Source organism: Netta rufina, assembly GCF_964035555.1.
Source record: "Netta rufina genome assembly, chromosome: 5".
Lineage (NCBI taxonomy): Eukaryota > Metazoa > Chordata > Aves > Anseriformes > Anatidae > Netta > Netta rufina.
Window position 1 is genome coordinate 46,956,100 of NC_140128.1, and position 119,293 is coordinate 47,075,392.

General features: G+C 39.8%; 1 protein-coding gene across 1 annotated transcript; it reads right to left on the reverse strand.

Moving 5' to 3' along the window:
- Nucleotides 1-49,551: 49,551 nt before the first annotated feature.
- KCNK10 (potassium two pore domain channel subfamily K member 10) lies at nucleotides 49,552-114,273 on the reverse strand (the record flags this gene model as incomplete). Its single annotated transcript, XM_084288370.1, has 7 exons — nucleotides 49,552-50,175; nucleotides 52,198-52,340; nucleotides 55,509-55,695; nucleotides 76,407-76,567; nucleotides 79,100-79,217; nucleotides 87,934-88,262; nucleotides 114,222-114,273. 7 exons carry the CDS (start codon nucleotides 114,271-114,273, stop codon nucleotides 49,552-49,554), a joined length of 1,614 nt encoding a protein of 537 aa, XP_084144496.1.
- Nucleotides 114,274-119,293: the final 5,020 nt, after the last annotated feature.

Below are 119,293 nucleotides of genomic sequence, written 5' to 3' on the forward strand. Positions count from 1 at the left end.
GGAGAGGAGAGGAGAGGAGAGGAGAGGAGAGGAGAGGAGAGGAGAGGAGAGGAGAGGAGAGGAGAGGAGAGGAGAGGAGAGGAGAGGAGAGGAGAGGAGAGGAGAGGAGAGGAGAGGAGAGGAGAGGAGAGGAGAGGAGAGGAGAGGGAGAGGAGAGGAGAGGAGAGGAGAGGAGAGGAGAGGAGAAGGAGAGGAGAGGAGAGGAAAGGAAAGGAAAGGAAAGGAAAGAAGCCTGCAGTTCTTCAGTTCTCTTGAAAAATTAAGTATCTTTTGATAGAAACAATTTTGTTATACTTACTTTATTTAGGTTTATAGTAGCAATTAAATATAGTTGATATTAACATTAAAAACATCCAAAGGGACATAATGTTGTGATGCGGAGACCAGAAAAAGTATTACCAGAGTGAAAAGTGGATAAAAAGTAGGTAATTCAAAGGGAGCTGAGGATAAAGTCACCCTGTCAGCACGTGTGAAATTCAGCTGCAGTCTGAAGACTCTCACGGCAGCAAGCATTACAAAACACTGCTACAAGTTAAAAAAAAAAAAAAAAAAAAAAAAAAAAAAAAAAACAGTCTAAGAAAAAAAAAGAAGTAACTGTCTCCATAGATCCACATAGGCAGACATGAGATACATTCAATTATATATATATATTTTTTGCTTTTTTATAGACCCCAGCACAAATGGATCAGAATGCTGTGTGGAAAAAAATTAAACTATGGTTTCCATGAAATAGAGTTTATGCACTACAGACAGACAGATTAAGACTTCAGGACTAGAAAGACAGAAATAGAGTCATCTAGGAACCTCATTCCTTATCCACATAATGTGAGAGGCCTGCCCTGATGCTCTCAGGCAGTAGGGAGTGGAGACATCCGCCCAGGCTCGGAACTTCCATCACCATCACACTGCACTGCTGTCTCCCTGTTCCCTTGAAGAAGCAGTGAGCTGGTGACATGGTTATGGATCTATTGCAAAATTTGTGCAAAATCTGTAAACAGACCAAAGCTAACTATTCTGAAAAGGAAATAATTGCTAGATTGAATTGGAAAACAGATTGTTATAATTAATTCACTTGGATGACACTTCAGTCTGTATAAGCATTACACAATGACTCTTCATTCAGGAACACGGGTGTGTCTTTGTCTTCCAATTCTTTATCTATTCCACCATAATTAAGCATGAATAATGTGCACTCAAAGCCACATGTCACCCAAACTAATGTCATTCTGAATCAACAAACATCTATCTGCGTAGCTGAACTATTGTTGAACCTACAGACTTATGCAATTCTTGTCACTAAGAAGCCCATCAGAAGTGTATAATGACATGCAAATGAGTAAGAATTGTTCTGAACGAGAAACAGTAGACAAAAAAAAAGTGCCACAGATCAAAATATATATCTAGAAAGCTCTTCTACTTCTGATGGGGGTTCTCAGCCAGATTATTATGCAAGTCACGTCACTTACCTGTGCCTCTCTCCTTATTCCCTTCTATTTCTGTTTAGGCAGATATTTCTGACCTGTAACTTCACCAAATACATACACTTAGTGTATGTTTTGATAATGGTTAGATAATAATGCATGCAAAGGTGAACAGGACTGACTTAATAACAAGAGACTTGGTCAAAATTAATTTTACATATCTATACCAACATAAGACAGTAACAGCAGCTACAAGTCTCCCTGTCTCAGTCTGTCCCACAGCGCATGGAACAAAAATTTAAACTTCTCAGAGTGTTCCACAAAATGAATTCATCATTCCCATTTTGAAGAAGGAAAAACTATGAGAAACCAGCCAATTCACAAAAAGTCACATGGTAAATCATTTGTTTCAATAATTTTGTTCAAGCATCATATGCTTTTTAATTCCCAAGTCCCAGCTGTGTGCACAGCCCAGTGGTTTACACTGCCTTTTAATTCACGTGGTGCTTGAGCACACTCCCTCTCATATCCATACAATTTTTTTATACATCATTTTCTGTCTGTGCAGTGTGTGGATATAGATAATACTTAAGATTGGCCAGAAAACTACAATTTCATTACATGAAACATTTTGAACTTTAAAATATGTAGACAGAAAATAATTCATAACCCTAAAACCCCCTGACTATTTGTAATAAAGTAATAAATTTAGATTTATAGTAATGTTACCATACCCTCTAGCCAACAGGAAAACTAGGAAAAATAATTCCAAACTCTTTTAAACCATTTCTACTTATTGTCCTTACTAATAGGTGTTGATTATGAATTAATTATAACTAAAGCAGTACAAGGGAAAGTGCAGAGAGACAAGGCAGCCTGCTGTCAGCTTCTCTACACTAATGGCTTGGAAGATACTGTTAGTATGCTCTTACCCCTTTGCAGAAGAATCAAATTATTTCAGCTTTCATACAGACACCATTGAAGTAAATTACTGGAGGTGCCCTTTACCACTTGGTGCATTGCCAATTACCAAATGCCATTACTTTCACATACAATGAAATGTTTTGGTACCACAAGGTTAAAGAGAATACCTATTTGGAATGAATGAAAGGGCAGAAAATGTCACGTACAGAATCAGAAAGACAGATTGAATAGTTACAGCAGGAGTCAGAGGTCCAAAATGTAGATGAGCTGGTTTCCCCAATAAGATAGCTGGCTGTGAATTAAATTGAATATTCACCTGAGATTCAGGAGAATCTGCACAGTAAAGGATTTTAAAGCATATGCTACATGTTTTATGCAGGCTCCTATGAAACAAACAAAAGGTTAAGTTTTTCTTTTGGGTGACATTGTGTTTAAAACATATCAGAGGAAAAACCCTTAGTAGAATATCCTACACTGTGTCAGGTCAGCCTTTCTGCATCTAAATAATACTCTTTAAAGGTAAGGATTACTTTTTTTCTTTGTGAAGCTGCTATGGTATGTTAGATTTACAGATTTCCATTCAAATACTGCAGTTTATAAGTAAGACTTATATTTGAGGAGAAGTCTGCCTTCCGTTAATTCATGTTTGTTATCCTAAAAGATATTTTGCAATCAAAACTCTAATTATTAGAGTAGAAGCACTCAGAAAGGCTGGAGTCAAGTTTCCATGACAAAGAATGTCCCAGGTCGAAGTGTAAATGTAAGTCGGGAGCTCAATACAACTGAGCCTGCTACAAAATGGCCACTAACTTCAACAGAATAAAATTAATACACATATGGAAAATATCAGTGGTTATGCAGGTATACATGTTGCCTAAGGAACATGTATAGAAAAGGTTCCTAAATCTAAGGAGCACCAGTGACATCAGAAGAGGCTTCCCATATATGTTTTCCATGATTTCTGCATAACTGTGAATAATTGCCAGCAAAATAGAAGTAGCAAGCATATATGTTTTATTTCTCTCGACCCACAAAAATTATCTCTGTAGAACAGTTATGGATTTTATCTTTTTGTTATTGTCATCAATTCAGCTGTACTAGTGACTAGTCCCCAGCACTCTCACCCTTTTGTCATTTAATCTCCCTTCAGCTAGTGATTTATTCTATTCCTTTAGGGTAATACTGTCTGATTTCAATTACTTCACTTCCTTGGAAGTCCAGTTCCTACAATGAATTGAGAATCTGTCATTTTCTTTTTCACCCTGGGTGAAATGGTGAAATAAGCACCCTGGGTGCTTATTTTAACACAAGCACCCCCTGTACCAGGACATCTCAAAAATCATCTTAATTGTACACTTTGCTCTTCTCATTCCTTTTTCTGTTTATTTTCTCCATTTTGTTTTCCTCAAGCCCCTTTAAAATTCTACTTTCCAAAGTAGCTTTTTGTGACACATAAACATATGAAAACCTTTCTATGTCAATTAAAAAGATGTTGGGACAGTAGAAATGCAGGACGTACAAACTTCACTGCACAGTGGGAGGCCCAGAAAAATCCGCAGAATCACAGCATCACTAAGGTTGGAAAAGACCTCCAAGATCATCTGGTCCAACTGTCCCCATACCACTGATATTACCTAATGCCTAACCTTGTACATGGATAAGTATTCCTTACTCTTCCACACCATAAAATGTTTCCCCAAGCCCTTCCAACATCATCAGTCCTTGAATAAAATATCCACGGGCACAACTTCAACAGCAGATGGAGAAAGCAGCCGACCTTTGGGACCTTGTTAATGCTCCATGTCTTTTCACTAACAGGGAAACTGTTAGACAAAAGAAATCCAAGAGAGCAACCCCATCCTATGCAGATGTGGAGCACACCATGATGACATGGAGCACAGATTACCCAGATCCTGCCGCTTTGATCCTGAACACTAACCAAGTCTGCCATAAATGCCATAATCTGAGCTAACTTACAGCTCTCAGTTGTCAACCTGCCAAGCTATGGAGAGACTGGAACAAAAGTGCTGCCTTGTATAAAACCATCAGACATACAGGTAAAAAGGGGTTAAAACAAGAATGTACATTTCAAATGCCCACAGATTTGTGCCTTTAAATCTGGTATATGTTTTTGACAATCTCCCCCCAAAGTCTTTCCACATTTCTAGAAGCAAAACAGATTTACGCACATCTACAGCTTTGATAAATCTTTTAAGTGTGTGGGAGCAGCAAATATTTTGGAAGTGGAATTGAAGAAAAAAACAAAATATGAAATAAGATGATTAACATCATCCCTGCCTTTATAGAGGAGAGAAAGCCAGTGAAATGTAAATGTGCACGTCAGAATTTCTTTCTACCCATGCACTGTAACCAAAGCTCTTTGTGCAAGAAGCTGGGCTTTGTCCCTCTCATACACAAATTGGTGTTGGCTGTCATAAGTGACACACTAAAGAAAGGTCTATGTGTTGAGGATCAAAGTGCAGAATGAAGCAGAAAGCAAAGGCCGCCAGTGAGATGCAGGGCTGTTGGTAAGGGCTTCGGAGCTGCTGGCCATGCCTCTGATGCCCTGCTGTCATTTCCAGCCACTCCTCCTTCCACAGGGATGTCAGTCAGGAATACTGTCCTGAAATCAGCGAAGCAGCAAGAGTCTGAAGGCTAACGTAAGGGCACGAAGAATCAGACTTGCCTTTCAAAGAACTGTTCTGGAGAGACAGCAACCCTGAACTGCAGCAGGTAAGCTAATGAAGTACAAAACCTTCAACAACTGCACAGGGAACAAAGGAAACTACAGACAAAGCACATTTCTCTCTTTAAAATCACCAATTTTTTAAACTTTCTTTTATATGAAAGAGATCTCCTTTTGAAGTTTGATTTTTTTATATATATATATATATTTTTTTTTTAAGTGAAAAGAGAACATTTTCTGCTTCTCTTTTACCAAAACCAGTTATTTGCTCCAATTGGATGTTAGCTAGTTTCAAAGTCTCCTCTACAAAAAGATTCAGAAAGGATGTGGAAAGCACCTCTAAGGGAACAAGAGCTTTGAACCAAAAATCAAAAACAGAAAATAAAACTTTTTTCCTAACAAATACAGCAATAATTAAGGGGGAAAGAGAGTTTGATTACAAGAGGACAGTTGATTTTGTTTTTACTCAAAGTTAATTTTTTCAAAGAATAAGAACTTGTCCTGCTTGCTAGATCAAAACAGACACATCCTATAATTCATCTTTTTTTTTTTTTTTTTTTTTTTTTTTTTTTTTGTAGCTATTCAACACCTGAAATCCATTGGAAACAGTGTGAATTCAAGAAGAAAGGAATATAGTATAAATCCCTGAGTCTTCCTGTACTCCCTGTTGATGTCGATGGTCATTACAAATATAATAATTCTCACTAATCTTTATATAGTTTTTAAACATTTTCAGAGGGGTATCTCTTTCTATATTTTAATAGGAGAAAGATCATCATGCATGAGGAGATGTCTCTTTAGGTCACCAGGAAAGCAAATGCACGGAACTATCCATCAATCAATTGATGGAAATATGCTCTGTAAATGTTGCACAAAAAAAAAAAATAATAATTTCCCTTGTTTCTTTCCACCCTTAATGAGAAGGGCAGCTGAACCACCTGGAAAGCCCTTAGCTGATTCCCTTGGAAGCCCAAGCACCTAATGGTTGGTTCAGAGAGCTAGGACCATTAGGCCTTACTTTTTTTCTATGCTACATAAACCTGCAGTGCTCCTATTGCCAGATCACTTCAGCTCCCTGTGTACTATTTATTTATAGATTAATTATGAGATTAGAATGGGTGTAAAGTATCTCACAAGGGTGCATTGTAACTTAATTCATCAGTGTTTATAAAACCATCTGAGACATGCAGATGAAAGCTTATGCATTAAAAGTACAAATAATTATTATTTTCATAACCATTTGCAAGGACTGGTTTCCCACAGACCTTTTATTATGTTTGAATTTCAGCTGCTTTGCTAATGGTCCTCGGCAGATGTACTTTCAGCCTAGTTCCCATCTGTGCCAGGAGATACACTTTAATACTGGACATTTTTCCACGGCCACTAGGAGCAGTCCTTTCCTTGATGCAGCACATTACCACCATGGAGCTAGATGTTTAATGCTATTATTGCAATCTTTCTGCCAACCACTGATTGACAGTAACAAGGCTTGGGTTCAAATTTAGAGGGATCACTAACAAAATGCCAGCTGGAGCATCTGCTTAGAAATCCGGGGAATCAAAACTCAATTTTCAATTTTCTGCTTTGACTTTCTCTTTGACAAATGAATCATTTGGCTTAGTGGTATTTTATTTAAGGGATGAAAGAAAGAAAAAAAAAGGAGATAAAGACAGCACTACACAATATCTGATCCCTAAAGTACAACAATGTCAGGCAAACCTTCCCTCCTAGGTACAGGTGTTAGCCCAGCCCAGGGCTTTGCCCCTGCAGCGACACCACAATTCCATCCAGCTGTATTCACAGCTGTTCTCTTTCTGCAGCCCCAGTAAGTGTTGAGAGCTCAAGGTAAAGGCATTTTGGGGGTCATGTTTTAGGACTTCGATCTAGTTTGCCATCTTCCAGGACAAGCATAGCCTCAGGACAACTTTAACTTACTATAAAGGAGAGCTTTCTCTCTGTATCCTATTATTTTCACAACCTTTCTGCTAAGACAGACAATAAAAGTTCTAAATCTATTCCCAGTCAGTAAAATGGCACAATTCACAGGGGGAGAATTTGGTATATATTTCTCTAATGATGAGTTGAATATTGCCCTATGCCCCAAGTAATAAATATATTCATTTAAGCGCCAGGTGACAAAAAATGATGGACAGAGATATGTATACGTAATACTTGATCAGATATTTTTATTTACCCTAAATTGATTTTGATCCTGTTTAGTTTAGGTAAGCTCCTGTAGGTTGTTGAGTCTTCTCTCATTCTGCCCATAAGGTGCTACAGCATCCATATTAATATGACCAAGTTTTTTCCATATAGTACCCCAAGAACTAATTGGCCCTGATTGCTGGTCCATCCTGGCTCAAGCTGCATTTGAACCAGTGAACAAGAAGTCCATATCTTGTTTTCTAGGCATTACTAGAAACTTTTTTGAGTCATCCACCTCCTAGTTTATCATGGAAACTTTATTCATTATCAATGGAAACTGATTATTCATTATCACTACAATTGTTCTGATACATAAACAAGGAAAAGCAATCCTAACAGATGGTATGGGACTGTCTAGGTACAGATAAACACCACACAAAATAATGAAACTCCCTGTGCTGTAACCTTTAATGCTATGAAAGAATTATTCAAAACTGTATAATAGTCCAATAAAGAAAATGGGACTCACCTAAGTATTAATTCTGGCAGAATGAATGCATTAATAATATTGGAGAGATTCTGAAATTAATGAGAAATATTACATCTTTCTGGACTAGTATTCTTCATTATAAAAAAGCTCATAAACCATTTCTTAACACAGCAAAAACACGTCAAGAAAAAAGATACTCTTAACAAAGGCTATCTGATGCTAATAGAAGACTTCTTAGTGCTTACAATTGCATTTTGAGCATGTTACCACTTCTTAGGGGTCTTATTTGCCTTTCTCAAGAATGACCAGGAGATATTTGCTCAAGCTTAACTACACTCATCCTAAACTTACGTATCAAGCAGAAAACCAACATAAAAATAAGAAAAGTCCAGAATTTATTAAAAGAAAAATCTCTTCAGTTGCTGAAATTCCAACCTATTTTCTTCATTTCTCTGCATAGCAGTATTGGCATCTAATACCCACAACTATAGTTTGTGGTTTATCTTTAGGCATAAAAAGCCTAATTTTCAGGAGTGCCCAGGAATCCAGCTGGATCCAACAGAGATGCAGTATTCTTCTTTCTTACAAAGCAAGCACTCATTTGAATGAATTATGTATCATTACGTTTTGCACTTTCTGCTTTCCAAATAACCTAACCTTCATGGTTAAAGCCTGGCACCCTGAAGGTTGCACCCATATGTTACTAGAAAGGTAATTTACCCTAGTTTAGGAAAAAAAAAAAAGGTCTCTCATTTCACCTGTGACCCTTCTGTCAGAACATGTTAGTGTCGGCTGAGCAGGGTAGGTAATTGCACCAAGCTGCAGGCTGAGCAGGTGACTTGCAGCTGTGCTCCAGACCCTGGCCCCTGTCAACCAGCAGGGACATGGCTGGTTTCACATCAGCAAAGGAGCCTCAGCACGTTTAGCATTTTGGCTTTTTCCCTGCCATTGTGCTAAAATCTCTATCCTTAATTTCCTTTGCTTCAATCTGAATAGCTATAAAGCAGACAGTTGAAACAGATGGGAAATCAGATACCCTTTTAACACACTCCAGTGGAAACTTGCAGGCTAGTGTTTCAGGTCTGAGTTGCATAATGAAATTAAACCGTGAGAGAAAAATAACAGCCTTAAACCCAGCCAAATATGAATAAAATTATGTCTAAGTGACCATTTCTTTTCTGCACAGTGCTACTCTTGCTTGACTGGAAGGTGGAAAATGTGCTGAAATACTTCTGATGAAAGAGAGGGGAAACCTATAAAACATGGAAGAAGGAACCACAGAGCTCTCAAGAATGTTCATGCAACTCTCAGTGCAATAAAGAGTTTTATTTACTATGGGAGACAAGTGAGGAGATGTCTGTTCACCTTTTAGGAGACCAAATATCCTCATGACAGGGCCTTCAGCATCTTTCAGAACTATTAGGTACAAGGTGAAAGAATGAACTTTTCATTACTGTAAGTATTTATCCTGCTTCAAGAGTAAGGCCAGGGTAAAAAAGCAAGTGTCTGTGTTACTTGCCATGTTTACCTGTACCTGTGCTGCCCATACCACAGGCAGCCAGTGATAGACACAGAATTAGATATCAGATCTATTGACTTTGGTGTCACCTCCCCCCCCCCCAAAAAAAAAGACACCTCAGAGGTTTTCCAGTGATTTCTAACTTAATCTACTTTTCATTTCACATATGTTCTAGTTTTTCATTTCACATATGTTGTTCTTTGCAAAAGAGAGATCATGAGGAGCTTTCAAGTGTTTTAAAAAGCACACATATGAGGTTGTAAAAAAAAATATAGAACTATTAAAATAATTTGAGCTACATTAATTTAACATATCTGTTTAGGCCAAACTATAAATTTCACTATTCAGTTTCACCCATGCCTAAGAACTGTTTTCAAATTCAATAAACATGAAATTGATACTATTTTACAAAAGTATTATGAAGTGGGAGGATGGAATTTCATCTAAAAACTACTTTCATGGTGAATGTTTCACCCAGCTCTCCTTTCAGAAAGCAAATGTATTGTTAAAAAGGTGTCTAAGGGGACCCAGGAAAGTGGAGGATTTTCTCTCATCTCAAAATTAGAAAATAAAAAAACAACACTATAAAATGTTGATACTTCTGCATTCAGGCATTTTTGACAAAATCATTCTTACTGCTTTAGATGCACCCCAGTGCATTATGGTGCTTTCCCACATCTCTTATCTTCATTTTCATTTTATGCAATATGCAAATATTAATGTTGCTTTTACTGATAATGCCACGAACACAGTTACTAGTTTGGTAATCTATATAAGCATCTGCAAACCTGATTATCTAACAAAAAATCATTTTACAAAGTCACCTGCTAACTTTTTCAAATTTAACATAAAACTACATCTTTTTGTCTTGTACGAAAACTTTAAACACTTTTCCTCTTTTATTCTAAAGTGATATCTTTAAAAGGTTCTTAGCTGTTACCTTGTACCATTAAAACATGATCTCATGCCTACTAAAGTTAATATATCTTACTATAGATTTCAATGAGATTTATAACTATTTATAATCATTGTTACTAGTTAAACTTCTACCAGCTCATTTAAAAGCATGAAGCACAACAAAATGTTACTAAAAACTATAATTAAATGCAAAATAAACTTGATTTCCCCACTACTGCCATCAAAAAGCTCCCTGTAAACTAGCAGTCATTGCATGCAAATAATTCAGATATTCCTCTCTATCACATTCATTACCCTTAAACAGAGAAAGCAATGTCTATGATGAACTTAAGGCTTTCTACAAACCCCCTGTTCCATCTGTTACACAACTGAGCTTTGTATTCTAGGCCTCCTGAAAATCCGCTGTCAAGGTCTGCTAGATATTTTGCCATGGACATGAAATGTTATCTGGAACTACATGGCTGTAGGTGGGGATGTTGTTGATGGATGCTGTCTTCAATGGAGCCCAGAAGCACTGAAGTCACGGGGAATTTGCAATCAAATTTGAGGCGGACAGCTGGGTCCTCAATGGTTTCACAGACATGCTTGCAAAAGAAGGACCTATTACAGCTTAACAAGCATAATTTACATGAAACTAATTTGTAATCATGTCACGAAATATCTTACAGTCTACTAGGCAATTCCTCCCTTACCAGGATTTTGTTGTTAATTTAAATAGGGGCAAATAGAATATTTCATTATTTTTTTTTTGGTGGTGGAGGCAGTGTTTTGTTGTTGATGATCTTTTTATTGTTGTTTGGTTTAGAGGTGGGTTTTTTTGTTTTGTTTTTAAGATGTGCTGTTTTTAGGCAAAGAAAACTGAATTTCAGACTCAGAAAATGGAGCCCTGAAAATTGAGTCATCTGACAGTTTCAGGAGAAAAAATGCTAAGCTAATGTTATGCAGCAGATTATTTGATTGACTGCTTATGTATTTGCAAGTTCCAGCCCCAGAGTAGGTATAGCGCGGCACACAGATTTAAGGATTATTCTCTTTAGAACATTGTTTTAAGAGTTCCTGTTATGTACTGCCAGGAAGTCTGCTTACGAGTAGTGCTAATTTTCACCTTCCTTCAAACCTGTTTTTCTGGCTCCTTGCATTGTTTGAAGACAAATATATTCAGAACTTGAATGAAGAAGAGGGCAGAAAAAATACAGAGTAGTGAGGGGAATTTTCATAGGAAAAAAAATTACTTGCATGTATCTATGAAAAATATATACCTGCTCTTGCTTACATTACTCAATTCCATGTCACTTGAGCTTTAAATTAAAAACATTCCAGCTTTGCCTGATGAATTTCACCATAAACAAACACTCAGTCACCATGACAACCATGTTGCTTATTGCAATGCTTTTAACTTTTAGTGATGGACACAGAAAGCTTCCATTTACCTTCTACAAGTGATTTGATCCCTCTGCTATTTGGTTTTGCAGCCAGCGAATCACATGTCTGGAGCTGTTTTCATTTTAGTCCATCTCTGCCATAATGACCCAAGTTCTAGCAGCAATTAAATTCCATCTTTTATTTTCAATGTGCAAAAACAAAGTAAAAGTGTTAGTAAGCAGGAGAAATACAGTAGGTGCATTTAGCTACTGCATACTGCTTCTGTTTTTCCGTGCTCGTAGCCTCAACGCCACAGCTTTAAGCAGTATTCCAGTACTATGGCTATGATTCAGTGGCAGCTTGCGTGGTGAGCAGCACTGGGATGGGTCACTCTTTGATGGAGCTCCAAAAACCACCTACATTCTGAAGGAAAGAGTGAGTCAGACGTTAGCAGCTTCCCCACTAAAACACCGCAAAACAAATGCCTTAGTATGATACAAGGGTGATGGAATAAAAATTAAGTAAAAACTTGAGCTAGATGATTTTGGATTACACAAGCCCATTGTGAGAGTGTAACCTGCCTACACTATAGTGTTTGGCTTGGTAGGAGGTTACTTCCAGCTAGGGATGTCCCTAAAGCCTTTTGGCCTGTTGGGATCCTCTCTGGAGGCTATTGTGTGGGCATAGTGTGCTTGGTTGTCTCACTGTGATGAAGGTGCTACTACCTGCGTGTCATCACCACATAGCACAGGGAGGAAATAAAACCTGAGGATTTTAAACTTAGTCCTAGTGGCAAATAGGTCCTAGTGGCAAATAGGCCATACCATTCCCAAGGAATAAGGTGGCATTGAGTTATGAAAGCCTTGTTTTTAATCAAAGATCGTTTCACCTAATATCTCTTGCATTTCTACACAGACATGTGCCATGTGGCTGTTCATCCTAACCTCAAACCATCTGAAAACGGGTGCAGCATGTCAGTGCAAGATGTTGAGAGACAACATTTCACAGTATCCTGTGCAATTACAGATGTAGCAGAGTCATCCAACTGGACACCACTGACTCCAAAAGTGAGTGTGGTGAGAAATAATATTCATCCATTTGAAATGGTGGCTCTGATTTCAAGGGCCTTTGTGGCTAAGCATCTAGGAGGATCTGGGCCCCCTCATTCACACATTTCTGCTCACACATCATGCACACTATCGCTGTGTTTACCATAATGATTTTCTTGTGATCACTGAGGCAGAACATTTTCCCTCTCTACAGCAGTTAGTAAGAGAAAAAAAAAAGAAGGGAGAAGATCACATTTAAGTGCTTGTATCAAATAATCCAATTCTGGTTTAATGTGCTGCTTTACCTATATTTACTACTAACTAGAGACTTTTTGGTGACTTCGGACAGGCTGCATTCTTGACCCCTACTGGCATTTTCTAACCTGTGAAAAGATCACTGTCAGCCCACATATTCTCAAGTGAAATACTTCATATGTTGCTGCTTTTGCTTGCACTCTGTGGCAAGCTACCGTATAACTTTCATTCTACACATGGAAGGTGTAATTGGGAGAACAGGCCATGACTCCACAACTAACCTCACAGACACAGCTGTTTATTTATTGCATTGCATATGAGCTGCAGCTTGAGAATTACCCAGTAATGAAGCTCTGTCACAGAACTGACTTGGGATGCTCTATGACCAAAGAAGAAACAGGACCCTAGGGTAGATGTATAAACATTTCACTGAAGTTTAAACACCACAGGTTACTTCCTCCATTAGGGAAATGGGAGGTCACCACAAAAATTTGCAGCAGCCTACCTACAGTTTACAACAAAACAGTATGCAAACATATCTAATCACAGTGACACCAGCCCTGACTCCACCATCCTCTCTCATTTCCATGCAAATCGAGGCTTCCAGCATGGGAGAGGTGCAAGCCTTTGGTTGGCACCAGTCCTCTGTGTCTTCCTCAGACTTTGCTCTTCTCCAGGGTTGAGGTTCTCTCAGAACAGGATTTAGGGTGTTTTTATCACCTAATCTGCTTGTTGCTCCTAACATGTCCTGCAAAGGTGCCCAGGCAGGTATTTACAGCTTTTGGTAGAGACAAAGCAACCAGTTCTTAGCTTCTAGGCAGAACAACTATCTCTTTTGTTTCAGAGAAGTTGACCCTTTTGTTACAACTCACAAACCTAATCATTAATCGATCCAAGACTGCAATCTGTTAATCAACATTTCAGGAACATAAGAAAAGTGGAATTCCTCACTTTATTATTCTATTAAAACTCTGTTCCCTCCATTAAGTACAGGAACTTTTCAGTGTCATGCATGTGTATAGATAGATCATTTTCACTGCTGGTCATCCCGTTACACTGCCTCTTCCCACATTCTCATTCACTAGTTACCACGGTAAGTCAGTCTTAAAATGGCTGCAGGGAAAATGTTTCTTCAATATCAATGCTTTTGCTGTAAGACTGTACAAAATTGATTTGGACGTGACAGTGGGAGGAGTGGATCAGAGCTAAAATGGAAAAAGCTGCACAGAAAAAAAAAAAGAAAAAAAAAAAAAAAGAAAGAAAAAAGATATCAAGTGCCTAATCTTTGTTAACAGAAATTATTAGAGTAATTGTTTTTCTACCAGTCTCTTCCATCAAGAAAAGAGGTTTAATAAAAAGACCTATACCCAAAAGAAAAGCTGCTGTGGGATCACTTGGCCACTGGTTGTGCTTTGTTTTCTGTGGTGAGAACACGCATGAACAGCTTAATGTGCCTGTCACAGACTGTTTGTGTTTAATGTACCTTGGAAACACATAGCACAATTCATTCATAAAGTCAACAAATTCGTGTGGACTTTCTTTCGGGTCTTTCATTACCTGGATCTGGTACATCTTGTCTAAACACAAATGTTGTGTGACACTTCCATTTAGAACTGAAGGTGAAACTTGTTTGCTGCGCCAAACTCACCTTGCAGTGCTGCCTCAAAAATAAACGCAGCTTTTAGTTCACTGTCTTTTGAGTTCAGGAAGTCTGCTTCATGATTTCAAAATACTGGACTCAGTTTTGGTCTTGCTGTCCACAGAATACCTTCCTATATCTGGTTGTAAAGTGGCTGACATTAAAGAGATTTCCTGTGCTTACTTTTCTCAATGATCTTTAATTCTCTTAAAGTTAATTCCTATTAGAATACTGCTCTGTCTCACAGACCATGCCATTAGGACTGTTCATCTTAATCATTCTGTCCACAGTTCAGCCTCTAAATATCGAGAGAGTACCAAACCTGTAAAGTATCATGTAAAAATGCAGAAAGAGAAAATCACCTCACACTATTATTGAGAAAATAATAATAATAATAATAATAATAATAATAATAATAATAATAATAATAATAATAAAAATGGAAGCCAGAATTCAGGTTTGATGAATTAAGCAAGGGACAAACTGCTTTTTCATTGCAACCATTTGTAGATCAAAGAAAGATTCAAAGTTTCTATTCGGTTGAGTTTCCAAATCTCCATTTGCCCAGCACCCAGCAGGTACTCAAGTAACCACCTTCAAGCTGGCAGAAGCAGGCATGTAAAGGCTGACTATTTCCACAAGGGACTTTTATTCTCAAAGAATTTCTTGTGTTAAGCTTCCTTTTCATCAGAATTTCTTTATCTCAGAAGTCATACAGAATTGTCATTGGTTTAGATACCAGACTGATTACTGATGACAAGGGATATGAGTGGGCTGAATGGGGACAAAACAGCCAGAATAAAACAGAATGAACTTTGCACGCCAGACTTACTTGGCAACTGTACATGTGTGCTTTTAATATTTGTTAGGAACACAGTTCAGCCTTCCACTAAATGTTGGCAGTTTGGTATGTGGAGTATCATAACAGCTTTAGTCACGACCCAGCTGCTTTAGTCATGCAACAAGTTTAGATTCATGACTTCTGTTGCTCATTTTGCTTTCCTCGGACAGCAATATAAAGAAGGTATAGAGCCCCCAAGGTATCCTTCTCCTCTTACTACCTCTACAGTTTCCTTTGTCAGGAAAGCTGCCCTCCTGTTAAAATTAAATTTAAAGGATATGTTTACATGCCCAAGAATTGTTGTTTTTCATTTGGTGTTCAATCCGCCTGCAAGAAGATGTTACTTAAAATACAGATCTTTTTAAATTTAGGTAGTGAGGAGCCCATCACACATTGTTGTGTGTGTCCTTCAAATCAGTATTACTTTTACATGTGTCAGGGGATTAGGTGGTACAAGGTTGGCCGTAAGTATTATGTCTTCTTATGTTTCAAGAATTCTTGTTACTACTAGTAGTTTACCTCTGTAAAACATAAAAAAAATGTCAATTAATTGTCATATATTTTTGCACCTTAGGACATCATTAATGTGATTCCAGTTCTCTCTATGAAAGTACAAGCAAGAAAACCAAGTCTGAACAGGCAACGAAAGGCAGACAAGCATTCCACTAAAGCAAAGATGCCACCACTGTATGATGCTGAAAAGAAGACACAAGATAACTATGATTATTTATTAAAAAATCATTAATGATAATGACTTACGGCATCACACAGCCTTCAGACCAGAATAGAGTAGTTAAACTTTCACTTAGTAAAGAGGCAGCTTGATTTATAAACAAAATATTTGGTTACACCTCTTACCAATTTTTTATTTTATTTATTTATTTTTTTTGGGGGGGGTGGGGGGGAAACCTAAAACAGAGGCAACTGTGACAGATACATGAAATGCTGTAACTACAAGACAGGTAACAGCTCCTGGCACTGCGTATGACCTACTTCATCCAGAAGTGGCTGCATGTTAAAGGGGAAAAGAGGGTACTTTCAGTGGGTGCTGATAGGCCTCCAAATCCACAGCTTCCTGGAAAAGAGACTGAACTCAGAGTTCAGGCAGTCACTGGTGGTTTAAACAAATTGCCTCCCAATAATATTTTCTCATCATGAGGCCTTCTGGTTCACACAGGCCCATGAGATGGACCCTCCATCCCTGGGGGCCTGTACCCAGTCCTCAGCAGCAGCTGCAGTGCAGCAGGGAGGTGAGCTCAGAGTGCATGTGACTGATGGTCCTTTTATTGTCTCTGTTGGAGGGAGACAGACAGCAAGATACTTCATTCAAAACAGGCAAATGAGGCATAAGCAAGTCCCAAGAAGAGCACATGATGAGAAATGTAGGGTTGGGTGAAACAGGCAGCACTAGAATGAACAGTTTTGCACCACCTGTAATCTCAAGTCCAGGTACAGGCAGTGCTTGCTAAGGCAATGTAGTTATAGCTTCCAACACCATCTAGAGTTCACTGAGTACGGAACCCAAGCTATTTTTATTCTACACTACTTTCATTCTACATTGGCATTACGTTTTTTTGGAGCTGCAATTCCATGAATCATCTAGGTTGAATGTTATAATAGCAAATCTTTTAAATTAGCACAGTTTGTTTGCACTGAAGAAGTGGGAACAGTCATGTGAAGGAAGCTACCAGCACAGTATGGGATTTTTCTTACATTCATGCCAATTTAAACAGATGTATCAGTCCTGTGCTACCTATTAACATTTTAAGTGACATAAGATGTCATTTGCTGACATACAGAGAATACATAATTAAACAGCTGACTAGTAAAAGAAACCATTTGCTGAAGAACGTGTTGAAAGTAAAGTGCTAATAAATATATTTGAAAGCATACAGCAGTATATTAACTCATTTATATGATCCTGAGGGAAGTATGATTTGCAATAATGAGATACCTTTGGGGTTTTTTTGTTTGTTTGTTTTAATTTATCTAGCATACTTTTGCAATCAGCTGGTATTAAGGAGGATTTTGATGTATAAACCAATTAAATGATGTTCAAATCATGAACTTAATCACACTTTTTTTAAAGTTCTGTCTGCAGTGCCCCAATACTGCAAGCTGGTAAGACAAAAACTTATTCCATTTCACATGGTTCCTGTTGGAAGACTTTGAATATGATAATTTGGTCTGCGGGGAGTCATGAGAATGAATTCTGAAGTTAAATCCACCCATTTATTATGAGCAGGGAAATGCAGATCATTTGTTAAGTTTGTTTTTTTTTTTTTATATACAGAAGAATAACCTCATGGAAATAGCTGTACAATTTGCAGGATATCCTGTTAGAAAATCAGTGTTTTATCAGATATTTTGCTACACCTATAGGAGCTGCTGTCAAACTCTGAAAGGGCAGAGGAGCATATGATATAGGTAAGCTTTTTTTTTTTTTTTTATGTTCTGGAAAGCTGGAAAAAAATGCTGTAGTATTTAATTCTGCAAAATATTAAGAACATATGCTTACATTTAAAATTTGCAAACATGAAAAAAAAACCTCTGTTCAGCAATGTACTGATCTGTAAGTACTTTTGAAAGACTTTCACACATAGCTGCTTTCCTACTTCGAACACCATGTGTGTTAAACAGTAAATCAGGCACCAGCTTACTGAAAAAGGAGATACACCCTGTCAATACAAAACAACTTTGGTACTGAAGAGGAAAGATCTCACCAGACAATGGAATCTAAACTTTATGTCCTGTTACAAATGCAGAATACTCATTAAAATCATAGTTGAGTACTGCTGTAATTCATAGGCAGTCAGAGCAGAAGAGTTCCACATATCTTGCATAGCCAGAGGAGTGAGATTGTGGGCACTTCCTACTTCTCATACAAATTTCACTAATATTTTTTTTTGTGTGTGTGTGTGTTCAGTCTGTGTTTAAGAGTTTGCCTATGTCCGATGGTATTTTTATATCTTAGTGACATTTTATAACACAGTTCAATTCACAACTATTAATTGCAAGATATCTTATAAGCATGTTACAAGCACGAGTAGTAAGTTAAAGGTTAGAGACAGGTATTTAGAAAGTATTACAAATAATAAAGAATGTATTGGATTTCATAAGTTATCTCAATATAAAATGAGACTGAAATCTTCTTGCCTTTTTTTTTTTTTTTCTTCCTCCTTACCTCTGCTAGATATAGATGTTTTGGAATATACTCCTCTTTCCTTCATTTCGTCATTTCCTTCTAACTGTCACAGAATGAAATCCTTCAAAGCAATACAACAGGCCTGATAAAACAATGATTACTTTTCCCAAGAATATTGTCCATTCACACAGTGTGTATCCATTTTTTGTTGTATGAATTCTGAGGTTTGCGCATCGCTGCAGAAAGACAGCAAACCTAAATGTCTCTAAATGTGCTGCCTGTGTATCCAAATTCTCTGCAACTTTGCCCAATACAGGAATATTTGCAAGGACTCAAAATGAAAGCAAACCTATCAAACCAGGATTCCCCAGTGCTCTCCAGGTAGAGCTTTGAAGGGTGAGGTAGCAAATAGCCACAATTTACATGTCTATCACGTCAATAACATGGTCTGATGAAACACCAGTGTTTTGACAGGGTTAGATGAAGGATGCCTGAACAAGTCAGGGAAGATGAAATGTAGGAGAAAGTGTCAGAAGTCTTCACTGAAAAGTGAAACCCAGAGAAGACCCAATGTAAAAATGGTACTAATAAAAAATGAGGTTCAAATACATTCAGCACCACAGAACATTTGCAATCACTGCTGGGCTATAAAGTGCATGGCTCAGGTTCATCTTGTTTTGAAACCTAGTTTATCTTGTGTTTCCTGCCATTGCTGCAAATTTTATTGCTAATGCAGCAGATTGTGTTGATCTGAAGAAACCTTAAAGCATCTTGGAGTAAGTGGTCATAGCAAAGAAAGCTGTCACATGGAAGCAGAGACCAAAAAAAGATTTTAAGATACGTTTTCTTCCTTCCTGTACAATCTCAGCTAATATTACTGTCATGAAAAGAAAGCAGGGGAAAAAGCTAGCACTGCTTGTTTTCAAAAAGCCTGCTGTCTGCAGATCTGGAATCCTTTGTTCAGAGAAAGAGAAAATTTAGGAACAATCTAAGCACCACCATAGTATTTATTATCAAACCAGTTCATCTATTTGAAACCTGAAGCTCTATTAAAGTACTGCAGAGAAAGGGGATTACTGAGAAAAGAACAGTGGCCAAACTATCACTGTTCAGTGATAGATGGGGAATGCAGCTCAAGAATCTGACAAGGAGACAGCTATTGCCATAGACCACTACTTGCTTCTTTTACCTGACAGTTGAATTATTTTTAAGAAAGAAATTAAATCAGAAAGGGGCCTTCAAATACATACTTCACATTGGTTTAAGCTGTTACTTTTACCTGATTCTAGGTTTGCTTTTATCAACAGAACAAAGTTGATTTAGGACTACGACTGAAACAGCCTGGTAAAATACATCTCTGTTATGCACAAAGACCAATGGTTAATACGGCTGAGAAGCTTCATTTTTCATCTGCTGCTTCTGTCTAGGAGAAAAGTCAGGCAAGAAACTTCATAATCTTCCTTTATATCAATGTTCCATTAAAGTCACTGTTGCCTGCTAGCAGATATTCAGAACTGTTACACTGACATTTATCTTTAATGCTTTCTACATTTCTGACATTGTTCCTGCCCTTCTTTTTGTTCAGAAAAACTCACAGCTCTGAGCTGAAAACTGCTGACTACTTATGTGAGCAACATCAGAGGAGAATGTAGCTTAAATAAATTCATATCTAATCATGTTCACAAAAACTGTAAGACTTACACATTTTAAGATCAGTATATATGGGCACACAGAATCAGGCAACCCAATAAGCACTGCGCTTTGAAGAGTAGAAAGTCTTATATTTCCAGTGTACAGGAGAGAGTGAGAATTCTCAGTTTCTACTTCTGATACAGATGAAGAATGCAGCTCACCGAAGAGTGTTTAAACTTTTACCATCAAAATTTTTCAACAGAAAATCTGAGCTGTGGAAAAATGCAACGTGTTCGCACCATATTTACCCTTTAATTTCACAGGTTTTTAAAATATTTGCCATAAGTCAGTAACATTCTCTATTGACCTTAAGGGTGATTTTTTAGCCTCTTTAGATGTTGACTTAGATGCATCTGAAATTGTTTGCAGAAAACTAAAAATTATGAGGACTCACTAAACAGCCTCTGATTTTTCAGACCTATTTGAACAACTTTGCCTGCTATAGGTATGATTAATTTGGGACCTTTGTGACAGAAAGACAGCAAGTAATCATAGAATCGTTTAGGTTGGAAAAGACCTCTAAAATCATCTAGTCCAACTTTTAACCTAGCACTGCTAAGTCCACCATTAAACCATGTTCCTAAGCACTACACCTCATGTCCTTAAGCATTATATCTACACGTGTTTTTTTTGAAGACCTCCAGGGATGCTGACTCAACTGCTTCTCCAGGCAGCCTGTTCCAATGCTTTACAGCCCAGTCCAGTTGAAGTTGTATCCTTCCCTGCAACTACATGCCAAAACTCTTAGGAAAGGAAGCAACAGACCCTGATCACAGAAATAAAAGCAATTTGTGAACTCAGCAAGTCAATACTAGAGGGTATTTCACTACCCTTTGTGGTAGTTTTTGGCTCTCTCATTCTCTGCTTCCTGTTCAGGAAAAATTATCTATAGTTGCCATTGTACCCTTTAAAATTAACCTTGTGTTGGCACACTGGCTATCCAGAGCTGAGCTGGGATTAATGTTTCTTCTCCATTTTGCAATGACATCCCCCTGTTCCATGGGAGGGGAGACACAAGCCATTTCTTCTGGGTAGTGAACAGCATAACATCATAAGAAAGAGGGGGGAAAAGAGAAGAGTTTATGTAAAGAGTAGTGTGGTACAATCACCACTACTTTTTTAAGGGAAAAAAAAGAAACCATACAAGCAACACTCCTTTCAAAAGCAAGCAAAATAGAAAAAACAAAACAAAACAAAACAAAACAAACTAACAAAAACAAAAACAGACAAACAAACAAACAAACAAACAAAAAACTACATTTACCCATAGTTTACCCATAGAAACTACACAAAATTCAGAGGCAATTTTATTATGGTGCTTTTGACATAGCTAAAACACCATGAATGGCACAGAGCAAGAAAGATCATTGGAGGACTGCCTGTATAGTGCAGATCCTGTTGGCTGAGTTAAACAAGTGTAACCTGTATGTGATCTCTTACATCACACCACAGCTTGCTGTACCTGCTTGCTGTAAGCTTGTAAATTTATGAAAATATTATAATAACACATAATAACAAATATATGGCTTTGAAGGTATGCCACAAACACGTGCTTGTAACAGGACTTTTCAAATGAATCTTTAGAATGCAGTTCAGCTGGACTTGACCTACAGTCAAGTATAGTCAAGTGACTATATTCCTACAGTCACTCTTGTTGAATTACATTTCCCAAAGTCATTTTCATTTAAATTTTATATGACTACTGTTTAAGTACTAGGGATCCACTTCCTGAGAAATAATTACCAGCTTAGATGGACTGATGAATCATTATCTCTGCATAATAATTAATTCCCCCCAAAATCTCCTTTTTCATTATTAAATGCAGAATACATTCTCATCAAAGTAAATACAGAAATTAATAACCATTCAGGAAAGCCTTGAGGAGTGGTTTTCTATCGGATTGTTTATTAACCGTAATCTTTCAACCTGATTTTTTTAATCAGAATTTGGTGAAAATTGTTGTTAATTGCTGTCATTTATGCCATGCTGTAATTTGATGAGCCCGGGAGGAAGTGATACCAAGGCCTGATTTTGGACACATTAATCCACAAAAGTATCATAAATTTTCTTTATTGTAATTTATTGTATAGATAAGAAGTGTTAATTCTGCATATATCTATTCCTGCTAGGCAGTTCAACCCCTATTTGTGTTGAAGAGTAGTTTGGAAAAAGGATGGGCAGGAGTAGGCTGCTTCTATCAAGGAAAATATCTTCTACCCACTTCCTCAGGGGCTCCTCAGATCTGGTTTATACATCAGTTTCACTGAAAGCACAGTACTATGAATCATACCCATACTGACATCCTCTTGGACAACCATGTGTTACACAAACCTCTACGTGAGGAGAGTCAAGGGGAAGTCTACTACATTTTTCACTTCATAGTGCCAGCCTCTTCCTAATACGTCCAAGAAAATTAAGACCTGTGGTAGATAAGAAATAAAATGAAAAAATCATAGCTACATTAGGCCACAGGAAATGATAAGGAGACATCAAAGCCACAGATGATGTTACAAGTCTCTAATTAAGTTGTTGTTATTATTAGCCAAGCTGCATCCTGAAGTCCCTATGCACCAAGAGATACTAAGCACATGAATGGTTCTCAGGTCAGAAAGACCTGCTCTGGGAGAAGTTCACACAAAGGAACAGACACTTGACAATAACTATCTTCATATATTTTTTCCCCACAGTCAAATTAAATCTCCTATGGCAGCACAACTTTTTTTTTTTTTTTTTTTTTTTTTGTCTTAAACAATTATTCTCTTTCCATGATGTTTACTTCTTCATGTTCCTGAAATATACTTATGACAGCTCATTCTAACCCTCCCTCTGTCTAATTAGGCAAACAAATCAAGGTTTGCTTCAAATATCATATTCCCCAAATCATCCTAGTGTACTTCTCTGAATCTATTCTAATTTAAATCTGTTTTTTGACAGCAATATGCAATATTCTAAATCAAAGTTTACTGAATGGTAAAAGCAGGTTAACATCAGCTAAAGTTCCTTTTCAAAGATGAACCAGCTGAACATTTCTCAAGCATTGTCCAGTCAAGCCATCCACACAGACTTTTTTCCTATTCTTCTAATTGACAAGTCCACAGTTTACTGCAAAAATTGTTCTTGGTGCACTAAGTGCATGAACTGACATTTTACATTGCTCTCCAGTTGGAACTCCATCTAATTCTGCTTGTACAGGAATTTGGTCCTCCTTTTGTGGCAACAACCTCCTTACTTCATTTCATTCCTCCATTGACCAACATTGCTCTACATAAATCATATAACCACAGATTTCTCATTCTTAGTCTACTAAGAATGTTTTTGTTTGTTTGTTTGTTGATTGTTTGCCTTTTGAGAAATCTTTCTCTAGGTCTAAGAATCTCTTTTATGAAAATTCCATCCATATGGCTCTGGAAAGCCAAAGGCTATTGGGATGTAGTCTTTCATTCTATGAAATTTGTTTCCAAGCATAGACCCAGCTTGGTATAGATCAGATACTTTCTATCCTAAACAGGCAGGGACACCCTGGGGAGGAAATGGGCATTGGTTCCTTTCATTTTTGTCCAGCCCATATCTGGGATCAGCACAAGCATTTCACCCTTGACAAGCAGATGTTTGGAAGTGAGTTAAGAACCATCTGGAGACTGGGAAAAACAAATCAAGATCCTTTAAAGAAGGTATTTAGTAATCAAGAGACAAAACAAACAAACAAAAATAAACCAAACTGAATGCCACAGCTACAAGTGTCCATCTGAAACAATAGGCGCATAAATTCCTTTAAACAAGTAATATGAAGAAAATGGCTGTTATTTATAGCTAACTTCAAGCATAAAAAGTGAAAACAAATACACATTGCATTTCCTTGCTTGTAATCATCATATTCAATTATAATTCATCTGCTCTCAACTAAATTTTTAAGAAAGATTGTTTCAGTACTCAAATTTCCTCCCTAATGGTTCCACAGTTCTCTTGGGAGGAGGTTGTTGTTGTTGTTTGGTTGGTTTTTACACAATTCAGCTGTACCTACTTCTAATGACATGCAAAACAGCCAAAATCTAGCTCCACTTAAGTCACATGAATTTCCCCAAATTGTGTTTCTGGCTCTCCTGGGAGTAGTCTGAAATAAATTTATTCCAAATAACCAGTAGTTTCTGTGAATTTCTATATTTCAGAAGAGGAAAAAAAATATCATTTCTATTGGTGCAAAAATTCCACTTATTTGAAAAATGTGGAGATAAAGAGTGCTTAGTAATCTGATCACTCACTGTTTTCCTTGAAGGTATCTACATTCCTAACTGTATTTTGAAACGTACAAAATTAAATGTGATTTTTCTCTTCCAGATCCAAACATTCATCTTGTTTCAAAGAGCCCATTTAGTATATTGGGAGTGACTGCAATTCAGCCAATAGCTCTGTCTAGACTCCAGTTATAGTATTACCTCAATTTTCAAAACATGATCAAGCATGAACATGCCAGTATTTACCATTTCAAAGAGACTGGCCTTTTTCTCTGCCTACAGCACTGGGGCTCAATCCTTCATGATTTCTAAACTCTAGTACATGGGTCATTGCAGAACAGTTATATACCATCCCCTCCAGAAAATATACACACTCAATCAAAGCCACCCACACCTTCTCTTCAAGCGTTTTGTACTGTAACTTCTCAGATATACTTTATCTGATTACAAACATCTCACACCCTTACCAACTTTATCCCTCCCCACTTATGTCCTGTGGCACACTAACCCACATACAAGGTGACCTTCCCACCACAGACACGTCACAGGCTTATCATAGTTAATGTGTGTCCTTTACACTCCACACCACTTAGCTGAAAAAAAAAAAAAAAAAAAAAAAAAGGCAATGAGTTAACCCTGCCCTTCTGCCCTTGAGCTCTTTCCTTCCCCTGCACCAGCAGGCAGCCCCGTGCAATTTTGCAGAGGATGAAAGGAGGGTAGCCAGTGTTGGCAGAGCTAAATGCTGTGTAAGCGAACAAAGGTTTCCTCCTGTGTGTCTCACAGGAAGTGCCATTGTGGTGTGCTTACAGCCGAGATGGGAGGTGCATGGGTTGTGGAGGAAGCATAGCTAGGCCTTGCCCTTCTCAGCCCAATGCAAGTGCAGCAAGTCTTCATTTGCACATGTGAGCAGCATAGTGGTGATAGAAAGGTGTGCTCCAGCCTACCACGGCCATCCCTTAGTGGGCCTGGCAGCACATCCCAGCTTTGAAGAGCGTGTGCAGGAGCTGCCTGGGGCAAAGCTTTTGCCACAGCCAGTGAGGGGCCACCTAACGAGACAACCTCCCTGGATGTTTTGCTTCAGGCAGTGAGTGCTGATAAGGACACCTAGCTTTCCGTGACTCCTGAAGCACTAAGCATAATAAGATCCTGTTATGGACAGTGGACACCTAGTTAGCTCAAGCAATAAGGCAATTCAGGACACTGAGATATAAGTAGGTACCTACTGACTTCTCACCTCAGGAATCATCCATAGCATGGACGTGAGCTGGTGCCCAAGCACTGACCTAAATGAAGGCTTCTAATCATAGATGTCTCAAGCCTCAAACTCAAAATGAATCTTCCTCCTTACTTTCCCTACCTTTTGGCTATTTTTATGCTCGTATACCATCTCACTCCACCCTGATGGAAATCAGAAGCATAAAAAAGCAAAGCAAAGAACGTTGCAGCAAGGCAAGGATTTGCGCCCAGATTTACCCAGTGACATGCTTAATGAGCAGCTCTGAGAATTGCCATTCTGCCGCCACAGGCTTTCCAGACTGGATTTGTAACAAAATAACCATCAGTTTTAGATATTCATGATATTCCTGTAATAGAAGTTGAAATTTCAAGTGCATTTTATTGTTTTGATATTATCTGGCTTCAAATGAGTTCACAGATAGAGAGAGCTTCTCACAGGCAAGACAATTTCCACAGAACAGCATATTTAACTACTCTCATCATTTGTTTCACTTCCCAAAGAACAAGCTGTATCTAACCGTGACAGAATTTTGAATGAAGTAAAAAAAAATAAATATATATATGTGTGTGTGTGTATGTACGTATTAAAATAGATTGGGTAGGTCATTATAAAAGCGAACAAGGGAGCACGGCTTCATAATGAGTTTGTGCAAGACCCATGGAAATTTAGCCCTGCCCAAGCACGTCTATACAGACATCAAGTATGTGGCAGCTGGCTTGTGCGTTCTGCAACTCTCACCTTGAGGCACAGGTAACAAAAGCAGGGAACAACACAGCTGTGCGTACTGTGTGGACAGCTTTGCAAGCAAAGCACAGTTAAGATTTCCAGGGCCAAAGATGTTCTCCTTCTTAGCACCAATCAGTAGGTATATATAGCCCTTTTACTCTGTAGCAGCCCCCTCACCCTCATTTTGTAGGTCAGGTCCTATTTTGACTGTACTATCTGTTATGAAGCTGCCTGAGGGATGTCTACCTACCCTGAAACTGCTTCTTCCATTGCCGTATATTTATATTTAGCACTAGAAGGTTCATCATTCTTGTGTTACTTTCCGAAGTTCCAGCTCTTGCTATTTTTGGCATCAGGGTCAAAATCTTTCTTTGTTAAATCTGTCAGGGAGCTCATTTATTTTAAAATGTTTACTATTATGTTTTACACTGTTGCCTTGAGCCATCTGGATGATAAGTAGTAATATAAATGATTGCTTCAATTATTAACACTGGTGACCTTTGCAGCAAGGAGGAAAAAAGCATAGTCAAGGTGTTTGCTAAAAATCAGTGAGGAGGTCTTTGTGGGAAAGGGAAGACTTGGAACTGTGCTGTCTGGTGGTCTGAACAGAGAGGTGAAGGAGAAATAGCAATCAGGACAAAGAGGGGGATAGTTTGGTACATGTTCCACTCCTACTTCTGTATCCTATGGTACTCATGTAAAATATGGTCACAATTACCAGGGAGTTTAGTAAGACATAAATCCATCTGGCCCAGCACAACAGTATTCATACTTGGTATGGAGAGCTAAAGCATGTTTCTAAAATGCTCCAGGTTCCTCATATAGACAACTAACTTCTCAGTAGTGTTCTGCAGGATTTATTTCCTTGAAGTCAACTTCTGGAGCCTGCACACCATTGCTAACTGTTTGGGTCTTACCAAGCTTATTTCAAGGATTTGTATTGATCATGATGCTGAGGTAAGGTGCTGAGTAGGTGAACAACCTTCTGCCCATGAGGAAGATGGCTTCAGCTTGCACAACACTCCCTCTTTTTATCTTTGCTAGCAAACTCCATGCCAAGTGGCAGGCAGGGGCACTAGTGCAGAGGAGAGAACAGCAGGCTTCCCTCCTATATTCACCTACATTCACCCACTTTGGGGGTGAATGCTATAGCTCCATCTTTAGTCTCACTCAGGAAACAGCCTGTAAAGCACCAGGGAGTGAATATTAGCAAAACAAGAGCCCATTATGGCAGGCTGTTCAGGTGGAGAAACTGCTCAGCTCCCTGGAGAACCTTGTAATTTACTATCTAGTTTTTCTCCAGTCCTTCATCAGCTTCAACCACATGGTTTTCCCAGGGGCTGCCACAGTGATTGATACTGATTTTCTCAAGTGGAGATATTGTCCTAGTGCTCAAACTGAGTGAATGAAGTCCTAAGTGCTGGTTGGAGAAAGCATGGCTTGGGTAACTCCATGTGCCCTTTAGGGAAAGCTTTGCTTCCTTGTACGTGGAGTCTTGGTAGCTCAAACACACCAGGATTTTCAACCTCTTCCTGAAGATTACTAGTACAGGATTTAGGTGCCAGACGAGCAGAGTACTGGGTGCAATACAGCAAAGAGGTTAATTGGTTTTTGACTAAAATGTGAACAACCTCCGTTCTCCTGTTGAGATGCACTGATTTTGATGCTAAGTGACGTTGCCACTGTAAACAGCTGTGCTGGAAGCAGTTGCTTAGCCCAGGGCACTTGAGCCTCTTGCCAACCATAGTTAGTTCCCTCTCACATGCTCAGTTCCTTCCCCTGGCTCATCCCCTCTACTAGCACACAGCTCTGCCTAACCCAGAGGATACAGAGAGACACTCCATGGCCACCTGCCCCATCCTCTCCAAACTGGATGAGATGGATCTGGGCTACGCTGTATCAGACCAACTAGCCAAGCTGACAGAGTACAGTGGCTTCAGGGAGTGCAAATAGAATAGCACACCCACAGCTGGCATAGATGCCATGTGCCACTGCAGTGGGTTTGAGACACTTGATAGTAGTTGGATCTACTCTGCTGAATGTTGTGGGGCAGATTTTCAAGAAGATAGCTTTTAGGAATTCATTCTTTCTGCCTTTTAGCAGTGTAGTGGGTTTACGTGGCAAGGTTTTGGTAGCAGGGGGCCATAGGGGTGGTTTCTGTGAGAAAGATCTAGAAGCTGCCCCATGTTTGGGAAGGGCCCCATTGTTTTCCAGAGCTGAGCCAATAAGCGATGTTGTTTTGCACCTCTGTGAGAGCATATTTAAGACAGAGGAAAAAACGCTGCGCCACACAGCAGCTGGGAGAGTGAAGGGAGTGAGGAACAGCCTTGCAGGTGCCAAGGTCAGTGTAGAAGGAGGGGGAGAGGTGCTCCAGGCGCCGGAGCAGAAGTCCCCTGTGGCCTGTGGTGAGGACCATGGTGAAGCAGGATGTCCACCTGCAGCCCATGGAGTGCCATGGTGGAGCAGGTGGCCCTGCACTGACGGAGGCTTCCGCCTGTGGAAGACCCCTGCCAGAGCAGATTCCGGGCCGGACCTGTAGCCCGTGGAGAGGAGACCACGCAGGAGCAGGTGACCTGGCAGGAGCTGCTGCCCATAGGGGAGCCAGGTTGGAGCAGTTTTCTCCTGAGGGATGGACCCCGTGGTACGGACCCATATCTGGAGCAGCTCTGGAAGAGCTGCTGCCTGTGGGAAGCCCACGCCGGATCAGTTCATCAAGGACTGCATCCCGTGGGTAGGACCCCACAGCACAGGGGACGAGAGTGACTGAGAAGGAGCGGCAGAGAAGTGCTGTAGACTGACCATAACCCCCATTCCCCCGTTCCCCTGCACCGCTCGGGGGGAGGAGGTGGAAGAGGGTGGATGGAGGGGGAAGGTGCTTTTGGTTTCTTTCCTTTGTTTCTCACTTCTCTGGCTTGTTAGTAATGAGCAATAAATCTTACTATCTTCTTATTCTGAGTCTGCTTTGCCCGTTACAATAATTATTGCGTGATTTTCTCGTCCTTATCTCAACCCTTGAGCCCTTTTCACATATTTTCTCCCCATTCCTCTTTGAGGAGGGGGAGTGAGAGAGTGGCTGTGGTGGAGCTCGGCTGCCCACTCGAGCGGAACCATGACAAGCAGGAAAAAGTGTGCAACCTGATTTGAAGGGCATAACCTGCTCCCTTGGTATTAGTAGTCTTTTTAACAGAACAGTTTAGGCTGTACCAGTCCCTTTGTGGGCAAATACTTGATAGACACTTGTCACTGGCAAGTCAGTCTGCTCTGAAGGATTCTGCTGAATGCCAGTAGTGCCTTGTGACACTTAGGATTTGCCTGTCAGTTTCCATGGGCTTGTGAATTAAAGGGATGATGACTGTCAGCAGCACAATGCTTTTTATTCACCAGGATGCCCACGAGTGCAGCAGGGCAGTACTCCCTCTGCTTCTAACCCCAGCAGGGTCTCTATCAGCACACAAAAAGCCCTCAACCTCCATGAGTCTGGTGATCGGTGACCTTCCCTAGGAGCAGGTGGCAGCTCTCCCTGGCCACACTTCATGCAGCACCAGGCACTGCAATTAGCTGTGTAATTAGAAGCCAGGAGCAGAACATAGGTTGTGGAGATGGTTTGGAAGCCTGAGGCAAAAGGCTTGCTGGTGGGCTAAATCATTTAGAAATCCCTAAATAAGTGATGCTAAGCTCTAGCTGGGCTTCAGATGATCAGAGAAGGAATTTCATCTCTGTCTCACCCAAGAAAACAAACAATAAAGAAAAGAGAGGTAATAAGTTCCCAGTGGCTTCTTTTAGGAGGAGTATATCATGAATAACATTAAGTAACATCAAAAGCTTGTGTATAAAAATCCACATAAACTGAAATGTGTTGAGTAGAGATTCTCCTCTGATAACAGGGGAGTGGAAGAGCTATATTAAAAGGAGATAAGTACTGTAAAAGGTAAGACCCGAGGAACAATGTCTTTGTTGATGCATTTCTGATTAGACAATGGCTGCAGCTTTCCCTGCACTGAAAAGAGACGTGCTTTTTACTGATCAGAAGAGCGTCCAATATCCTCTTCCTCCTCATCATGGGAGTCATGAGGACATGGCTTGGAAAGGGCAGGAGAGGGTCTGCAGTGGAAAGGAGCTGCCCCGGCAGGAAGAGGAAGAGCAGAAATACGGAGCAGGCATGGCATGGCTGGAGGCATAGCAGCCGCCCAGGGCCGCCCTCGCCAAAGGCTGGCAATAAAGTCCAGAGCCACCCCAGCACATGCAAGGGCGTATTCATGCAGAAATGATCATCTCAACTTGGTGAGCAGATTCTCCTTCCCTGCCATCTGCTAGTTGTGTATTTACTGTACAGTGAAGACTGAAACATATCAGAATAAGCAAAAGCTCAAACCATATGGTTTCCAATGGCTCTCTGAATTATCTGCAGGCTCATCAGGAATCACTCAACCATTAGCTGATCACTGAGACCTCAAGGAGGCAGTGACACTTCTGGAGGGCTGATTTCATCTCTATCCTCTTCTTGTGGGTCCCCCAAGCTCAGAAAGAAGCCAGCATTTATTCCTTCAGCATAGAGGAGTCTCACGCTTCAGAGCCACAGCTAATCACTGCCATGGAGCAGAGGGAGTACGAGCCAGCCACTTACACCACTAGGCAATGAAAAGCAGGGCAGCCACGTCATTTCATTGCTTGCCTAAAACTACTTTACCACACATGCTTTACCACACAGCATCCAGCATGTACTACAGCATTACCACAAAGGACAGCTGGTCCCAGTTGGAATGGCAAAGTCTGTGTTCACATGCGCAAGCTCATCCTATCCCCTCCCTTCTGGCTTCTTACTACCTTCAGACTTCATTTTCTGGATACTTTGGGCCCCATGACAGACAGTCAGCACCAGCCAGGCACTGTGACAGTACATCCCTCAGGAGAAAACAGCGCAAGCCCTTTTTGAAGTTAAACTTCAGTAAAAATGTATGAAGTCTCAAGAAGAGAGCGAGACAGGAAGCCTCATGGGTGTAGCTGAAAGAGACAGATGAGAATACCTTTAGCTACATATCGGAGTTTGGCTCCTCTCATTAGCCAAAGGTCTTTGCTGCCTTTATACCTGCTTTGGAGACTATAGAAATGAGTTATTGTTGTCAACTGCTCTGTAGCTGGCAGGAATCCACATTAATCACCGTACAGTGCCCGCTGATGATCTCAGAAGAAAGGGCAATGAAGAGACATCACACTTTGAACTAGTGTGACAGTTAGCAGCCATCTGTAAATTGATGCAGATAACTTCAGAAGACTATGGCTGGCTAACACGAACATGGTAAGCAACACATAAAATGGGGGGGAAAAAAAATGTAATCAATAATTCAGGAGATTTTCTGAATGAGATATTATATGATGCAGTGTTCTCCAGGCCCTATTCTCTTTCTGCTCACAGCTCACTGAAGCAAGTTAAATATCCTTTGCTCTCCTTTGTTGCATATACAAACAGAATCTCATTGTAGCAGCATGGCAGAATAACATTTATTGATGATACTGAACATGAATAGCCTTATTTTATTTATCTATTGCCGTTGGAAAGGGTCCTCAGAGACACATTGCCACATTGAAATGAAGCCCCCGTTGTTATGAAACAACACTGTAAGTTAAGAAACAACACTGTGTAATTTTACTGGTATGTAAATCCAGTGGTGTCATTTTGGATTTATAATGTAAGAGTACAGGAGATAATTTTTACACACTACTCCAGGACCTCACTTCCTGAAAAAGAAGAAAATTCCTTTCAAATATTTCACTCTAAAGGTAGCAATGCCTATCAGTTGCCTTGCTTCTTCCCCAGTCTTTATCTGTTAACCCCATTGGAATATTTTGGGAAACAGTTAAAAATCCATATTTAATTTCCAGTCCAATGACTGCAGGACATGTTCTAGCCTATGCTATGCAATAACATTCCCTCTTCCCAATTTTGATTAATCTGACTCTGACATCTGCTGTGGTTCTCCTTTAGCCTTGATGCCCATCTTTTTCTCTGCATGTTTCAGCTCATTGGCAGTAAAATGTGTTGAGTCAAAAGACACTGCAGCTGGAGTCCTGTCAAGAGCAGCAGAGATAATGCACAGATACTAGAAGTCCCAGCTTCCCTGCCAAATCCCTGTAGGTTTGGTGAGCTGTTAGTCACACCAAGCACGAAAAAGTGTCTGAAAAATTCTGTCTCTTCCAATGTTTAGATATCCTGTTTTGGGTTTCCCAGGGAGACCTCACTGCACTAGTAGATATGAAGATATAGAGATGAAGATTCATCTAGAATCAGATGCCTCTGACACTATTTTCACCCCAAAAAGTGTTGGATATGTATTGAGGACATCACTGATTACAGAGCTAATCTCAGTTGTGGGATATACCTGGAAGAAATTTTATCTATTTCCCAGAAAAGAAATATCCTTGTCTCCAGACTCAGTTTTCTAGAATGGGGCTTTTTCAGCTGCTGTTTTTGTATGGTATAAATTAAATTTTTTATGAGTCAGCAAGTGAGAGCATAACCCTTTGACCTAAGAAGAGAGTCTGTATTAGTTAGGAAGGAGATATAGGTCTCCACTCCAGACCAGTCCCATTCCTGCCAAGTGTCACACTTCTGCCATGCTCAGTCTTCAGCTGAGCATAGAAATGCAGCACATGTCTTTGAATATGCTGCCTCCATGTCTTTACAACTTATGGATCTACTAAATCAGAATATTTTCAGATGGAATTGAAGAATGAATTCCCATTTCTCAGTTCCTCTTTGCTCATACAGGTCCACAAATCCCTAAATTAAACTTAAGAAACTTACACAAGTAAAATTCCAAAGAGATTTACTCTTGTGCTTCTTTTGCATTGTTCATAAATGATTGCTATGCCCTGTGGTAATAGTATGCCAAAACCATTTCCTCAGTTTGAAATTGAACCAAACATTTACTGTATATATATTTTGAACTGGAACATAAATCAGAACTCTTCTGTAGAGCCTTCTGTTCCATGATTAATAGTCTACTGGATACAGAAATAAAGGTTTTTCAAAATACAGCCTGTCAGAGCTGGGTGAAAATGAGATTCTCTTTCCATTTCAAATCCTTAAGTTACAATACCTGTAACAGACATTAAAAAGTTACATGACAAGTCTTCAATTTTTCTCCTGGAAATTTTACATGTGATACGTGACATATTCTATCCTCTTCATTTTAAAGAACAAGATTTTTGCACCTAGAAAGGAAGGACTGAATTGATGCATACATGACTTGTTCTCAAATGTAGCTGATAGTGTGGTACTACTCTGACAAGTTGCTCTGTAAGACTGGTAGTGGAAGTTGACCACTTTTTGTGTGTTACAAAACCATAAGAAAGCAATGTTGAAAGTAAATGTATTCTGCTACTTATTCCTGTTAAGCTAGTATAATCAGTGTGGCCAAGTAAGAGGGAACTTTTTTTTTTTTCCTCTGTATTTTCCTAGAACCTCACTGAAGTCAATGGAGTGGCTCAACCATCACAGGAGTTCTGTCTGGAAGAGGTCACAACCTCCTTGAAAGTTGAAAGAGCTTTAAAAAAAACAGATATTCACGTCAGCTATTGAAGTAAGAATGTCAAAGGACTCCAAGTGGTGTTCAAGATCAAGGACCTTAGAATCATAGCATGCAGGAGCCATGTAAACACAGAAGCTTTGACATAGTCAGAGGATGAATTGAGGCAGCTTTTTGGTGATTAAAAAAAAATAAACTACAAGAAAAGCACACAAAAACAACAGAAAACGGAAAAAACAAACAAAAAAAAAACCAATAAGCTAATCAACACCCGTAAAGCACAAGATGCAGTGAAGAAAAACAAAAACAAATAAACAAACAAACAAAAAAAAAAACAAAAACAACAACAACAAAAAAAAAACAGATTGTCTCTGTTTAGAAAAAGAAAAAAAGTACAAATAGAAGGAAATAAAATGAAGTATAAGTAAGTGTGGCCATGAAGTACATTTCCAGACTCAAGAGAAAACATTGCTGCATTACTTTAAGTTTTTACTGCAGATTGCATAAGTGCAAACCAAATCCAGCTCTCATTGAGATCATAGATCTGTGATTGGAATTTATTTGGAGGAGAAAGATGCCTTCTACAGGACCTCAGTGCATTTTTTTCCTTCCTTTGTAAAACAAAACAGCACATTAAGTCTATCTGAGCTTATTAAGTAACTACAATAAAGCTAGAATAAGAAAAGGAGACTGCTGCTTAAAGTTAAGTTAATGCCATAAGGGCGTGTGTTCATAAAGGACTTCTCTAGGACAGATGGATACAGCTAGGTTTAGCTGATAGGAGGGGGCTTCAGGAGAGAGAAAAACAGCAGTGAATATCAAGCTTAGAGGGAGCTGTACTGCCCAGAGAACTCTAAAATGCTCATATAGGTCCATCAGAACATCAAACATCAGAATCCCCCCTTCCTGCAGGATTTTTCCATGAGCATTTGCTCAGTGCAGGAGAGCAGCAGCAGAAGAGATGATGGAGTGCACCAAAGTGCCCCCTTCCCAGCTCCACCAATTACTGGCCAGACTGACTGGGGAGAGCACTTCTCATTCCATGCTGTAATTCTCTCTCCTGCCAGGAGCTCATGTTCTTTCCCACTTGCCAGGACAACTGTCCATCAGAATCAAGGAGAAAAGCCCCCCTGTTTTGTACCAAAACCAATAAATCACTCAGCTTCTAGGCATCATGTTCACTAGATGGCACAAGGTGAAGAGAATTTTCACTCTCTTGGTAACATATGATATGTGAAAAAATATACATATAAAAAATAATAATAACAAAAAGTACTGCAAAATGTATTGCCCTTGGCATGGAGACAAAGTGCTGGCAAAAATAAATACATAAATAAACAAATTATCAAAGAAACTGGAAAGTCATGTAGTAGAACTCTCCGGAGTAGTTTCCTATTTCAGGATCTCTCTGGCCATCTGCTCGGTTCACCTACTCAGTTGCTTCTGTTACCTCATCAGTTCTACTGGCCCTTGTGGGACACAAAAGGATAGATATGAAAAGATGGAAGTTGTAACAGAGGTGAAGGCAGAATTTAAAGAAATGTGAGAGCTAAGTGCATTAACCATGTGGAAGGGAGTTCAACAAGTAGGCCCAAAACTAAGACATGATTTCCACCCTTGATCAAAGAGTAACTCAAAAATCTGTGAGCAGCTGTGGAACACTTTGGGAAAAAAAAATAAATAAAATAAAATAAAGAAAGAAAAAAATGGCACTTTTTAATTGCAAGGTCAAAAATAAAGCTCTTTCAAAAGTTATTTCAAAAATAAAGTTGAAGAGAAAGGAACACAGACTGTGCAATTCCTTAAGCCAATCATCATATCTTTAATGTAGATGCTCGCTTTAATGTCCTTCTGAAAATATGAAACTTCATGACTTCCCAAATACTTCAGCTGGAAAGTTGCCCTTTATTTTCTTTCACCAAGCTTTTGATTAACTAGCAAACATGATGGGTCTGTGTAGCATTTTGCATTCTATGAACACACTAGCTACTGCATATGACATCTAAAATACTGTATATGGATTTAAATTGAACTGCATGTAGGCAGCATTTTCTGAGACATCCATGGTCTTATCTATGCATGTTTCACTTTTCCCAACCCCAAAAGAAATCATCAGTGTACAATACAGCCAGGGCACTGAAAGGTTGGATATTCAGAACACATCGCTTAAAGTTCAATGTCATTCAAGGGAAATATTTGCATTGTGCTACAGTTTTTATGCTGCCTTTCCTTCTTGCAGATGGATTGCTGTCTTCAGAACTAGTGTTCTCCTTGTCCCACTGCTCCAGCATGCACAGGCATTTTTTGCCTGAAGTTCTGGGAACATGGGAAAAAGAACTTTAGGACAAATGCAATTAACTTGCTTTGGCACATAAGAGGGTGGTGTTATAATATTTTACGTTTTTGGTGCCTGACCCTAAACTTAACTTCTGTTATAGAATGAAGGAACAGGTAAGTCTCAAGTCTTATCCCTCGATCATTTTGCTCAGAATTTCATGAAAACACTTGTGCACTTTCAGGATGAGATATGGAGACCTTTCTCCTTCCTTCCTGATGAAAGGTGCCCAGATTCAAGCAACAGAAAAAAACTTACTCTTAGAAGCTGGAAAAGATTGTATTGGAATTATTCTTCCTCTCCTTAAGGAGGAGAGAGAGCTACTCCAAGGAGGTGCAGGACTTCAGGTGAATTCCCTCTTCTGACATCAACACCCAGCTTAACAGCATAAACAGTTCCAGTGAATACAAGAGCATGCTTCCCCACATGCCCTTCTGTAGCTCAAATACGCTTTGAGTTATTTTTGTATAGGGAAGTACCACTTCTAAGAAAACAAAGCATGTGAACCCCTCAGCTGCCAGACTGCCGGAAAGCCTATTGCCCCAGCCACTCTCCCGAGACACACGAGATAACCACCTGCAAGCAGAGAGAATGACTGAACCTGGATCACCCACTTCCAGAGGGAATCTTGTTATGCTACTATATGAAAAACATAGTGAGAAAATGGAAAAGAAAGGAACATGGCTCAATCTTTACCAAATAAATTTTGAAGAGAGATGAATATTATTTGGTCTGCAGTATGGTCTGAGGAATGAACTGAGCCACGGCTGTGCAATAAAGAGGACTGCTGCTTTCAAAAGTTGCAGAAGGTACAAGAGGTGTCTTAGCTTAGGGAATTGAATGCCATGATAGAAAACCGGATTCTTTCTTTTATGTCCACTAGGAAATGCTGAACAAGTTACAAAACCAGGATTATCAAAGGCAATGAGAATCTGTTTCACCCTCATTTTCTGAGCATTTACCTCTAGAGCTGATCAGCTGGATCCTCATAATTAATATAAGCTATGATCTCAAAGTTTGAAGTGCACTTGGAGTAAAAACTCTAAGTTCCTGACTTCTCAGACTGAACCCATAGCATTAATGGAGAGATGCTCTTTCTGCTGCATCCTTCCCTCTGTTAGAGTGGAGTACCACCACTGCCTTACCTCCTTGTAGCACCACAAAAGAGCAGTTCATACTTGTAAATCATTCCAGATATACTTGTGATTAGTGATATCAAGAAGTCCATGAGAAAACAGCAATCTGCACAGCATGGCTGGGACAGTTTGTAGTAAATAAGGCCAGGGTTTATACAGTGAACAAGAAGGAAAAGGTAAAAATACACAACTGAGCACAGTACAGAACAGATTAAATAAGACAGAAAACCCATGACAAATAAGTGGTGACATGATTTAAAGACCGTCTCATAAAGCAGGCACAAAAACGATTAAGGTGTATGGACAATCTTAATTCTGGCATTTCCTAGTGTTGTGACTGCCTGACAATAAACGTTATAAAGATTTAAAAAGCAAGAACAGTATGTGGCATGCTATCAAAGTTTAATCTAGCAGTTCACATGTGCGAAACGTTGCGTCAGTAAGAAAGTCATGGTTTAATCAAAAAGGGAAGACCAGCCTGCTATTAGAACACATAGTAAGCAATCAGAGTTGAAATCCTGATTCTGACACAGGTTTCTCTCTAATCTCAGACAGTTCGTTCCCCATGCTACGAAGTAGGAGCAATGATATTTCCTAGGTATTTGTGACAAGGATTCAATTTTTACTTTCTGGCACATGAAAGCTGGCAATGAAGTTCTCCACTGAAAGAAATAAATATTTTAAGATTAGATAAAACTTAATTATCATGTCACATACAGTTACATTTTGTCTTATACTTCCCATTTTCCAGTCTTCACAGTGTTTCATAGAAATTCTGTAACTATTGAAATGCAATCCAATACATTAAATATGAGACTGAAAAATAGTACTCAAGGAAGAAAACACCCTCTGCCCAGAACTGAAGTTAATAATCAACTAGAATTTTCTATGCTACAAAAGTAATTTAAATTATTAATATTTAACATGTTCTCAGTTTAGTGTTGACTGCTCGGATAAAGATTGGTGCACTACATTAAACTCCTGTTGTGAAATGACTAAGTTTCCCAAACGCTAGCTTGGCCTTTTCAGTGATTTTGTCAAATGCAAAGCAGGCTTCAGTACTGCTGGGATTTGGGTGTACAAAAGGAGTATATGTCTCCTCATTGAACCATACGTGCCTCCTACTGGCTGATCTTTGACTCTCATTTCGGTTGACAAACCAAATTCAGTTGAATTATACATTGGCTTATTTCACCTGGAAGTAAAAAGAAGGAACTATGTTGTTTCACTTCATAAGCCAAAATATTTTGTTAGAAGCAAGAAATGACCTCTACCCCAGAGGCAGAGTTTTCACTTTCAAGTTCATTTTAAATCAAAATGTGACATTTTCACAGAATCACAGAATCACAGAATTTCTAGGTTGGAAGAGACCTCAAGATCATCGAGTCCAACCTCTGACCTAACACTAGCAAGTCCTCCACTAAACCATATCGCTACGCTCTACATCTAAATGTCTTTCAAATACCTCCAGGGATGGTGACACAACCACTTCCCTGGGCAGCCCATTCCAATGCCTAATAACCCTTTTGGTAAAGAAGTTCTTCCTAACATCCAACCTAAAACTCCCCTGGCAAGTTTTCTCCCCTTGCTCTACATCAAAAAGATATTTCATTTAAATGTGGTTCTAGTTTTTTGTTGTTGTTGTTGTTGCTGTTGTTTTTTAATTTCACCAAGAAGAAAACATTTTGTTTTGGCTTGACCCCCAAATTACTTCTTTGACTTCCAGGTTTTACCTTTGAACTGAAAGATCAATAATTCTAGTTTTACCAAGGTTTCATCTCTTTTCCAGCCTGTTGTTAGCCCAGTGACTGAGGCTTCCCACAGTATTTTGCTAGCCTTACACAATTTTTGTAACTAATGCTTCACTGAAAACCATATTTAAAGTCTGGTCCAAGCATGGTACACCTTAACCTAATCCATTCCCATTATCCTTTCCTAAAATGAAGAAAAACAAAGTGTCCTTATTCTTTAGCAGAGTTGTCTCTCTGTAAAATTATTCCTAGTAACTGTCAAGAAATAATGGAATTATTGTTATAATGAGAATGAACTCCTAAGACTTCGGTCTTTAAAATCCTCAGAAACAAAGCGACTATTAATGGCCTCTAAATAGAACAGACGCCAATGAAGAAAGTCTGATAACACGGTACAAGAAGAAACCCCACATGTCTACATTGCAGTGTTTCTTATTTAATGGTTAGCATTGCAATGTCCCAACATCCACCTGTTTCAACACAAATAGCATGTTCAGTCTTTGCCTAGCCAAGGACGCTGACCGACCTGAGTTTATTGCTTAAAAGGGTGACATTTCAACCAATGTTTTCTGACCTTCATGGATACACTCAGTATACATATTGATTGTGACACAAGCTGCTAATGATCTTGTTAATGGACATGAAAGCCTTCTCCAAAGAGCGTGCAGCTTCTCTCTACACGCTTGTTTTACTTTCCAAAGCTCTCAGGGCTGTCAAAGCTCCCTTTCTGTTTCCATAAGCACCTGCAGAGCTTCTTTAATTTCTTAGTACAAACTGACCAGTAAACTGATGAAGTAACTAAGAAATACCAGCATATACATGTACACCCTTCCTATCAAGCTACAGCACCCTTCTTATCAAGCTTTTCTAGTTTATCTAGCTAACACACAACACTGTTTCTTTAAAACTTCTTTCAGCTCCTGAGGGAAACCCCAACATACTAATTTTCCTGTAATCTGAATGCTTGCTGGAAATTTACTGTACACATTAATAACAAATAAGTCTATCTAGATCCCTGCAGTGGCTGACATGGTCATTGCTCAAAATTAAACAGCCTCAGTATTGTGAACACAATGGCCATCGTCATATTTATAGAAAATACCTCAATTCTCTTGGCCTTCATAGCTTCCTTTCATACACACCAAAATCTTACTTCAGCAGTTGCAGTGCAGAGAGCTGAGATTAAGTTTTCTACAGGAGGACCCCTTGCCAAGGGTGTTAATGAGGAGCAGATGAGCAGGAGTAGAAAACCAATGATAGGAAAGAGAAATTGCCAAGTATAGTCTGAACCTATTTCACTGTTGCAGTAACTTGGCTTGTTCGGGAACTGCCAAATAAAAGTTCGTGAGATCAGACTGCTTCATGCAGAACTTGCAAGTGTGTATGGCTAAGTTATTAGCACTCAGTGTTAGTAAACCGTTCGTTTACATCTCTCATAAAGCTGTGAAAGGTTAAACAACTTCGTGCTATGTGTATGCATGGAATGTGTATCTGCATGGCCAGAAAGTAAAAGGTTTATTTGCCAGTTCATTCTGAAACAAGTCTAGACTTCAGGGGATTTTTCTTCTTTTCTTCCCCATGAAAAATCCAGTTGTATCCCCTCCTTCAAACAAGACAGTGCTGTTTGCTACAAGTCTTTCTCAGCAGGCAGAAGGGATTCAAGGGAAAAGGGTGACAACTGCAGCCAAGAGAATGTTTTTTGTTATTGTTTTAATCCAAAAATGTATGTTTCTTTTGTCAAAGATAGTTACATCAGAATGAGAATTGGAAATAAAACAGTGTAATTGACTTCCCAGCACAGCATGCATCCCCCTCAAGGTGGACCTGCTCTAAGAGTGAGTCTAGGCTGAAGAGCTGAGTAGGCTGGTGTCTTTGAGACCCCTGGAATTGGAGGATTAAACACTTCAGTTTAAATAAGACAGCACAACATGCACATTTCTGCAGCTACTGCTCACTGTAAATCTTGTTGTTACTCAGGTAGTGTTTACTTCACTTGTAAGAAAGCACGCAGACATCATTCGCTTGTGCTTAATCCCTCAAAAGCCTGCTGCTGTACTCACGCTGTGGATGAGCATTGCTGAGCCTGCCTCCAACCTCTGGCTCTCTTCAACAAATGTGGCAACAGTTCCAGGACCTCTTGTTTTCCCTGCTGTGACATCAAGTCACCCCCAGGTCTGTAATGTGACATCACAAAACACAACCTCGTGATGTTCCTGTCGATCTTTAGTGATTCTTTGCAAAATAGGCCCAGTTTACATGTTGTGTTTTTATTATTATTATTATTTCTTTTTCAGGCTTTGCATGCCCAGCTTGTGCTCTAGAGCAGGCTGGGTACTCCCTGTCCCACAAACCCATGTAGAAAGATGAGTTTTACAGGCCAAGGTCAGCCCCCTTGGGGAATTTTCTTTCTCTGTTTCTGCAATATTCATGCAATGGGAAGCAATTAATTTGCCATTGTTAAATCTGTGTGTAGTGACACAAGAGATTAATAGCAGCTGACTTTCTCCTTGCCGGATTAGCTTTGAAAGGTTAACAGGAGCAAAATGTAGTGTGCATGTCTTCATTTTCATCAGTGCTATCTGCATAAGCATGAACACAGAAGTCCAGATTTATTCACTGGAACAGTGACTTAAGGAAGGGGATTTGGTCTTTGGTTTTGTCATTGTTTTTGTTTGTTTGCTTTTAGGAATTACAATACTCATGTTTTTCCTGCTTTTCATTAAAAGTGGAAGTTTTGGGGCCACATCAAGAACTATTCAGATTTCTGCTATAAAATCAGATTAAGTTGCTCATTTAACATTGTTTTTGGTTGGTTGGTTTATTTTTTACATTGACTCTCATGATGCCATCAAGACAACATCATCAAGAAAAACACCAGCACACTGTGCCAGAAGGAAAGGAAGGGACGACTCAGGGGCACTCCTAAAGGGCGGAAGTCTACAGTGTCCTCTGTAGAAATGATCTAAAGCTTTGTCAGAAAGCAACTTGACACCTGCCAGTCCAGGCACTGTGCTGTGCAATCTGTGAGGGATCTTCCTCTGTGCACTGTTCAGATTTAGTATGTTACCTCTAAATTAATAATTTTAATATAACTGTAATGTAATATTTTTGCCAGAAGGTAACAGTTCATTTCAAAATAGCTGGTGTTATGCAAAACACCAGACTGCACTGAGAAAATCATGTTTCAGCAAGGATATTAGTGCTACACTCAGCATCCCGCATCCAGATTTTGAAGTGGGAAAAAGATGTATTTCACAACAGGTCACACATCCACCCACCCTATTGTTTTTTTTCTCATTATCTTTCCCAGTCACCTCTAGGAACAATTAGTAGGTCAGCTAGATAGATCAGCTTGCTGTCCAATTCTAAAAATGAAGCAGCCTTTTGCATATCCCAGGCAGTAGGTCACCAAGTCAGAGCAAACAGCTACTGCTAGATAAGGTCATGCCCTGAAAATGGGAAATCAAGTGAACAAGCTGGTGCATAAATTAGAAAATGCAAATAATCACTTTTACAAGAGTGATATAGAGTAGCTAAAGTAGATCCAGTTAGCAGACACGTGCTCATAAGGGGAGAAATAGTATAGAAATAGGGGTGTGAGTTTTGGAGAAATATATGTTGAGTTACACGACAAATGCTCAAATAACTAGAACCAGTAAAGACTGCGTAGCATAGCAAGTATATAAAGAATAGCAAAATAATTAAAACAACAACAACACAGGGGTGTTATGTCAAGGGAAGGCTCAGCCATGAGGGGTCTCTACAGACTTTATACAGTGGTATCAACCATGCTTGCAGGAATCTTTTGTCACCCATGTGTGCTGACAACAGACCCATAGTTCAACAGGTTGCAGCATCTGTTGGTGCAAACTGCATCTGTTGGGAAACTGCAGAAGGTAAGATTAATTACAGTTCCCCCGCTCTTGCTGGATGATAGGGAAAAAAAAAAAAAAACAAAACACAAAAACAAACAAACAAACAAACAAAAACAGGAGAAGTGTTTTCATCATTTAGAAGGTCTTTGTTGCTTTTTTTCCATCTTAGTAAAACATTACATCATATAATAAAGACAATAGCAGCAAAACTTATCAAGACGGTACAAGCACATTCTGCTTTGTACCCTGATAATGACATTTATGAAACTGTCCCTTTTCTGAAAATGCCGTTCTAAAGCACCATAAAATCTTACAGAGAACGGAAGAGAAAGAGAGGCAGAGACAAGAGAGTAGATAGAATAGCTTTGTAAGTAGGTTTCTGATTGCTTATACTATGATTTGAAGTTGATCAGGAAAAAATAAATAGACCACCATCCCACCAAAATGTTTCCCCAAATTTTAGAGAAAAAGAAAATCATGGTTTATAGGCCCAGTCCACAAGGTCTAGATCAATTTGTACTAGAAAAAATGAGCCTAAAACTGCATTGGAACATTTGCCTAAACAAATTCGAATTTTTGCAAAGCTGTTATCCAGATACAAATCCTGCCTTTTTCTTATAATAGTTACTACATGACTCCAGGATCTGGAAAACTGCTAAATGGCAGTTGCTATGTTTGGCTTACATCTCACAATAGGCACTATAAACTTTCCTCTTTAAGCACCCAGTTCTCACAAGGAAAAAGAGAGTGTGGGTGAAACATATTTGGGAAACTAAAATATTCTCTTACACGCCACATATCACCTGCCTGTGATTTGCTCTCAACTTGCTCAGCCAAGAAAAGCACATCCTAATTGTCTCAAAGGGGCACTTGCTAGAGAAATGCCCTCTTTCCCCTAAAGCAGTGTAGGTATTAGTGGCAAGATTTGGCTGAGACATGACCTGTCTGCAGATATGAGGGGGCACAGAAACTGATGCCTACCTGCATGGAGTGGCAGGCACCACCACTGAATCTGTGTGCAAGAACTGGTTGCATGGGCTGCGTGAAGGCACATGCACATGTTCGCATAGCGCCTTTTTTCAGTCGGTTCCTGAGTACTCACCAGTGCTGTGGATGAGACCTGCCCTTAGATTGGGTGGTCCTGTGTGGAGCCAGGAGTTGGACTCGATGATCCTTGTGGGTCTTTTCCAACTCAGGATACTCTGTGCTTCTAGACTGACCTATTCAACCCAGCATGATCCAGCTCCCAGAGTATGTGCTGGCTTCATCAGGACAACCCCAAATTAGTTTTTGCAAACTGTTTCTTTAGAGTGTTTGATTTCATCAGTGTGAGTCAACGTGGTCTAACATCATTATGTACTTGAGTTGTGCTGGCAGGCAGGAACAATTATGCTTCAAATCAGCAATGGTATTAACGAGACAACTGCTACTGGTAGGGAACAAGATGGGGACCTTGGGAAAAATTAGGCAACCTACAGGAACTTCCAAATCTGCATTTCTGTGATGATATATTTCAGGCAACTAGTTTCATACATTAATCTACAAGCTTCTATTTGAGTTCCACAGATTTGTGTTGATTTGCATTTGTGTTTTAATTGATATTTTATTGCCTAGGGAACCATTTCTGAAGCTGGGCTTATTTGTATTTAGTATTGACGTAACGCCATCTTGGTAAGTGCAAATAGCACTTCAATGCCCAAACAGCAAACCTTTACCTTAAAAAGCTTAAAAATAAGAAACTAGCTCCTCTTTACTGCACTGACTTTGATGGGAGCAGATTTTGGTCTTAGATTAAAGAAAGCATAGTTCAGAACAAACAGAGGTATGGAAAGGACTGAAGCAGTTCCCAGTCACCCTTTACATTTGTATCTGTTTAGCAGAAGACTTCTTGTTCCAGTTTAATATACAACATTACATAAAGCTTGGTCTTTGCCTGTTATTTATTTTTAGTGGATGATGGGAAAAGTGAGACTAGCAGACATCATGCTACCTGACAACACAAGTAAGCCCCTGAGAAAACCAAAGCCGGCAAACAAACAAACAGCCCATGTACAGCATAAACACACATTCTTCAGGAAAATACAGGTTTCTTAAGGACAGGATTTTTAACACCCTGAACTCACAGACATAGTTTTGTTTATCGTGGATTACAGAGAATTTTGCAGAAAGTCTCTGGCATTGCCCATTAATGGCTTTGGAAGAAGCAGACTTCTACTAGAGACATCATAAAGCCAGACAGCAAAAGCTCAGATGGTTTATAATTTCACAGCAACAACAAAAATCAGATTTCATTAATATAAATCACTGCTTTTTTATTTACTATTATTTCTAATAAGGCGTTTATTAGAAATAATGTTCCCTGTAAAAAAAAGACAAAGAAATTCACAGACTGCCACATGGATGAAGTTACAAACCTTTTCAAAACCACTCATGCAAAATCTGCACAAGTTCAGTGATCATTAATGGTTCAGGAGGATCCCCAAAGGAGCATGCCAGACGTCTCCTGCACAAGACAGAAGAGAGTGGGATTGCAGAGCTGAAAGCTGTAGGAAAACAGATAGCTGAGTCTTCCTCTATGTGTGAGGGCTGTGGCTACAGAAAATCCATGTTTCCTTTGTTCTTTCAGGTCCCAATTCCCATGTCAAGTCATGTTGTGCTCAGTGCGGGATCTGAGATTTAAAGTCAGTAAGTCGCCATTTTGTCTGACTTTATTTTTTGGCTGCTGTGAAAGGTTGTAATTAAGTGCAAGGAGATTTGGATATACTTTAGACTATCTTTTGCCAAAAGTTGCAATAATGGTTGAACAGCCTCACTAGAAATAGCATCACAATTTTTTTTTTTTTTCTAAGTAATCTAAATTCCAAAGGGTGAGAATTTTAACCACCAAAACACTTCATGTTTGAACTGATATCCTCTCTCAAACTGCTACATAGAAGTAAAACCCAGAGATGGCCTTTGCCAGGGAGAAGCAATGTAGGACAATAAAATGTCATTTTAGTTTTCAGACATTACTGGCTGCCACCCTACACAATACACCCTTTGCACTTCCCACATTGTAATACAAATTGATGTGTATTAAGGAATTTAACAGGCAATCATATGGGAGAAAATATTTACTCCACTAGCAGACTGGCAGCTTTCTTAGCAAGATTCACAGACACACAAATGAGGGTGAAGCGGGGCAGAATGAAAAAAAAAAAATTTTGCTTTCATGTAAAAGGTCATCCAATGCTCTGTTCTGTATCTCACTGGGAGTTTATTCAGCATCACCCTTTGGCCCTGAAACAATCACATTCCAAACCAGAAGCGGGTGAAGACACAGCTTGGTAAAATGTCAGCCATGGACTCCTGCATGGGATGGGCAGGCAGAAACCAAAGCTGGCCACAGATGCCATCAGCTAGATGCAGACAGAACTCAGAAAATTTAGAGATGAAAAATATGCCAGGACTACGTTGTCCTTCTATCACATCACAGCAAGCAGTTCTGAATTTGGCCACCAAATATTACTTCCTCAGCCACTTTATGTGTTTTCCATGACTTGCCCACTAACTCCTTGCTCTCACAGACAAGGCCTACAAGACAATGAGTCCAGCTTTCCCTGCAGAAATGCACTGGCTATGACTAAGCCTTATTTTTCACAGAGAGGTAACATATCTCATATATCCTTACAGCCGTCTGTGCATCTGTGCAGGACTTTTCCATTACAGGCAAGCATTTCTTGTGATGACAACTCAGTTGAGGAGCAAATAAAACTGCATGTGTGATGTTGTTTTTGGCATTTGGTAACCATGGAGAATTGTTAGCACAATCTGTATGTACTGCAGGCTTTCAGGCTCAGGTGACTTGCTTTTGTGTGCCTGATCCTTAATACAAGCAAAGTGCAGTACGGTGTAACCAGGCAGTACTTTAATTCATGGGACCCGAATCACATGTCTGAGCACTTCTGAACCTTGTCTGCAATTCAAATGCATACTCGAATTGTAGCTTTTGCTCCTAACTTTCTACTAGTCTACAGTAAAGCCCCAGATCTAAACAACAGAAAGCCTCACTATATCCAAGTGTACTTTATCCATCCCGAGTCTACTGAATGAGCACAAAAGGCTTCGCTGAATTTCCAAGACTTCAGAGGACTTGCTCATGTGTGGCACTGGAGGCCCTACTTCATCCCATGCCTCCCAAAACCAGGACTGTCAGGAGGGCTTGAGGACTCCTACGTTGAACAGACCTGCTTCTCCCTGGCCTCTGCCTGCAGCCTGAGCAGGATGGGTCTGAGGCTGGCTGCAAGCTGCTGTCCATGTCGTGGTGTGGCCCCCAAAGCCTCCAGCAGCAAGGGCAGCTATGGAATCAGCAGGAACCCTCCCTGGGGATGAGGCTCACTGTCCTGCCTCCAGTACACCAAAGCCAGCAGACAGCCCGGTGCCTTTAGAGATTCATTGGTGACCTAAGCAGAATGCAATTTCTGTAGGACCTTATTGAGTTAAAGTAATCCCAAATGACCTGAAATTTTTCAAACATTGTTTTTTCATCCTTAATTTTCAAATAGATAAAGGAATTAGAAAGATGATGTGATATTTCAAGTGAAGTGAATCAGCAGACAGAACATACCAAGAACTTTTCCTCTTTTGTACTAGTGATATTTGGCTTGCTCCTGCAAATGGTGCAGAGTCAATTAGATATGCAAATATGGATACTCAAAATTTGCATTTTCATTGCCATGTTTCTATTCATAGCCTTGGCAATCATATTCTGGTGACCAGTTAGATTTTGAATTGGTTCGTTGTGCATGAAATCTAAGAAGCTATCACAGAAAATGGAGCATGCATTTCTGTGTATGCAGATATGGACATGCAATTCCAGAAGTCTGTGCCCATATGGTCTGTACGTTTGACTAGCTTATGGGACTCGGTATGTCTCTGCCATCTACATCCATGCTTACTTTACCTGTACGCCTACAGCTTGAATTGCAAGACTATTTAAGAGTTGGAGAAGGCGCAGGGGAGGCATTGCTGGTGCAATCATGTATTTCATTTCTGACATGCAAAATCTTCTATCTGCAATGGCAAACAGTAGCCTGCAGGCTGAGACTACCAAAACTAAGTGTTTTTCGTAATTCCTATTAATTATTTTGCAGCCTTTTCTTTGAATATTTACTATGAAGTCTAGGGACATTTGTGTGTCTTATATCTATATGTGTCCAGACACCACAAATGATTTTTTAAAAATACCTACAATTTGGTAACACTTCACTTTAACCTGGAAATGCAGACAGCTTGTGTTTAGATTTAACAAGAAAAGAGATAGCAAATGCCAAACAAAGATAATACCTGAAAAGGAAATTAAAACAAATAATTCCAAATACTTGTTTAAAAAGTTACAAAATATGACAGCATTAATGGCACTTAAAGCTATAAGCACTTAAAAGATTACCACCATATTTTTCTCAACTTCTTTTCCTAAATTTCTTTTTTTTCTCTCTCTCTTTTTTTCTTTTTTTTTTTAAATTTGAGATTATGACTGCAGCTCTTGTCTAAACCCAAACCCAGCAAAAGGGGCATAGAGCCCTGAGATTCTATGGTTGCCCTGGCCCTCATTTGAATAATGTATATGCTCTTATTTCTATTTTTAAAAATTCAAATGCAGCTACAGAGAACAGCAGTATGCTGACATGCAAAAGCTATAGCTTTCCTTCTGCCTTCATAGTCTTACAGCATTAAAATTGAAAGGTTTTTCAGTGGTAGAAAGTGTGAATGAGAAATTCTTTTAAAAAACAGTTGGCCCACTGTTTCATACACCTAGTCAAATACCATTAAATTAATGTTTCTCTTCTTTTAAACAACATAGCACTAGATGTTGCATTTTCTTCATAAGCGCTTTCTTGCTGTGAGTTTACATTGAATGTTTCCTACAAGAGAATAAAATCCATTTGTTTCTTTTCTTTTCTTTTTTCTTTTTTTTCTTTTTTTTTTTTTTTTCCACTGGTTAAGATAAATACCCACAGAGTTTTTTTCTTTTTTTTTTTTTTTTAATGAAAAGAGCAATCCGACCCTTAAATATGTCTCTGTTGATTTTTCAAACCAGCATCCAGCTGGTGGCTGTGTCCATTGACATTCGTTTGGAGTTTAGAAAGATAATGCATCTGGTTCAAAAATGGAAAAAAAAAATCCAGCTTGGATCACGTGCCAAAACATAAACTAAGCCTTACTGAATGTTTCTAGTTCACTCCAATAATTTCTCCTCTTTTTAATCACCAGGGGAAGGCTTAATGAATACATACTCCATTACAAAGATATACTCCTTTTTATCGCTTTCAAAGGCTCCTCTTACATAGCTGCCTTTTGTCTAATGTTATGCCATGGTCATATCACTCTGCTGGTATCGCTGTGGTTCAGCCTCTTCCTTTGCGTCTTGCCCTGGTAATCTTATACAGGCTGAAATTTCCATGTGCGTAGTTTTCTGTTGCCATTCTGCAGTGCTGTGTTCCTGACTTGTTTTGGCAGAGCAAGCTTGAGTCTTTATGGCACAGTGAAATATTCTTCGATGCTATATAATTCAGACTGAATAAGGAGTCTGTATAAGGCACGTGTCTCAATATATATATGTATATAAAACACTAACATTGTTAATTCAAGTCAAGCATCTTTTACATTTAATTTCTGTCTTCAAGTAATGCTTTGTTTTCATGTTCCCTTTCTTTGGTTTCAGTGGGGAGCACTCCATTCTCCAGGTCCGAGTGCTGCTGGATGCAGTTGGTCAGGACTGCAGTGCTAGAAGAGTTCTCAGAATTACACATCTTCTCTGTCTCCTCTTCCTTTTTTTCTTCATCCAAGGAGTAGTTTCGGAAGGTCTCATAAATTTTACGCACATCCTCAGGGATGGTCTTTTTGAGGTCTTTGTTTTTCCTTTTGGTCATCTTAGCAGATGATCCAAACTTGTTAATGATGTTGTCCTCAGATGCCCCTTGCCCGTGCTTGTTGAGCTGATCCGGCCCTTTAAGGCGCAGGTTGTTAGGCCTGTTGTTGATGCTTTCCTGAGATGAAGCCTTGAAGCGTCCTGTTTCCAAGGCCGTAAAGACAGACCGCTTCTCTGGAGACAGCATGTCTAAGGAGTGGGCTCTCTGGTCCAGGCCCAGGCGCCTACGCTCCATGCTCCGGATGGTGGCAGCCCTCTGAAGTTTGTCGTGGATCTCCACGCTGAGCCGCCGCCGTGTCTCTCTGAACTCAGCTGTCACATTGGCTTTCCACTCAGCTGCGTGGGCTTTTATTTCTCCAACCTTTACAACAAGAAAAATAAATTAATAAAAATAAATAAAGAAAGAACACACTCACACAAAATGAAGTGACATTCATTCCTACGAATCGTTCCCAGTAGCATAACCACCTTTTTGTCTGGCATAGATTCAGAGACCAGTCCCAGGTCCAAAGCATACATCCAGGCCAAACTTCAGCAGCAAAGTGTTTATACTCAGGAAAGGTCTAAAGATACCAACACGTGACTAGTAAATAACTTATGTGGCATATCACTGGGCTACCAGTTTCACTTCTTGCCACTCCACAGATTTTATAAGCTGTGTTCCATGGCAGGAGGTCTCCATGCTAATCCCTCCATGATTAAGAACAAAATTAATGACTTAAAATATCAGCAGTAGACAGCCAGGAGTGGGCAAAATTATTTACATATATTTATACTAATATGCCTCAGAACAGCACGGCAACCAGTGTGTAGCAATACAGCAATGTATTTTTCTGTATTGCTCATGGGCAGAGCTGTTCACTCCCATTGAACGTTCTGCTCAGTGCCACAAAGCAATTAATGTTGGGAATACCTATTAGGTAACTTCAAATACTCCAAAAATCTGCTGATGCATCCAGTCTAGTGTTCCTTCTCCAGGACAGCTCTAGCTGTCTTTAATGGAGGTGCCCATTGCATAACTGTCCAAATAACACCCCCTCAAGCCAGCAATAAGCAAGCTGCTTCCTGAAGGAGGAGCTTTCAAAACACATCAACATTCTGTGTGGGCACCACAAGGATGTCCTTAAATGTCTCACTGTTCTGTTCTCTTTTACTCCTTTGCACCTGAGAGAACAATAACAACGAAGAATAAAGCACTGAAATGGCTGCTGAACAAATACTTCTTCTTGAGAGACACACAAAAAAAGACATGACCAAGCAATATCTCAGTCAACACAGGCCTTTTCTAAAGCTCATTTAAAGGAGAACAGATTCAGGAGTACAATGTTTGCAGCAGCTCACTAAGGTCAACAGTTTCCTTGGGCTGCTGGGGCCAGAACTCCATTTCTGCATCCAGTGGTCCAGGTGAACAGATGTCCTCTTAGAACTGGACTACCTGTAGTAGCAGGTATCTCATATCCACCATGAGAGCTCAAATTCCCACCTCTGGGTGCTACAGCCAAGCGCTGTCTTGCTACTGAGCAGCCTGACAGCTGATATTCTCCCCTTTCATTCGTGGAGCTGCACTGGGCCTCAGGTGGGTCAGCTGCCTTCATAAATGATAAACAGCACTGCCTCTGTCAAATTTTGGTTATTCCTGCTCTTTAGTTGACCCTGCCAGGTTAGCTTTGCTAGGAATGCAGGAGGAGATTGCATTAAAAATTGAAATTATATTAACCTCCGCCACAGCAGGCTTCAGCTTCAGAGCTACAGCAATTACCTTTCATTTTCCACTCTTATTCTGAGCACTAGCAATATTGTCTTTGAACCATGGAGGGCATGTTCTGAGTGTATTTAATCATGTTTTCCCTGATGCCACCTACTCAATTGCTTCAAGTTTTAAAAACACGGGGGCCTGAATCTAAACCCTTACTCAGAACCATATTCTTTGACACAGGGAAAAGTGGGAAAACTCAGTGTTGAAGACTGGTTTAAAGGCAAATTATTGTTTAATAAGGAACAGATCCAACTAATGTCTTAAAAATCCATGCACTTCTCATTTTGAAGAAAGAGCACTTGAAATTTTTATGACAGTTTTCAAACTTGCTTCAGAGTGAAGGCCAGTCTTGCTTATTTCATAATTGCAATCCTACTGGTGTGTTCTGTGTATTCAATAGTACTGATAGAGGTGTAACAACATAGGTTTGCTTCAGTTGCTTTTTTCCACCCTTTGTGAAAAAGGTAAAGATCAGAGCTAACAGGATAGCAAAGATAGCCAGTGGAGTAAACCATAGGCAATACTGTACATTGGTCAAGCAGAGGAGCATCCTTCATTAGACAAGCAGGAATCAGGCACTTAAAGCTCTCTTATAAAATGAAAAACCAATGAGATATTATGTCATACCTCTTCTTTTGTCTTCTTGGACAGGACTCTTAACCAGTCTCCAATCATACTCAGGACAGCAGCAAAATAGGCAAGGCCAACAAGGATCCAGAACCACACTAAGGGTTTATACCACTCCCGGTAATGAATGTCAGCATTTCCTCCTGTAATAAGCATATAATTATGCTTAGGAAGCATGAGATGCCAAAATTGATGCCAAAATATTTGAAATTCTGAGAAATTCCTTAAAATATTTTTGACTCTTGCCAACACCATTGTAGTTCTAATAAAAGATGAGAGGCTTGTCAGATGGGAGGAACAGTCTGTTCTTGATTTAAGATTCTTCAAAATTGCATATTGTTCTGCTGCTATATGACCTGCCAGAGCACCTGGTAAACTTTTTTCTTCAAATTGCTGATAGTCTGAAGCAATTCTGAAATTCCCGCTTCAATAGTACTTGCAACAGCACGAACACATTTTCAAGAAAAAAAAAAAAAACAATACAGCTAGTCTCCCTTATCCTGAACTGCCTGCAGCCTGGTAATTTGGATACTTCACAGTTCAACCCCCTCAGGTGATAGTGTTTCCAGATTCTTTGTTTTTAAATACAGGATTCAGAGACCTCTGTGTATAAGACAGAAAAATAACTTTGCCTTCCCCTCCAAATCAGAGTATCTGACAGAAAGCCAATGCTGTACAAATTCTGATAATAAGAATATACTGTCTGCTTGGATATCAGTTATATGATGCATTCTCTGGCCAATGACTTTAGAGGAGATATGGGTCAAATGAAGCAACAAATATCACAGAAACACAGAATGGCGATTCAGGCTGGAAGAGACCTCTGGTGGTCATCTGGTCCAATCACCCTGCTCAGCAGGGTCACCCAGAGCAGGTTCCCCAGGCTTTTGAATATCTCCAAGGAGGGAGACTCCACAACCTCTCCAAGCAACCTGTACCAGTGCTCAGACAAGCAGGAATCTAAGATGCTTTTCATGCAAGTCTCAGGAAGAGCTAGTAAAACAAATATGTGAGCATTTGGCAACTCCAGTGAAGGGCCTAAAACAAATACAGTAGCACCTAGGCTGCTACCTACCACAGAACAAGATAAACCTTTGTAAAAGAAAGCAGCCACAACCTCACTTTTGAGACTTCTAGACCTATCACAGTGCTACATGCACTGCAAGAAAGACTAAGTCCCCTGCCTGGGACATAGGAATGCGTATTTCCTAATCTTGGTTGTTTGAGAGCTGGACACCAACCTGTACCTCCTCATCACAACAGAGAGCTTTTAGGATTTTCCTATATTAAATTCCCCAGATGACATGGTTCAGTGTCTCCCCCTGAGAATTTTGCAATCTGAGATATTTTATAACTCTTTAATTTTACCCAGACTGAGCCTGAGTGTGCATACAGTCACTGAACATCCCCATGAAAGCTCAGACATTTGAGCACTGGCAGGAACCCAAATACTGTTTTTGATGTTAATCTCTCCCCATACACTGCATGAATCACTCTCTTTTTCCAGTCTTCAAGAGTGCAAAACAATGGTAGGTGGGGACAGCTGTTGCTATGGTACAATGAGGCTGTTCTGATCACATGCATCCCTGCATAAGTTTGCTATAAAGCAGATTGTCTAGGTCTGTCTTAAGTAGAAATCAGGCGATTGATTTCTGAAAAAGTATGAAAACATTTATTTTTTTCAGCCTATCAAATATTCGGTGATTGTTTGTTTGTTTGTTTTTCCAGAATACATCCTTAATTGTATTTCCAACAGTACTACAAAAACTCTCCCAATTTGGCAAGAGTTGGGACGCATTCTAGGTGGAATAAATCAACATAGCTCCACTGATGCTGCTTTATGACACAGCATTTTCTCTTTGATGTTGAAGGGATAGAGATACAGAGAGAATAAAGTGACAGGAAATAAAAGTGACAGACAATCTTTCTCAAAACCAGCAATAAAATCAAAATCTCCTGGTGATCACTTGCCTTAAGCTCTTAATCATGAGACCATCTTTGAAGTGTTCTTATTCAGGGTCCCCATTTGATTTTTGAAAAATCTTGGCCACTAGTAGCAACCCAGCTGTGTATTACATTCTCCCAATCATGTTGAATATAGAACAACTTAATTTATTTTTTTCAAAATATATTATTAAAGAAAACATTACCAAAGTGCCACATGCTTAAGAAGAATATTGTTAATTTTTACTTCATACTGTGATACCACAAAGCCAGAATAGCAGTGAGCTTCTTACTTAACACTTAAGTGGTTAAAGTGGATTTTTTCCTCAATGTTTCACTTCTTCTATACCACTATGTCAGAAAAAAAAAGGAGGATGAGAGTCTTGTCTACAAAAGACTTGTCTACAGCTCTTCAGCAAAGAAAACTTTACATATCTCTGTAGTTTCATTTGATGTTTTTAACTCATTCATATTCCACTGATGTTATAGGAAATAACAAAACAGTAGCATAATATGGCTCTTTGTAACATAGGCATCTTAATGCCTTTAACTAGGACCACTAACAGGAATGAGGAGTAGAGGTCATGCTCGAATGGGAAAAGAAATTCCACTTATTTTAACCAGCTTTTCCTTAGCAAAGCAGTAGAATGAAAAGACTGAAAAAAATTCTCTCATCTCGCTAGCCAACAATCCTGATTTCTTCTTTGGTAATTCATAAGGATGGATATTTATAGCTCCAGCTAGTACTGGATTCATCACAGAGAGCAGCCTTCCAGCACTGAGATGCATACATACCCTATTAGTCTTTCCTTTCCTTTCCTACATGAGTTCTTCTTAACAGGGTAGCTGCAATGTAGAAATTGTTGCCAAGGCTGGAGAACAAGATCCAGCCTCTGAAATGCTGCAGTTTCTGCAACAGTTTTTAGCAGCCTAGTACTGCATCAAACCAGACATTTCTCCAGCCTTATAGCTCAACCCTAACTTGTAAGAGCTTTGTCCGTTCATCATTTTGGCTACTTGCTTCAGCAATCAGCCTCATATTGAGACCTAATGGACTAATACAAATCCTGAATTCAATAGGAAAGTCATTTGACTTGTGCATAATTCATTGCACGATAAGGGATAATCAGGACTTCCCAGACTCCTGTTATCTACCCTGCTGAAAGCTTGCACTCTGCAGATGGAAAGGTACCTGGGTCTTAAATCAGCCTGGAGTCCTGCATGTTATTGCACATTAACCTCAACTGAAACACCTAGTTTGATTTCATTGGATATAATATATTGTGAAATGTCCCTTCTCCACACCAGAAAACAAATTCTAAGAGCCAAGGACCTCATGCATAGCACCTAGGCTCAATGTTGCTCACCTGCTACAAAGTCACCAAAGCCAACTGTAGTCAGAGTGACAACCACAAAGTAGATGGACTCCAAGGCTGTCCATCCCTCGATGTGTTTGAAGATAACTGCAGGAATGGTCACAAAGACAATGCAGCCAGCCAGGATGAAGAGGATGGTAGAGATCACACGGATCTTTGTTTGGCTCACCTGTTTTTTCTAGAAAATGGAAATAACAAAAGAAAAGAAAAAATGATTATCTTACTGGGACTGTATACCTTATGAGTGGCAGACAAATCATGCTGGTGTAATCTGGTATTTCTGTTCCATCCATTTGTGAGCTTATTAGGTAGAACACAATGCTCCCTCTCACTAAGTGAGAATCCTCCCTGGGAAATAGTCAACTTCTATGACTGGTCACAGAAAAATGGTGATTCCCATTTTCCATTCACTAGACAGTTACTAACCTACAAGAAATACATCCTGGAAAACCAGTATTGAGCTTCAGAAAGGCTCAGTACACTCCAGTTTGGGTTCAATATATAAGAAAAGGTGTATGTTCACAGCCCCATACATATATGTAATATGTAGTATAGGTATGTAAAGGTGTATGTACACACTGCCTTACATGTATGTAAGGCCATATTGCCTCACCAGCCCAAGCATTCAGCAGGAAGACTGAGACTAAAACAAAAATAAACCTTTCCTTAAAAAAAAAAAAAAAAAAAAAAAAAAAAAAAAAAAAAGGAGAAAGAGAGAGAGATTTTATTTACTAATAACCCATGTTGTGGGGTTTTCTAGACTTTCCTTTGACCCAGGATTTCCAGCTTTCATTCACAAAATATGAAGGTTAAATCTTCTTTTCAGAAATTGATAGCTATACTATCAGTTCACTCCAGAAATACAGGTTTTATGTCAAATTCCACATAAGCTGAGATAAAATCACATATGTAAATACATGCTGAAAAGCTCTTGAACAAATAGTACATTCATTACTGGCTGCTATAAACCAAATACAAATATAAGCAGTGTAATTGCAACATTTTACACTCCTAGACCATATAAACTCTCTATTTAGTATAAACTTGGATTTTGTTTCCAGTGATACTGTGATACTGGATTTTGTGTCCAGTAATACTGATACAAGCCTGGATATGCACAACTGACTCTGACAGATTTATTTCAGATTACTATGCTGTACTCAGATGAACTTGCAATTCAACAGTTTCACAAGAAGCCTGGAAACTACTGGAAATGTTACTGTGCATTAATTGCACTGACAGTGTAAATTCTGTATTTTTCCTTGAAAATGAATGCGGAGGTCACTGTAAGTCACAAATTACCAAATTAGTTTTCCAAATCAAGCATCTTCCTTAATTCAGAAATGAGATTTCATTCCAGATTAGGACACTGCCTAGATAGGAAATAAGAGGCTTCAGAAGTGATCTTTATAATATATAGAAGGGATATTGTCTGAACTAGTTAATATCCAATAATTTTGTGAGCAGTATTGTTTCCACTAAATCATTTCTTTTAAAGGTACAATGTCAGATTACAGATCTGTCAGATTATTAGGCACGCAGCTGGCTTTGGACGCTCTGTGCTTAGAATCCAGGTAGTAGCATAAATATATGGTATTTCAGAAAGTTTTAGTTTTGGAACTGTTTGAGATTGCCTCTACTCTTAATTTTTTATTTTCTGTATATGTGCATTGTTTTCTGTGTCTGGCTGCATGGAAATAGTTAAATAGGATTAGTAATGCAATGTTATATATAAGATTAATTAAATACAAGGCACAGAAAAAAATTGTGTTGAAGTACCAAGGAGTTAAACAACCCAAGAACATACAAACTGACTTGATTTCTTATTTCCTCTTTTCCTGGGGAGTCATTTTGAGCAGTTTTCTAAAATGCAATGAATTATCTAGCTTTTTTTAGAGTTATGGATGCACATTAACACTGGTAGGATTTCAGGCTTACTGTATATGTAGAGAAAGGAAAGTAACTGATCATAAAGATGTTATATGGTATCTTAGGTTGGTAAAGTTGCTTTTTTTTCATGGAGGACAAGGATTTAACTAGGTTGTTTATTTACTTGTTTGGCCACAGTGACTTGTTCACTGCTAACTGCTTCAGTTTCCCAATACGTAAAAATGAAATGGCCGACACCTAGCTACAATGTAGGTAGGTACATGCAGTGCTGCACAGTACTGGAAATGCTTCAATAAAAAACACTTCAGACCTGCCAAACACTACTAATAAAGCAAATTATACATAATAACCCTTCCTCTAATCCCTATGTAGCAACAATAAAGCGCATTTGAACATATATCAAGATTGTCTTGTCTCAAGATAGAAAAAAAGTGGAAGGAATGATGCACAAATCAGTACCAAAGGTTCAGGATATCTGCTTGTTCATGAGTGATGAATGCAGCCAAAGGTGTCTTTTTGAATGTTATTTCATTATTATTATTTTTTTTAGTTTTGGGGGGAAAGGGGAGGGTTTTTTTGTTTTTGTTTTAAGTAAAAATGGTAACACTGTTAAATAGAGAATCTGCAGAAGGCCTGACTCATTGTTATTGTGCACCTCAGCCACACACACAAAAGCGAAGCAGCTGAGGATCTTTTATTTTCTTATTCTTCCACTGGTAGAACTGAATTGAGAAAGCAATGGTGAAGAAGGAATAGCATTTTTAGAGCTAATGAAAAGAGCACAAATGTAAGACTCAGAAGCATAATTACTTGCTGGACAATAACGTGATATTCAGAGTATAGATGTGTGATCTGGAGACATTCTGAGTATAAATGGTACAGATCTAAAAAATGCTAAAGCACAAATGTTATTATTCATGGAATATGTACATCGTAGTAACCACATATAAGAAAGGGTTGGTTTGCATGTTTCTCCTGTGTATGGAACTGACCTAGCTATTTCCCCACAAAGAACATTGTGCTGTGCTGCACGTTTACTCAAAAATAAGGAAACAAAGCCTTTCCATTCCATAGATAGTTATATCAATTTAGACAAGATTAGTCTAAGCCACTGCAGTATTACACTGTACCAACTCATTATTAAAAGAAATATATATTTTATATAAAAAGCCACTAAAGGGTGAGAAATCAGAAGAGGTTCATACCTCAGACCTTTGAATTACTGAGTCTAAAAAGTTAGGCTGGTACATTCACTAGAAGAGAAGAAAAAAAAGTTCAAAATAAGATCAGTTCTGCTAAAGAAGCTTTTTTTTTTTTTTTTTTTTTTTTTTTTTCCTTCAGGGCAGTATATTTCATAGGTACAACCATCTTACACCTTTTTGATACATTTGTTGTTTTTCCAGTCTGATGCTTTAATCACCATGGTATAGAACCATTTTCCCACTTGCTTGGTGTTCTCATGAACTCACAACTGTATTGACTAAATAGTGATCCAACCTTAACATAAGGGAAAAGAACAGTTTGGCTCAGCATGGCCTAAAATGTACTAAAACAGGGCACTCTACAGAAATGGCATTCCTGCTTTCTTATGGCTGACCTGAGCCCAGGTCCCTCATGTTCTCTAAGCACCGAGCCGTTAAACAAAAGATGGCAATCATCTGGCTAGGATGGATTAAACCTTCCCCACAGCAGCCCATACAGTGCTGTGCTCTGCACACGTACCTAGAATAGCCCTGAAATCACATTGGTGTTTTGTTTGTTGCTGAGCAGTGCTGGCACAGCATCAAGATCCCACCCCAAACCTCCAAAGCCAGTAGGGTGCTGGTGGACAAGAAGTGGGAAGGGGACATCACCAGGGCAGCTGACCTAAGCTGAGTAAAGGGATATTCCATGCCATATGGTGTCGCACTCAGCAATAGAAGGTGGGAAAGGGAAAGAGAAAAGGGGGCTATCATTATGAAAACGTCTGTCCTCCTGAACAACAGCTACATGTATTAAGGCCCTGCTTCCCAAGGTATGGCCAAACACTGCTCATTAAGGGGAAGTAGAGAATAATTGTTTTCTAAGTTTCTTTGCTCCCACATAGCCCTTCCTTATTTTTTTTTTTTTAATTTTTTCCCCCTTTAATTACCCTTATCTCAACCCATGAGCCTTTTTCTTTCTCACCATACTTCCCCCCTCTCTCCCTTTGAGGAGGGGAAGAGAGAGAGCAGTTGTGGAGCAGGGTGAAACCACCACACACCTGTAGATCAGGATCAAACAACATGCTTATCTTGCACAGTCTAAGTGGGGAAAAAAAAATGTTCAGTCACTTAATCCTAGTTTCTTAAATCCAGTTTCTCAGCAGGATCTGCCTCAAGCACCAATACAGATAGTTACTTCCAGGTACAGGATTGCATGTCATACAAACCCAAACTTTTGAAAGGGATGTTTTCTATTTTTTTGTTGCTATTTTATCAACCAGGTTCTCTCTACATTTATGAAACAGATGATTTGTGAGCCATTCATCAACTATAAACAAATTAGTGCTTGCTTATGAGAGAATCTTCAATTAAAATCTAACTAGAGCAAATCTGAAAAAAAATGCCTAAGAAAGAAATCTAAGAAAAGAATGAAGAGTTTTCTATGATATAACAACCTATGAGGAGTCATCTCCATTTACTGATGAAGGTGCTGATTTTACTCTTCAGGTGATTAAGTGCTAAACAGGCAGCATCACAGAATCATAGGATATCCCAAGCTGGACGGGATCCACAAGGATCATGAGTCCAACTCCTGGCTCAACACAGGACCACCCCTAAATCGCTGGAAAGCCTGACCCTGTGCCCAACCACCCTCTGGGTGCAGAACTTTTCCCTACACCCAGCCTGACCCTCCCCTGTCCCAGCTCCATGCCATGCCCTCGGTTCTTGTCACTGTCCCCAGAGAGCAGAGCTCAGCGCCTGCCCCTCCGCTCCCCTCGTGAGGGAGCTGCAGGCCTCCCCTCAGTCTCCAGTTCTCTAAGCTGCACGAACCTGGTAATCTCAGCCACATTTCATAGGACTCCAGACCCTTCATTATCTTTGTTGCCCTCCTTTGGACACACCCTAATACTTCTATATCCTTCTTACATTTTGGCACCCAAAACCGCACACAGTGCTTGAGTTGAGGCCACACCAGTGGAGAGTAGAGTGGGATAATCACTGCGCAGGACATCATATTGTTCATATTAATTCAAAAAACTACTGTCAGCCTGCTTTAATGTCAAGAGGGGTGAGGACGGATATTCTCATAGATAGATGCTTATTAGTTCTTCAGCATTTTTTCCATCAACAATTGTTATCTCGTCTTTTCCTTGTTTTCTTTTACATACAGTGGGGTCTTATCCAATAACTTCAGAAGTTTAGAGAAAAAAGAATTAGGTTCTTAAGTTCCCAAGCTGAGGCCGCTGAGATGACACAAATTCCTTCAAAAAGGAGTAGATTTTTTTCCAAGTAGAAAACATTAAGCATGGGATCAAAAGATACTACAGTCAGTTTTCAGACCAGACTAAATGCTAAATATATGGAACATTATACCATATTTCCAACATGTTTGTTCCAAGATTTTGTAGTGTTGCCTCTCATTTTATAGAAACTAGACCAATATACAGCACTACTCAAGCAAAAATATCTCTGGAACATTTGCTGCCTCACAGGGAGTTCATATGGTTCCTCTGTCTTCCAAAGATTTTATTTTCTGAATTCCTGACAAATATCCCCAGGACTTCAAGCAAGTTGTTTACCTTTTTGGCTGGTTGACCAGTGTCATATTTTTAGTACTAATACACTGTGCCTTCATGGAACATGCTGTCCTCATCTCTCCACAAGGCTCTGCATTTTGGAGCACTACTCCAAAGAAAACACATTTCTTTAACATGTCTTTTGTCCTCTTTGCCTACTCCTAACTTTATGCCCTCTCCCATGCTGCCAGCTATTCTTGGAACAGATTCTCTCTTCCTGTGCTCAAATTAAGCAGCTCATCTTCTAAATCACTTCCTCCAGATCAAAATATTTTAACAAAACGAAAACGAGTCTTTGTACTCAAAGCATAAAAGAGAATATCAGAAATATCAATCTTATTTTTTCCTCTGCCACAAACAGAGGAATACCTAAGCATGTCCATAGTAAAAACATTTTTTGGTAGGATAGCATAGACAGCACCTATAGTTCACACAGTTTGCCTTTCAGATCAGTAAAATGTAAGCCGGCCTGGGTCCAGAACCTGGTACAAACCTCAGTAAGGTGAGTAGCCCATCTCAGCAGGATATTCTGAAAGACTGGAACAATACTGGACTCACAGAGCTCCTCTGTGGTGAGCAGAGAAGCCTTATCAACATCACTGCTGCCTATACCTGTTGTTGTGTATTTCTCTCTAACTTGTCCTAGGTCCTTCACATGACATAATTTTGTGGCAAGGTTACTCTTGCAGTGCGTGACAACATTGGATCATAGAATCATAGAATGGTTTGTGTTGAAAGTGACCTTAAAGGTCATCCAGTTCCAACACCTTATTCGTCCATCGTTCCTCCCCCCCCCATCATGGGCAGGGACACCCTACACTAGACCAGGTTGCTCAAAGTCCCATCCAACCTGGCCTTGAAAGAATACTTTTCTCTGGCAACCTGTTCTAGCACCTCACTACCCTCCTAGTAAAGAATTTGTTCTAAATACCTAATCTAAATCTACCATCTTTTAGCTTAAAGACACTACTCCTTGGCCTATCACTGCACCCCCCAATAAAGAGACCCTCTCCAGATTTCTTGTAGGCCTCCTTTAAGTGCTGCAAGGCCACAATGAGTTCTCTCTGGAGCTTTCTCTTCTCCAGGCTGAACAACTCCAACTCTCTCAGCGTTTATGAAGATAGGAGAGGTGTTCCAGCCCTCTGATCACCCTCACAGCCTCAACTTAGTAATTATTTATGTTATTTGGCAATAAATTAACTTAAATTTCTCAAGTTGAATATGTTTTGCCTGTGACAATACTTGGTAAGTTATTTGTCTGTCTTTATTTTAATTCATTTTTTTCCCTCTTGTTTTGCCTGTTTTCTCTGGAGGGTGAGGGGGGTGGGGTGGGGAGCAAGGGAGCGAGCAGCTGTGCAAGCAGCCAGGGCCAACTCACCACATCAAAGAAGGCAACACCCTCTGAAAGCCTAGAAGCAGAATTCCAGTAAGATATCTGAAATATATATATGACATTTCAGACACCTCCATGTGCTAAGAACAGTGGTTTGAGCCATTCCAATAGAGACAGGCTTCCCTCACTCTGCCAAAGCAGCTCTCTTGGTGTCTCTGAGCTATTTAAATTCTTGTTTTTTTTACAAAGAACACTGCTATTGCTGCAAAATAAGACGCAAAATCCATCCCCTATTTCTTAAGTGTAGTATGTAACATGGGGCAGATGGATATAAAAAGCTGTAAGCACTCCCATTTGTTACTAAGCTTGGTAGAGACAATCCTGAATACGTGCAGGACACAGGTCAGGGAAAAGAAGGATTTATTTTTTACATATCTGTTTTTCCCCATAAAACCACACTTGTGCAGGGTGTTTGCCTGGACCCAGATGGAATATGCATCAAGCTTCTCACAAGGCAACAGCTTTCTCAAATGTTATTTTTATAAACTGCTAGGCATGGTTCCTACTGTAATCATAATGTGAGTACTGATATTGCGTTACGAAAATAACAAAACACTGGTATGGAAATTTTCAAGGCTTGATATATCCCTTTTCAATCTTCAAGCACAGATAGGACTTCCTGATATGAACCAACTAATTTCATCCAGTTGCTCATTATGCTCCTGAAGAAACAAAAATAACAATATTAAGCCCAAACTTCTGTTCTGGCTGAGCTGTATTCAGGCCAAAAAAATAAAATAAAATAAAATAAAATAAAATAAAATAAAATAAAATAAAATAAAATAAAATAAAATAAAATAAAATAAAATAAAAAGGAAAAAGAGGGATCCACTCTCTACACTCTCTATATACTTTTCCCAGACACTGGAGCAGACAGAGTACAACAGAGACTCATGGCATAGACTTATGCAAATTCAAAGGATGCATTCAGAGCTCAAATTTGGAATATTTTGCTCCTTTCCTCCTTCATTCCTTAAACTCTCTTCTGAGTCATGCCTATATTCTCCTCTTCCAGGGAGGAAGAATGGGTTAATAATGGTTGCTGTGCATCACTTCCCTTTACCTGAAAGGATTCTACCTTGCCAGTCCTGGCAACCCTTCATTTTGATCATTGCTGAGTCAACACTTGTGTCTTATTCATCATTTCCATTCAGAGGAAAAACTTAAAAGGCAGTTATGATGAAGCAAAGAAAAGTGCCACATAACAGTAAAGATACATTTATTAGTATATGCCAAGTCTAATCAAGAAATGCCCTGAGACAAACAATTACTGTAGCTGGATCAATGAGAGATCTAGTTATCTATAGCATGATGTGGCCAAATGCAAAGACTTAGCAAGAAACTGAATATTGATGTCAGAATTATCTCTTCTCTGCAGGATGAAGACATTCAATATTTTCTTGCAACCTCTGCTTGGACTTTGACTTTTTGCTGTGTCATGTTTTGGTATTATTCTCTTCCCCTCTAGTGGAACAAAACATCCAGATTCCTTCATACTGTTGAGTATTCAGAACATTGTCTCCATGCCACAACTCTCTCCCTGTCCCTCCCAGCTGCTACTGCTCCTGCTTAGAGTTCATATTCAAAGGTAAAAGGAGGACAGAGAGCACTGTTGAAAGGAAAGGGTTGGCACGGAGAGAAGAATGCATCAAATACTTTGTCCCATGGCTCAAAACATTTCCTATTGCCACAGGGACATATGCATATGCCAAAGGAATATATGGGCATGTAAATTACATTAGAGCAGTTAATATGATTGCCTGACAGTCCTGAAAGACAAAGACAGAATACATAAAGCAACGTCACACTACATTTGCCATCTTCATCCAGCCTGTATGTTCCTTGAAGAAGCATCTCAAGTGAGAAAGTAGCACAGCCCTCATGCCTTAGATGAGTTACTATGTAAAGGAACCCACACAAAATAAATCCTACCAATTGCTCTTCAAGAGCCATCACCACTCTCACATTCAGTCTTTGATACTTCCCCCAGGGTTACCCATTGGAGTTTTGGAGGATATTCTGAAGAATACTAACTAGAATGCTCTTCTATGTATATGTCAGTGTGGGGTCAACAATCACTGTATTATCAGTGATTTTGAGCTTGCATTTCTATCTTTCTTTTCCTTTACTCCCTATCCTGCAGGATCTTTTAAGATCTTGAGTCAGAAGAGGATTTTCCTTTAGACATAAGTCAGATTTTCAGAGATGTCAAAACCAGCATCAAAACCCTAGAACATAGGATTTGGCACTTTTGCACTGTGCTGTTAACACAGAGAAGTTTCCCCCAGCAATATGACCAAAACTTGAAGCAAACAACAAAGGGAGGATATTCACCAGTAGTGCTTAGGAAACACTATAAATTTCAAGTCATTGTTTGAAAAGTTCACATTTATTTGGCATTAATCAGCAGCTTCTATTGCAGTATCTCATTTTTTTAAGCCTAACACAGGTTATTAAAGAAACCCCAGCTGCTCAGTATACTCTTAATCATTCTTTCAGCTCCTGTTTGTCTTGTGTTTCATGAAGGAGAATTGTTTGAGACTAATGGGGTTTATTTAAAGTGCTCTTCACTGGAATTAAAAGTTATGTGACTAATACTAATTTTAGCAGGAGGCAGGCATGTGTGATTTTACCCTTTAGAATAGTGGTTCCTAGGTATTTCAAACCATAAAGGATTATTTAACTCCCTTCCTAAAGAAGAAATCAGTGATTCAGGCTCTGTATGGAAATGCATCTCCTTGCTACTGCTTATCCTTAGGTCACTCTGAATACTGACCTGGTTTCAAACCAAATGAGAGCTGGCAAGCACGAGGTTTTTATACAGAGAAAGTAATTGTGCTAACCTTTTTTTTTCACTGAAAAACAAAAACAATACAAACAAACAAGTAAAAGAAGTATACAGAGGGAACAATAGGTGGCAGAAAGACAGAAATCATATTCTGGGGAAAATCTTTGATGTATGTGATAATTAGCCTGAGTACATAAAAATTATCAGTAGGGAAAAAAAAATCTGAAAACTTAACTTTGACAATACTCTACCATGTTTATGCTCTTCTTTAAGGATGATAAAACATCATCCATATGTTTGGAAACCTTTCTACTCAGGCACACTATCATCAATTGCTAAATAACTCTCTTATCTTGCACTTACATCAGTTTTCTAGCCATTAATTGCCAACCATACTTGTCTTTGGTTTATTAATGTATTCTCTGTAAACATTCAAAAATGTGCTAAAACACAAGGCTCCACAGAAAGGTAAAATAAAGAAAGGATCTTCAGTTCATTTAGGGCCACAAAGATGATACGGGGCCTGGAGCATCCTCCCTATGAAGAAAGGCTGAGAGACCTGGGTCCGTTCAGCCTGGAGAAGAGAAGACTGAGAGGGGATCTCCTCAATGTATATAAATATCTGAGGGGTGGGGGACAGAAGGATGTAGCCAACCTCTTCTCAGTGGTTTGTGGGGATAGGACAAGGGGCAATGGCTGCAAGTTAGAGCACAGGAGGTTACGCACTGACATGCGAAAGAACTTCATGGTGAGGGTGACGGAGCATTGGAACAGGCTGTCTAGGGAGGTTGTGGAGTCTCCTTCTCTGGAGATATTCAAGGCCTGTCTGGATGCCTACCTGGGCAGCCTGCTCTGAGAAACCTGCTTTGGCAGGGGGGTTGGACCCGATGATCTTTCGAGGTCCCTTCCAACCCCTAGAGTTTGTGATTCTGTGATTCATTTACTACAGTAGTTTCGGTCTATCCACAACCAGAAACCAATGTAATGAAAATTGCTTCCCAAATGAAAAATGTGTTATTACAATTTATTGTAATACAGACAAATACACAACAGCAACAAATAAAAGCTTTGTATTAATCATGGATTCCTCATTTGTTTTTGTAGAAGATATTGTTTTAAGAGATGTAAAATATTAGGGGCATTGCAATTTGGTGACAAAAGCATGTCTTCAGTAAGAAGAAATGTTGAAAGTTTGAACCTCTAATCATTTTAAATAATAAAGAAAAATGAAAAAGATATGTGAAATGAAAAGATATTAAAAGGCCTTAAGTAAGCAGGCAAAGCAGTACAAGATCTCTGGAGTGCCCTGTATTCACTGATCTGTATCTCTAAAGATACATTGCTCTGTGTTTAGCACTTAGAGAAAGAAGTGTTACAGTAATACCAGTGATAACTACTTTGGGGAATAAACTTCAATGCATATTGGGTTTCAGTTTTGGTGCATTGAGCTGGGTTGAGTTTCCCAGATAACGTTATACTCTAGATTTAAGCTAGTTATAAAGCCTTATTTTAGAATAGTCTTTCCTCCATTTATACTATCACCTATTCAGAGAGACTGATTTGACTCAGAAATCAGAACATTTAATATATCTTCCTGAGAGATAATAAGCATAATAATCAATAAATAACATGTTCTTCCTTCTTAAAGCTTCTGCCTCTCTCTCTAGAAGCCCAGATATGTCCTTTTAACTACCACCAGGTTCAGCACCTCCTGGGGCTCTCCTCAGAGGTAGATTTACTTCAAGACCTTCATGATCCTCTCTTTGAAGTTACCTCAGGCTGATGTATTTTTCTCAAGCCCTATAGGCCTAGCAGACCAAAAGGTAGTCAAATACGTTTAAAAGGCATTCCAGAGATGTCAAGATCTACACCTAACTGTTCAGTTTTATGTTAACCCTTAAACTGGATTAATTTTGCAAGAGGTTATTGACTTGCAGGATTAAATTAAGATGTGCTCCACGGTCAGCCCCAGTAAGCTTTAGGCTCTAAACTTGGCAAAGAAATGATCTGGATAAGAACAAACCAGCAAAAGGTTTGCTTCACTTATTTTATTTTCCCTGAAGCAGATTAGCTATAAGCATCACTAACTGAATTAAATACCCAATTCGAGGAGATAAAATATCAAAAGCTGGTACTCCAAATCTTGGATCCACAGATTTTGTCATGAATTTTTGTTTCCTAGCATACTTTATCAGCACTGTGCAGAAAAGATACATATAGCAGAGTGGGAAAGTGAACTAAAGAGTAAAAACAACATATTAAAGGTTATACCACAAGTCAATGGCTGAACCTAAAATAGAATCCAGAGACAAATATAGCTCTGGTGAATGAAGAGTCGGTGAATGAAGAGTCATTGAATGAAGAAGTCACAGTCTGCACCATTTCACCCATAGTATTATTGTTTGGCAATATCTTGTATTAAATGTACAGTCCTTGTATCAGGGACTACTAAAGCAGGTAATTTTCAAAAGCAAAATTAAAACTTCCTGCTATCTTTCCATACCCATAATTAAAGCACCGGTTAGAAACATAAAAGATGTGGCCTGCACGTTCTCAAGGGGAAAGGTATTTCAGAGACAGACATTGTAAATTTGCCACTCCTGCCTTTCATCCCCCAGTTCAACATTGTGAGAGTCAACAGTCACACTTCTGCCATTGCTGGGCATACTACAGTGAAGTGTCCAGATGGCCCTGGGTCTGGACTGCTTCACAAACTAATTAGAAGAACAACTCTTTTTAAGAAGAGTATTGAAGGAATCCAGGCAGGAAGGAGCATAAAGAGAAATACATTTGTCGAGTACAGAGAGACTAACAGTCTTCTGTATAACAAGTTACTGATGAACTAGAAGTGAATGTACCCAGAGTGTGTTCCAAACTAGAGCACTCATCTTGACAATGAAGTCCTGGATTTCAGAAGAGCTCATGCATTTTAACTGAAACAGTCGTCAGGCTATTTACTAAAAGAAGGCTTGAAACATGCCTCCTCAACATGTTCTATTGTTTTCTGCACAGTGAAACTCCTTTTCAAGAGAAAGGAGTGAAGAGTACATCCATAAAAGTGGTACACAATCCAGTGTGGTGGAAGATAGACTGTTTGAATTTTCATAGGCTGAAAAAGTCATTGTGCTGAATTCTCATTTCCCTGAGGACAGCATATAAGACATAAGTTGTTACAGACAAAAGATTCCAAAGAGCAACTTCTCTTCCTTAAAGTTTTTGTTACCAAGTTCATATGAAATGTTATTCTTGCCAGTGAAAGGGAATTAAAATGGAAGCCTACCATGCACTCCCTACATTGCTGGACTAAACACATGGTTTGAGGTAGTCGCTTTCAGAGCACTCGTCTGCTGAGGATGGCTGCAAAGTCAGTCTCAACATATGGCAAGATAAAAGAGCCAGAGCCTGTCCATCTTGTATATCAGCATCCAGCAAGGTCACCATATTATAGGAGTCCATAACAGGGACTCTTGCTTTAAAGTGGTGAAGAAACTAAAGTAGCCTCAGCCCTCATTTTATCCTATTACCTTGATGGTCACAGGACTATGCTGAGGAAGGAGTCTCTTATGAGGAAATGGTGCTTCCTTCCTACTCTCTGCCCATCCCAAGGTAAAAACTGCAGGGAATAGCCTAACAGCAGTGCCAGGCTAGGAGGAGCAGAAAGATTAATAAAGCAGAAACAGATGGATAGTCAAAGTACACCTGGAATTATGAGGGAAACTTTCCTCTGTCATGTAGCAATTGGTTGTTTGCTTCTACTTCCCCATTCTTCTAGCAGTATCTTCACATCAGCTTTGCTGAATTCCTATCATCCCTAAACACTTCTTCAAACTCCTCAGCCTCACTTCTTTTTTAATTGCCACCTAGCTTCTTCCCTCTACAACTTTCCATCTCACAGCCAACCTGTCATTTGCTATCACATTTCCTCTGCCTATATATTTTCCTGTCCATTTAAAAACACCTTTTATAATTCACTGTTACCTCAGAGTCTTTGTACAGAGGCCCTGTTCTTGGCTGGCTTCTATGGTATCAAAGTAGTAATAACCAATAATAGAATGTAATTAGATCTACTGTATTTATTGTAACCATGATAAATTCTAACTAAATTATGAAAACATAGAGTCTGGTGGCTGATTTTTGAATTTAGACATTTTGGTTTGTGGGAAATGACCCAGGAAACTGTTAGATTTAACTCTGAACACCAGAATTTCTGCTTATACATCTTGTGCCATCCTGGAATAAGATTGCGTATGTGCACCACTAGGCTGACCTTCATGTCCCCTCCCGACAGTTCTGTCCACATACAGAATACCAGCAGATGGCAGATTGATCATTGCTCTGGCCGTTTCCCTTGTGGAAGTTCTTGAGTGTGATAAGAACAAAATAAAATAAAAAGTAGACTTTTTCCTTACAGAAAATAACAGTAAATAGCACTATATTAAAAACAAAAAGATAAAAAGATGTTAATATCCTTGGTGGGTTTTTAGCAGCTGTAGTAAAAACACACTGATGTTGGCTAGTAAGGAAATGAAATAAAACTTAAAATAAAAGAGATTATGTTGATTTCCAGTATAATATCATCAGATATCAGGAAGTAGAGATGAAACTTTTCCATCATTTTTCTATTAACTTAGTCTGCTCTGAAATGCAGGTGTCAGGTTTTAGGGACCGAGTCAGAGTGCAGGTCATTCAGCATAATGTATTCATAACTATGAACAGGCTTTTACTAGCGAACGTATCACCAAGTTTACAACACATGTAGCTATTAACTATGTGCCAAATTCAGTGACAACAATCACAAATCCAGAGTGATTTCCCCTTTTTCCTGGGGGAAGCTGTGATCTGGATTTGAATTTCTGGCTTTGAGAACAGTACCATCTGAAAGTTTGACATAGCTGCTGAAAAATGGTAAGAACTAACGCTGGTATGGGGCTTCAAGACACAGAGCACAGGGTGGTTGCTGCCTCACAGGGAGCACACAGGGGCTCTGGACTACAGCATTATGCTAGTGGAGAAGTTGAGGTGGTACTTCAAGGAAACCTCTTAGATCCATTGGACCAGCAAGCTTTACTGAGACCTCACTCACCAGTCTCACATTGATATTAGGTATAACACTACAGGTTTAATGTGAGTCAAGGGAAAGAACGGGAGGGAAGAGAGGAGAGTGAAACAAGCAAGGGTACAGATAATAGAGAAAATGGATGGGCAGAGAATCACAGAATCTCTAGGTTGGAAGAGACCTCAAGATCATCGAGTCCAACCTCTGACCTAACACTAACGAGTCCTCCACTAAACCATATCACTAAGCTCTACATCTAAACGTCTTTTAAAGACCTCCAGGGATGATGACTCAACCACTTCCCTGGGCAGCCCGTTCCAATGCCTCACAACCCTTTCAGTAAAGTTTGAGACAAAGAAAAAAAGAATATTTGTAAATTTTCCTCCTCTGCACAGTTACTATCCTGTGCAAAGTTTCTTTCCCTAGACATGTTTTGCATTCATCAGATGAGGAATTTGTAAAAAAAATAATCCTGTCACTGTCACAGTAACAAAAGAGATCACAGCAGCCAAAAATCTCTAAAAATAATTTGAACTTCTAAAGGAAAGAGTAGCTAGGATCTATCCAAAAAGGCAAACAAAGTTTTGGGTTTTGAAAAGATAGAGCTTTAGAAGTTGCTAAAAGGCAGCTTTCCACCAGCTCAGTAGGACTCCTCTTATTCCTGTCCTGCTTCCAGCCCATCTTCTAACTATTTTTTCCTATTGTTCTTTCAAGGTTAAGATAATGCCTATTGCTATCTTTCAAGAAAAAATAAAATATCATTTTCATAAGACTTACAGGTGTCTTAAATCAAGAGCACACCGTTTGTCAGGAGGTCAACAGACAAGCAGGTTCTCTAAGCTGAAAACTGGAAAGACAGGTGACAGAAGTATGACAATTCTTATCCAGTGAAACATGATTTGTTTATAGGGGAATTGCATTTCTGAATGAAGTAGTGTATTTTCTCGATATACAAGCTTCATTGGTGAAGCCTTGCCACTATCCATGTTCTGGCTGCTTGCTCACATCCCTGTATTCCAATCCATGCCCTACAAGCTGCGTTGCCAGACCTACTCTCAGCATCATTGCAAAGCCACAGCAGTGAAAGGAGTGATCAGGTCTAAGAACTGCTCACGGTGGTTTCACCTCAGAAGCCAGAAAATCCTGGAGTGCTCTCAGAAGCATGATGTGCCCACACTCAAAGTCTGCATCTGTACCAAATTGCAAGATGAGGGAAGATCTGTCTGGTTATGCTCATCTCATCTACTTATATCTAGAATCTAAATACTCATTACAGGGCTTGAATAAAGACTATCTGAATAGCCTATATTTAACTCATGATAATGACAGGTGCTACATTCTGTAACTGTGCAGTCTGCCTATGGAGTGCTTTCCTTTCTATCTTTAGATGCTTGCAGCCTCTGTGTGTACAGGTCAAGTCAAAGCAATGGAGCTTGTTCTGCTGTTTATTATAGAAACAGTCTCAGGTCATTCATAAGCAAGATAATAGTACTGCTTTTATGGTTTTATGCCACCTTGGATAGTATATTTCATTTCTGTAGTGTCTGGAAAGCTTTGCCAGCTGAAAACTACTACAAAAATTATCATGTTTTTAATACATTTTGAGTTTTTACTTTATTTTGTCAGATGAGAGAACTGATTCATCACTGAACCCAAACATTGAAAGACCAGTGCACATACAGTGAGTCTGGTGACCCTGTACATACCCATTTTTTGGAGAATCATATTTGAATGTATGTGAAAACAGATTAGTGGTTAGTTTCTGCCCCCAATTACCGAAGATAGGATGTATAGGAATAATCAGTAGCTGAGTAGGTAGGGCTTTAACTTGTGTCTCTGACCTGGTTGATTTACATGTATGAAACAAGATAATTCCAATAGGAAAGACAGCATAAATTAGCCAGTATGTGATGTTTGGGATACCTCCTTGTAGCCCAGGCAGTGTCACTCTGCCAGTGCCTCCATTTCCCAAACAGGTACATGAAGTATTTTACAATAAAATACTTCCAGCCCTGCCTAGTCACAGAGAAGAGAAAATTTGTTTTTCTGGTTATCTACACACTGAAATAGTGGCAACATTGTTTTGATCATCAACAAGATGAGCAGTGGCATGTATCCAGCTCCAGTGCTGAAATACTCTGTCAATACTGTGGAGGTAGTGTGTATTTGATAAAAGCAGACCTCTTCCCCCCTTTATGAAGTTCAAACCATTCTTAAAATTCACACAGAATATGTGGGCTGATCACTGCAATAGCTAAATGTGGCATTCTTAGCTTCTAATTTGTGCTGCTACTTAACGTAGGTTTGGAGGGCTCCAGACAGGTCACGTCAGATGCAGCAGACGTGTGCCAGTACAACTCCTCTGAGAGAAATCCTCCCTTTGTCTGTCTGTCTAGGCAGGGGCACGCTGTCCCTTCCACTGCGTGGGCTCCATGCTCACAGTTATACTATGGCATGGAGCAAGAGACCTGTTAAAGAAATGCATTGGGTAAAAAGGCTGCTGTGCTGACACAGAAACCTTTCACTCCTTCACAGCTGCCTGTGTATCTATACTGCCCCTATTTAGCTTTAAAAAATATCCTAACCACAGTGCAAGACCAAGTTTTACTTTAAATGCCATCCATCTCTACAGATGATGACAAAGTTGCAAGGATTTCAGAAACTCTTGGCTGCCCCAACATCAGCCGTGTAGCATCTGTGTGGGTGTGTGGGATAAACTGAGGTGACTGAAGACCGGCAGAAGCAACGTGTTGAGGCAATGCACATGGAAACTTGATAAAGTACCCAGGACACATGCAGTTCCTTCCAATTTCCTTCCACAAGGGCACAAACAGGATTGTCCCAAATCACCCATGAGGGACCCACTAGAGAGGTGAGGAATCACTTTAAAGCAAGTTATATGGGTAGCTAGTGACTTCCAACTTAGAGACTCAGCTATAGGGCCTGTGGGTGCAGACACTAGCGCTGTTTTTCATTTCTCTGAATTGCTTTTTGAACTGAGATGATTAGAACTGAGTGTGATGCTCATGGTGCAAGTGCACCATGGATTTGTGTAGTGGCAGAATGGTCGTTTCCATTTGGTTCTGAATCCCTTTGCTGACATTTGTCCCCTTTTTAACTGCAGGTAAATTTTGCAGTGTTATCTTCAAAGGGACATCCATAGTAATCCCAGGTCCCTTCTGGAGTAGTGAAATGAGATGCCATCCCTGTCTGAATATATTAGGATTTCTTTCCTCAAACTGAAGAAATATACATTATTTTGTATTGCCAACACTGGATTTCATTTATCGTCTTATCATCCTTTTGCAGCTTTCATTTTAGCTATTTTGAAATATCTAGAGATGTAATTTGCACACACTGTCACCTGCATATTCATCCTCTTGTCTGAATCACTTCAGACCACTTCTGTCAAAACAATAAGATTCCAACAAGGACTCCAGCTGAATCACTCCAATAATGCTAACATCTACTCCTAATCTCCATTTCTCCTTCAGAGACTTACTGATGTATGAGACCTCCTCTCTTACCTCATCACAGCTTGATTTTCTTATAGGTTTTGATGAGAAAACTTCTCAAAAGCTTTCAGAAATTTAATACATTAAATCACTAGATAGTTATTGATACACAATCAGTGACCCTTCAGCTAACTCCAAAAGATTTATGAGGCACACCACCCAACATTTTCTTAGCTCTAATGTCTCCTTGGCCTACATTTGTTTCTCTTAGTCTCAGATTCTAACTATTCTGCTAATTTTATGTCCTCTCTTTAAAGGTTGTTGAAGGTTGCTTTACACCCACAAATATCTTGAACTTGAGTTCCACAGAGACAAAGTAGGAAACAAGATTTGCACGTTGAACCAATGAGACACAAAAGTTACGCATAGATCTAAATTTTGTTCACTGCCCAGGATTAAATCAAGAACTGTTACTCCACTTCTGGATTCTCCGATTAGATTCAAACATATTTGGTGTCTGACAATGTAAGCACAATGTAATAATTTACATTAATACTAAATTTATAATGGTTATAATTTACATTAGCTAACAATATATATACATTGTGTATAACATATTAATGCTAATACATAATGACAGGTGTTATGTCATTATGTAATCATATAAAGTTAAACCACTGATAATAATACTAGCTATTAAGATGCACGCAAACTGTAGACTACATCAAGACTATTTCAAATAGCTGAACCCTATTACCAGGAATATTGAAGGAAATGATATGTAACCCTGTACATCAAATCACTAAAGAACTGAGTGAATATATCTTAGCTAAACAAGGGGACCACAGATCCCCAAATTGCTTTGGAAGCTGACGGACTACCAAGGAAGAAAAGGAATAGTTTGAATGGTTATATAAAGCAAGCAACTGCATTAACTCAAGAAAAGAAAGGAATACTTCAAGTACCAAAAGAACTCATACTATGTGCCAAAGGACTATATTCTGTATGAAATATTAATATTGGCATTCATTTGTGAATCTTAAAATGCTTCAAACAGAGCACGTATTATTTTTCTTTGTAAACCACCATGCTGATAGTTTAATATTTTTTTTTCTTTTTTTTTTTTTTGTCCAAATCGTCAAGAAAGGCAATAGTACAGCTGAGAATTAATAAAAGATTTTCCGACTCTCAGTTCATATCATAACTAAGAGGCCTGTAGTCTGCTTCTTGCGCAGAAGCAGGCTGCCAGCTTCAAAGATTCCTTTGAGGTGAAATAGGTATAATAAAAAGCTAGTTTATACCAAAATTAGTGATCTTGGATTCTTCTGTTTTCACAGGCCCAGCCTGAGCCACCTTTCAATAACCTTATTTTCAGATCGCGAAAATGTAGGCAGGCCATTTTCAAGTGTTCTCCAGTCAGGCATGTGAAAGCTTACTCACCCCTAATCACCAGTCACCTTTTCCACATGTAGCCTGAGAGACACTCCTTATGGCTAGCCTGGGACACTTCACAGTAACTTAATCAAAAGGGAAATTGCTCATACTCCAGTTTAATTCTCGATTATTTCCTTTAAAAAAAACAGTTACAAGTCATTTGCCCTCATCTGTGGGAATGTTTTAAAAATAGGTGCCTATTAAACTAACCAGTTTGTACAGCTTTTCATCCACTCCATCCCTGGAAAGACTTACCTCCAGTTACGCCGCCTCCAAGGGAACCATCACACAGGTCACTTCTAGAAGTTCTGCTTCAAAGAGAGAATCCCTGAAGTGAACCATCGGCAAATTAGCAAAGTAGCATTTGCCAGGTCTGCAGCAGTGCTTGTGAAAGAATTCCTTATGGTGATACAGACCCAAAAATAGATGGTACCAGCTTCACAAAGGGAAATTACATGAGCTCCTCAACTCTAGAAAATCAATATAGAAGTCTAGTGCAGGACATTCCCATTGTACAAAGGCTGGGTAAACACCTTGAAGATAATGCCAGACATTGGTATTATGCCAGTTCTTGCAGTTGTAGATATACACCAATGCATCTGTCCCCCTGCAGTGGAAGTAACTCACTACTCAACCACCTCTCTTCCCAAGTTCATATTTACTCCAGGTGACCCTGCTTTCCAAGTCTTTTATGCTTTAGTAATACAGTCAGAACCTGCTCTGCATCCCTGTTCCTCCAGAAGTTGTACTACCTTCTTATTTTCAGTGAAGAAATGTACCTGTCAAAAGTAACCTGTGGTGTTTGTTTTTAAGGCTGTTCTAAACCAGTCCTTGTAAGGAAACTAGCTTAGTAGATACCTTCCTCGGAGATAGCCTACAATCAATGAAAAATGTTGGGTCCTCAAAAAGGAAATTCAGAGCCTAATCTATAACCCCTGCATCACCACCTAGACAAGTCTATTTCTCTCCACTGGCTACAAAGGCTCTTAAGCATCATCTCAGTTTGGTATGTAAATACTTCAGGGTGCCTAACATGTAAAAAGGACTGCGGATAACAGCAACAGAATTAAAAGCACGTTATGCAATGCAAGCAAAAAAAATGACAGAGCTTACTCTGAACACTTTTTCCACCCTTGCAATACCCTTCCCGAAGATGGTTCCAAGTTGGTCTCCAATCCCAGCCAGCAAGAATCCAAACAGTGGAATTCCAAAGATGGCATACAAGATGCAGAAAATCTTGCCTCCAACTGTGCTTGGGGCAATGTTTCCATACCCTGTAGAGAAAAACAATTACCAGAAACTCAGAACTTATACACACCTTTTTAGAAAAACTAATGCAGAGATGCCTTTGTTCCAAATCTAATTCCTATTTACCGGTTTCCCATGGCATGATGTCACTTCCCAGACAAGCTACCCACTGAGATTTCATTCTTTGTTTGTAGCCTCAGTTACCCATATTTTCTATAGATTCAGATCCTACCTAAAGTTGTTTTTTGATTAATTAATCTAGTTTGACTTATCGTGGCACAAAAATCACTCAGTGCTGGCCTGGTGCCTGCACTCTGCTGCTCCTCTGGGGCTCTGCCAATTATGTCCTGACAAGAGTGTGATTTACCTGACAACACTCATTTTCAGTGGTTAGTTCATAATTTCCTCACCCATTCTCACCCTGATTAGTGTAAAGCAAACGTGCTTGTACTGCCTCTTAAAGCCACAGGAAAGCATTTGTCAGAAAGACTGTGCAACATATAGGAAGGCAGGAGAATGCACTTAAGAACAGGAATACGGGGAATACATAGTATAGTCCTGTTTAACTTCAGGCCAGAGATGGTTTGATCTGAAGGTGATCCAGAGACAACATGATTGTAATAACCAGCTCTGTAACACTGACACTGGATACATCCCTCTATCATGGGATGGAGAAAAGGCTACACTGACACCTTCCCTCCACCCACAGTGCCTTTCATGGCTGCACCTGTGATCCCAGATTTCATCTAAAAGCCCAAGAAAATACAGGCACCACCAGCCAGTGGACTGAGGTTGACCAAGTAGTCTGCTGAGTGTCTGCACAAGAAGAACTCTAACAGGGCTCTGGTGGATAAAATAAAATCATTTTCATGCCCAGACACAATATGTAGACTTTATGCAGCCTATAAAAATCTCATTCATTGAGAACTTAAAGCAAATATGGGCAAAAATCCAAGCTCTTTTCAATAAGTTATTTAAATAGCAGATGTCAATGAATATGCCTACATAAACTATGCCTACACAGTGGCATTTATTTTAATAAGTAATTTTAAAGCTTGTCACTTGGGTCTATTGAGTAAACAAATATTTAGGGAAGGTTTCTTAAACATTTGATTCAGAAATGTTTCCTTTATCTCCACCCCCTGGTTTTATGATACCATTAAAAATACATGGTAATGTAGCTTAGCATATCAAGGAACACACAAAGGAGTACAGTCTGTATGATCATTCTTTCACCCTCATTCTGACAACAAAGTAAAGGCACAAGACTCCGCTGTTTGGGCTGATCACCACAGCAAGTCTTGCAACAGCAACAGGACATTTTGTTGTATTAGCTGTGTAAAGAACTTGAAGAATTCAGTCAGATTCTCACAATTTAATGGAGGGTTATGTCAGATAATTTGTCCATACTGTCACCAGTGTGTGCATCACAGTCAAAATACAGAAAAGCACTTTATCCTATATTTAAATCAGAAGAATACTCAAAAGCAATACAAATAAAAATCAAAAATTAGCTCATGATTTCTGAATAATGAGATCTCTTGACCTTTAACCAAGACAGCACTGAAATACTGAAATCCAGCTTAAAATTATCAAACCACTACAAAATTATCAGGAGGTTAACCTTCCCATCAATGTTATCAGTTTATCTTTTTTTTTTCTTTTTTTTTTTTTTTTTTTTTTTTTCCTTCAGACCATCTTCTGAAATCCAAGCTCTTAAATAACCTTCAGGAGAGGAACTGCTACACAGAGGACAGGACAGAAGCCATAGCACATCTAAACTGAGCATTCAGAGATCAAGAGGCTAAGTACATTGGACACAACGTATAGGGGACACAGATGACAAGGGCCTGAATAATGAATTTACTAAAATGAGTGTCTCAAGAAAAGTAAATGGAGTTTGTCAGAACACCTTTCATGTAATAGAGACAAATGTAAAAATATTTCAAGGCCAGAAATTCTTTCAAAAAAAAAAAAAAATTCTACGATTCATGGAATTCTTTCCATTAAGGTATTATTAGTATGAAAGCTAGGTAGGATTTTAAAAAAGGATATGATACTTCTGTGATTACAGTTTCACTTACAATAAGTAAGGTATAAGAAGAATTGCTTATAATAAACCAGAGCATAAGCATAATTGATTTACTTAGGAAGAAGGTTACTCCTATGGGTAAATTATAATATTAGACGTCAAATTCCCAACAAGCATATACCAGTTATTTCATCTAGTGCTAATTCTTGATCTTTTCAGTGAAACTTAAGACCATCTGCATTAGCATTAAGAAAAGGGTTATAAAACCTTAGCTACATCAGTGCTACTTGTGTTCAGTTCAGCATTGCTATTCTATCCTAATTATGGAAACAGCTTCTAATATATACCCAGAGGCTCAATGCCTCTAATACACACCAGAGGCACACCTTCTGAGAACTGAGAGAAATATAGATTTAGTACAGAAATAAAGAAATCACTTTGTTTCTTTGTGATGTCTTCCTCCAATTTATTTCACCATAAATCTCTCCGTGTGACCATGTGTTTTAAAAGACAAACATAAACATACCTATTGTTGTGATGACCGTTCCAGCAAAGAAAAAGGCACTTCCAAGGTCCCAGTGACTGCTGTTGTTAGAAGAATTTCCTATGGGACTGACTCCCGCATTATCTGCATCAATAGCATGCTGCAAAGAAAAAACAACAAATCAGCCTTATACATGCCTTACCATATCCTATGCAAGTCAGTATAGGCTCCAAAAATAAAGTTATAGGACAGCTTAGATTTACTTTTTAACACGTGCTTGGAGTAATAGTAGCATCCTCTATATGCAACATCTGAATATATGACTGAACTAAATAGATATTAAGGTGGAAGAAAGACACAATTTTTACATAAATCACAAAAAGATACAAAGCAGTTGAGAAGCAGAAGTCCAAAACCACAAAGAGATACATAAATACTGTTCTTGCAGCAGTAACTGCAAAAGGAAAAAATTTCCCCAGTGGGAACAGCTGACGTTTGAAGCAGAAAGAAGGGTGGCAAATACAAATAATGTTCATGAAGTCAACTGAAGCTAGTTAGCCAAGGATTTTAATCCCCAGATAATTAATAATTGATGAAGTTATTTATATTTTATGCTAACTAAAGTAATATATATATATATACATATAGGCCATTTAAAATGAACAAATAGGATAGCTATGGAAACATCATGAAAAAACTTTGTGATTAGGGATTGTGGGGTGGAGAATGGAGATGAAGGGAATAGGGAACTTTTGCCAGTATGCTATGGCTGATGAGAAGGGGTCACTCATGCCCCTTCTAGCAGTGAGTTAATGTGAATTTCAAAGTCAGCTTAAACCAACATGAATCTACACCATGAAGACACAACTACACCAGCTGAAAAATACTATTTCCTTGGGCTAGGATCAGCTAATCTGCTTCGCAGTTTATTCATCACATTGCCCCACAAACACTAGTGCCATCATAGGGAAAGGAGTTGGAGAAGAGGCACATGGACAAGAACAGAGGCTAGGTGTTTGTAGGGAGATCAGTACAGGATAGCCCTTTTCCACAGTCATGCTGCTACATGTCAGGCTAAGCTGATTGTGAAATTACAGCACGAGCAAACTCCAAACTGGACTGGTTACATTTCATGTGGGCAGGAAGCCAGGGCTCCTCAGTGCCTATCCATACTTCTAAGAAATATGGATATAGGGAAAGGAAGTGTTTAGGACCAAACCCTTTGAAAGGTTTTCTGTATTAGTTGCTGACATACTGCAGGCACTGTGAAAGCAAAGATCATTTATTTGTTTACCCAGAAGAGCGTAAATCAGCATAACAGTCAGGTTGCCTGTTTAAATAGGCCATGACACGCTGTCAGCTACCCTGTCACCTTACTTCTGCCAAGGAATGCTGGTTGCCTTCCCCTTTGAGTGTGTGAATGTCATCGAGCTAATTACAACACTTTAAGCACATTTGAGTTTACACAGTTTAGCAAGTCTTTTAGGGCCAAGCACTAACTGCTCAAGTTAAGAAGTGTCCTATTGTCTTAGGTAGCTTTGAGCTTCTCAGGCTCCCTTCATCGTCCAGAACAAAACAATTTTTTCTTTAAAGCTTGACATCATTCATTTATAAATATCTAACTAAGCCAGGCACTGGCACAGGCTCTCCAGGGCAGTGGTCACAGCACTGAGCCTGCCGGGGTTCAAGAAGCTTTTGGCCAATGTCCTCAGACATACGGTCTGATTTTGGTGTGGTCCTGTGTGAAGCCAGGAGTGGAAGTCGATGATCCTTCTGGGTGACTTCCAACTTGGGATATTCTACTCCAATGCATCTGTTAAACGCGTGGTATTTTGTATATAGTGCAGGATATACTAGGAGGACAGGAAATAGGCAATAATAGCAGACTAGCCCTGCAGTTGCCAGCCCTTAAATATGCAATATGGGGTCATGTGATGATTAAAGACTGCCTTACCACCACCACCACGAGTTCACCTACACAGATGTATCCTGCTAGATGAAGAGTCACACAAAACTCAAAGACTCTCCCACTTCACATAGACCATGACATTTTACAAGTTTCCCATCTGTGGAAATTCAGACTGGTTTTGCAGCATAACCTAAAGAGCCACCTTATCCTGGAGTAGGGGAAGAATCAATTTCCAGAGTACTAACAGCTCTGTTAGCAAGCTCTCCACATTCAAGACATTTCAAACTACTTGTTTCAGGTATTTTTATAGTTTCACTATAAACTCCTCACTACAAAGAGTTTCACTCTTACTCCTTTTCTGATCCTTTCTTCTTTCTCCAGTGGAGTTACATACACAGTGCACAACATTTAAAATACTTTTTATGAATCCTTCTTTAATGAACGTTTATTAGTCAGTGGTAACTTTTCTTATGAAATGCCTAGGGAATCTAGGGAAGGCATTGACATGAAATATCTAAAAGGGATGAAATTGTCTTTCTTGCTCCTTGAGTAATGGATGTGTTCTAAACCCAATTCACAGATACGAGTGAGGGAAATGACAAAATTTCCAAACAAAATCCAAGTGTTCAATTTTTATTTAAAATAATGTGTATTTTACTCTTGGCCCCTTAGGCATCAGCACACTGCAGTCCCTCAGTAACTGAAAAGGCCTGGTCTGATTAATTTACATGGGACTGAAGGCAGACCCTACAGCAAAAGCCCAGCGTAGGTGGTGATACTGAGATGACCAAGTCCTGTATTCCTAAAGAGAATTCAGTCCAGACTCCATCTCCATCTGGAACAATCAGTTCCACCTGTCAATTCAGGCAGTAATGTTTAAAGGATATGAGGCATGGGCCCACACTAGGCTGTCTAGTTCTTAATATACAGGACTCCAAGTCCAGTGAAGTTCATAGTGAACATGGTCTTTCCTCATCAATTGTCCTGAGTTCCTCCTCTGAACAGAAGATTGAAATAGTATTTCTTGTATATGGATAAATTCAAGAATATTCTCCTCATATTAACAGAAACTGCCAGGGTTTCACTGTGTCAGTCCCTGCCCTAGCAATGCTATATGAGTGCTGGGCTCCAGCCCCCCGTGGACAGGCCTGTGCCCTGCCCTGCCACAGGCTCCTCTGAGCTAGTGCTTGATCCACAGGCTGATGTGACCGCCTGGCCTGACCTCAACCACCCCCATCCCCTGGGAGGTGTCTGACAGCCTGGGCTGGGTGCTATTCCTGGCCACCCCCAGCCTGCCGCGCCTCTGGCTGGCAGTGGTGGGGTCCACGTCTACTGCCTCCTAGGGTGCAGGTGGCCCTCACTGTGCCACAATTCCCTCAGCCTCTTTGGCATGAGTGAATACATGCCAGCCTTCATTAAAGTATTAGATACCTTGATCAGTAATTAAGACAATTAACTCAAGAAAAAATCTAGAGTCATGCCCATAGGCAAGAAGATAGCTGGGAGCTACTGCAGTTGATGAGGAGACAGGAATCATGCAGGCTGTTTCTGGCTTCTCTGGGAAGAAACGCTTTTATCTGGTTCATTTGTTCATGTTTCTTTAATTTCTCCAGTACACACCAAGCATGAAGAAGACAAATCTTTTCCAAATACGAGCACAAAACTATTATACTATTCTTGAGTGCTGAGCTACTCAAAAGATGCACCCCAAGTGTATCCAAGGGTAGGAATTGGGTAAGAACAGAAAAGAAAATTTGTCATCTTTTTTTTCTAGTGACATTAATTTGTCTCCACAGAGATCAGGCTAATCCAATAATGATTATATCCCTCCACAATTCTTTTCCAAGCAGATTCCTATCATGCATACAAAAGGTTGTGCCAATTGCCTTTCATGCTCAGATGTTCCTCTATTATGATTATAAAGATGCTTCTCATTACTAAGCAGCTTTTAAAGACTGATTCCTTAATAACTTTTCTTTATACTCCCTACATCTCTCAGTCATCTTTCTCACTAGACCTTATACAGTGATTAAGGGATCCTCATTATAAACTCCCACACTTTTCCACAACAGAATTGTCCAAGGACTAAGGCCAGCAAATTTTTACAGGTATAATAAAAAGTAATAGGTTTTAAGAGTCCATCCCTTATATATTTCTGCCTATACTATAAAGGTCTTTAGGTAACAATCAGCCAGATAGTGATCTACATACATTTATAAAGTGATTTAATTGTCATGCATGCACTGTTCCAGAACAGTGCCAAGGATCAGTCTGAATAGCAGACCTACAGCATTCAACAAGGGACATGCACAGAGACCTAAGTTCAGAGGACTTAGCTCCCTGCAAACGCCTTAGCTAATTTCGGGAAGCAATGCAGCTACATAACAGCTACAGTGTTCTGCAGCATCCTAGGCTCAGTCTGTCTCCTATACAAGCACTACAATCTCTGGACTGAAGTCACAAACCAGGATGCCTGCACCTACTTAGACATGATGCAAGAGATCTGGATTATTTCTTTACATCACTTTAGGGTGAATGATATATAACAAAGATTAGGGTCAGAAGGGAAGTTGGGACATAGAGAAGACAGCCTCCAGAGGCAGAGGGAAAAGGTTCAATAATTCAATAATCAGATATTTACCATTGTTTTTCTTCACAGCACAGTCTTTTCCTGTCTTCAGCAATACGCATATCTTCCCCACAGTTATCTCAAAACACTTTTTTTTTTTTTTTTCTGCTCCATCTAGAGCTTTCTTCTAGCACATGAAATGCATTCAAATTTTCTTCATTTTACAATGCAGCAGACATTGAAGACTGAGAAGACAAGCAGGTTTATAACTCTAGTGAACCTGCTGAGCAGCTGAAAACTGCAATATCTTCGCAGGATGTTTTCTCTCTTGCTTACCTTCAGGGGAAAAGTAGTTCAGAACGCTAATCAAAAGTGCCTGCCCAAGACACAAACTCTTACTAATATAATTAGCCAGTAAAGTCTGACTCACTTATTTCCAACTCCACTTCCTTTTCAGCTTACAGACTAACTCATTGGAGTTGCTGTAGTCATTAGTGGACATGGATAATGTGACTTAGTTCCCAGGTGGGTTATTTAAAAAAAAAAATAAAATAACTACAATCACTCATACTCCTAAATGAAACCCTTGAAGGAAGAAGAAAACAGGCCACCAATAACCTAACTTCTTACAGCAGCAAGTCACCCTCTCTTACATCAAGGTGAAGGGCTCATAATGAAAGTATGGCTCATTACAAAAGCTTTTACCCATACACAGTGCACAGGCTACACAGAAAAAGAATGTGAATACCCTTGTCAGGTCCATAGGAATTACTTTGCCAAAACATGTTAGTAGTCTTTCTGCATGCCTCTCCTAGTTAGAGATGACATATTATCTTACTGAGAACACATCAAACCTCCAAGTGGGCATTATTACAAAGGCAAGGTGACTTTTTTGACCCCAGCTTGTCATAAGCATATGCCATGCCATGAGAACAAAAAAGTTTCACGGTATCATGTTAGCACCTGTAATAGTAATGTTTGTTTGTTTCTTCCAACTGTATGACCAGTCACTTGAGTCTTGCTGCCTTCAGTTATTTTTCCATATGGGTACAATACAGATACAGCTAAATTCAGTTGATGCAACTGAAGTTTCATTCTCTTTTAGCATGTTCTAGATCTCCCTTCTCTCTCACTCTTCAGAAAACTCATCTTCAAAAGTACCGAGATAAAGTACCTAATTTTATCATTTGCTTATTCTGGCATTCACCATTGTACCAAATAGTAGATCACATAAGGCATTAAATAATTAATTTGTTCCACCACAACAAAGGTCTTCAGGAGCAGAAATTAGGTTTAAAAGTGCACAGTGTAAGAACTTCCACTTCAGGTGGCTTGAGACAATGTAGACTGCACTTTATAGGCAGAGAAAAAATCTGTCATTGTGTTAGCATTAGAGAGAGACCTGGACTAAGCCCAAGAGATAAATACAAATTTAAAATACCTTTGATCTAGATTTGCATCTTCCTTGGCATTTACACTGCTTTTATCACCATATTACTTATTAAGTCTATGAATGAACTTCATTCAGACATTCATACGTCTGGACATAGCATTATCATTAGGGCTATTCACATTTGTGCAACCTGTGCCAGTATTTGCAATTGGCTATTGGAGATCTGTTTAGAAAGCAAGTCTTATCCACAATGAATTTTTCACAGCTTCATCATACACTGCCATACATCTTCCTTACAGGTTTTCCAAAGGAAAATACTTTGAAAGATTTAAATTTGGGCAAAGGGGTAAATTTTTCCTTCACTAGCCTTGCAAAGACAGTCCTTTCCTCTTCTCCTTAAAAGATTCTTCCAGTCACATCCATAATAAAGGATATAAAACAATTATAAAGTCTCCTTTTTTGCAATTTTTCCTTATTCTCCAAAGCAGAGCGCTCAATGAGCATAGTCATTCTTCTGAGTGCTATCTGTGTTCATCTAAAGGCTGTCAGGTAGTCAGATGACATTAATAACAAATAGGTCTCAGTCAGGTAATGAGTACACACAGCACAGCAGCCAGGACCCATAGAGGTTGCCACATCTGTCTGAAATCACAGCTGTGAAGGCAGATGTCACATTTGGTGCAATGAGGTAATCTATTCTGCCCGTTAGGGAGATGTCACTTTTGAGATCTTTGACATGAAGGCATGAAAGCACAACGTTAACACCCTGACATTACCTTTGAAGGGTGGTTCACTCTTCTTCTGTGCAAATCAGTAACAATCAGAGTGTTCTGTACCAGCAAACCCAAACACATCCCTAGAGCCAGGTTCACCCCAGACCCACAGAAAAAATCCAAAGGAAGTTGTTCTTTATTGACAAATGAAGACAAAATCACATCACTTGGCCTTAAGACATTCACATGTTAAGCTGCTGAACACATTTAATTTACCTTTGCAAAAGATTTCCAGTTACCCAGTGTAATGCCTGAGGACATAGTGAAATCTCAAGAGATGATAAGATTTGTTCAGAATACGTGCCTTCTAAAGACACAGCATGCCTGTTTATTATTTTAATATCATCACTTCTGAGGTGAAAGAAAGGAAAGATATTGTGTAAAATAAAAACTAAAAAGTGCAAACTGGTACATAGCCTAGCTTAGAGAAGAGGGGCTATTTAGAAATCTTTGTACTGCTGTCTGTTTTCAGGAGTCTATCCTCATGTTGAGGTGCTTTGCTTGTCATACCTAATGTGCATTCTGCTTTCTGCTATAAAAAGGAAGCATATTGCATATCTTTGAATAGTGACATTTCCATCAAGGAAATACAAACTTCTTCCCTTCCATATTAACAAACAACCTGTAATCAGCCAGCATACATCATACCTAAGGAGGTGAGGGAAATGCTGATCTCTGCAGAACTGCCATGAGAAATGCATGTGAGCCGATACCCCAGAAGAATTCACACTGCAAACCAAGCATGTTCACCTGTCTTTTGCAGACAGATGAAGGGTGTGATCCAAGCCAGCCCTGATTCAAAAGCTGTATAGGCACATCCATACAATACCACTTCCTGTTGAAGCAGGTTTGGCTCAAGTACTAGACTGAACATACACAGCTTCTGCCTCAGAACTGACCTGACTTCTGTGAACACAGAGCACAAGCAGGGAGAACCCACATTTATCTGCAAAGAAACAGAAAGATTTTGTTTTGCTTAGGAGAAGCAGAAAGGCATTATTGTCTGCACACAAGGGTGAGGGAGAGGAATCAATTAAGCAACAGGGGGTTGGCTGTGGAAGACCAACTACAATGAAACAGAATTAGTATAGGCTGAAAACTAGGAGAATGTTTTTGCCATCACAGCAATGAGATACTAGAACAGCTTCCTAACAGAGATACTATGCTTATAACACCTTTTAAAATGAAGTTTGATTCACATCTAGAAAGTGTTATATGGTATGGCTGGGTGGACAGACAAAACACTCCAGGGGACAGCTCTGTGTTCTTCAAAACAGAAGCTGAAATCACAATGGAGCCCTGGTACAACACCCCAAACCGAAACAGACTGTGCTGTTGGAACCCTTGGATACAAATTCAGGTCTGAAATATGAGGCTGAAGTTCAGCTTTGGTGTTGGAAACTGTTGGAATACATTCCTTCAGTATCTCACATTTCTTATCTAATCTCCATTTTCTCCAGGCTAACTGATAGGTTTCCATATGGGAACCTACTATATTGAAGACTCATGAGTGAGATCCATATTTTCCTTGTCTAGAATTTTAATCAATGAAAGGTAACTTTATCTTTGGCAGACCTGTCTTGCATGATATTCTATCCTTCATTATCCCTACATATTGGGTATTTACTTCCTACAAAATTTATTTAAAACTTTTCATATTAAGCCAGATCTAAAAATCTGTAGTTCTTACATGCAGATTGTTTTATATTTTTAATTGTATGCATTCATCATCATTACCTAAAATTTTTAATAGAAAACCTGTAAATTAATGTTCTAGTAATTCCAAAATTCTTGGCTGAATATTTATTTCAAAAGTCTCAACTACCATTTTCTGTTGCCTCTCCTGGTTGCTGTGTTTCATCTTGGAGGAAGAATTGGACTTGATATTGTTTGGAAATGTATGGAGATAGGCAAATGTTTTGAAAATGTGTCATGTCTCACAAAAATATATTCCAGATATTAAGTTCTGATTTTCTTTGCACATGTTTTTCATTATTCTAGTGAAGACATTTAATTTCTATTTACAATATTCTGGAGACAACATTTCTGTTTCCAGTGCTTTAAAATGACTGAGAAAGGGACTGCTCTTCACTGTGCCCATTATGTGTTTTTTTCCCACTGCACTAGGCAAGGCCTGTGAACGATGTCATTTCCCTCCAACTCAGCTGCTCAACAATCTCCCCTGATGTTCACCCTAATGTCCAAGAAATACTGCCATCTCCACATCCCTACCTGGATCAGTGTCTCCAGCTCTAGCTGGGTTACACAGACGTGTTCCCGAAGAAAGTCAGCCTTCTCCAGCGCGATGGTATTCTTCTGCCTGCTCTCAAAGGGCTGCTCCAGGGCACGGAAAACGAGTCCTCCAGCCACCAGGTAAACTACAACCACGACAAAGATTGCCACCACCGTTTTCCACTTCATGACCGTCTGCAGGCCCTGCGAAGGCGCTTCCATGGTAGCGACAACCGTTGCTCGGGAGGAAACAGAGAGACGCGGGGCTGCGTAGTGCCCGTTTGGTTTGGGCTCGGGCTCACAAGCTGGCACTGGCGAGGGAACAGTCACTGAAACACAAAGCGAAAGCCTTTACTCAGAACCAAATCCCTAAGGGCATGGATTTGATCTCCATACACATTTTTCCTAAATACCATTTTCAAGTTGCATCAACCATGATATTTGCATAGATAAGACTGTTCTCACCTGAAAGGCTCCACATGCATTTTGCCCATTCATACACAAGTAACTTCATGGGGTTTTCCACCCATGGTTACCTCTAGAATGGGACAGGCCAACTGCATAAGCAAAAGCTTCAGAAAGGTGCAGAAAATGATACAACAAGAATATGAAAATTTTTACTAGTTAGGATATATGTTACACGAGGTAATGTTTGCTGGGAGACCCTGGCAAGTATTTGTGTTCCTAAATCATTCTAATAACAGTACTGATGGGCTAGGAAACAAGCCTTGATGACAGGTGATCTCTACCTAACCTGGTACTGAGAGAAACAGAAAATGCCTTGCAAATCAAACAGCTGTTTGACACACTAGAAAAAGCAGGCCTGTATTATTCACAAGGATCCACAAAAACACTACTTCTAAAAATCTCCTTAAAGCCTCAGTGCAAAACAGAGAATGGTGTACAGTGAAACAAGCACAGCAAGATGGATGGTGGAGCCACCAGCTCGGGACTTGGACACTATGTCCATGTGACCCTAGCACTATATCAGAGCTAATGAGCCCCAACCTTCAGCCACACTTATTAGCTTGACCACTGTGCCAAGCTACCAAGGCATCCAAATCAAAGCTGGCTTGCCTCCAAATAACGCAGGGGTCTCAGCATCACACTTCTATATTCTCTGTTGCCAGTGTTAGCAAAGGCAGGATAAGGCCCAGTTCCCAAGCATCCACTGGTATAATGGTACCAAACACAGGCTTTAAAGATGCTGCGTTCATTTTAAACCCAATCCTTTCTATAACCTTACCACAGTGCAGATGTCACTGACCTATAATTTATTTGAAACCATGTATTTGATTTATTTCATTTCAGACCTAAATCAGATTACAGTTAAAATATAGTCACCATAGCTTCGTTCTCTGGACTTATTCCCAGAATGTCTTTGCTGTTTTGCTCAGAAATTAAAGCAGAAGGGTTTAGAGCATCTGAGCAGATTCTATATAATTTGAATATACGACGTGATTACACCTTGAGTTTGCAGCAAGCTACAACTCCTTCCCAGTAGAAATCATTTTATGGCACTTAATAATTTAAAGAACTCAGCTGTTTACTACAGTCACATTTTCCTAGAACTGATACATCTCTTAAGCATCACATTGAGGACAGAGCTTCCAGCTGAGCTGCTAACCAATAAACTGCATAAATCTATAGTTGATTTACACGTACAGCGAATATTTCTCTTCATATGTAACTTGGAGGCTTCAGATGCTAAGTGGATTAAAAAGGACCCAGGATCACAAAAAAGCCTCTGTGGTTGATCCACATTCTGTGTTACCTCAGTTTTGCAACACCTAGAATCATAGAATCGTTAAGGCTGGAAAAGATCTCCAAGATCATCTGGTCCAACCATCCCCCAAGCACCTGTTGCCACAGCTGCTCAGTTTGACCATCATGAGATTAATGGTTCCCAACACGTATCAGCCAGGATGGAGTGACATCAAACTTAAAAGGATACTTTCTCTTAGATCCACATATATCTCACATAAATTCTACAGATTTGAAGTGACAGTGAGAATGACAGTATTAGAAAGATCTTTTTTTTTTTTGGTAAAAGAGATCAAATATTTCATTCTAGACCTCATGAAAGGAAAGGATAATTTTAATTGCTGCAACGAGCTTCAGCAGGAAATATCAGAAAATAATTCAGAAGAAAGGTAAAATGGAGAGGTTGCGTGAAGAAGAGCAGGAAATCTCCCTTCTCTATAGACAAATACCTTAAATCTGAGTTACAACATCTCCTTATGGAACTAAGATAAATTTGAATATTCCCAGAAGTGGCTTAGCTGATGTAAATCAGTGTAACACAACTTCCACTAATTCAATGGAATTAAATCAATTTACATTAGTTAAAGCTTACTACTAGTGTGTATTATTGTGACTTAACACAAAATGCCCAGATCTGAGGACTGACTTTGCACACTTGAGATTACACGGCAAAATAGTTTCAGGAACCAAGGCTTATGTGGTAAAATGAGGAAAGAATTCATATGACAGAAACAGCATGCTACAGTTTTTTGACACAGCTACCTACCTTACCATGACTGGGATAGTCTGGTGTAGGCTGGGGGCCCCTCCAGTGTGGAGAGAGGCCTGACTTTGATATCCCACAAATACTTTGTCTTTACTCATATGAAGTCAAAAGATTTTCCTTTACTTGGGAAATCAAGAGAGTTGAAACTGCTTTTGTGAGTAGTTTTTTTTTTTTTTTCTCTCTACTAATATAAACGCTGTTTCTGATTCAAGTCATAATTCTGGCAAACTGTTAATAACAGCTTTACAGTAAAATCATGGCTTGTTTGATTCTCTCTTTAAAGGAAAATATATTGTACTTATTTAAGAAAAAGATGGGAAGTTCAGGGTAGGGAAGATAAAATGTTCTTATAAATATTGTTGCATTTAAACAGCTCAATGGATTGCTGCGCTTGGCTTGCTTACCTCTAAAATAAAAGTTAACTCTTTTCAGAAGAACTGTGTTAAAGCCTTTCATTTTCTGCTATTAGTAATAGCTACCCTAAGTGTATGTAGAAATATTGATCCTAAAATATGCTATCTTACATAAATTAAAACACAGGAAGACTCTATCAAAGCAGCTAGTTGAGCAACTGATGTGCAAAAAAAAAAAATGGTGTTTTTACTATGCTGACACAAAGCGCAATTGCAGTCAGCACCCCAGAGATGTTTCAGGATAGATTTAAAGCAGCAGTTAGTACTTTAAAGGAAAACCAGTGTAGATACTCTATCTAGCAGTTATCTCACTCTCTACTACAAGAGAGTGAGGTTAGCAACTTGAGCTTGTGGAAAGTCAGTTCTGAGCATCCCAAAAAGCCATAGACAGGAAAACTGCACTTAAAAGTTCAGAGTGACAGAGTATCATAAAATCACATCCTGCTAGAAATATAGCGTCATAACAAAAGGGTCAGAAATGCTTAACAGAGCTCCTCTATCTGTAATAGGTTTGGTTCACTGCTTGGAAGTAAACGAATTCATTTCCTGCATTTTGCACATTTCTCTAGCATTATGTGATTTGATTACAGGACAAACCAAGAGCACGAGAGAAGAGGATATGTTTACAATAAATGCAGAGCAATGTCTGTTTTACTAATCCATGTTTTTTTCAGAATAAGCTGTTGTCAGACAGGCTTTTCCCAGAACAGAGTCTTTTCCATGTCCATATGTTAAAATATATCAAAGGAGACTTAATCTGCCTCATTAAAACCAATGATGAATCTCCATGCATATGCACTCCCTACATTGGTAGACAGGTAGCCTCAAAGAACAGGTACCCTCACAGCAGCACACCACTGTTTTGACACAGGCCTTAACCCTGCAAGAGAAATTTTTGGGTAAGCTTCAAAATAAACCAACTGAAGATACCGTCATTACATGTCAAAAAAAAAAAAAAAAAAAAGAGAGAGAGAGAGAGAGAAAAGAGAGAGAGAAAAAGGTTAGAATCTTTACAGTTGTTCATCTCTAAGAAGACAACACTACCTGCATTTTGTATGTGTTCTGAACAGCACAGCCAGGCTTCCCATTGGTAATATGAGGGGCTTAAATGACTGAGATTTCTGCTAATACTGACAAGAATTAAGGAGTCAAAGCTCTCACTCACTGACCATCAAGAAAACTGTGGAAAAATAAAATTCTGTAGTGTAAAACATCATTGCTATTATAACAATACTCCATAAGACATTATTACAAGTTAGAAATTGCCCTTTGTTACTGCATGTACATTTCACTTTAGTCATTTCTATGTGGCTGAGAATTAAAGTTTTAAGAACCTGATTGCATGAAATAGTAGATTTTCTCATTGCACAAACAGAAACATGATACCACCAGGACACGTCATGTCTAGAAAAGAAAAAAAAAATATTATTCCCTAGGGTATATTCTGCATATTTTACAGAGATAAATCCTGTTCTAGCCTATTAGGAAATGACTCATTGATCAAGAAAGGTTTTTCTATTTCCTGAGCTGTCAATTTGCACAATTTATCAGAGGACAGTGCTAATCTGATGTTTTTTTCAAACCACAACCTTGGAAATGCCACGTAAATCCCAGCTTTCTTAGCACAGTTGAGGAGAAATATTTGTAAGTAATAATCAGAAGCTGGATGGAGGAAAAGGACTCAAGATGTATTTCTTTATAACTTACGGTGTGAATTTAAGAACTTTCCTCATGATATCTGAACAATTGCGTTTGTGATTTAAAGTCATTTCTAATGTAACCAACATTCAAATGTTGCTCATACTGATGCAAGAGAGTTTGGGGTTGGGCATTGCCAAGGAAGTCTCTAAATAGTGGTTTTAAAACTCTGGAATATTGAATAAGGGGACTGATGTTTCTAAGAAAAGGTTAGACAAACGTCTGTCAGAAATAGTTAGAAGTAACTGGCCCTGCTATGCAGAGTGAGATAGATAACCTGCTACGAGTCCGCAAAAATAGTTCTAATTTAAAGGGAACATCTCCAGACAGAGAGAGTCAAAGTACAGCTGCCTCAAAAGGACAGCTTCAAACAGAAACCATGCTGCTGAGAGGATGTCCAGCTGGCTTCTGAGCATGAAAATGTACGTGTGGCTTTGCCACACTGACCAATATACATGTATATTCAGGCAACTCTATCCAATATACCAAGAATATACTAGATACTGATAAAACCTGGTTGTAAAGCTTTCTCAAGTGCTTTAAACAAAACATATTTTTTTTATAACATACAGACCCGCTTCTGTGGTGTTCTTGTTACAATTTGTATCTATGAAAAAATGCAAGTCAGGTTTAATGGAGTGTCTTACTTAATGCTTTTGTTTTCTTCCATGTTTCTGTGTTTCATGAGCACACAGGAATGCATGTATACTTTTATGATAGCATAATGGAGTATTTTTGACACATCTGATGCAAATGTTGCCTTCATAGGATTCAGAACAGAATTAGATTGAGGCCATATGTACTTAGGCATTCATAAACCCAGCAGCTGGCGTTGAGTTTACTACATGAGTTGATCCAAAATGAAATGAGTAGAAAGCCTGCACGTTTCCAGCAGACCAGGAGGTGCACTCAGTGAACTAAAAGCAGACCCATAGCTCACAATACTTCTCTGCAGGCGGCTAACATTTCTGAGATGTACCACTGGACATTTCATTTCCCTTTTTAGTGGGTCCATCCAAGGGAGAAGAGAACAACATACTTTCAGCTCAAGTAAAAACATTTTTGATGTGCATCTTAAGGTTTCTTCAAACAACATTTACATAGTCAAGCAAATAAAATTTCCCATTAAGTCTTCCTTATCTTTGTCTTAAAACTAGAAGTTTAGTCAATTACAAAGGAATCTAATAATGTAGCCTGGTTTCAGAGAAAATTCATGAGCAAATCATCCTCCCAACAGATTTCATAAGATCCTACACCAGGTTATCAACACGTGTACATCCTTCCTTTAGCACTACTTAGTAAGCTATTATATTATATTACTCCTGAAGTAATATAGAAATATGATATTTTGCTAAGTGTATGAAGTTGCAGAACAGAGACCTTGAGCACCAAGGCTCGGAAACGTCTGTGAGGTGCTATCCAAGGGCAGTTCTGTTCCTGTGAATCAGTCACTAAAAATAGGGGGAGCTACCTTTTCTAAAATGGATTGTAAAGGACTGGGGGATGAAGGGACTCTGCTGGACATATTTATTGCAGTGTCTTAGCAGGAGCCTCATTTATTTCATTTGCAGTGGCCAGAGTATTCTGGCTGTTTGGGTTCTCCTCACTCCTCTTCTGAAATGGCCACAGGCTGACGTTAACATCAAAAACTTCCTGATGAACCTGTGTGGAGAGGCAAGAGAAAGCACAGCCCACCAGTGGATGTCATATGATCTCGTTCTCTAAGCCTCTGGCTCACCTCCAGACAGAAGTTCCTGGGGGAAAGGGGTGTCTAAGCATCAGCTTCCAATCTCACAACCTCCCCACAGTCTCCCCAAAGTGATTTCAGCTACTGGCTGATTGGGTTAAGATAGCAGGGCTGTGCTTGGAAGCAAGAGCAAGAATAAGAGGTGTGCTAGAGGAAGAGCTGAGGCAATCAATGTATTAAGCTATCATCCATATGCACTTCTTATGAATGTGTTGCAAACAGAAAATGCAGGAGGGTCTATGGATAATGGGAATTTGTGTGTCAGACGGGAAATGGGTGGTTGTTATATGCATGAGTAGCAGAAGTAATGAAATGTACAAGTTTCTGGCCATGTGTAAGAAAAAAATCATTAAGCCATTACAATTTTGCATTATGAGGACATGGCTAATCATTTCCAGGCCACCTGCTTTGCTTGCTGTTTCAGCCACTCGTCTGCCCTCCATTTCTGTCTGTTGTGTTTTTTAACTTTTTTTTTTTAAAGTAGAGAGCATCCATTCAACCAACACATGTGTAGATTTTTACACACCAGCAACTAGAAAATCTGACTCTAGTTTAGAAAATCTGGCTTTTAGAGCAAAAATCCCAGTAGACAATGATCGTGTCTGCATTTGTGTCTGTGCGGCATCTTTGCATGATGTGGGCTAATTAACAGGTGATATTCCAGCTGTGATCAAGGAATGGGAGACAAAATCCTGCCTGCAGGCTACGATTACATAGGGGGCAGAACATTAGTATCCCTGTGGCTGTTGTTCTGGACTGGGGCATAGTAATAAGCACTGCTGTCTGGGGACCACTGCATCCGTACAGTCACAAGAAAACTGCTCTCTGCCAACATATTTGAAGCCAGTTTGGCCCTAGTTCCTTTGCACATCCCCAAGGATCTCAACCACAAGGCCTGAGCAGTAAGAGTCATGTCGAGCCTGCCACACAAGGGGAATTTCACCCTCCTGTTTGTACAGCATTTTGCTGAATGCTGCCATTGAAGTGAGAATTTTTTTTTTTTCATGAGCATTTTACTGCTCATGAAAGCAAAGCTTGACATATTGTTTGCTTAGAAAATGCACAGAGTGCCTCTAAGCACATAGCTTTTCACTGCGGCGGTACCCCACTGGTTAAATTTAACATTGTTTTCCCTGAAGTGGGCTCTCTAATGCAGGATTAGTGCTGCTGACTTCAGCAACATCTCAGCAGTGTGCTGCAAATGCAGTCATCAGTGGCAAGGCATTCAACTAAGTACGGAAAGAGAGACAGGTAAAGGCAGAAAGGGCAACTGACATTAAACCGGAGAGTTTAAATGTGCTGTTAGAAATAAAGTAGCACTCATTGCTCCCGATTGCTCTTGTCCTGCAGTGGGGTAGGGAGAAGGCAGGAGGAGTACAATAGGTTATAAAACTATGTAAGTCATAAAGTTGGTGTTTCCTTCCTGATACAGTATAACACTATTAAAATACAGGGAAAGTTCTTATATTGAGTTCTCTCTGCTGGTAGGGAGAGAGATGTCAGTAATATGTACCAGAGGGAATCATGTCTAACCACTGCTTTGCCACCCCTGGCGGCAGCTTTGGGAAAATGTTATATGAAAAGGCTTCTGCAGTTTTTGTGTCATTTGTCATATAATGCCAGCCAGTGCTTGAGATCATGATTCTCAGAAGGTTTACAAAAAAAATAAAAAATAAATAAAAATAAAAATAATAAAAAATAAAAATCTACATAATTCTGCTGTATCAGTTATAACTGAGACATGCTAATTAACAGCTGTTGGAATAGCCCAACTGCTTAATTGATTTGGAATGCAATTTTTACGAGAAACAATCACCGCTGCTTTATAATGTGGCTTGTGCTGTTCTTCTTTAGAAAACTATAGATCAGACAAAAATAATAAAAAAAAATTAAACAGCCAAAATTGTAACATGGTTGAAACTAAGTGTCTGAGTTAAGGTGTCTCTGTAGTAACAGCTTCCCAACAACCAAAGGAGTCCTCACAGAGTACTGATGCTGCTGCACGGGATTTTAAGTGTCTTCTCTCTTCCTGAGGAGTTTCTTTAGTGGCAGATGTGAAACTTAGTTATGCAGCAAGTCATCAAAATGAATCTATCACTAAAAGATGCTGTCACACCTATCTGACAGCAGTTTTATCTTGAAGAGGAGGTGGAGTGAGAGAGCGGCTGGGTGGGTGTCTGGCAGCCAGCCGAGGTCAGCCCACCATGACAGCTTGCACAAGTGCCAAGAGAGCGGAGAACAACATTCAGTCTGTATCACTCAGCATTTTTCTCTCTAAGTCCCCCCAGTCATGGTGTGCATATGGGCTATGGTGAAAAAGTCACCAGTCCATTACCATCATGCTCCAAGAATATCAACGCATATAAGATCACAACTTAAACTACAGTGATGAGCAGGAGATAGTTACATAGAGAGCAAGCAGCCTTCCAACAGCAATGCCTTTATGTCATTAACTACTGGAGCTGGGTCAATACAGAACAAAAACATTCATTTGTCTTATTGACTGGATTTGATTTTTTCACTTCTTATCACCTTTCATTCTCATTTTTCCTTCCCCCACATAGGCATTATATTTTACTCATTTTCTATACACATTTAAGGAAATGGCTGTTAGCAGCACACATTTTCACATAAAGCTAAATATCAAATTCATTAAATATTTCATGATGGCAGGAGTTGTGTACACTCCTAACTAATCTAGGAAAAGTAGCAATACAATGTGAGATCTCAGACAATTAAAAAAAAAAAAATCACTATCTTTGCAGATATTAAATGACTAGAAAATGGGTGCTATGTAAACTTGACCAGCTGCAGTGTTTATTAGTCTGGCTGTGATTAGTTTAACAAGTGTGTAAAAGATTAAAGAATCTATTCAATTACTATTCCCCTGAGCTCTGCCATGTCCCTTTTTGTCGATTTCAACAGATTTTGTGAGGGTGTTGGAAGACTTTCTGGTATTCTATCATTTCACTTTAGCTATTCCAAACCCAGCCTTTCTATAAAGAGATAGAAAAGAAGAATGTAAAAGCTAATTTAATTTTAGTCAAGAAAGTACAGTGTGAGAAAGGAAGGTCTGAATATCATTTTCATGCCTATTGTATTTCTGAAAGGTGCTCCTACTTCTAATTGTAATTTCTTTAAAGTACAGAAGAATGGCAGTTCAAGCACCCAGCTCACATGGACCTTTCAAAGCAGGGAAAAAAAAAAACTCACAATGGTTGCTTAGGAAAAGAAAAAGTCTGTAGGATGAAGATCTCAGTGCCCTTAATATTTTATTTTATTTTTTTTTAAAAAAAGAAAAGAACATCACTAAGTCAACAAATCCAATACCAAATCATTTTTGTATAGGTCCTGATTAATAATTATGTATTATAATTCTTTATTTCATAAAGAATAAACTCTTCAAAGCAGGGAACAACAGCAGTATTTAAAACCGGAGTGCCATTGTGTTGAATCTGTTCCAAATAGTAACAAGTATTACCACATACCTCTGTCTTTCAGATCATTCTGGAAAAATCATGATGCTAGACAACAGTCATTTTCCTTGATCTTACATGTGAGGAATTCAGAAGTATTTCTAGGCTCCTTCTTGTGGAGTGATTCAATTTTCATTAAGATTTGCACAGAAAACAGGATTAAGCCCAGAAAAGTCAGGTAGCTTTTTAAACATAGCACTCTGCTTCTGTTTATATGCCTATCAAGATAAAAAAGTCTACTTAAGACCTACCAAAAGAAAAAAAAAAAAAAAAAAGGCAAACATTTGTGCTTGAATTCTTTAGCTTCATGTCCTTACACTCACAGAATCACAGAATATCCCAAGTTGGAAGGGGCCAACAAGGATAATCGAGTCCAGCTCCTGGCTCCACACAGGTCTACCCAAAATTCAGACCATGTGACTAAGAACACAGTCCAAATACTTCTTAAACTCTGACAGGCTTGGTGCCATGACTACATCTCTAGGGAGCCTCTTCCTTTTTTGTCTTCAACATAAACTTTCGCAATCACGTATAATTAGCAACCAATGAAGTTGAAGATATGCTTTTCTTTCTTCAGAAAAGGGGACCAAACTTTGAATGGCAGAGAAAGGGCTTCTGTAGTCAGCATCTTTCTCTACTCTACTTATCAACAAAATATTGAACAGTGACTAAATATCAGCATGCTTCATTGTAATTGAGTGTTAAGAGTACTGGAAAATAAAAGGAAAGAATGAGTTTGCAAAGTACAGGAGGCAAACACCTCTCCACGTTTTAAGGATGGAAGAAGTATCATTGTCTTCCTTCAACCAGTATTGAATGATCTTGTATCTTGGTTTGAACAGTAAATCAAACTCCACTGCATATTCAAGTATCATTTTTCCATGCAAAATGATAATCAGGCATTTTTTTCAACATCCCACTTAGATTTTCATTGCAATATTCCAAAGTATCATAGAATCATAGAATGGCCTGGGTTGAAACTGACCTTAAAGATCACGTAGTTTCAACCCCCCTGCTCTGGTCAGGGATGCCAACCACCAGAGCAGACTGCCCAGAGCTGCATCCAGCCTGGCCTTGAATGCCTCCATGGATGGGGCATCCACAACCTCTCTGGGCAACCTGTTCCAGTGCCTCACCACCCTCTGAGTGAAAAACTTTCTCCTAATTTCTAAACTAAATCTCCCCTGTCCTAGTTTAAAACCATTCCCCCTTGTCCTATCACTATCAACACATGTAAACAGGCATTCCCCCTCCTATTTATACGCTCCCTTCAAGTACTGAAAGGCAGCAATGAGGTCTCCCCCGATCATTTTAATCATCCCCCAGATCATCTTAATGTAAATGAAAATGCTGTTGAGACCGAGTGCAAAAATGTGAACTGTAGTTCACAAACAAAAATAAGACATTGACCCAACAAAAATGGTGATAAATTCTTACCTAGATCCTTTAAGAATAAGGCAACAAATAACTGATTAATCTGTTTCAATTAAGTAGGGGATTGTATACTAGGGTTGTATACTAGATGCCCATCTACAAGGATAACTAAGCACGGGAACACCTACTGAAATACCAAAATCTCCTTCACTGGGAAGTTTCTAACTTAACATTCAATCATCTGCCAAAAGTCATTTAGGTGTCTGAACGTGCCCTGCATACCCGTAGGGACTAAGAAGAAAAGCAACCAGTGAAGGGTAAATAAGAAAAACAGCCTAATGCTGTAGGCTGTATTCATCATCCAGGACATGTAAACAAACCAGTAAAATGTTAAAGATATTAAAAATAATAATAATAAAATAAAATAAAAATAATTCATCTCAATATTCTAGTCCTGACTCACACCAGGAAAAATGCTGTTGAAATTCTTTCTCTCCCCTTCTGTGTAAGATAGTCAAATGCATCTCGGATAAGATAGTCAAAATGCATCTTTTTTGTACCAGTCCTGCCAAAAGTCTCTAATAATCTTTCACGATTATATAAATATCTCAAAGCATTTTACAAATAATAGACAAATCCCTGTGACACCGGGGAAAACTGATACTGTATATATTCACAGTTTGTCTTATCTAAACACTGACACAGCTTTTAGCAAATGAATTAAATGATTTAAAGATTAATTTCAGATGTTGATTAAAACAAGGTCTTTGTTTTATATGCATCAAGCAGGTACAATTATTTGTCATCCATGTATTAGCAAGTCTTCAAGTTCTTTTAGGGGACATGTCCTTTTCCACTACACATGACACAACGATGGTCTGTCTGTTACAAGATTAATAAATTAATAATAAACAAATGAAACTCCCTTCTTTTGTTGGTCATAAAAAAAAAAAATAATAATACAATAGCCATAAGTAAGCTGCTCTTGTTGATTATTTACAAGAACTTCCAGGTGGATTCTAAGCCAGCCTGCCTACCATCAGAACTGCAGTCAGAGCCTGCCCATGAACCTAAAATTGAATGTCCAAGACTTACTCTATTGCAAACACAGCCCTAGCGCTTCTGCGTACTGAGGCTATGCAAATTGCAGGGAAATAACAGGAAGCCCAAGCATGGCTTGCACGAGTATCAGCCAGAACCTATGCACTGATATTAAAAAAAATCTCAGCAAAAGTCACAGTCATGGGATGCTGGGATACCTTCCCCTCCCTCACCCCTCTCCCAGGCACTGCACTTTTCTGAGGCATAGGTGACAGCTCACTGTTCGGAAGGGTGGGTGTGCAGTGCAGGGCGTGAACTTCAGGAACAGCTGAAAGCGTCTTCTGTTTTTAATTTCTGGCTTGACTTCAGGACAACAATCCTCAGGGGGTTTCTAGCTAACACTTATTGGCATTACCATGAAGATGCACTGCTACTGACACCATTTGTAGCGCTACTTACAGAGCTGCCAAGTCCAGACGAATACGTGAGGGAGATTTGCCTTGTGCTGGAGTGAGATTGCACACTGCTGGAGAGCAGTTCGAATTTTGTTTCCCCTGCTTTGCTTTCTCTCTGTCCTGACCTCCTTTCCACCCTGCCCTCCTCCAAATCCACCCATCTGCTCTTGTCCCTCATTTCTCTCCAGTCGTGCTGGCAGTGTGGGAGGCAGCATACCTGCATCTTGCTGCTCAGCTCCTCTTCTTGGCGCCCTGTACTCATCTGCACTCTCCATTGCCTCTGACACTTGAGCCCAGAGCAAGGGGCCAAGCACATGCCCACATGTGACGGGACTCATCAATGAACTCCCTGGCAAGGTACTACAGGTATTGGAAAACAGAGTAGAAGAGCATTACAGGAGGTTTAGGAAGAGTGGAGGGGAGGCTGGAAGTGATTGGCAGGGGCAAGTCCCAAATAGGGAGCCCCTCCTGCTTCAAGAGCGGTGTTTGTTCCAGCACGCTCACTGGCAGCAGTGCTATCAGCAGGTTTATGAAGCTATTTATAGAGAAACTGAATACAGAGAAACCCATGAAAAATTCTCACCATCCCCTTTCTGACATAAGATTAAAACTAATAGATCACTGCCAAAACCTCTTTCCCTAGCATTAGATCAGTATTTCTTGGGAGCTAGTTGATGCAGATCTCTGCTCTGTCAAGAGCCAAATCTGAAGCACGTGCTTTCGGCTCAAGATTTTTGGGTATAGTGATGACTTTGTGGAAATGAGTTCCTCTCAGAAGAGATGAGCACACCGTTGTTTTTCCTTCTTAGGCAGTATTTAGAAAATGCGCTTTCTTGTCAGGATGTCACAAGCCTCAAGTACAAACACCAAGGAATAAGCAGCTGCTCGCTGGTTCTTGGCAGGCTTCATCTTTAGAGGAACAAGGCTGGTTGAAGCTGCTTATCCATGGTCTTCTCTTTAAAGACTAATCTTAAAAAATGACATTGAACTACGACATGTGATTGGTTGAAATGGGTCAACTGCATTTTCAGGGTGACAGAGCACTGGAACAGACTGCCCAGGGAGCTTGTGGAGTCTCTTTCTCGGGAGGTGCTCCTCTGGACGCCTACCTTGGCAGCGTGCTCTAGGGAACCTGCTTTGGCTGGGGGATTGGACCCTATGATCTCTGGAGGTCCCTTCCAACCCCTACAATTCTGTGATTTTCCTCTCCAGAATTCCAGTAACATTTAGGAGGATTCAGGATGTCCCACCACAAGATTTCAAGGTTTTCTCTTTCAAAGTGCTTAGGATAATGCAGGGCCAGGGTTTTAGCTGGTGTCCTGCTGCTGGAGCAGCCAGACTGGGATCTTTCAAATGTCCTGTCTCAAGGATTCACCAAAGAAATTCAGCTAATGGTCTTAAGGCCAGACCAACCAGTGAACCTAGTCTTGCAACAGTTTAACATAAGAAAGCCTGTGTGCAAAGGGAAGAATGTTCTTAGAAACCTCTGGCAAGAGAAGAAAGTGGGGGAAACAAACAACAAAACAAAGATTCAAGCTGTCCTTCCTAGGAAACTATCTAATCTGCATTTGAAATGTGGTTGATGACAGCTGTCTGCCAGGGGTACAGCATCACAGCAGCGTGAAGGAATCTCTTGATCACCTCATGGTCACGTGAAGGGGAACTTTAGTGGCAACACATATACCCTATAAACTGGAACTGTAAGATAAGATGCCAATACATCACCCAGCCAGGGCAGTACAACATTTGCTGTAGAACTCCCTCAGGTTAATGGAAAGGGAACAGACTTTAGACCTTTCACGTATAAATGTGGTTAGAAAAATACATGCACAAAAAGAACAGTGTGAGCACCTTCAGAGATTTCTTGGTGCATCCTTAGGGGTGTATCAACACATTACTGACCACACCTAAGGAGCTCACACTGATGCTCCTCTGTAAAAACAAATAAAAATTCCTGCGTTTCTGCTGGTGTTTTCCTCAGTCTAGCAAATTATTTGAATTTACAGAAAAAATACTGTGAATTCATGTAAAACTTAGTAATGATGTATTACTTCAATTAAGTAAGGTTTTCTCAATTTTTCTGGGCAACAGCAATAAAAGTGAATATTTCAGCATGTGGTAATGGTCAGAAATCTTGTAAGAAGCACATCAGTTGGGCTATTTTTTAACTCACTGGAGATACACTTTTTACATATACTGAGGATCCATTCTGTTTAGACAGTCATAAGGTCCTGACACAGTAACAGACTCTTAGCTGTAATGAATGAAGGCTTTACTGTGCTTTGAAAACCTATTCTGGAACAGGAAAAGAATACATATAAGCTAGCTATTACAGAATGGCTCTGTGCAGAAAAGACTTTTCGTAAGTGAGAGGAAGTTGCTGTTTGAAATGCACTTGTTCAGTATAGCCATTTTTATAGCCATTTTTCTCTATCATTCTTTATAACACACACATTTTTCTTTTCCGCTTTTGGTGTGTAAGATGCTCCAGTGAAGATGCCGCAGTCAGAATGATTTACCTGTCCCGTCTTCATGCAGGACAATTATTAGAAAATGAGAGTCAGAGAGCTCAGGTAAGCAAAAGGAAGTAGGTCAAAGAGACACCAGACTCATTATGCTGAGCACGGCAGTAAATCACAAATAGAACAGATGAGCAGTGTCACCAGTCGGGCACACAGAGCCCCAGGTCAGTGCCAGCCCCACGCTGGCTGCACAAAGCTGGCTTCAAAGCTGCTATATATTCTACACTTCAGGGTATCTTTAGGTATATTTAGGTATATTGATAAGGAGACCAGTAAAACAAATAAATTATGCAATACTTTTCTTGTCTTACACTCAATTTCTGTTCAGACAATAGCATAGAAACACAGTTGCAGTTTGAACTATGATAAAACTCCACAGCCACGTAAGAACGGCATCTGCTGATATGGTGCGGCAAGTATCTAGCATCTCATAGCACTTCACAGTGTTGCCATACTGCACCACTGACACACAGCTACATGCATTCAGAGATCAAACTTAAAAGAGACAGCTGTGGCACCCTAGTCACCTTTGCCCACAATGAAGCTTCATCTAGGCAAAAGTATGCCTGCAAAGTGTATGGCAGGTGCATACAAACTCATTCTGCACTCGGAGCTGGTGAAAACAAGTGAAATCACTACCAATAATGCCAAGCTCAGAGTAGCAACTTACAGCTTTTGGCAGAGCTGCAATAAAGTTGACTGTGTAACTCCTTGCAACCCCAAAGCCCTGACAAATTGAGAATGAATCCACCAAGAAAGAGTGGTGTCCTCTAAACCCTACCAGTAAGGAAGTACCCAAGGCCATTTGGTCTAAAGTTCAAAACATTAGCACGACTAACTTGTCAACTCTTTCACTTGCTGTGACTGAGAATACATCCCATTAGAGTCAATATGCTCAAACTAAGTCACACCCAGGTGGTATAATTCAGTTGCCCATACATACATACAATCTAGTACCAAGTGAGAGGTCCTAGGGTATTCTACTTAGCCTTAATCTGCTGCTCCAGAAGGACAGAGGTCTCCCTTAGGTCAATTAGCATATGTAGCTGTCCTATATAAACATCTCAGCTTCCTTACTGCCACTTTAATGGAAGCCAATGCTTTTTAGAAATCAAATTTTTAGAAAACCAAATCAACAAATAACATTCACTGGTGATGAGAAATCCAAGTCTCAAGTCTACATATCAGTATATCATTGCAACAAAGTAATGACCTCTGTTTCCTCAAGAAGGCAAATCAGTATGGTGGTTCTATCATCATAAAGAGGTGGCTCCGGTGTTGTTTTTTTGGCTGTCGTGATTGCTGCTACCCAAGGTCTCTCTGCATGACCCTTTATTGTGCAATCCAAACTCAGCAGTCTTAACCACTAAGAAATCAGTGATGGATCTGAGTTAACCTAGAGGAATGTCTTTGAGATGTGTTAACTGCTTCTTTCATCTCAGCTAGGAGTTTCCGCAGTACCATTTCTTTTATCATTCTGTCATCACTGAGTTATTCACCTTAGTAGCTAGCGATTTCCTTTTTTCTTTAAAATGAAACACTGATATTTGAAAGTCTAAAAAACCTGGGCAAGCTGTCAGTATGTATTTGCTGTTTTCAAATCATGCTGGTTCTTTATATTACAGCATTGGATAAGAGAAGAATAATCCAAGCACCTTTTAACAACATACTGCATCTTAAGAATCTCAGTGGTACAAGTTTACAGTGCCAAAATCCCAAATACTTATCTATTAAACTCAGTAACTTGTTTCTCTCTCCTAGGGAAGAAAAGATGAGTCAGTCCTGCTGAGATATGAACATATGGCTGTAACAAATCTAGGTACTCATAGCCTGATGCTTTAAACACTGATGATCCTGTAGGATAGTGGTACCAAAATAACTTGCATTGCTTTATAAGATGTTTTTTTAGGATAGGATATTAATTTTTGTTAACTCCTAGTAGTTAAACTGTCTGTTATCTGTACATATTTTGACAACAGATTCAATCTTTCATTTAAAGACAGATTCTGGCTTTCAGTTTCACCTCTAAGATTTATCCAAACTGAAATTTGCACCATAAGCTCAAAATCTTACCAGTGAACTCCTATGCTTTTATTTTGGGACATCTGAATAACACATAGTAATACAGGTATGTGGGACAGTGCTCGCAACATTTGTCAACAATATCTTGCATAATAACATGGGAATATGTGTACTGGGTCTGGCTGGAATGTTAACTTTCCCGGCAGCAGCCCATTCAGTGCCGTACTCTGTACTTGTAGCTGGAACAGCAGTGTTATCACACCAGTGTTGTGTCTACTGCTGAGCAGCAGTGGCACAGCATTGGGCCTTTCTCTAACCCTCCTAGGGGGTGGGCAAAAAAGTGAGGAGAGAAACATCACTAGGGCAGCTGACCTAAACCAATCAAAGGGATATTCCATACCATGTGGTGTCACACTCAGCAATAAAAGGTGGAAACAGGAAGAAGAGGGGAGGGGTGGGCTCTCGTTGAGAAGACGTCGGTCCTCCTCTCGAACACCGGCTGCGTGCGTTGAGGCCTTGCTTCAAGGACGTGGTCAATCATCGCTCATTTGTGGGAAGTAGAGAGTAATTTCTTTCCTCTGCACTTCCATATCGCTTTCATTTATTTTGTTTGTTTGTTTTCCTCCCTTTTTCCCCTTTCCCTTTTATTTCCCCTTAGTTAAATTGTTTAGTTCATGGTAGTCTTTATTTAATTATTATAATTATTTCCCTTTAATTAAATTATCCTTATCTCAACCCGTGAGTTGTTCTTTGCTTTACTTCTCCCCCTCCTTATCTAAGGGAGGGGGAGTGAGAGAGCGGTTGTGGGGTTTAGCTGCCCAGCACGGTAAAACCACCACAATATGTTATTAGCAGTTAAAGATTAAATCTGAATTCTTGGTCTCAGCATTCACAGGCCAAGGAAATATCCCCTAAACTCTGTGATTCATTAACACTTTAAAAAAAAATCATATAACTCTTTTGAAATATCATTTTGTTTAAATGATCCAAACTGATGTTTGATTTTAACTGTGAAAAGCAGCCCAGAAAATATGATGGGGGAATAACAGTGGACCATGGAACAAAAAGAGTTTGGTATATGATGTGTTCCATTCTCACCTGTTGCTTTATTTCCCTGGGTTAACTAGTTAAAGCTGCATGGCAGGTTATTTGTAAAAGTCAGTGGGTTCATCTTAGAGCACATTTTCCATTATAGTTAAAGTGTTTTTTATATACAAGCTGCATAGACAAATCAATGTCTCAGGAACTTGAATATGAGCAGCTGAGCAGCCTCTGAGAAAGACCAGGTTCCAGGATGTTTTCAATTTCTTACAGAAAACAAAAACCAGATGCACTCCAATAAAGTGGTCTCCAAAAGGTAGTATTTAGTATTTTCTTGAATGTCACTTTTTTTCCATACAAATGCTAAAACAAACAAACAAACCAACCAAACAAACAAACAAAAAACTTCTCAGAAATTATGTCGTTTAACTTTTTTTTTTTTTTCCTATTATACTGAAATTATTACAAAAGAAAGGTTAGGCATACTGATCACACTGAACTCTATAGTATTCTGTAATATTACCCCTTTCTTTTCTTGACTTCCTCATTTCCTTCTTGTTTCACTCCACACACTTACCTGACTTACAATATAACGTCTAGGGCCCTTGTTCACCCAGTGATTCCAAGTAGTCTTTTACTTTTAATTCATAGGTACAACACAATTCTAGTACATTTAAAATGAACTAGCAGTCATTTAAAATAACAAAGCAGTCCTTGGTCCCAGACAGCATGGGTTTGTGAAGGGTAGGTCCTGCCTAACTAACCTGATTTCCTTTTATGATAAGATCACCCGTATGGTGAACCAAGGGAAACCAGCTGATGTGATTTTTTTGGACTTCAGAAAGGCTTTTGACACAGTTTCCCATACGATCCTACTGGACAAAATGTCCACCATACAGCTAAATAAAAACATCATACGATGGGTGAGCAATTGGCTAACGGGCAGGGCCCAAAGGGTTATGGTAAATGGGGCTGCGTCAGGCTGGCGGGCGGTCACCAGTGGGGTCCCTCAAGGCTCCATTTTAGGGCCGGTACTTTTCAATATTTTTATAAACGATCTGGATGTAGGAATAGAAGGTATTTTGAGCAAGTTTGCTGATGACACCAAACTTGGAGGAGTTGTGGACTCGAATGAGGGTGGAAAGGCCTTGCAGAGGGATCTGGATAGGTTGGAGAGCTGGGCGATCACCAACCACATGAAGTTCAATAAGAGCAAGTGCCGGGTCCTGCACCTGGGACGGGAAAACCCTGGCTGCACGTACAGACTGGGCGATGAGACGCTGGAGAGCAGCCTAGAAGAGAGGGATCTGGGGGTCGTGGTAGACAGCAAGTTGAATATGAGCCAGCAGTGTGCCCTGGCAGCCAGGAGGGCCAACCGTGTCCTGGGGTGCATCAAGCACGGCATCGCTAGTAGGTCAAGGGAGGTGATTGTCCCGCTCTACTCTGCGCTGGTGCGGCCTCACCTCGAGTACTGTGTGCAGTTCTGGGCACCACAGTATAAAAAGGACATGAAACTGTTGGAGAGTGTCCAGAGGAGGGCTACGAAGATGGTGAAAGGCCTGGAGGGGAAGACGTACGAAGAACGGCTGAGGTCACTGGGCCTGTTCAGCCTGGAGAAGAGGAGGCTGAGGGGAGACCTCATCACAGTCTACAACTTCCTCGTAAGGGGGTGTTATGAGGCAGGAGACATTTTCTCCATTAACACCAGTGACAGGACCCGCAGGAACGGGGTTAAGCTGAGGCAGGGGAAATTTAGGCTTGACATCAGGAGGGGGTTCTTCGCAGAGAGGGTGGTTGCACACTGGAACAGGCTCCCCAGGGAAGTGGTCACTGCACCGAGCCTGTCTGAATCTAAGAAGAGATTGGACTGTGCACTTAGTCACATGGTCTGAACTTTTGGGTAGACCTGTGCGGTGTCAAGAGTTGGACTTGATGATCCTTAAGGGTCCCTTCCAACTCAGGATATTCTATGATTCTATGATTCTATGAAGAATTTCATGTTGCATGCACTGAAGTGAGTAAAATTCCTAGCTCTGGGTCAAATCAAGAGAGTAAGATTTAAATTGTATCACTATATACAGTATATACACTGCTCTGTCTGAAGCTGATATAGTCTGCATTATATAGATATGAATGTCATATGAATGCTAAAAGCTAAACCAAAAAACTACTCAATTACAACTGATATCCTTTATCTTTGTCCCAAAATCAAACTCTAATTCTTCAGGTAACATCAGTTTTCAAGAGCTGCCCAAGAGACTTTTCAGTCCAAAAGCCTATTAATGGGTTACTGCTGTACATATGTGGTAAAAACAGCATAGGTGAAATTGACTCCTGAAATTGACTCCATCTTAACTTCTACAACTTCTGACAACTCCACTGCTCTCCCTGCCTGAGACTCAGAGCATTATGCTGCCTTTGGTTCTTTTAATTCCCTTTTTCTCACAGTGTAGACGGTATCTTAATAACACCCTACCATTCATCTCTCTTACCTTGACTAGAGTTGAACCTTTCCTTACTGTTACTACTATAAGAAAGTTTCTGTCCAATCTTCTACTTTGCTCCCTTTTTATTACTAATTTGACTGTTTCTACATCCTTATTTTTTCTATTTCCAGGACAACCTAGAGACAAAATTGATGAAACTAATAGTTCTCTGCTTTCTTCCTCTCCTGCTAGTTTAGTCAAATCTTCCAACTACTTAGCAGGTTCAAAGTCCACAGTATTCATCTGCCTTTACCTGCAAACTGCATAGGCTTTAGCAAAGTACAGATTTCTGCATTCTCTTATATGCCTCCCAAACTCTTCGTTTTTTTTTTGTTTGTTTGTTTGTTTGTTTTCCTACCTTACTGTATTTTGCACTGTTGCACTGTGCAATACCAGGAGTGTCCTCCTGTTTGTCCAATTTCTATCCTCCTCCAAATCTCTCTTTAAAATCAACTACTTAAAGGTGTTCTGCAACCCATGCTTACACTAGGCACAGTAGAGTACTGAACATCAGAGGGGACAGTAACAAATATGATTTTGTGATGCAAATAACACGTGGTCATTACCCTGCCTTCATTTGCTAGGATCAGAGCTACCTTTTTTACACATCATAGCTTTCCAAAGCAAAGTCTTCTTACACTAAACCAAAAAGAAATGACTTATCAGTGCAGAATGAAATTAAGTAGCCTAGCCCACAGCTGCACTTCATGGTATAAACCACACCTCTTTATATAACTTGAAAAGAAAGGACAGAAATGAACACCCTCATTCTATTCATCTGTGTCTTTATAATGAAGTTTGCCTTTTGCATTGGTCTTTTTGACATTAAATGACAGAAAAAGCAGAAACTGCAGTAGTTTGTAACACTCTGTAGCCAGCATCAGTTTAACTTACAATGAGTCGTCAAAGCTGAAGATTTCTTCTAATGGCCATCAAGAGATGATCCAATCCTGCCATCTGCACAAAGACATTTGAGACTTGGCTCAGTTGCCTCACACATAGGTGCCCAGTGCCTCTTGAGGCATCTCAGGTGACGTGAGAAATCCCATGGAAGTTGACACAAAACCCATGGAAGATTTGTGCCCCTCCAGAGTGGCAGCTGGGGAGTATCAAATGGCTCTACATACCTCTAATGGGAAATTCAATTGAGTCTTCAGTGTCTGTAAAGATGTGTAAGTATTACTAGTTTCCTCTAGTTGCAAAGTGAAGAGATAACCTTACTTCTTAAATGATGTGATCTGTGTATAAATACAGGCTGTTTTGCTCCCTCCCAGTGTCTTTAACATTTGATTGCAATGCATATATCATTTTTTTAATAGCGGATATTTGATAGCTCTAAACAAGTTAATTATATTTCTCAACAACTTTGTGCGTTAGACCAGTATTAATATTCCTATTTTGCATTTAGGGGAAAAGGGAGAGAAGGGTAAGTAACTTATTGAAGGTTAAACGGTAAGTCATTAGCAGGATCTGAAAACTCCAGACTCTCAACCACAGCTTGAATTCCTCACAGACCACTAACTCCCACACAAAATGTAAGGATGATAATAAATGCATGATTTTAGGGTTCCAAACTGTAGAGAGACACTCTATACAAAATGTGTTTGTGAAAGGACACAGCAACTTATATCAAAATTTCCAAGTTCCAAAAGGTCAGCACAGATGTAAACATCTACCTGGAAATTCAAACAGCTTTGGTAATCCATATTACTGCAATGATGGCAAAAAGCTGTAGGCACAAAGGATGGATCAAGATAGAACACCATTTTCTGCTTACTAAGAGTGTCACCAAGACAGACATCCTTCCCTTGGAAAGGACATAAACCATCACCCAGCAATACACTCATGCTTAGGGATAATTTCTGAGCATATTGGAAATGGTCTCATCTTCCTTCTTCTCTTCTACAAAGAAGTAGCAATTTTAGGCAGATGAATAATAGAAAAAATATCATTGCTGTAATACTCAGATGTTTCAGTCAGGATGAGGGATGTACTTTGTATTAGGTACTGCATAAAAATACATGTCCAAAGAGTTTATAAACTAATTTCAGCACAGAAAACAGCAAGAGGAGTGTGGGAAAGATGAAGGAGAAAAGCAATTATAAGAACTAGAGCCTTCATATGCTGCTATGAACGCAATGTTACATTCTGAAATGTCTAGATGGGAAATTTGTGAGATATATGAAACCAGAAACATGATCTTTCACTAATTTCAGAGAGGATTGCATTGCTTGAATTGCACCAAATGGAAGAAGCAAAAAATCAGTGATAGGTAGAACAAATGATGATTGTCTAAATCCAGTTTGATTCCACCACAAATACGTATGGCAGGCTTTTTTTTTTTTTCTTCTTAGTATGAGATCAGATATTGTGAGATGCTGTATCCCTACTCAGTGTGTCCAACTCTCCTTAAAATGTATATATTCTTCAGGTGCCTGCTTGGGATTTTAATCTTCTGTTACCCAATTCACTCACTGTGTATGAATACTATATAAATTCTGTTATGAGATTCTAGGACAGCTTTCACATTGGAATGTTAGGGACAATTCCTAATGACTTTTGGGATGAAGTTTGATCTGCTTATGAATGTAATTATATAGTCTGATTGTCTGGAATAGAAAAGAACTTGACTAGGGGAACCTGTACCATATATGCTTCCAGGTTTATGAAATATTTGGTTTATCTAGAAAACACATTTACAGGAACTGCAGAAATACACCTGAGATGAGGGAAGATCATAGAATCATAGAAACATGAGGTTGGAAATGACTTACTAGATCATCTAGTCCAACCATCTTCCTATCACCAATACTGCCCACTAAGCTACCAAATCAAAGATACTATACAACAGGATAAAATTCCGTATTGATTCCAGTCTAACAACTGAGAAATCAGTCCCCAGTTAGTTGTCTACAAGATACAATCCCTCATGTCAAGTCTATTCCTTTAAATCTATTCTCTCCACATAGTCTTTCTATGGGATATTGATCTTCCTTGATGTGAATTCAGAATACCAGGTTTAAGCCAGATGAAATCTACCAGCAGACTCTGTTCGTCTATCTAAATACTTTCAGTACAGTCATCATTATGGAGTCTGACCATTAATTCGTTTCAATGACTATTATTCTGACCTGGGTTCAAACCAGCAACACAACCAGTCCCAAGCCAGCTATATTGCCACAACAAGGGCCTTGGCCTTTAGAAATACTGATAGGGAAAAAAAAATGTTTCTAGAAAATATTGCTTGGATTAATCTGATTTAAGCAAGCTTAGAGATACCACAGCTCTCGCACACATCTTCAGACTGCTAGCCTGCTTGCCAGGAACATCAGTTGATATATTTCAAGCAGCTAACTGGTAGCACAAGTTAGCACAATTCATGCTAGACAGAACTGTGGAAACTGCTTGTTCTCAGTCTGACCAGAACAGAGCATTATCATACAATGCACTCTGAAATGAGCTGGGTACTTGAGTGTGAAGGTTAACTGTTCTGCTTCTAATAGTCAGGACTCTTTGTATCCGTTCACTGCAAGATTTCTCTACCTTGATCTTTGTATCTAAAAAAACGGTAATTAAAACGTAGCATCATTCTTCACATGTACATGCAGAGAACAGACTACATAGGTAACATTGGACTATCCTGCACTGATTAAAGGATTGGACCTTAGACAACTTTTCCTTAGCAATTTGTTTTTGTTTTTCCATTCCACTGATTTTTATCTATTTCCTGAGTCCCTTGGAGAATTAGAAATTAACATTTTTTGCTTCCTTCCTGAGTATACATTAGCATCCTTGCTGCCTGGCTAATGAAGTCAATACACTGAGGGGAAATAACAGGTAGCATTCTGCAGCCCTTACCAGGGATTCAGCTTGGCAGAGAGGAAACCTGCTGGCTCTGAGGTCTTCAACCTGTCACAATACCAGTAGTTCTGGGCACATTAGTAGGTTGTGACCAACCACCTGTTGGATCCATATGCTTTAAAACTGATTGCCAAGCAAGGGGGCTGTATGCAGAATGCCAGCAGCACAGCTTCCTCTGTGCCTTGTCAGGGGAGAGGAGGAAAGAGCTTTTCACAGTAAAAGGCATTTTGCAATGCATAAAATGACATAAAATGAAACAACAGCAAACACAGATTCAGAAATGCACCTGGGAAGAGCAAGTTTTCACTTCAGGATAAGGAATATACTGTCACTAAAATAACCAGATCTCTGTTAGCATTACTGCCCATGTGTTCCTTGTGAAGCTGAGGGCGGAGGATGCTGATGAGTTCATTCCAGCCTTCACCTAATTAAAGATGTAGTAAGGCTTAAACTAAAGCTTAATTGTATAAAGTGTATACTATTCAAATAGCACATCAGATCTTCTCAGCAGAAAGACATCTGTTCTGCTGTATTCTTCTACACCAGGAGAAACTGTTTCTAACGTTTCATTTTGTAGACATGAGGGCACAGAGGATGACAGGCAAATTGACCACTAAAACCAAACCTGTGGAATAAAGATGAATAAAGATGAATAGCCAACACCCATGCTATCACTTCAGACTTCCAGCAAGCACTGCTGTACAGCGCCTGGCTGCCAGCAGTTCTGCTGCAAACCTAAGCATATGGCTTCAAGTTGCTTTGCTCCTGTACCAATGCACAGAAATATGACACACCAGTATACACATCACCAGTAGCTTTTTTACAGTCACTTCTTCTGTAGGATGCATATAAGCCTCCTCCCATGTCAGAAAGGGAGAGCATTTCATTACAGTTTATTTTAAAACACAACTTAGATCATTTTATTGAAAACCACTGCACTGGCGTAAATCTCCTGCCACCATCACACAAACACACTGGCCAAGACAGAGTCCAAACCTAACTATAGAGTTAATCAAACTATCCACTTGGGCTGATCAATTGTTAACATAACAGTGTAAAAAGTCAAGGGGTCCCTTTGGGCTCCACTATTTAATGTCTTTTTATACTGTCCACACTATGGGTTACACTGCAGCAGCATTTTGCTCCAGTTGCTTGCCAACAAACATTTACCATCGAGGAGCTCTGAGCAAGCTGCCACATCTGTGTCCACTCCTGTACCACCCATTTAGCAGAGACAATGATCACTAGAAACAACAAAGGAGCCACAGATAAAACAAACAATGCTCTGAGCCAGGGATCACAGCCATCCCAGGCAAGTTTGCCAGGGAAATACTCAAGAAAAAGGGAGGGAAGGAAAGGGTGACATCAAATATAGAACTGCAAAACTTACACTGAAAAGAGGCTTTACCCACGTACCCACCCAACCCCACATCTGAGGAGTGTTCCCCAGCACAGTGCTAAGACTGAGCAAGAAAGCCTGTGCAGTGCACATGGGAGGCAGACGAGCATCCAGCGTCTCCTCCCATTTGGAGTCAAATAGCCCCCTACGAGTCACTCGACAGAAGGAGTAACAATAATAATTGTTATTATTGTAGTAATGGTAGTAAGAGAGATTCACCAACCTTGAGGATCCCAGTTCACCTGTTTTCTTGGAGTCTCGATTGGAAATTTCATCGCTTCCTTTTTGCACAGGGAGGAAAAAGAATTAAATAAATTCCCAACCTTCCTGTCTCGATGCTGCAGTCAAACAAATTAATTTCAAATTATAGGGAGCCTGCGCCGTTTGACTGAGGGGAACTGGTGGTTGCCAAGGCAAGAAATACACAAATAAATCAAAGGAGGTGGGGAAGGGCGGGGAGGGGAGGGCAGTGCTGGGGCTTGCACCGGCGAGGTGAGGAGGGGTGCGGGCACCCCGGCACAGGGAGGGGACCTGGGAGAGGGAGAGGAGCGGGATAGGGTGGGCAGGGGGTCGGGGTGCCGCTGCCTCCCGGGGATGCTGCCGACAGCCCCCTGCAGGGGTCGGGGTGGCGGGTCCCCGCTGCAGCCCGGCCCCTTTGCTGCGCCCACCTGAGGGGGGCACGGCGCTGGGGAGCCCAGCCCAGCCCTGGGGACACCTCCCTGAGGCAGACACCCACGACCCCCGGTCGGAGCCACCCCAAAACCGAGCCCACCTCGGCTCAGCCTCGGGCAGGGTACCCACAGCCAGCCAGCGGGGCGAGCCGCAGCCGCATGGCCGGGGGAGGCTGGGCACCCCCGGCTGGGTGCAGGAGGAGGAGGAGGAGGAAGGAGCCACCCTATAGCTTTGGAGGGAATTCACCGAGCCCCTCCGTGCACTGGCTTAGGGAGGGGGTGGGCAGAGGCTGCCGGTCCCTTTGTAAGAGGCGGCGGGGGATGGAGGGGGGCTCCCGGGTGGGGATGCTCCCGCTGGTACTTACGGGGTCCCCTTCCCCGGAGGAGGATGCAGGCTTGTTTGGCGGAGTTTGCAGCCGGAGCCACGCTCGGCTAGCTACTAGCAGCAGCAGCAGCACATGGCAGGAGTACGGCAGCAGCCAAAGGCTCCTCCGCAGCGCCGGGGGAGGGGAAGGGCAGGGATGCTCGCAGCCCGCTCACACCCTGATGGGGCGGCGAGGCCCGGCCAGCCCCGCACCGTGGGGGTTCCTTTCCCCCGGCCCACCCCGCACTCTGGGCACGGACAGGCGGCTGGCAGAGCGGGGAGATGCAGCCAGGCTGCGGGGAAGGGGTGGGAGGGATGGGAGGCAGGCACAGGGGGGGCTCCGGGCCCTCCCAGGCTCTCAGGGGGCTTTGGCAAAATGGAGGATGCTTGGGTGTACCTCGTGCAATGACCAGGCGCTCGCCACTTGGCCAAGCTGCATTTTTCCACCTCTCCCACTACTCCAGGCTTAACCTCGAACCCAAAAGAAGCTGTGAACTGTCCACACCAGGAAGGTCTCTGGTTCGAGTTACGATATATGCTTCGGCCTCCCTCCCTCAGCCAGGAAAACAAAACCCCAGCCCCTCTGGGGACCTGAAGGAAGAGTGTGCAGGGTTAACCCTGTCCTGCCTCCTCTCCTTCACTGCAAAGATGAACTCATCGAGAGAAGGGGATCACTCATGGGTGATGGTTAGGGGGAGAAATCCACCTATTCACATGGGCCATAGGTCAGAGACCCATATCAGAATCAGCGGTGAAGTCCATAGCTAGGATCTTCTGAATTTTCAGGACACAAGGCTGTAATCTAAACTTGGTGCCTAGGACACATGCTTTTTGCCCCATAATTCGTTTTACCCAGTTGACCTCTCTGTCTTGCTTTCTTATCTCTTGCTTAGATGTTAGTTTACCTTGTAAGATGGAAAAGAGAAATCTACCTGAGTGAAAAATAAGACAGTCTGAAGCATGTGGCTCTCTTCAGGAAACTCTTTTTGTGGAGGTTGGCACACTCTTTTCACTTCCACATTCAGAAACTAAATAGATAGCACACATTCCTGTCTGTTCCCAGTCTTTGTTCAACCTTAACCAGGAGGGGAAAATCTGTATTTGTGAATCCACAACCAAATGAAGGTGTGCAAGGTCCTGTGAAGCAGTAGGTAGTTTGAAGGAACTAGATGCAGTAGTGAAAGTTTTCCTGGGGGGAGGTGCTGGAAGTCTGTTCTTTCTTAATCCAAGCACCCCTGCGGCTCTTGTTTTGTGTTGTACAGGAGGAGGCGGGAGAGGCTGCTCTAAGGGAGGACATGGTGAGAATTATAATGAGTCTGCGCTCAGTCAGACTTGAATTTGAGATGATTGCAATGATGACACCAGGAAAACAAGGTATTTCCTTTGCAAGCACACCACAATGCATTCTGAAGAGGCTTTGGGAATCCTGTTGATGTTACCTCTGCAAACTGAATGGGAAAAAAAAAGAGAATAGGCTTTGTTAATTGTGCATTATGATCGCTTGAGTCATGATTGGGTAATATTTTCATTATTCTAGTAACCAAGAAAGACTTCAAACAAGACTTCTGAGCCCCTAGTTCTGACGAACTACTAATGTGTAGTTCTTTATGAGTATAATATCTATATGTACACATACACATATATAATATATATATGCATGTATATAACTTTTCTTCAGCATTCAGAACAGTTACTATTTTACTGGTATCTTGTACGTTACTGAGAAAAATTGATGTTTGGACATACATTACTCAGTTGTCATTAGGAGGTCTGTCACCCTAACCCAAGCAATACTTTGTCTTTGTGCCATAACTACTAGAAGTTAACTGATGAGGTGGGTATTGTCCTGCAGACATTTGTCCACTGAGAACTCAACAGGCTCCTGCAAGGCCAACAACATTTAATACCTGCTAACATAAGCAGGAAATAAACCTATAGCCTGAAGGGGAAATCTTCAGGCAGTTTCATTACCAAAAGCTTTTGGAAAAAAAAAAAAAAACAGATCCTGATTGTTACTGTCTAAAGAAGAATTTTCATATGGCCACGAGAATCTTTTAGTATTAAACTAAAACAATATCTCATTTGTTTGACTTACAGTATCATGAAAACACCAAGTTCCTAATAATGACAAAATACCATATTCCTGTCTCTTGTATCTTTTTAATGTTCCCATATTCCCCAAAAGTATCTGTAAGCTCTACACAAACATCTGCCTGGTTCCAGCTATATGGTTTAAAAATCTTGTGGCAAATAAATTGTGATCTGTCAAGTACAGAAATACACAATGTCATATAATTGTTTTGCAATTTTTTGCCGTGTTATGATCATGGAAATCTTGCTCAACTATTTCAATACCTCAGACCTGCAGTTTTATCTATTGGGCCAATTTATTTCCAAAGTAACTCATTGAAAATCAATGGGGTTACTCCAGAGATGGATTTGGCACAATAAGCGCATCTTTCACTGACAGCACAGCTGTTGCATAGAAACGTAACTATTATCTTATGCAAATAAAAGGCCTTTCACCCCTCAGTGATGTTGAATTCTCATGATAGGGAGAACTGGTGCCTTGAAGCTATAGTGTTTCAAGCTGTTACTCTGTCAACTTTTATAAGCTAAGTGGATTCAGTAATGTTTAATATTTAAATGGGAGACCACTAGGAAAAAAAAAAAAAAAAAAAAAAAAAAAAAAAACTAAATATAGCACAATCAATCTACTTTAGTACTTGCATAAAAATTTTCAGAACTTGACTTTTTATCAGTAATTTATCAAATTGGTCTGCTTAAATTCTTCCTTTTCTTTTAGGGCTCCTTGTTCAGACCTTATGGCCTCAGAGTTAGCTGAGTGTCTTAGAGGAGTGGGCCTGTGACCATCACAACACAACAGACAAGAGACTTTCTATTACAAGCAACCCCACTGGCAGAAGAATAAAATGCTAAATGCTGTTTTACTGGTCATTAGTAATATGCCATGAGTGATTAAGAAGCTGTTCTGATGCAACTGAAAGAAACCCACAGCAGAACTGATGAGTAAGTAGATCTTATACCTACTTAAATCCAGTGAACGAGAACTGAGAAATGCATTTATAGTAGATAGAAATCACCTGTAACTTGTATGTTTCCTTTCTTGGGTGCACTGAAGGGATAAGACATGGTTAGATGGAAGTCTATGGCAGTCTTTGTGTCATCACTTTGCAGTATGCACATTTGTGCATCTAACTATTCAGTTTCTGGTTAACTATATGGTTGTTTGAAATCTGGTATTTCTGACTGTGAAGATTATTCTTTGTCTGGTTTATTGTCTGAAGACTGCTGATATTTACACTCAGACCAAGAAAGCCAGAGAATAACCCAAGTGAAGTGCATTCCGTTCTTTAAGTTCTATTGACCCATCCTTCCGTACTATGAATTTGGACAGGATCCAGTGCAGGATCCTTTTATAGTTCTTTATTGTCTAGGAAGCCTTCTGTCTAGGAAGACCTTTAAAAGCCTTCTCTATAGGATGACCTTAAGACCTTTCTTCAAAAGGTTTTTAGAAGCTTTAGTGTAGGTAGGAATCACAAAGGTAACTAATTATCAGGACTACTACAAACTGTGCAAAGAAAACCAACCTGCTATTGTCTTCTACTTCATGCAGTTTAATAGAAAGCGTAAAGTCTTAGCATGCAGTGTTGTGTCTTCATTCAGGAATGAACCCTTAGAACTGTACATTTACTTCTTATTGGCAGAAATGGTTTCAATGAAATCAGTGAGTCTACTTGAGGCTACTACACCACAGTAATAGCCTTTGCCAGAATAGGATCTGTTCAGGTCTGAGCTGTTCGAGTTACCACAGCTTGTATGCAAGTTCCTTTGGCCAGTGACACTAAACAGAATACTCTATGGATCCCACCTCTCATATCCTAACACATAATTCGTATTTCCAGCCTCACTGTAAGCATCTACCCCTGAAATGCCTGAACTGGAGAGGGGGTATCTGGTTTGAAGTTTGTCATTATCTTCTTCATCCTCAGTTCTTTCCTGGTAACCATTTTTCATTAGCCAGACTCAAGGTTTCAGGCAACTGTTATATCAATCCCTTTGTATTGCCAGCAGGAACTCAAGTGGAATAGAATAAAAATGTGAGGTAGCTATCTGAAAAAGTGCAGTACGTGCACATTTTTAGTATAATAATATAATGTAGCAATTTGTGCAGGAAAAGTTCTGCCATGTAGAAAAGCATTAACTCAAGCTGCATAGTACTGAGTCTCTGTCTGAACC